This window comes from Homalodisca vitripennis, chromosome 2, assembly GCF_021130785.1.
Source record: "Homalodisca vitripennis isolate AUS2020 chromosome 2, UT_GWSS_2.1, whole genome shotgun sequence".
NCBI classification, from domain to species: domain Eukaryota; kingdom Metazoa; phylum Arthropoda; class Insecta; order Hemiptera; family Cicadellidae; genus Homalodisca; species Homalodisca vitripennis.
In genome coordinates this window covers 62,463,504-62,567,056 of record NC_060208.1, presented here as the reverse complement: position 1 = coordinate 62,567,056, position 103,553 = coordinate 62,463,504, and the positions used below count along the sequence as shown (strand labels likewise).

Genomic DNA, 103,553 nt, shown 5'->3' with positions numbered 1-103,553 from the left:
TATAAAAAAGTCTAACTCCAAAAATTAGGTCTGAAATGAATTATTTTCAGTTTTTCTAAAAAACCAATTTTTAGATTCTCCGTTAAATTTTTGATTTGAAAAAGTTATTGGTTCAAACGGTAAGAAAAGGAAATTAAGCTTCAGGTCGATTTAAATGGTAAAGTTGCTAAGTTTCAGAAAAACTGAAATATAATTGAACCCCATCTTTTTACCACACACTGTACACAAGAATGTTTCAAGTGATATTAAAAACTTTGCCCCTTAATAGGCTTTAAAATGGTATGCCATATGATCATAGTTAAGTATTCGGTTACCTACTTTTATTGGTTTGAATATTAAAAAACATGTAAGCTACAAAAAGATTAAAACAATTTAATAACAACTATACTTAATTTTTATGTTTTATCAAACTGCCTCATAAAACAGGGAATTGAAGATTTAAAAAAAGTAAAGCAGTTTTTGCACGAAAATAATTCATTTCAGACCTAATTTTTGGAGTTAGACTTTTTTATAACTGCCATTGTATCACATTTACATTGCATTATAACCCAAAAAATTTTGTCACACCAAGAGCCACACACCCTGTATATGACTTTTGTCCGATGTATTCCTTGCCATGAATACCAAACTGTGACAACTTAGTACGACTAACACTGTCAAATGTTTTTGGAGGTCTGTAAATACTCCTATTACCTTATCCCCTCTATCCATAGAATTAATCACCAACTCAATGAAATCAGCACTGGTAGCTGTAACTACAGATTTACTTTTTCTAAACCCATGTTGTATGCTTTTAAATAAATTGTTTCTTTCTAAATAGTCAACCTCCCTCAGGGGGCGGTCTTACTTTCGAGGCCGTACGGGTAGTGGCGACCCCGAGGTACCCTAGCTAATGCTCCAGATCCCTTCTCTTCTTGTTCTGGAGGCCTATGGCTGGCACACTTTTCTATGTGTCAGCCTATCTCTCTTCTTCACTCTCTTCTATCTGAGGTAAAGTTCCTCAAACTCTTCGATCTAGTTTCCCTTTCATTTCTCCCACTAGGGGCCAAGCCACGGTGGAACAGCGTAGGCCAGGGCTGAATGGCTGGTGGCAAACCAGTCTTTACTATGCGGACTCTGGACACCGGCGACCCTCCAATTTGCTTTTAAACTTTTGCTTACCCAGGCATGCGGGACTCTGTCTGGGTTGAACCTTCCATTCCCTAGCTTCTCGTGGGAACAACATGAAAAGAAACAAAAACAAAAATCAAAACCAACCAACCCTTGAAACAGTTCCTGAAGCTGTTTTTCTAACCTACCTCTTCCTGCTGAGGTAGCTCCTGAAGCTACCTCGCACATACCACCACCTGGCAACACAAACTCAAGAGGTTGTTATGGCCAACATCCCTACCTTCTCCCCTCAACAAAGTGCCTTAGGAACACACAGGAGGTTCCATTGCACACTGAAGCTCCCATACATGGCAAGGCTTTATCTGAGAAGGCAGTACAAGCGCTGAGGAAGCAAAATCCCTTCAAGATATAGAAGATCAGCTCCTCAACAGCCCAAGCACTCCCATGTCTACAGGTACGCTGGATGATGCCACAGAGCAACTCGGCAACCTCAGAATGAAGAGGCCCAATCTCACCACTGCTCAAAGAAGAGAAGCACTAAAGGCTAAACTTCTTGAAAAGGGTGAAGCTTTTGACCCTTCCAAGTGGAGGAGGGGAAAAAGAAGAAGAAAAAGAATCCAGAACGGCAGGAGGTCTCAACTCCGGGCCCAACTGCGGGTACCAAGGCGGGGGTGGGGTCGGCCAAACGCCCCAGAGGCACCTTGGTCACCCCGCCCTCCGCTGAGGGACCCGCAAAGAAGGCTAGGAGGGAAACCCAAAAGCCCCGAAGCCCACGATCCCGAGGCCTCTGGTAGCACACCCAAGGCTACCTACAGAGAGGTCGCAGCGATCAAAATGGCCATAGCCCTCGAAGGCTACCCGGAAGCGAAGCTTAGTGCAGAGCAAGGAGAAGCCATCGAGGACGCAATTATGGAAGAAAGAAATCCAACCCCTGGAGGATGGTTTCCGTTCCCATCGTTTTTGCGGGCACCCTACCTAGAGAAAGGTGTTTTAATTGCTTCCTGCATCAACGAGCACACCAAAACGTTGGCTGGAAGAAGTTATTCAAAGAATAAAACCTCTGGGAGATGACATCTCTCTGAGAGTGGGTCTGCGTAAGGACATCTTGTGAGGTCCACTAGGGTGTTTTTCAGAGCTCACCCGAAGCTTCTGAAGAAGACACCTGAAAAGGTACTTGAGATGTTCAATAAGCAGAACCCCAACCTGAATGTAAACGAGTGGAAAATCCTTCCATCCAAGCCAGACCCGAAAAGGTTACGGATTCGTCTGCTTCCTGGACGAGGTCTGCTACAAGGCTGTGAAGGCTTCCAACTGTAGAGCCAACTTAGGACTCTGGGCAGGTCTCAATTGTCTCCTCGACAGTCAAGGACAATGCCACGAGTTCTACAAATCAACCTCCAGCACAGTAGGGGCTTGCCTCGGCAGCCTTCTGCCAGTTCTTCCTCCAGGAGGGATTTGATCTGGCATTGATTCAAGAACCATGGCTTCACCAAGGGAGAGTGGCGGGCCTAAATGAAACCAAAGGTAAGTTAATTTACTGTACCTCTCTAAGGAATATCAGAACCTGCATCCTGTTGAAGAGAGGCTTGGATTTTCTAACCCTCAACGAATTCTGCTCCAGAGATCTCACTGTGGGCACACTTGACCCTGGAAGAATGGAGGCATAGTGCAGAGCACAATTGTAGGCTCCGTATACTTGCCATATGATGCCAGGGAACTCCCTCCATCAAGAGACCTAGAGCTCCTGGTGGAAGAAGCACAAGCCAGACGTCAACAACTTCTTCTAGGTTATGACGCCAACGCCCATCACTCTGACTGGATGGGCAGCACCAACACTAACCCCAGAGGTGAGGCACTTTTAACAATTTCTTCTAAGTAGGGAGACCTATTTATATGTAATAAAGGTAAACCGCCCTACGTTCGCAACACGAATTAGACAAGAAGTTATTGACATAACAATCTGCACACAAGGTATACTTGGAATGGTTTGATAAGTGGCACGTAAGCGAAGAGGCCTCATTATCGGATCACAGGTATATCCGCTTTAACTTGCAAGATGAGGCGGCAGAGGTCCTCTATCGCAATCCAGGAGGACCTGACTGGTTGGGATATAAGTCTGACCTTCAGTCACAGTTGGGATCGGTAGGCGGAAGGGTGCGATGCTTCACAGACATAGATCAGATAGCTTCTGACCTGCAGAAATGCTATAATAATCAATAGCTTTCACGACAATTGCCCATTGCGACGGGGAAGAGTCGAACCAATACTAAGTGGTGGACTGCGGACCTCGCTCGCAAAAGGGCTAATGTCAGGAAGCTGTACAATCAATGCAAAAGGAGCCGTTATCTGGGAGTCCTATCATAGAGCTCTAACAGAATACAGCCTAGCAATTAAAAAAGCAAAACAAAGTTCCTGGAGGCAGTTTACACAGAAGGTAAATGAGTTAAGCGCGGCAGCTAGACTGCAACGCTTACTAGCCTCAAGTCCAACCGGTCACTTGGGATCTTTAGGTCCTAGGGAGGTCAACACACTTCCGGGTCTAGTGATAGCCTCAAACTTCTCCTTGAGACTCACTTCCCTGATTGTATCTTTGAGAATGACGACACTGGAACGTCTGGGTAACCACGAGGGCAGGCTCACGGCTAAGAGCTTGTCGTGGTAGCTGGGCCATTGCCAGAAGGATTGTCACTCTCTCTAAAGCCAAATGGGCAATTTCTAAATTTGCCCCTTTCAAATCTGCAGGAGGGGATGGAATCTTCCTTCAACAAGGGCCTGAGAATCTCCTTACCCTTCTATGTGAACTATTCAGGGCGAGCCTAGCCTATGGGTACATACCACAAGTCTGGCGTCTCAACAGGGTGGTCTTCATCCCTAAAAAAAGGGAGAGCGGACTACTCTGTCCCTAAATCTTTTCGTCCCATCAGTTTCTTCGTTTCTACTGAAAACATTAGAAAGACTGGTGGAGAGGCACCTGAGAAAGGGAGTTCTCTCAGGACACTCCCCCTTCATCGCAACCAACATGCATACCAGCAAGGCAAATCCTGTGAATCAGCACTGCACCAACTAGTCAGTAGGATTGAGGATAGCCTGTCCGCCAAGGAATTGGCATTGTGCACCTTCATAGACATTGAAGGAGCTTTTCGACAATGCCAAAATTCACTGCAATGGTAAGTGGAGCACAGCGACGTGGCCTCGAGCCAGCTCTGTGCGGTGGATTAGGGCCATGCTGTGCTCCAGACGGATCAGGGCCGATCTCAATGAAGTATCGCTTGTGATCGCACCCACAAGGGGATGTCCTCAAGGAGGCATCCTGTCACCTCTACTGTGGAATCTAGTAGTAGATGGTCTACTTGAGGACCTTACTAACAACGGAATCTATGTCCAAGGATATGCAGACGACACATAGTCCTTATGGTACAGGGAAAATATACAAATGTTGTTGTTGATATCATGAATACCAACCTTCAACATGTACACAACTGGTGTCCAGGGAGAGGGACTGAAAGTAAATCCCTCTAAGACAGTAGTTGTACCATTCACTAGAAAAAAGAACCTAGAGTCTCTTTTCTAGGCTGAAACTCGCATCCACTCAGCTGGAGTGGTCAAAGACAGTCAAATATTTAGGACTGACTCTAGACCATAAGCTTACGTGGAATGATCATCTTAATAATATCCTGCACAAAGCAAAGTGGCGCTCATGACGTCCAGGAGACTTGCAGGAATCTCATGGGGCGTAAAACCCCATATAGCACTATGGCTTTACAAAGCAGTTGTAAGGCCTCAAATCACTTATGGTTCATTAGTCTGGTGGACAAAGGTGAAATCAGGTAACTGCCAAAGCCAAGCTTGAAAGCTTACAAAGGCTTGGCACAATCTTTGTAACCGGAGCATTCAGGAGCAGTCCCTCAGCGACCCTCGAGGTGGCTTTAGGACCTTCTACCTCTTGATGTCCATATAAAAGCTGAAGCGCGTAAGTCAGCTTATCGGCTGATGGTTGCTGGCTTGTGGAGGAATGGCGCGTCTAACGCGAGCCATTGGCGCCATCACTGAAGCTGTAAACCCAAGCGCTATTCTCGAAATGGTCTCCGACACAATGAGAACGGAGTTCGTATTCAATAAGCCATTCTCTGTTGACTTCTACTCCAGAGATGAGTGGAAATCGCAAGATAACATCCAACAATAAGAAAGAGCTTTGTCTGGTACAACGGATGGCTCGCTTATTAAGGGTAGAAACTTGGATATGGAGTGTTTAGTCAATCCCCTAGAACTGCCCTTAGCGGCAGTTTGGGTCGGAACTGCTCCATATTTCAAGCGAAATCTATGGTATCCTAGCCTGTGCCAACCTAAGCCTCACCAGGAGATACCAGGGAATGAACATCTGTATAATGTCAGACAGTCAGGCAGCTCTTAAAGCTCTTGACTCCAACAGCATTTCATCCAGGCTTGTGTGGGAGTGCTTTAACACTCTCTGCAAGCTTTGGATCACGCAACTGTGTGTGTCTTGGTTGGGTACCGGGCCACACAGGCATAGGTGGCAACGAATGCGCCGACAGGCTTGCCAAAAGCGGAGCAAGCAATGCCATACACCGGTCCAGAACCGAGTTGTGGTATAAGCAAGTCAGCCGCTTACCAAAGTATAAACAAATGGTCCAGGAAGACACACCCGCTTGCGGTGGCAGAGTCACCAAGGACAAGCACTCGGCAAAAGACTGCTTGCCGATTCTAGCTCCGGATTCACCAGATGGCTGATGGGGGCTGGGCAGGGATCGGGTTAAGCAAGTGATTGCCTTGATCACTGGACACAGCCACTTCAGGAAACACCTAAACACTCTAGGTTTACGAAATGAGGACTCGGAGTGTAGACTCTGCAATAAGTCTGAAGAGACTGCAAAACACATAATACTGGACTGTGAGAGACTGGGAGCAAGGAGAAGGGCTCTTTTCGGTGATAAACAACCAGGCGACGAACCAGATGCTAGTATCGGGGGAAAAGCTTCTTAGCCTAATTAAGGGCACGAAGATAGGCTTACCCCTCTAAACATCAAAGGGGCACACAATATAAGCTCAGGTTGACGTGTGAGGATCTATGAATCCACCCCAAATATCCCAAAGGAAAAAAAAAAAAAAAAAATAGTCAACCAGCTGGTTAGACATTACACACTCAAATACTTTGGATATAACTGGGAGCAATGCAAGTGGCCGATAATTTGCTCCATCGAACTGATCACCTTTTCTAAATAAGAGGTTTTATTTTTGTAATTTTTAATTTTTCAGAGAATAGTACAGAGAGGAAATATGAATTAACTATATGAAGCAGTGGGTCAGCTAGAAATTCTATTGCATATTTTAATACTGGCACTGATATGCCATCATATCCAGTGCTATAACTACTTTTCAGACTGCTGATGATTTTAATAATATCATCTCTATCAATTAGTTTGCATTGAAAATTAATATCCGAAAAATCTTGAAAAGCGTTCAAACTAAAATTTGTTGAGATATGTTAAATTTTGCTTTGTCCTTAATTGCAGTAACATAATATTATTAAAAATTTCACTAACTTTACTACGATCTGGTACTATGTTATTATTGTCCCTGATGTATATCCTTTTTGTATTTGGTTTAGAAAGAACTGTTACATAGTTATGATTTTCCAAGTGTCTGACAATTTTTAGATCTTTAAATTTTACTACTATAGTAATATAGTTTTTCTTGAATAATTTTATTTTAAAAAGTATTTTATTTAAGTGTTACATTGTAAATGTCTCTTTGGGATTTTGTTCTTCAGGCAGCATTGCTTTCAGTAATTAGTTTCTTTTTTCTAGTTTTAGATCTTCGTTATCCAAGGTATTTTATCAAAGTAATTTTTGACTTTTACAATTAATTGGAAAATGAGTATTGAAGTAATATCAAAAGATATGGATGAAGGTGTCATATTTTAAATGATCTGGAGCTTTACAAAACTTGTGTCCATGTTTTTTTAACTTAATGCTAGATTGAAATCTCTCATATATTCGACAGAAAATACCCTGGAATACTTCAATGAATAATATGTTTGTTGCACTGAGTTAGATACATAACCAAGTATTGTAACTAACTGGCCATCATGATATGACAGCATTGCATTCACACACTCAACTTGAATCTGTGATTGTTTGAGATTGGAAATAATATTGTCTATTGCTGACTGAGTAGTGGTGGTTGACTTGGTGGGGAAGTCTATTAAGTATTTTATATTATATTGTTTTAATAGGTGCTAAGATTTTCACTTAAAAATTATTTATCAAGGTTTTGATGTTAATGTCTCCACATAAGTAATATGTGAATATACCTGTATCTATCAGCTAGATTGCTAAAAACAAAATTAACATTTTACAGGAATATACACATTTACATTAATTTGAGACCTGTAGATACCACCTAATATTTTTAAATCACCCCTATAAACCTAAACCAAACATAGCTCAAAAATTTTTCACATTGACACTGTTATAAACTGCCCATCTCTAATGTCCACAACCACAATGACGATGTACATGTCCTAAGGTATCAGATATGTTCTTCCTACAAAATAGTAAAAAAAAACCTAAAGGTTAACACTGTTTTGTTTGTCACATTTTATAAAACTACCTTTCTTATTCATAATAAAATTATTTCGTTTTAAGAAATAAAAACAGCCAACCTATACCATAATTTTAAATACCTATAACATAACTTGATTTCAGTACTTATATCCTAACTCATGAATATTGATGATTCGATAATCATGAGTATATTGATCATTTGATTATCATGGTAGGCGCATATTATACTACAGCCTATATTTATTTTAAAACATTTTACATACAACTAATAAGCTTATTCTAAATAGCCGCTTGAGGTAAACCATAGGGGTAGACTGTAATAAGCAACCTACACTCGTTATTCGATTCTTATTATCTAATGTTTCGATTGTTTTTATCTGAAGGAATAATTCAATATTCAATTTATTATTTAAACTCAGCTTATGATTTCAACTTATTAGTGAAGTAATTTAAATGTAAACAATAAACAACAAGTAGTCACTAATATTTTCTGACTTTGAAAATGGTGATGAATATGAGGAAAATATGTGAGGTATTTCTCACAAGTGATGAGATTTAAGTGGCATCAACATGTGGGTTTGGCTTCTGGTAACACATACGAACAATTCTTTCCTCTATTTCACAAAAGCAGTTACGCATTGATATCAAGCTGGGCAAGTTATAAATATTGTAAGGTTTCTTTGGTATCAATTTACAATAACGTGACCATGGAAAGGTATGTTCATTTTTTTTCCCCTGAAAACTACAATTTTTCCTGAAAACAATAGTGAAGAAAAAATTCGTCGGCAACGAAAATCAAAGGAGTTACGATTTTTTGAAAACTCTGTTTTTGACAGTATCTCTGGCAATTTTACTGAAATGATGCTGACAAGTACGTTAATTCTGTCAACGATGCCTGCCCGCTGCGCAGTGCTTGCTCTTTTAGAAAAAAAAATTTAACTCGAGCTTGCAAAAGTCGAATCCCAGATCACGTGATGCCCCTGATCCTTAACCCTCCAAGTGTTGTTCGACAAAATTTTGTCGGTTATTTTCCATTTTTAACGCAATAATGCCCGAAAGGCATCAATATAATACAATAATATACTTTCCCCCCAGTTTATATGCACCTGTGATAATAATACTTGGCTATAAATGCCCAACCCATGAAAAAAAGTCAATTTTTCATGGTCACGGTATTGTAAATAAATACCGTTTCTTTGATATCTAAGTCTAGGCCGTAGTTGGTTTAGTTGTTTTGTAATAGTATTGTTAAATTTGTTTTTAAAATAGTAATGTACGAGATTCTTCCTTCTTCTTTTACAGTAATTTATCATAACTCTTATTTTGTACATATCGAATTGTTCAATAATAATATAAGGAGTATAGGAACCACCTTATTAGTCTTCCCAACTATAGCATGCCTATTTATAGCCTACATATTAATAACAATTATTTCAACACTCTTTTAGGTGTAGTAGGCACTATACATTAGTATCTGCAAATACAGTTAAAAAGTAGCTTTTTTAAAAATTGCATAGAATTATTCTCACATAGCCTAGGCTTAAGTTACCACACCACAATGTTACCAGGCACAATGGCCGGCTAAACTGGAATCGAGAATCGTAGAGGTTAGCTACTGGTGTTACGCAAATTTGAAGGTGCTGAATTTGTCTACTTAAATTTGATTTACATATTTAATTTAAATATTAATATTACCTCTGGTATTAAGACCTCTAAGGACTCGAATTCACTACTAGAGTTCCGGTTCGGATTTGAATGAAAAACAAACGTTTTCACTTGTTCTGGTACACCATCGGTCATTGGAATTTGGATGAAAATCAGGCGTTCAAGTGTCCAACTTATAAAAAACTTAGCAAGTTGACCACAACTCTTTTTTTATTTAGCGTTAGTCATATAATATTGTAACACAAATAATATGGGCCTAATAATTTGATCTATAAATTGAATTACTAGCTTCAAAATCAGATAGATCAATTTTATAAATTTTCACTAAATACAGAAAACAACCATAGTTCATTACATTCTTGAAGCTCTTTTGTTATTGGAAATTATATATTACTTCAAACAAAAATAAAAACTTATGTTATTGGAGAGTTTGTTTAAATTAATATATAAACCATAGTTCATTATTTTTTTGTAACATCAAAGTAAATATATATAAAATATCACCTCATATTATATATATATATACAAGATTTAGACTATTTAAACTGCAACATTTAAAGAAAATACGTATTTTTATTTTGGATGTATCTGGTTTAGCAACAAAGCTTTGTGTTCCGGTTTTGTAACAGAACCTTTTAATCTTTTTAGTTTAGCAGCAGTACCTTATAATATTTTTGGTTTTGTGACATAGTCTTGTAATCTATCGAGGCTTTCATTAAAGCCAAAAGTATCTAACTTCCAAATTTATTTGGATTTTTATGTGTACCGGTACGTAAAACGTTCGCTGACTAAGGATCGGACTGTCTCTTAAATAATCCATTAGCCAGTCTAACCATGCCGCTGTGGCATCATAACAGAATAACTTTCACAATCCCCACTATTTCTGTCTTTGCACCAATGCTATTTTTGATTTGAGGCCAATCTTACATTTACAAAATAGCTTCTACCTCAGTCGTTAAATATACCCTTTTTAGCTAGTATTAAAAAAATGCGTTACCGAGGAAGTAAATTTCTCACTATTTGCGTGGATTGATGGTGTAGTTAGCTTCTTAGTTAGTGAGATGACATCCATGCCCAAATAACTCAGCTGGTCGTGGGCCCTAGAGTGGGGCACCCGGAAATTACTCAGCTTATCAGTGTACTGGATGGATCCATTCAGAAGTTTGAACAGGAACAGAACACCCTGGAACAATTTTTGTGGATGCCACCTGAACAAGAGTTATTTGAAGGACCAAACAGCTGAGGATAATTCGAGGTGGGGAGGGCAAAGGCACAGTAGAGACGCTCAATTGTCTCATGAGCAACAACGTGTTCGGAAGCTCGTAGAATCACCCCAATACTATGGCTGGCCTTAGATATGACAGAATTTATGTTGGCCTCCCAGTTCAGGGAATGTAGCAGTACACAAGATCCTTACAAATCCTTTGAAAAGAGTTGTTGCCAAACTAGTATTAATATACGAGTGATGTTTTTATCCTGTAGAATGTAGTACATACACACTATTTTTGCATAGTTCTCTGAAATATAATTTATAAATAATTAAAACAGCTTTATTATTATTTTAAAATACTGTTTCAACTTTGTTTCAGGGGCAATTGCCTTAAATTTCTATCTATATGTACCGTAGGAATATAGGAGGCCAACTTGAATACGTTATTAATATACCCATGAAAATATTCAAATAAAATAAGTACAACAAATGATATTGTTGGAGTAAATAAAGTCAAGACAGTAAAACAGAGGAATCAACTTACTGACGTTGGTGTCTTGGTAAAAATTCTTACCTTGTTCATAAAGTGCTGGTAGAGGCATTGGTTCCAGAATGAGTAGAGGTTCGGTCACGAGATTACATTTTACTATACGTAAACTCAAATCTGAATATTTAATTTCCTACGATTCCATTTTTTGTTTAAATCACCAGTGATAATATTGTACTTAATGATTATCGGCCTACTGGTTTTTATAAAAAATATGAAAATTTGATACGTCTCTCCTTAGACAAGAATTGGAGCAGATTTTAATGTTTGAAATTATTGCGGTTTTTATAACTGGTCCAAGCGAGCTTACATAGTGTATTATTAGTGGTTTCCACTTCCTAGGAACCGGCTTTCCACAGATTACCGTGAAAAGGAAGATCCAGTTGCTCTTTAGTACATGAGGGGTATGTTTAAATTTGTCCATACTAAGCTGTTAAAATGTTGCATTATTAAAGTCAGCAGTTTTGAAGAAGTTGTATACAATACATTTGTTTATTCAAACGCGTTTAACTGAAAGAAAACATTTTTCATAATGTTTGGTGTTAAACTCCATATAGCCTACACTCATATTCCAGAAAACAGCACTTTTTAACATTTGACTAAAAACTCAACCACCGTTTGTCATTTTAACTGTTGTTTGTAGCCATACCTCTATGCTCAGTAACAACCTATGTGCTATGTTGGTCCACTGATTAGAAAAGTCTGAACCATCAAACTAACCGAGCAGAAACTGTCAGACCACTTACACTGACCAAGCAAGCAGTACTTTTAAGTTAGTTACAGATTACTACAGGTGTAACCGGCTGTTCTGGAACTGGCATGATTCCGACCGGAATGATCCGAGCTCGGAACTAGTTCCACGCGACAGTTCCAGTGTTCCAAACGTTGCGTTCTGTTCCAGGTTCTTGCCTATACCAGCTTCCTGGCTGATTTCGTTCATATACGATATACTACATAATAAGTTCCGGAACGCTTTGGTAATAATTACATTTCAAATGTAAGATATTCCGCTAGATGAATGGATGCCTAATGATATTGACATATCATAAACACAATATCTCTCAATTGGTTTTCACCCATTACAAAATTATTAATCTTGATATACTGTCCACAACTGCAATTAGAATTTTAAATCCCCTAATAAAGTTACTGACAGTATCGGTGTTCAAGGTAAACTAATCAATATTTAATTAAACACATTTTTTACACCACAAGTACGATAGTAACATTTCTGAAATACTGTTTTAAAACAATTATCATATACAACACAATATTGGAGGCTAAAACATTAAATATTAAGAAAATGGTAACATAAACTCTTATGTTTATGTCCATTACATTAAAACCAACTCTTTGGACGATTAATAACCACTTTCAATCACAAATTCAGTACCTCTAAAATCCCTCTAAATAATAATAAGTAGAATGATAGATTGCAACTTGTAATGTTAAATCAGAACTGGAACAGAACATTTTATCAAGCTTTAACGCTCGGAACGAGTATGCAATGAACGTGGGTTTCCAAAAGAGTGAACTGATCCAGGTCCGGTTACGTTTCTAGAACGTTCCAATGGATTAAATAAAACTCAGTTCCTTTTATCAGTCTAGTCATATTTCCACAGATAAGCTATCTTAAAACTACTCAAGATCGTCTTTATTGTGTAGCTGTCAAGTGGTGTTTGCCAAACCAAGGGTATTCATGTGATGTTTGCCAAAACAAGGGAAAGAATTTATGTAAGTAATGAGTAAATCTTTGTAATTCCTTAGCAATCTTAATCAGTTAACGTTGGGTAAACTTTAGATAACTTTGTTGACACTGTTATTTCATCTTAAAAAACGATTAAGATGAACTCATTTAATTTGAAATGTTCATACTTTTGTGTTAAACAAAAGCGGTGTTAGTAATTAGATGTACGGTACTGTTATATTTTTATATAACAACATAAAAGATTTTTATTGGGACTGAAGGTAGGCTACGTGATGCTTTAAAAATTTAATACTTTGGGATTATACCGACCACACCCAGACATGAATCGTTATTTGACATTTTGCTTCTACTGATTACTATTAGAGTAGCGTAGAACAATATTTCGTCAATATAAAACAGGCGTACCAGTAAGATTAAACGCCGGGGCGGCAAATCACGAATTTGACGTTACCAACGTATTCTGCTCACCCTCCTGAACAAAATATATATATATAGTACCAGTGGCGTAACTAGTTTGATTGCGCCCCAATGCAAGTCTTCCTGGATACTGCTTCGCTACATACGGGCATTGTACAATCTCTATCCAATTAGAGAAAGATATATGATATACTAGGTTATTTAGGTTATCATCCTGTCAAAAATGACGGTATTTCTAATTTTTTAATGTTTTATAATCAATGGATTATTAAAACTTATGATGTTATGACTTTTTACTGTTTGTATTTCTTGGTCATATTAGTTTCAAACTTAGTAAAATTTAAATCAATCATTCAATCACCTGGTAATTGGTAAACGTAAAACACTAATGTTAAATTTGGCAAAACACCTGTTAAATGTTAACACCAATGGTGAATCTTTTGTTTACATTTACATGTTTTGATTGTCAAAGATTATGTACAAACATTTCAATTAGGGCTAACTACAAGACTAGGATCACATTACATACTTTCAATTAATTATTGTACTTTTTAGGACGATAAAATAAGACTACTTCTTTTTACTTTTTACATTTATTTTACATTTATTCAGTGACATATAAATGATGTAAGAAGCTCCAACATTATCTTAATGTTAATTTTATGCTAAACATGAAACATAGACATTTTAATTGAGGGTTTTTAATTCCTACTCCCACTCCCTGAGAAAGCCCCTACGGCTCTTTGTTTCTAGGAAACCGTCTAGCTAACCTTTTTAACATCTAAAGACCGAGCTCTCTCATGTTCAATACTAATTACACTAAGGTCACACAGTCTAGTATTGGACATAGAATTTCTTAAGTAGTTCTTAATTATTTTTAGTTTGGAAAAAGACCTTTCACTACTTGCCACAGTCACGGGTAATGTAAGAAAACATTATGAATGCAGTACATACGTTTGGCACACTTGATGAAAATAAACTTATTTTCAATCAATAGTAATCAGCCAGCTGGCTGATTTTGCTTATTTTATTACTTCTGATGTCGTCTTTGACTATATTTCTAAAGCAAATGACTTCGTTAACTAAAGCATGAGTCACATCAGATTCATATTTTTTTACAAAAGTCAGAGGCTGACTGTACGAGTTGTTCGTCAGAAAACGTAACAAATTATCTGGGTTTAAAAAAAACTGAACGTGTCAGTTATACATAACATAGATTTAAACCTTTCGTTTAACTGTGAAATTAAAATATCAACAGCTCTCACAAATACCCTAACTTTAAAGCAATGCACAGGATCACTAAACTCATAGTCACTAGAAAGTTCGTCAAAAAAAGTTTTTACTTTTCTTTTACGTTTGGAGGTCATTGACGAATCAATATTCCCACTTAGCAGCTAACCTCCTGGCTTGATCTAGGACATCGTCGAATTCTCCTCGCAGTTGGCTCACAGTATTTAAACACTTCTGAAGGAGATTCTTTGCATCGTCTAGATTAACGTCGGACCTCTGTAGGGTTTTCGACGTGATCTGGATTCTTTCTAAAATTCGACTTTGAAACACTAACATCAAAACAAACTCAAAAGAAGACATTTCCTTTATAAGACCAGTTGCTTCTGCGACTTCATTGTTCTTGCTTGAAGTCAAAATTATTTTCGATAGACACTTCAGCACAGCGACAAAATTTACATTGATTGATAGTAAAAGCGTCGTACCTTGACGACCACCTAGTAGGACAGAGTTTTTTCAAGGTTAACTTGATAACACAGGAGTCGGTCAACTCTTTTAAAACATTGCCATCTTGGTAGGCTTTGGCCGAAAAATACATAAATAACTGTTTATTGTATCATAGAATGATGAAATCTCTTAAATCGATTTCACACTGTCGTTTAAAACTAAATTTAAATTGTGACTAGCACAATGGACATACTCAGCGTTAGGAGACTTTGATTTTATTCTGGTCTGCAGTCCTGTGTAAATTCCATTCATGACAGAAGCGCCATCATATCCTTGACCTCGGCACTTATCAAAAAGATATTTTCTTTTCTTCTATAAATTTAACTACAAGATCCTCTAGTCCTTCGGCTGACTGGTCTAGTACTTGCACAAAGCCCTAAAAAGGATTCCATTATCTCAAGCTGATTTAGGTCTGGTTTGTATAAAAACATATCTTAAGATTATTGATAACTGATCAATTTTCGAAATGTCTTGTGTAGTATCTAAAATGAGAGAAAAAAAATGGAGACTGTTGAACATCAGTCAATATTTTCACTCAAAATCTGATGAGATGTCAAATGAATAAGCTCGTTTTGAATTGAAAAGGCTTAAGTATTTTACCCTACTATCTTCGTTTTCCAGGTGATTCTTTAAAATAGGGTCGTATCTAGAAAGGAGATCAATAATATTCAGAAAATTTCCTGACTCACTCTTAACATTTTTTATGCCTCTCAGATCGATGACCTCTAAGAGCTAGATTACAGGTTGACATTGTTTATGATAACATCCAAAATTCTCTTTATTACTTCAACCAGTTTATCTTCTTTGTCATAGAAAAGAGTTTTGATATCTCTATTATTTTTTCTTATTCCATATGCGATACATGCATTAATATGGCACTTACTCAATTCGTGGTCTTTAATTTTTGTTGACAGATTTCTCCAATCATTAATTTTCCCAGTAGACCATGCATTGTTAAAGTTTTTATCAAGTCTGTTAGCAAACAGCCAACATGGTTCACAATACACGCCATTTAAAGACGGAGAGTAACAAAGCCAAAAGCGCTCAATTTTTTGACCAGTTTTTCGTTTCGGAAAAATAATTAATCTTTCGAAAAGGATCTATTTGTTTTAATGTCTTTAGGGAATGGCCCTTGAGGTCTACACGGTTCGGAGTTTCAAAATCCGAGATTTCAATTCATCATTGTTTAATATCTTCTGAGAAAAGAGCTATGTACTCCCTACTCCACCATCATTGCAAATTATACCAAAGACATCAGTATTTTCTTGTACTGAAATACTTCCGCCAGTTGTTGATGTAGAAGGAGCAGTATATGTAATATTTAAATCAGCAGACTTACTCACATTTTGGTGGACTTCTGAAGTTTGGTTATCGGCAAGAACATTCAATTCGACGATATCTTCTGACGTGGGATATTTTACCCCCAAGCCCACATTCATTCTCACCAACACCATCGTCACCTGATTGACTTTGAGAGGTATCAGCAAAATCCCGTTTTTTAAAAAACGTGTCAATCTTTGGTAGTTTCTTCACTTTTTCTTCTTCTTCTTGTTTTTTCCTTTTTCGGAACTCGGCACCACTAGGTCTTTTGTTTCCGTCCATTTCGTTCAATCACAAACAATCATAACGAAATCCATTAAAAACGCACAAATTTTATACGGTAAAAAACGGTCCACTGATTTAATAATATTTTTAAATAGTGTATTAATAGTTCATACTATTGTACTGTTAGAATAACGAATACAACTCGGTGGTCAAATGTTTTGTTACCCACAAATTTAGCTTCAATTAAAAAAAAAACACTTTTTGCGCCCTTCTAAGGCCTGCGCCCCAATGCACCGCATTGGTTGCATTGGCGTTAGTTACGCCACCGTATAGTACTATGGGGTGCAAATGACAAATAACGTGATTTTAGGGGGTATATTGATAAGTGGTTAAGTTCCTAATGTTTTAATGTTCAGTTTGTGTGCTGTCTGGATAATCTGTTTACCTGAATATTATCTGCGGCCGGGACTGATAGCAGCCTGATAACGTACCTGTCATCTGAGTTCTCCGGGGCATGGGTCAGTTCTACACAAGATATCGTGTTCAGTAGGTCGGATTGAGTGAGTGCGTTTACAATGATGAATCAACCATCCACTAGTTCAACCAACCCTAGTGAATTGTGTGTGTCGGAGTGTTTCGTAGGGCACGTAAAGAGTTTACGTTTTAACCGAAACGAAATTATCTCTTTTTTAATTAAACATGGAATTTTTAAAAATGAGTGTATGTGTTCGTCGTGCGGTCGAGTGGTGTTTTTAAACCGGGAGACTTTGTCGTTTCGTTGTGATAGACGACTTTTTTGTTGCTGCTGCTCAGCTGTATCCGCCAACACACTAATGGTATGTGTTCTCTGATCCATCTATATATTTGAGTTTTTCATGATTTATTTAGTTTTTTAACTTTACATAATTGCCTTTGCATTACATTTCAATTTATATTTCTGATCAGCCCCTCTAGTATTTTATATTTTACTGATAGGTACTATCTCGAGGGATGTTTTTCTTTTATTGACACAGCGCGGGCTTCGGCAGTACCTTCGGTGCTGCCGAAGCCCGCGCTGATGGCCGGAGGCACTCGTAATTCATTTTTTTCTCGAAATTAAGAAAAACATTATTTATTTTGATCAAAATTCTGCTCATTTCTGTATTATTTTTCATTTACGTTTGCAAAGATGGCGGCGCAACCGATGACGTCATCACGAGGTTCAATCATTGGCCACAAAAGATCACGTGACGCTAGACGTGGATGTAGAACATGGAGATATTACTGAAAAGTTATTTAATTTTTCATTTTCTAGAACTTCGTTATTTCTCATTTCCACCCCATCAAACCTTATACTTTTTTGTTCTATATGACGATTCCAATAGGTTTTTTAACGCAAAACTCGTATTTTTCCGCCCCGGCCGTTAATATGATAATTACCAAAACAGGAATTGTCTTATTGCAAACCACTCCCCATCCTCAGACAGAGGTCAAAGTCGAGCGGTTTTTTTGTTGCTGCTGCTCAGCTGTATCCGCCAACACACTAATGGTATGTGTTCTCTGATCCATCTATATATTTGAGTTTTTCATGATTTATTTAGTTTTTTAACTTTACATAATTGCCTTTGCATTACATTTCAATTTATATTTCTGATCAGCCCCTCTAGTATTTTATATTTTACTGATAGGTACTATCTCGAGGGATGTTTTTCTTTTATTGACACAGCGCGGGCTTCGGCAGTACCTTCGGTGCTGCCGAAGCCCGCGCTGATGGCCGGAGGCACTCGTAATTCATTTTTTTCTCGAAATTAAGAAAAACATTATTTATTTTGATCAAAATTCTGCTCATTTCTGTATTATTTTTCATTTACGTTTGCAAAGATGGCGGCGCAACCGATGACGTCATCACGAGGTTCAATCATTGGCCACAAAAGATCACGTGACGCTAGACGTGGATGTAGAACATGGAGATATTACTGAAAAGTTATTTAATTTTTCATTTTCTAGAACTTCGTTATTTCTCATTTCCACCCCATCAAACCTTATACTTTTTTGTTCTATATGACGATTCCAATAGGTTTTTAACGCAAAACTCGTATTTTTCCGCCCCGGCCGTTAATATGATAATTACCAAAACAGGAATTGTCTTATTGCAAACCACTCCCCATCCTCAGACAGAGGTCAAAGTCGAGCGGTTTTTTTGTTGCTGCTGCTCAGCTGTATCCGCCAACACACTAATGGTATGTGTTCTCTGATCCATCTATATATTTGAGTTTTTCATGATTTATTTAGTTTTTTAACTTTACATAATTGCCTTTGCATTACATTTCAATTTATATTTCTGATCAGCCCCTCTAGTATTTTATATTTTACTGATAGGTACTATCTCGAGGGATGTTTTTCTTTTATTGACACAGCGCGGGCTTCGGCAGTACCTTCGGTGCTGCCGAAGCCCGCGCTGATGGCCGGAGGCACTCGTAATTCATTTTTTTCTCGAAATTAAGAAAAACATTATTTATTTTGATCAAAATTCTGCTCATTTCTGTATTATTTTTCATTTACGTTTGCAAAGATGGCGGCGCAACCGATGACGTCATCACGAGGTTCAATCATTGGCCACAAAAGATCACGTGACGCTAGACGTGGATGTAGAACATGGAGATATTACTGAAAAGTTATTTAATTTTTCATTTTCTAGAACTTCGTTATTTCTCATTTCCACCCCATCAAACCTTATACTTTTTTGTTCTATATGACGATTCCAATAGGTTTTTAACGCAAAACTCGTATTTTTTCCGCCCCGGCCGTTAATATGATAATTACCAAAACAGGAATTGTCTTATTGCAAACCACTCCCCATCCTCAGACAGAGGTCAAAGTCGAGCGGTTTTTTTTTGTTGCTGCTGCTCAGCTGTATCCGCCAACACACTAATGGCATGTGTTCTCTGATCCATCTATATATTTGAGTTTTTCATGATTTATTTAGTTTTTTAACTTTACATAATTGCCTTTGCATTACATTTCAATTTATATTTCTGATCAGCCCCTCTAGTATTTTATATTTTACTGATAGGTACTATCTCGAGGGATGTTTTTCTTTTATTGACACATGGCCGGAGGCACTCGTAATTAATTTTTTTTCTCGAAATTAAGAAAAACATTATTTATTTTGATCAAAATTCTGCTCATTTCTGTATTATTTTTCATTTACGTTTGCAAAGATGGCGGCGCAACCGATGACGTCATCACGAGGTTCAATCATTGGCCACAAAAGATCACGTGACGCTAGACGTGGATGTAGAACATGGAGATATTACTGAAAAGTTATTTAATTTTTCATTTTCTAGAACTTCGTTATTTCTCATTTCCACCCCATCAAACCTTATACTTTTTTGTTCTATATGACGATTCCAATAGGTTTTTAACGCAAAACTCGTATTTTTCCGCCCCGGCCGTTAATATGATAATTACCAAAACAGGAATTGTCTTATTGCAAACCACTCCCCATCCTCAGACAGAGGTCAAAGTCGAGCGGTCTAGTAGATAACGTGATTGCAAAGTCTCGCCGCCCGTTCAGCTGGTGCGTCGCTTTGTTGTAGACTACTTCCGTGTTTTACCCCTACATTTCTCCAAACACAAAAACTCAACAAAAATAAACATTACCAAACAAAAACTAAACTCTTTATTGAAAAAAAAAAACACTCAAAACTTGTTTTTATTCTTGATCACGCTCCGTCACCCAAAATGCGAGTGCCTCCGACCATCAGCGCGGGCTTCGGCAGCAACGAAAGAAAAACATCCCTCGAGATAGTACCTATCAGTAAAATATCAAATTCTAGAGGAGCTGATCAGAAATATAAATTGAATTGTAATGGAAAGGCAATTATGTACTGTGCAAAAAACTTAAATAATCATGTGATGCGCCGCGCCCTGCCATAATCGGGATTCTCGAGAAAGATAAGATAAATAAGATAACAGCGACAAAAATACCGATCACAATACCTGGAAATGCTTGTAAGTTTGTAATTTTGTAATTAAAGAGTTGTTTTTTTCGTTCTATCATGTTTGTGTATATAAATTTATATTTTTGTGTTCTTCATACTGGTGTGGTCGGTATAATCCCAAAGTACCAAAATTTTTAGCCATCACTGCTTTTGTCCCTCATTTCTGTTTGAGTCTAGTAGCTTTGCATGCTTTGTTTCTTTGGATTAATATCAGCTGAAATTAATACAATGGATTGAAACTAAATGAAATTAATTGCCATGTATGAGGAAAGAACCAATAATGCAAGTAGTTTGTGTGACTTAAAGGTTCATACACCAAAAATTACAGGGAAACATTACAGCATTTATCCTATGGATTGCAGCACACCTTAATGGCCAAATTTATTTTTCTGTTTGTTCCTTAATTTTGAAAACTGATTTGTAGACTAGATAATCATAGAATTTGATGAATAAAGCAAAACATTATTGGTATCGGTGCAGGTTAAGGCTGGAACAACCAATCAAAATGAATGTTTTATTAATGTATTCTGCTCATCCTCCTGAACAAAATTATTCATGGTTTAGAGGGTGGAAATCACAAATAACTTTGTTTTTTTAATAATTGATATGTAAATGTAAATTTGTTCCTACATTTGTGTACTGGGGTAGGGTACGATAAGTGGACCCGGTTTTTTATATCGAAGAATATAATCATCAATACCTAATATTCGCATCTAGAATCCTAGACTATCAATTGAAATAAAAGTATCTATAGTCCTAAATAACAATATATGTTATAAATTAAAATAAGAATATGTAGGAAAACTCATAAATAATTAAGAAGACATAAATAATAAATGAACCAGCAAAAAACGATCAAACTGGAAATATAAATAATGATGAGTCACAATTCATATTGTTTGTCATAATTTTTGTATTGTTTATAATTATACACGCGTAATTATATATTATTGCGTGTATGTAAAGTAATAATTATTATTGTTATATACATGTAATCGTGTATATATATATATATATATATATATATATATATATATATATATATATATATATATATATATATATATATATAATAATAATAATACGATTACGTGTATTATTTGAAAGTGTTTACAGCTGTTGATATAAATTAAGTTAATTGTTCAAAATAATTAATCAGTAACGATTGGCTATATCGATGGTTATGATTAAGTAATATCGTTTGCCAATTTCGATATAGAAAACCTGGTCCGCTTATCATACGTAATATACTACTACTATATACTTGAAATAAATGGTTAAACTTAATTTGTATTCTGATGATTATAGCTAGAAATAATAAATAACTCAGTATGATACAAATGTGAACTTTAATGATGATAAATTAATGTACATACAGGTTAGAATTTTGAAACAAGATGGAGGATACAATAATGGTAAATTTTTAAATACAGTTCTTTAATTTTAGGGCAGGGTGATCGTGCTGGTTTAATGAAATAGAAATATTAGGTATTGTTTTTAATAAAAGATATTGTAATTTGAAAAATAATTTTGTTAAATTTTAATTATATTAATTTTGAATTGTTAGCCAAATCGAATGTTCCTGGGTTTATGTTCTTCCAATGGATCACTGTTAAATTTAAAAGGAATTTTCTCACCCAATGTCTGTCTTCTGCTTCTCTGTACTTCAGTGATAATATGAATTTAATAAATTAACCTTTCTTTTGAACCAAATACTGCTGAATAAAATGTAACCAGTTTCTTTATTTAAAATAATAATCTTGCTTCACTTCTTCTATATCCCTCTCTCCTCTAAACTTTGAAACCTCTGCTCTCTTCACTCAACAATCATCCCTGCACACTGTATCACTGACTTTAGTTTACTTTATAACTTTTGAGTTTTATATGTAATGAGGTGAATTTTGATATATTTAATTTTGTATTTATTATTGTTTGTATTAAAATTTGAGACAATTTAGAATTAATTATTCCTTAATTATTTAATTATTATTACTAATACATTTCTAAATTAAATTAAATATTGAAATGAATGTGAGATGGGTGGTTGAAATGAGTCATTACACATACCCTACCTGTGTACTGTACTTCTTCTTATCGGGCAGGGTCCGATAAGTGGACCCGGTTTTTTATATTGAAATTGGTAAACGATATTACTTAATCATAACCATCGATATAATCAATCGATACTAATTAATTATTTTGAACAATTAACTTAAATAATCTATATCAACGGCTGTAAACACTTTCAAATAATGCATGTAAGGTACCTAATATTTCTATTTTACATAAGTAAGTAACATATGATTATTAAGAATGGCAGTCAATTTTAGAAAACTACATTGCTTTGAAAGATGATAAGACATGTTTTTCGTGGCCTCAACATGTTGGACTCGTACTGAAAAACCCATTATGTAACATTTGTGGGAACAACTGTAACTGTGAGAGGACCAAATGGTCGTCTTCAGTTTTCCTAATTTTGGTTATAATAAATTGTTTGATCACTGTAAATATTAAATTCATATTTTAATTTAAAACATATCATTGTTATTTAGGACTATAGACACTTTTATATCGATGGACAGTCTAGGATTTGAGATGTGAATATTAGGTATCGATGATTACATTCTTCAATTTAAAAAACCGGGTCAGCTTATTGTACCCTACCCCCTGTTATCTATGATTTTCAGCACGCTATCTGTGCCAGATGTCCTATCTGAGTGTTCTGTTGTCATAATAACTTGGTTAAGCAACATTAACCGGCCATGCAGTACTGTTCACTGCTCTTCGATAATAATAGCTTCTATTATTCAATCGTGGCACGTTAACTCTAGTTCAGTTAAAAAAAAGTAAAGAATGTCTTATTTTACCAGGCGAAGTTAGGGCTAAGAAGCCTTCTCTAACACTTAACCTGGGGACCAACGGCTTAAAGGTGACTTCGGAACCACCACCAATGGCCGGGCAGGCGGGCCGCCTGCAAGGACAGGATCGCTCAGCGGTCACCTATCTAAGCAGTGGCCACGCTCGACGTTGCTTGATCTGGTTATCTTGCGATAACCGCCGTACCCGCTACACTGTGCCAGTGGCCAGTTAATTACAGTTAAAACAGTTAACTAGTTTTGAAAGTTATTTGTGTGCCCGATAGCAGATTGCGTGAGCTGTAAAAGCTATTAGAAAGTTAATTTATTCCTTTTTAATTGTTTAAGTTTTTTCAGAGTGAGACTAGAAGTTCGTTGTGTAATTGTGTGATACTTTTAAATCAAGTAAATCTATTTTTATGTGATTGGAAGTTACTAAGCTTGTGTTTATATAAATATATAAATATATATATATATATATATATATATATATATATATATATATATATATATAATGAATGGGCTTATGCAGTATAACACAAGCTCATGAACATGATAACTGTCCTACGATTATATTCAGACTAAGTTTTGTACAGGGACGTATAACATTTTTATAAACATAACATTTGATTATGTAATTATTAACTAGTAGTGTTAAGGACAACTTTCTCTAGCTTAAATTTTAAGTAAGTAGTGTTATCAATAATAGTCTTTTTAACTTACTCAATTGTAATTGTGTGTAATATTAAAATTGTTGGTTGTACATTAGCGAAGCCTATAATACGTGAAATAGCAAAATATTCCTTATGTCTGTCTGTCTGGCTGCTTATCAGAATAGCAGAATATCTTGAGAACAAAATTTATGATAAAAATAATTAATTTTTGTGGCACCTATAATTTCGGCGCTTAGTCTGGATATGACCTGCCTTGCCTTTGACTGGTGGTTTTTTCTTCAGTAAGAGTGCTCGTTGTATTTATACAGAAATTAATCTAATTATGCACAAAAGTAATTATATCTACAAAATATGAGAATAAAATAAAATATTCAGTGTTTTCTCATAAACATACTAAGGTACAAGTTAGTAACAGTACATGTCTCCTTACAAATCACTGATGGTATAAAAGGCGCGAACAGTCGGACACACAAAGCAGAACAGCACAATCCTGGCATATCGTGTCCTGGTGCTGCTGCTCGCTGATGCTAGTCTATCTGCATATGTGGAATACTCTCTTTGGCTTGCCCTTCTTATCTGTAGCAGGGTGTTGGCGGCAAAATGACGAGTAGTAAGTCTCAGGGGAGCATCTTAGCCAAAAATTTGTTTGCAAGTCTTTCTCATGCCATTTTATGTAATCAGTAATTACACAAACAGCCACGTTTATTTACTCACAGTAAACACAACAAAACGTTTACAATCAAGGCAACTGGTAACGTAAAAGTAAGGTTACAACCTGTATTCCCTACACATATAGAATCAATTTGTTACTTGGAAAAACTGGTTGAATACCGTCAATTAGGTCTGAAAGAAAGAAATAAAAGAACAACTGCGATCTAGTGGGAATGTCGAAAACTACTTGAAAATGTTTCTTATATATTCCACTAGATTGCATTCATATTGAAGCGAAAGATTATTATAAAGACTGTTTAGCGTCACAGTACTTCCCGCACAGCTATCAGGATTACTGCAGGTGGCACATAGGGCGTTTCCGAATGCAGGATTACTAGTCAAAGGGTTAATATGTCCAGTAGAAAGCCAGTCAACCCTTTAATTGCTGACGTGTTATGTCAGAACCACCGACGTCCTCGTATGAGGACATTTCGTAGTATCGCTATATTTTTGGTGTTTATACGTTGGTAACACTGTTTCACAATAGTCACGTGACTCAAATACTCAAGTACTGTCGTAAGGGTGCTTTGCTTATGCTAGGTAGGCGGCAAAAAGTGTCACAACAAAAACAAGTATTACTTCTTTCAACAGACAGTACTACCACAGATGAATTAAAATCAGAAAAAAAAGAAATTAAGTCTTTATAACCAGTAGGCCTAAAATGATCCACCACTACAACACTTTCATGGATGGTGTAGATTCGGCAGACCAAATAAATGCTCTATTGTTATTTGGATGAAAAGCGTACTCTGCACTATTGGAAAAATGTAGCGTTCCCACATTTGCTAATCAAATAGAATAGTTAGATTTTAAAATGTCAAAGTGGATACAACTTTTTAATTGCCTTAGCTAAAAATAAATAATTGTAACACAAGTAATGTAATCATAATAGTGAAATAGTTTTCCGGTTTTTGGATAGGTGTGCAATGGTAGTTATTAGCAGTCGACTGCATTTGAGCAATGTTTTAGAGCAAGAATCGAGGACTCCTAATTCCAGGAGGTATGGCAGGATCGTGGTGTAGGGAGCTGCGGTGATAACATATACCTGAGAGATAAATACTGGGAATAATGATAAAAAAGACATTGATCAAACTATTCAACCAATTTTAAAAATCAACATTTCTAAATTCATAAAAAGTATTGCCCATAAGTACTTACTTCCAAATTTTAGTCAGTGGCGTAACTAAGGGGAGGGAATGAGGGGGATAGAACTTCCCTCCAAAACCCCTAAAATTGTAATAATTGTATGTAGCTTATAACAGCGTGAAGTACAACAGTTAAATATTTGACTGAAATAGACCTACCTAATTTATATAACCCTTTTAATGTCCACATCTTATTTCTAGGGCCTTAAAAGTTTAAGCATAGATTGCTTGAATCCTAGTTTTAGGACCTCAGCAGTTTATACATAGATTGCCAGCGTCCTACTTTCAGGGCATTTTATAAAAATTCATCAAAACATCTTTTTAATGAAGCTTTTTAAGAGATCATCAAGTACCCAAAAATGACCTCATTTCAGATGGCATCAAAACATATAATTTTATCAAACTTATTAACAGTTGACAGTTTATGAATATTATGTATGAACATTAACAGTCTAATACGTAATATGGAATTAGATTGATGCTCATAATCAATAGGAAACAGACAAACACACAGCTTGAAAAACTGAGTGTGGCTCAGTGGCAAACACAGTGGCACATTTGGCTAGGATGTTAAAATATCTGTGTGGAACCTGCACAATAGAAGTGAAACACAAACGGATCTTATACACTGGGAACTGCAAACAGTGGTTCCATGCTGATCATGTTAACCTATCCAATAAATACTTCAAAATTTTGGCCAAATGGAATCAACTTAACTGGAAATGTAGCATCTGTTTTGAGTCATCTAAAAATAACTAGCCTAACAGTTTACAAGGAAATGCTTTTAAAAAGGAATGTACTTTAAATTTATAAGGAATGGTGTGCCTTTACAGTTACATGTAATGGGTCAATGAGTCTGCCCAACTAAATTCTTTTAGAACAAATATTTTTCCTCACAAGCAATGTGTAGGCCATTTGACAGATGAGACCATATCTGTTAAGGCCGAGAAGGAAACTATTGAAAATGGCTATGATAAAATTAATGTATTCAACCTCGAATCTACCATTAAAATATTTAGATCCTTACTATTTGGAAAAAAATTGTAGGGTTTTTCTGACCATTTCGAACTTTTGGAAGTTCAGAAAATTAATGGTATGGACATTGGTGTAGGTTTACACAGTAGATTTAATGCTACTGAAATCATTGATACATTTCTGATGAGATGAAAAAACAAATTGGTCAACAGATTAAAAGCGTTTCCAGTAACATTTCAATTTTGATTGATAAATCTACAAGCTTAAGCTAATAATCTTTAAATGTTTATTTAAAATGTGAAGCCAGCAAAAGTCCCTAATCACATTTCTTATTTTTTGACCTGAATGTATATTGCATAATCAAACTTCTGATTATATTTTCGATGCTCTTTTAGGTTGTTTGAAAATAATTGGGTTTGATTACGAGTACTTAAAATACAAAGAAATCTGGTGTTGTAGAAAAGCTACTACAGCAATTTCCAAACATTACTCCCTGGTACTGCATGTATTATAGAATAGAGTTAGTTGTAAATGGTTCAATAAATGATGTGTGTTAACCACTTCCATATTTTTATGCATAAGCTATACACTCTGTATAGTAAATAATTTAAAAACCAAAGAGAACTAGTAGGGTGTTCTAGTGAACTAGTAGGGTTTTCTAGTGAACTTGATTTGTAGACAAACAAAAGTGGTCTTATTTTTGACACAAGGTGGTTTATCCGGTGGTATATTCAGTGGCTGTCAAGCATTGTACTCCCATTTTAAGAAGGCCTACAAAGACAAGAACAGATCCACTTTTGAACGAGTGATGTATAGAGGATTAAATCAATCGCCTGATATAAATTCAATTCCTGTTACATGTGGCAATTATGTACGACATATTAGCAGAGTTGTCGATGGTGTCAGAGAATGTCTTCAAAACAGGAAAGTAACTATAGTTTATGCGGACAAAATCATATGAAAGGCAATTGAGGCTCAAAGAGCTGGAATAGAAGGTAACTTTGATGGCGTCCCTTTAACAAATAATAGCAAAATATCTGCTATTAATAACCAGCATTTATCAAGTGTAATTAAAAACTTTGATAGAAGGCTTTTCACCACTAGCAGCAGCAACGAATTATCTACAGGAGCCGGCAATAACAAAAAAGAATATAATTCACTTCTTTCGGAATTGTAAGTTCTTGAAAGCAAGAACTGATTCCTAAAAAATCCATTAGATTCTGTGAAAAAGAAATAGAAAAGCTCTGTGCAAGATTCCATCTGAATTCAAACAAGATTAAAAACCTCTTCAGAGATGATTTATAAAACAGTACGGCCATTCCAAAAGATTTAAACCTTCTAATCAATTGCTGCAAACTAATTTCTTGCAGTTGATCAGAGTGTAAACGGTCTTTTAGTCACATGAACAAAATCACATCACTGTCTAGATCGAGACATGTATCATGTTTATATCTAGCTGATGTTTATAACGCTGAATGGACCAAACATCCGGACATGGAAACTGGACTACATCAGGACATGGCTACGCCATCACTGCTAAGCCGGTGACACTAGAACTCGGAAGAGCTCAACCTGACAGAAAAGAAGTGGAAGGGGACGCATTTGCTGACTATTGATAAACAGTTAATTAGAATTTTGTTTTATTTCTTTCCTTGTGATTTTTTATATTTATGTTTAATTTAAAGAAAAAGGTAATGTTAGTCAAGTTAGTTGAACCTTCATAAAAATTCCTAATAAGATTACTATTTCTTCATTTAATTTTTCCTATAAATTTCAATATAAGTTAACATAAACATCCTGAAGGCTCAGTGTTATTCTGTGATATATATTATTCAATTTTATGCTCGTAGCTATTGTAGGTATTCTAAGAGATCATATAAATTCAAATTTATTTGTGATTTGTCAAATGTACATTCCAACACTGGAACATTTGCCACTACACCTCTGATGCTGACTCTCTAATAAAATCTCAGAAAACCTGGAGTTTGGATAAATTACAACAATGAATATGGCAGTACAATGTTGCCACCAAAATGACCTGGTGGTTAATGAAGCTAAAACTCAGCAACTTGTTTCAAAACAAGGAAGGAAAAATCTGCACTTGCCTAATGTCTAAGCAGCAGCAGAAACAAAGTACTTAGAACTGACAGTTAGTAGATGAAAACCTCAAATGGACATCTTACATTGACACCCTGTGTAGGAAATTAAGTACTAGTTTGTATACCATTAAAAGAATACAAACAGTTAGTGACATAACATCAGTCAAAACAGCTTACTACGCTTTATTTGAATCTAACCTCTGCTTTGGTCCCATCGTCTGGCGTAGTTCTACCACAAAAAATCTTTAGCGCATACTGATGGCCCAGAAAAAAGCATTAAGAGCACTTGCTTTCTGCCGAAAGAAAGTTGTACAACTTTTATCAACCTCTCAATCTAGTATCCTAGATGTTCATAAGAGTAGCTTTCACAGAGGTTGTAACACACCAATACAGTACCAGACAAGCAATAGGTTTTTATCTTCCTGCAAATCGTTTTACTCTGTTTTAGAAGAAGCCCTCATACTACTTGCCTGAAGACTGTGCAAAAACTCAATGCAAGGACATTCAAGACAAGTGAAGTTGTGGTTACTGAAGAATCCTTTTTAAGTACTTTGGAGTAGGGGAAACTGACAATTAACTGGACTCTGATCTTTTGTGAATTACAATTATAACAGTTGTGATTTTTTCTGAAAATTATTGTAATTTAGTTCTTATGAATTGGCAGAGATGTTTACATTTATTGTAGCTCAATGTACGTTTGGGAATAAAGAAAATTCTCTCTCTCACCCAATTGACTGCATTAGGCTATATGACGGTATTCAATAAGTTTTTCCAAGTAATCAACTGATTCTATTTCTGTTTGTGTAGGGAATACAGGTTGTAATCTCACTTTTACAGTCAATTACATTATCGGTTGCCTTGGTTGTTAATTTTTCGTTGTGTTTATCGTAAGTAAATAAACGTGGCTGTTTGTGTAATTACTCATTGATTACGTAAAATGGCGCAAGAAAGACTTACAGATGAATTTTTGGCTAAGTTGCTCTCCCGAGACTTACTGCTCGGCATTTTCCCAACACCATCCCTGCTACAGATATGGACAAGCAGAAGAGAGCATGTCACGTGTGCATAGATGTAAATCATGCTTCTGCTTAGCTAGGGTCTGATAAAGGGCTTCTAACCTGACCCCAATTTATTTGAAGAGTTAAATACTGTCCAACCTATTGTTATATAATGGACTTCTCTGTTATTACCTGAGTACATTGCTGTGAACCATTCTTCTGCTTAACTAGGTCTGATAAAGCTAACCAATCTGCTTTCTCATTTTATCCGGAGATCGTAGGGGGTTTTGGAGGTTGTAACCCTCTATCCCATTGATACAAACATTTAAGGTATATTTTAACTTGTGTTAAACTGAAAGTACACTCGTAGTCATAACATAAATAAACTATATTTAATAAACAGTTAGAATGAAAAAACCCAAGTCTGGTCCTTAACAGGCCTGGATTACAGAGGGTTAGCTTTTAAATTGTGGAGATCATCATAATAGCAAAACCTTATAATGTTCATCAACGTCAACACATTAACTTGTACAATGCCAGGCATAAAACTAGGAACTTCATAGATTGTCTATTGTAATCTTATCACTAAGAGATTGTTGTGCCACTTATATAATAAGGTAATACAATTTAAAAGTTATTGAGGTACTGTACATTGAACTGCACAGTATAATATGAAATTTATTATTATATTACTATACAAAAATATTATTTGCAACAATGACAATGGATTTAAATGTTCTTTCTTGCTTTGTTCAGGACCATGGCAGAATCCATAAAATATTTGCTGGAAACAAAGAAAGCCCATGACCGTCATTTTATTGTTGGACCAAACAAGGTAAAAATATTGGTTGCATAAATATATAACTATATATATAGTCTATGCACTGTGAGTTAAAAGTATGGATACACTCTGTTTAGTTTTTGATGGTTAAAGATGGAGGGATGGAACTCTAGATACCTGTCTAGAAAATAGAAGTGAACTTTTTAGTCACTGTTACAACTTTGCACATTTCCCTAAAATGGAATTTGGGAGAGGGGGGAGGAGGCGGCTCAAAATATTTGAATGTAAAGACCCATTAAGTGACACCTCATTAACACGTTCGCTGCGGGCGGTAACTCTGGTTACTGCTGCTACGTTGTGCTAGGGGCGGGCGGTAACTGTGGTTACCCCAGAGCCTTTGTTCTGAAATGAGGTCAGTGTGCGGCCAGCACTCGAGCTATCACAACGATGTATTTCTCGCTCCTCGGGAGGTACTTTTTCCGCATTTTTATTCACTTTGTTTTCACATTAGACTTTTTCATTATTTTTAATGATTTAAGTTTTTATAGTAGTAAGTGATTGTGCAACACAATGTACATCTTCTCCCGGGACCAAGTAGTGTACAATAACCAAGTTCAAAGCGTACAACAAAGCCAATATTGGGTTCAAATGATGAGGATGACAACATGGACGATGTGGAGTACCAGACGGACTCGGAAGTTGAGGATCCTGATTACGAGACCAGCCCACGCCAATGGAGCGCTCACAACTGTATTGGAATACATTTGTATAAACCTGTGTACTACAATATTTGTTGTATCATTTCAAGTAAACATATAAATATATTTTGTTATAATTACTCACCACATATTTGTAAATAATAACTGAATTTGAGTGAGTCAGCGGAGATTTATATAAACTTTTTCACATTTTTATAAACTTTTACTTTCATTTTGGTTTTCACATTTACATATAAATATTGTTTATGTTTGTTTGCAACGAATAAAATACAGTTTACTTAGCTACAATGTATTCATCTGGAATATTCCCACTGCCATAAAAGGGCGTTTCCTAGTGCGAGCAGTAACTAGAGTTACCAGCTGGCAAGGAAGACTGTCCTCAGGAGCTAGCGGTAACCACAGTTACAGCATTTCCAAAATGGTAGAAAGTGATGATAACTTTTGTGATTTATGAGTAATTTTCATATATTTCTATCATATTTCATCCAAAAGTAAGTAAAAATATATTTAAAAAACTTCAGCATATAGGGAACTCTATATAGGGATTTTTAGCAGCGAACGTGTTAAAGAAGAAAAACAGTGGAAAATAGAGCTTTCTATCTCAACCCAGTACACAAGAGCAGTCCATTGAAATTAATTTAAAATTAACTGAGGATAACATGAACATCCACATTTAGAAGGATGTTCATGTTGTCCTCGACTTATTTATACTTCTTGTGTTATTTTACGTTGAAATGGAGTGTTTAAGTGAACAAAAGTGTATTATGATCCTAATGATGCTAGGTTACAAAGACCAGGTTTATGATGAAGGTCTACGATCCTATGATGAAATAAGGAATTCATTTAATGACACTTGTCCCAATCAAAATTCTGTACCCAAATTAGTAGTTAAAAAACAATCAAACATTTCCAGGAAACAGGCAACATTAAAGATTGCCCCAAACCTGGACGACCAAAATCAGCTACAACAAAGCATTGTTACTTTACGTTTGACAGTCTGTTGTAGATCAAATATTAGATATATTTCAAACATCAGTTTGTAAAGTATTTTTTGCTTGAAAGATTTCTTCCCTGAACTACTATTACTACTAAGATATTTCTTGCTAAAATTATTATTTTTTTGTTATTAAGTCAAAAAGCTTAGAAATTGGACATAGTCCTATAAAGACCTTTGTGCTGCTTCCATAGTGACAGGATATACTGGATTGGTAGCATGTCGGTAATAGGTTCAACTGAAAGGTATAAACCAGCCAGAAGTGATCCCTGTTGGGTATTATAAAGTTTTACAGGCAATAGTTATGAAGCATACAAAATCCGTTTAGTTCATGAGTTAAGTGAGGATGGTGTTGATCGTCGAGTAGAATTTTGTGAAATAATGATGTGCAGAACATTAATAATAGTACAATTAGATTAAACAATATTGCTTTCTCAGATAAACAACCTTCATGTTAAATGATAATTGATAATTAACAGACACAATGCTTGTTATTGGGCTGATGTTAACCCACATTAGATGAGAGAGCAACATACCCAGCTTCCTGAAAAATACTTTTTTATATATGGAAACCTTAATGCGAGGTATACCAGGAAATGTTACAAAATCAGGTTTATCAAGCTATCCAAGTAGCAATTAACAACTGTAAGTTTGTTAATGAAGGCTCCACACTATAGCCTGCATGTCCGTGAGTATTTAAACAATAATTTTCCAAATCGCTGGATAAGCAGAATAGGAAGTATCGAGTGGCCACCAAAATCTCTAGATCTTTCTCCTCTTAACTACTTTGTGTGGGGTTACATTCAAAACAATGTCTATTTAACAAAACCCCATGCAGTAATGATCTTAAGGATAGAATAGTTGTGGAAGTTCCATAAATTCCATATGAATCCATACAGCATGCCGTTTCAAGTTTCTGCAATAAGTTTGGACATTGTCAAACTGTCCCAGGACATGAGTTTGAACATCTGATATAAAAAACACAGGTTATTGTCAAACTGTCATGGGACATTAGTTTGAACATCTGATATAAAAAACACAGGTTAGTAAGTTTTAGCGGTTTTATTGCTTAATGTAATTGTAATTACTAGTGCTACTGTAACTCTAGTTTCCACTGTTTGTTTTTTATCAACACCTTTCAAATGAGGTGTCACTTAATGGCTCATTACATTCAACCTTATGTACTGAAATTTTACATAGACATTCCTAAGGTCCCTAGGATGAACATAGAATAGAATACAAAATGTAGAAAGCTTTATTCATAAACATCAATTTTAGAACAGGTGTCAAATACATAATAATATAAATGAAAATCAATACAGAGTAATGGAAATAAATTGTCTTTTTTTCCTTCCTGAGTGATAAGGACAGTTTGTCCCCGCGCTTAGTCCTAAAAGGACCTTTGCGCCTCCCTTACTTTAATTTTGTGTCCTCAAAGTCCGAGGCTTTTGCAATAACCCATCAGACTTGAGGGCTCCTGTTCTCTGATATCCTTGGGGCTGAGGAGATATGCTCTCAGGTATCTTTTCTGAGTTTCTACAATGGCAGGACAATCTAACCAAATGTGCTCTGCTGACTCCTCCTCCTCTCCACAGAGTCTACACTAGTCTGGCTAAGGCCTACCTTCATAAGATGCTTCCTTAGAGGGCCATGTCCTGTCAACATTCCTAATATTAGTCTTATATCCTCCTTATTCTGATCTAAGAGAGTTGTCCACCCTTTAACGTAAGGAGAGATAAACATAGTCTTAATCCTGAGGCTCTACTCCAATTATAGTGTCTTATCCTCTTTTCCCAATCTTTGACCAGAGCTTTAATGTTGGAGAAGGCTATCCCGCAACCTGGCTCAGGCCCCACCATTGTGGATTCCGCTCCCTTCATGACCCGGTACCCAACCGAGTGTTACTCTGTTATTCATTGCCAGCTCTGCTAGAGCATTCTTACATTCCCAGATGCTTTTGAATCAAACGAACAGGTATCAAGTGCCTTCATGCAGCCTGACTATCAGAAAGTATTAGGTATTTGAATCCTTTTGTCCTCATTTGTATGAGTCTTCTGGAACATGAGTCTATTGCCATGACCTCCACCTGAAAAACTGTGGCATGTCTTCTTAGGGGCACAGCCATGTCGACTCCTGATCCATGTATTCCGTATCCTGTCCTAGAGTTAAGGCGTGAACCATCTGTGTAAAACATCAGGACTCCTTTTGTAGGGTAGGCCTCCTTTTTAATCAATTTCTCCCTACTTCCGATAGAGACCATATATGGGTTGTCAAAGGAGTATTTCTTAACCATTGTGTCTGAGACTTTGGTTAGCATTTCAGCCTCAGGAAATACTTGCAATATCTTCATGTGGCCTTCTAAGGAGGTAGCATTTATTGCCTTTGTTCCTAGAAGCTTCATTGCACTTAGAGCAGCTGTTCTCACCACCTTCTGCCCCAGAGGATTGTATCCCAGGACTGCTTCAATTGCTAGTGTTGGGCAGGAGCTCATCGCTCCCGTGATGCTTAAGCAAGCTAGCCTTTGAAGATTCTGTAGCCTTTTAGCAGTTGTTGTTTGTTCTACTTTCGGCCACCACACTAAGGCAGCATATGTGATCATTGGTTTTATTATGGTTTTGTAAATCTAATATATCATTTTGGGTTTAGGTTCCCATTTAAATCCAAAAAGTCTCTTACAGGCCCCAAGGGCCATTGTCGCTTTGGATATCCTGTTTTCAATATGGGAGTTCTAAGTGAGCTTTGCATCCAGGATTAAACCAAAGTATTTCACTTCTTTTGTTTGGTTTATGGTGATTCCCTCCAGAACAGGTTGTGTAAACTGGAACTTTCTCTTCCTGTTAAAGGTAATCATATTTGTTTTAGATGGGTTGATCCGTAGATCATCCCTATGACACCAGTTGCTTATGAGTTGTTCTTTTTGAATTAGGCGTTCCAGCGTGCCTTTGTTTTTTCCTTTGATCATAAGCACTAGGTCGTCCACATAACATAGTAGCCTTGTTCCCCTCTTCTCTGCTTTGCTAAGAAGATCATCCACCACCATCGCTCACAGGAGAGGAGACAAAACTCCCCCGTGGGGGCACCCTTTCTGGGCCATGATTATGGCAGATTCGTCTCCATACTTTGCTTTTACTTGTCTGCTTTTTAGGAGGGCTACTATCCATTTGACTATATCTGGAGGAACTCCAAAACATTCCATTGCAGACTCCATAGATTGATATGCTACTCGGTCGAAAGCTCCTTCAATGTCCATAAAGGCGCTGACTAGGGCTTCCTCTTTTTCGAAGGTGTTCTCCACCTCTCCCACTAAGCTGTGGAGAGCAGTGGTAGTTTATTTACCTTCTATGTAAGCGTGTTGTGTGGGACTAAGTGGGTGATCTGATAATATTACGTCCCTTATGTGTCTGTTTATTATTTTTTTCATAGTTTTCACCATGAAGGAGGTTAGGCTTATGGGTCTGTACGAGTTGGGATTAGTCGGATCCCTGTCTTTTTTCTGTACAAACACCACCAGTGCTGTCCTCCAGTTTTTTAGTATGTATCCTAAGGTGAAACTGCTTCTAAACAGAATGCAAAGGACTATGTCGTCTAACTGTAGCATCTGTGGTGTATTGTTTGCTAGTGACGATAGTGAGCAGAAGATTAAATGTGCCGGTAATTGTAATAATATTTATCATGCACGATGTATCCAGAAAGACGTTGACGGAACGAAAACCCCGATCTTTCAAGGATTGGAAGTGTAAGATCTGTCGAACGACTGCAGCCAACACAGAAGATAATACTGTCAATAGTAAGGAACTGATCAAAGTGCTTGAAGAATTTAAAGTACAAGTATTTGGCGAGTTGAAGTCGACGAGGACGGAAATAAATGGATTAGCTGAATCAATGCAATTTGTCTCTGATAAGATGGACGAATCAAACAATTTAATGAAGGAAATATGGAACGAATTGGCTACAGTGAAAAAAGAAAATGAGAACCTAAGAAACGTAAATAAAACTCTTATGACTGAAGTGAGCTCCCTAAAAGACAGAGTTCGCTCGCTTGATATTCAAGAAAGAGTAACCTGGAAATAAGCGGCATTCCTGAAACACCGAAAGAGAACGTTATCAGTCTGGTGAAGGATGTCGGCGTCACCCTAGGAGTCGATATCCTGGAAACTGACATATCGACAGCACACCGAGTCCCGTCGTTCAAGAAGGACCGTCCGCAGCCTCTCATAGTGCAATTCTCACGAAGAACAACTCGAGACATCTTGCTGAACAAGTTCAAGGAGAGGAAGGTGTTGACAGCCCAGGAGATCAATGCCACCCTCCCGGCTCAGAAGGTATATTATCAACGAGCACTTGACCCCGGAAAACAAGATATTTCTCTCCAAGTTGAAACAAAAGTGTAAGGAAATTGGTTACGATTATGCATGGTGTAGGGATGGGAAGTTTTTTGTGCGGAAGTGCCAAGGAGAACGTTATAGTAAAGTTGACAATTATAAGGAGCTCAACAAGCTTAAGTAACAAGTAAGTCAATGCTGTATACTCTTATATCAAAATACCGCTTAATTTGTTCAAAAATTTTTTCTCTTTGGTACATATTTATATTAGGCCTAAATCATACCAATTTTGAGCCAATCATGTATTATTTATATATGGTAGTCTATAATAACTAATAACGCAATAACTAACAACTATAACAGTCTATTGAATAATAATGGTTTTATGTCTTTAATAAATACTCCTACTAGATTAACGATTAACTCAAAAACACTTATTGATCATATTTTTATCAGGAATAGATCTATAGATCTCTTTTCCAGTGGTGTATTTGATGTCGGTATCACTGACCATTGTATTATAGGACTTGAGTTTAAAGGTCTCCCAAATAAGCAAATTAATTTTCAAAACAATAAAACGGGCTCTACGCCTGATAAATCTATAGTTGATATGAATTTGGTTAAAACTGAGCTAAAAAACATTGACTGGTATGAGGTTTATGCTGAGGAAGATGTAAATATATGTTATAATAAGTTTCAAGGAATTTTAAGCGATATAGTTAACACTAGCAATAAGATATTTTCGGTCGATTGTAAATTAAGGAAAGCTAAGTTTTTGAGTCCCTGGATTAATATAAATATTCTGAAAAAAATAGTCAAACGAAACAAGCTTTATAAACTTTACGAGAGAAGACCGTATGATACCGCTTTTATTAATTATTTTACACGATTTTCGAACAACTTAAAACTAGAAATTGATATTAACAAAAAATTCCTTTTATTCTAATCATTTGGAAAATTGCAAAGGTGATATTTCTCAGCAATGGAAAATTATTAATAAATTAACTGGCAGCAGTAAAGATAATTGTATTGACGGGATTGAGCTTGATTGAGCTTGATAATGGGACTTGAGCTTGATAATGGGACGGTGATAACAGAGCCTTGTGACATTGCTCAAGAAATCAACAACCATCTTATCTCGGTACAGTCTGGTCAGCCGAGTACAGTCCCAGCCATAACGCTGCTGCCTGCCTCTTATCCCCGTGCACACCAAAACTCTTTCTTTATAGCTCCAGCCTCAGTAGAAGAAGTCAAAACTACTGTTGTTTTTAATTTAAAAAATAAAACATTTACTGGTTTCGATAATTTTAGTGTTAATTTAATAAAACATGTAATTGAGAAAATTGCCCCTGTGTTAGTCAACATCATCAATAACAGTTTCAACAAAAGTGTTTTCCCCGAAAATCTTAAATTAAGTTCACTTGTTCCTATTTTGAAAAAATCCAATTTATATAAATTAGATAATCTAAGACCCATTAGCCTACTTTCAGTTTTTTCCAAATTATTTGAAAAGATAATGATAGTAATATTAAATGAATTTCTGAAAAAAATCAACTTTTTTAGCAGTAAACAATTCGGTTTTACTAAAGGAAGATCTACTGAAGATGCATTGATTACAGTTACAGATTACATTTTTACCAGATTTAACTCAAAACAACAGGACTTTTTATAGATTTTAAAAAAGCGTTTGACGTGGTAAATCATGAGATTCTTCTCAGCAAATTAGAGTCAGCTGGGATCAGAGGAGTGGCTCTAAACTGGTTTAAAAGCCTTTATCATAGGAAGGAAACAACAAGTAAAAATAAATACCACCTTTAGCAACCAACTAATTGTCCAAAATGGAGTACCTCAAGGATCAGTGATATCAGCCACCCTATTTCTAATTTTTATTAATGATTTATTAAACCTTAACTTCCATGGACACATTAACGCTTTTGCAAATGATATAGCTCTTTTTTATGCAGAAAAAAACCTTACTGTATTAAGTGATTTAATAAATTTGGATCTTTTACTACTCAGGAAATGGTGTCTCACTAATAGAATGCAAGTTAATGTGAATAAGACTAAATTTGTTACTTTTGATTTTTTCGGTTTTGAAATACCCTACCCATTGATATTTCATTCCTCAAGCTGCAATTTCCAACTATGTACATGTCAATCATTAGAGCAAGTAAAAACTATTAAATACTTGTAAACTGTCAAATTCTATTTGATGAAAAACTTACGTTTGAACCGCACATTCTAGATTTACACTCCAAATTACGATCACAGATAAGAAAATTTTACTTTTTGAAAAATTTTTGTAACAAACAATTATTAAGAACACTATATTTTGCCCTTATTAATTCAAGATTACAATACGCCTTGCCATGTTGGGGTGGAACATACAAAACTTTAATTGGCAAGTTAAGAATGACTCAAAATTATTTCTTACGTATAATCTTAAAAAAATCTAAAATAACACATTCCTTTTCATTATACCAACATTTAAAAATTCTACCCATTCAGCACCTATTCATTTTTAAAGTCTTGAGATTGTTTTTTATTAGAAGTGGAAATAGAGAAAATATTATGCCTAACCACCCACATAGTACAAGAAGTTGTGTAAATAATTGTTTCAAACTGCCTAAAGTTAATAAAGCTATTTTCCGACATTCCTTTCAATATTTGGGACCCAAATATTTTAATAAACTACCATTACAAGTCAAGAGTACGAAAAACCTCAATCTTTTTTGTAAGCAAACAATCACTTGGCTTTCTTCTCAGCAGGATGTAGAATACTTTAACAATGTATTAGTTTAAATATAGTGTTCATTCATTTTCACAATATAAAGTATAATATGTATGTGCGAGTATATGTATGTATGTATGCATAAGTATATATGTGGATATATATATATATATGCATGTGTGTGTGCCTATTTATGCATAATTTTGTCGTTTTAGTTACTTTATCTCTTTCTATTATTTAAAAAATCATTTATACTATTTATTTTCACTAATATATATATATATATATATATATATATATATATATATATATATATTTTAAACCCTCAGATGTTGCGGTTGGCGAAATACTAAGTAAATTTATTATAATGCTAGACTCTGATTCACATGTTAAAACTATATTCTTTATTTTTACAACTGGCCACACTACTGGTTAAAGTGGCCAGTATATTTCTCGCCTTTTTCATGCATGTATTTATGTAATTATTTATGGGAAATAAAATTCATTTATTCAGGTATGATAATTAACTTTGCTTGTCCTCTAAAAACAGCTAGAAGAAAAAAGAAGAAAATAAACAGAAAATCAGATCTCCAAGCTGAAATTTTATGAGGAGAATTTCTACGAGCACATTCTAGATACAAAACCTCAGGCCTTTTATTACATAAGCAAGATATGGCTTCTAAAAAGAAAGAATATGACTTGAAGCTTAAGGGATTGCGACGTCAAGAGATCTCCAGTCAAATTTCTTCATCAGAAAATAAATTAATAGCTCTTTGGGCAGTAATAAATAGTGAAAGGAACCATAAAACACATACATTTCCTAAAGAGTTAATGGCACCAGGTAATGAAATGATTACTGATCCTAAACTAATTGCTGGCTTTCTTAATTCAGTGTTTGTTACGGCAGCTGACAATGCTCTAGCAGCTAACCCAAGACCACCTTCTGTACCTGTAATAACTCATTTTAATATTCCACCTTTCACATTCCAACCTACTACAACTGAAGAGGTAAGCCATGTAATAGCTCAACTTCGTACAAAAACATCATCTGGAATTGATGAAGTTTCTTCAGAATTACTTAAATTTTGCAGTGAAGAGTTAGTTCAACCATTAACACTCCTAATAAACAAGTCGTTTGTAGAAGGAAAATTCCCATCACGACTGAAATTTTCCAAAGTAATACCCTTTTTCAAGCAGGGTAGCACCTCTAATGCAAACAACTATCGCCCGATAGCATTGATACCCACAGTTTCAAAGGTTGTTGAAAAAGTGGCCTTAAATAGACTTGTTATAACCATCTTGTACAGTACAATCTGCTTACTGATCGACAACATGGTTTTATAAAGGGTAAATCTAAATAATAGCTATTATAAGTCTAGTAGAGTATATCATAGACCATCTTGGTGATATCACTACATCCGTTTTACTCGACTTCAGTAAGGCATTTGAATGTCTTAAGCACGGGTCACACTAGGCTGATTGTAAGCCGCTGGCTATCAGCGGCTGGCAGTAGCGCCAGCAAGCAGCGGCTGGCAACCCGGTCACATTTCGCTTTTAACTCGCCTGGTTCTAGTTCTAGCATGTCGTCTGTGGGTCCACGTAAACGAATAATTAAGCAATTATTAAGGATGTGTGTGAAGGAGCTTTGTCAGAAAATGCTCAACCGCAAGAAGAGACGTTAGTGGAGTAGACCTTGGATTATGAGAAGAGAAGAATTAGGAGCATCTGCAAGAGTTACAAGAAGAGGACCCAGAAACATACAGAAATGTTTTACGAATGTCAGCTCCTAAATTCCAAGAATTGCTGGAATTAGTTGAACCGTTGATTAAAAAGCAAAATACCAAGTTCAGACAGGCGCTTCCGTGTCAAAGTCAAAGTCAAAAAGTATTTATTTCTACATCAAAAAAAAACATTTACATCTAGTTACATACATTTTCTCAGGTGAAATAAAATATACTACCTACAATAACTAATTACGTTGCTGTAAAACTCTATAAAATAAAAACTTAGAAATTAATTCTCAAACTAAGTAAAAACTTGTGATTTGAGAATGAGTCTTGTAATGTACCGCATTGTTGCCTAATATTTTATTGTAGCTTAATTACAACAAACTAAAAAGAATTTCTATAAAAATAATTAAAATTTCTGTAAAAATAAATATATAAATATTCAGAAACTAAAATTATTAATTGATTATGTTTTTAAAAATTTAAAAGAATATACTAAAGATTTGTTTTGTTACATGGGAGAAGAGACTATGGCAGTTGCTACCCTCCCATCCCCCACCCCCCACCTAATGACCCGTACGTCCCCAATCACTCGCACTCACATACACCCAATAGGCTACACACTACTCGAACAGCGCTGTTGGAATACCACACAAGCTTTGGCTTGTATACCTCGTTTGCACCAGCACCACTTTTTATAGATTTTTTTATCTTACTCAGTTCTTTTCTGTAGGTGTCGCGTAAACTCTTAATCTTCTTTTTCAAGAGTTCAACTGTCGCAGGCATCCCAGTATTCATTACGTTTTCCAACAGTTTATTGTAGGCTGTCTCTTTGACATTCCTATTAATGTAATCCTGTGATGAAACGTCCCACAAGCACGGATAATTTTGAAATAAATTCAAAAATTCAATGACCTGTTACCCCGACCACTTCAACTCAGCCATTTTTACACTATAAATTAACAGTTACCTACGAAACAGCAGTAGGTAGCTAAACCCAATGAACAAAACAAAGGATGTAAACACAAAACCACGTGTAGTTTACTCGCCGCTGACACGCTACTGGGGTGGTCAGATTGCGCTGTAAGCTGGCGCGAGCTTGTGCGAATGAATCACGTGACCTGTTAGTTGTCGCTACCTGCGACCAAAAGTTGAACATGTCCAACTTCGCCAGCCGCTGACAAATACTCGCCGGCTGGTAGCACCAGCTGCGGGTTCTGTGGTCACATCAAGCTGGTAGTAGCGGCTTCCTTTAATTCGCGGCTGCAATCAGCCTAGTGTGACCCGTGCTTTAACCATGAACAACTTCTAAATAAATAATTGGAGGCTTTTGGTGTATCAGGTACTTCTTTAGAATGGTTAAGTAGTTACTTGACAAATAGACAACAGGTGGTCGATTTAAAATATACAGACAAGGGTGTAACTCGCTTAGTACGATCTAGTCCGCTAATGACCTCCAAAGGAGTCCCTCAAGGGTCCGTCCTTGGTCCTGTCTTATTTATACTGTTTACAAGTGATCTTCCCACATACCTGGAAGAATATGCATCCACTATTATGTATGCGGATGATACTGTTCTACTGCTTAGTGATAAACATCCAGAATCACTTGAAGTTTCTTCATATGTTGCAATGAACATGGCTACTCAGTACTGCCACATTAATAACCTGGTGCTTAACGAAACTAAAACAAAACAACTAGTCATGGGGAGTAGAAAACATGAAGTAGGACTTTTACCAAATATCGACGCAGCTGAAGAAGCTAAGTATTTGGGAGTTACAATTGACAAAGGCCTCACATGGAACTTGCACATTGACAACCTCTGTAAGAAATTGAGTTCAGGACGAAGAGTGAAATCAATAAGTGACGTCAGCACTGCAACTATTGCGTATTTTGCCCTTTTTGAGACTCATCTTCGCTATGGAATCTTGGTCTGGGGTAATTCCAGTGCAGCAAACATTCAAAGATTGTTAGTCTTACAGAAAAAATGTGTCAGAGTTCTAGCAGAGTTGCAGCCAAGGGAGAGTTGCAGAGCAGCTTTTGCAAGACTTTCAATCCTGACTGTGGTGTCATTATACATCTTTGAGACAATAATGTTTGCACATAAGAAGAACTTATTAAGATGTCATGATTTATACCAATACAACACACGACATGCTGCTGACTTCGCACTACCAGAACATTGTACAGCCCGTTACGAAGAGAAACCATCCTACATGGGGGCGAAGCTGTTTAACTGTCTACCTGCTGATATTAAAACACAAGAGAACCTCAAGACCAAGCTGAAAAAATGGCTTTTTAAACATTCTTTTTATTCTATTGACGAATTTTTGAACTGGAGAACTTTGAACCATCATTATAACTAATTTGAACTTACCTGATGAGACCATGTTTTAAAACTGTAATTACGCTATTACAACATTTTTTATTGACGCTTTTGTAATTCTCTATGAATTGTAGAAATAAAGTATATTGTCTATTGTCTTAACGTCTCCAAAAGTAGTCAGTGGCGAAGATCAAAGAAGTTAAAAGGAACCGTCCGCATCGATACAATGTCAGAGACACCTAGACTACAAAAAGTAGTGCAATTTAGGTGAAGAGGTATTCTCATTCTATTGTTTAGTTGAGAATACTCTAGCCAATGCCTCCTACATTTTTCACCATTCGATAGTAAAGCAGGTTAGAAAATGATCTCTTTGGCCCATTCTTGGGATATGTTTTTAAATACGGCGATTGTGGCCCCTCAGCTATAATACAGTCATGGTAATTTTGATTAAGATGTGTAGACCATGTTGCAGGGTCTTTTAATAGGAATATAATTGTGGCATTCAAGGAGCTGATGCCTCCATTTCCTTGCCCGTCCAATGAATGATTTAAATTTACAGTTATAAAATCTTGACCTTGGACATTTGCATCTGATAGTAATGTTCTACTATCTTCAGAATCTGGTGGATGTAGTTCTTGTCCGTTTCTGTTCTCATCTTTTTCATGTTTATCAGTTATGGGTATATCTGTCGTAGATGCAATTTCTGTACTAGATCAATTGCAAATTTAAACAGGACTGGCTGGTCTTCTACAGATCCAGTGGGGTCATTAACCTAGTAGCGGTTGATACAATGGTAGCTTATACCGTCAATAAGAGTGTACAACTGACAACATTTGTGTTCCTCTATTATTAAAAGAAGTCATTGGTGAACACATGCCTCTGTGAAGTAGTGGATGATATCAAATAGTTAGCTAAGTGTGGGGTGAATATAACTAAAATTGAATGGTAAGTACAGGCCAGACAGGTTTGTTGACAATACTCATGAGTTTGCTTGCCACAAAGATTTTCTGGGGAGCAAGAAGTCGAAAATAGGAGACTTAGAGGCCAGCATTTCAATGTCACAACGAAGACCTTTGTGCTTCAATGACTAAAAGAACGACTATAAAAGAGTGGCAATGGAATATAAAAGATCCCAATCTGATGAGAAAAATGTATATCTAGGGTGAAAAACTGTATTTAATTTAAAAACAAAGTATATATTGTTTAAATTTAATTACACAAAGTTAGAACATTCCTAGAAAAGTCAGAAGTTCTTGTGTCAAATTTATACTTGACACACCGCCCATAAAAGGAAAAACGTGTAAGCATTGATTTGTTTAATTTTGTAATTTAGTTTTAATGTCCTCTATGGGTTATTGCAACACAATTTTCAATAATTTGTATAGCGATTTCCACTGGATAAATAACCAGTAAGAAAATATTTCTAGTTTTTAAGCTATAAAGCTTAAAATAGGTTAAGTATAGGTTAAAAAGCTTAAATATAGGTTGCATAAGCAACCCTATATGATGTTTTGATGGTAGTATTGAGCAAATAAGGATTGGAAAATAGTTATTTGATGCCTTATTGAAGTTTGCAACACTAAAAAATAAAAAAAGTATATCCTTCCTTGTATTTATAGCTATTTAGAAATTTTTGCACCAATGTTGTATTTCTTAGTTCTAAAATGCTTTTTTATAGTTTTATGTTAAATTAAGAAAACATTTTAGAAAAAACTTTGTATTGCGTTGATATATTTAAGAGGCATTGGCTAGAGTATTCTCAACAAAACAATAGAATGAAAATACCTCTTCACCTAAATTGCACTACTTTTCTTGTCTAGCTGACTCTGACATATCATATCAATGCAGGCGGTTTGTTTGAACTTCTTTGATCTTTGTCACTGACTATTTTTGGAGACGTTAAGGATACTTCTTTGGTGCAAGTATATCAGATTGTACAAATCCGACAAGCACTCTGGGACCTTCACGGAGATAACTCGTTTGAAGACAAGGTCATAAATGAAACGATCCCTTGTCCGAAGCAATTGAAGATTTCGGTTTTTTAGTGTCGTTGACTGCGTGGTATGATATCTTACTGCAAATAAACATTACTAGTAGTAAAATATTGCAATCAAAGACTGTAAACTTCTCTAAAGCCACAGTAATTTTGAAGTTAGTTATAAAGAATTTGTTTCTGAATTTTTGAAGTTGGATGGGATAAACTAAGTATTAGGTTCAAATTCTAATTTGTTAATTTGATTAACTTCAATGTCGGATGCAATGATTATTACTAAGGAATGTGACATCACTCACAGATATTAAAAAATGTAGTACAACTCCTCATTTTTAAATTTGATATATAATTGTTTATAGTTGTGTGATGACAGATTACATCGAGGTCATGAAACATGGTTTGGTTACTTCTTATTCGTTTGTTTAATTGGATAATGGGTTTAGTAACAGTAGATTAAGCATTATGTCAATGTAAAAATAATGAAGTGGTGTGTGTTTGTAGGTGAAGATAGGTGTGGTCACTGACTTAGTGGTCAAATGCAGTGATGTCTTAAAAGCAATGTTGTGTGATAGCGAAATCCGAGAACGTGGAGATGTACTTATGCCGGATCATCACCCAGATACTATCATCATCTTCCTTAAGTAAGTTGATACTGTGATGGTTATGTTATAAATAACTTTTACTCGCTTTAGTTTTCTTTCTTATTTTTCATTATTTAAACTGAAAATCTGGTATTTTGAGAGCAAGAAACAGGGTTGGACCTCGCAATCAAGCTACTGCAGAAAATCATGGCATGGTAGCCATATTAACTTGGAGACAGAGCAACAGGAGTTCAAAGTAAGAGACAAAGTTAATATCGTGACCATCAGTATGCTTTCTTTGTTCTGTACTCTATTATGTATACCGTTGTTCTTATTGATTTCAGTTAATATTTTGGGTCTGTAAATACTAATACACAGCATGTGACATGCATTTCTGAAAACATAACTTCTCTTACACTTATAAGTTTGATAGTAATATTGGTGAATTCTTCTCAACATTTATGTGTACAGGGTAACTGTATCATTAATCCAATGGTGGTGTTATTTGTAGCAGATCAGTAACATTGGAGGACAATATTTGAATGGAAGGATATTCACAGAATATCATATATGCGGATATAGCGCGTCACATGATCTAGTATCGTCCCTACAGACTGAAATAACCACCTCATGAACATATGAATATAAATTTAAAACAAATTAAAATAAAAAACAATTAATTAAATAAATTGAAAATACTAAATTAAAATCAGTAAAACCTAAATTTGTATTATATATTTTATCCCTATTATATTGGTGATTTGGGTACAAGGGTGAAATGACTATAGAAGACCTCTTTGGTTTATGACACAATGAGCAACACGTGCAAGACTTCTATCGTGTGTTTTGATACAATGTATTTTTTTAATCACTAGTTAATCGTTTTAGTATAAATATACTTATGTTATATTATTTATTATATATATTTTTTTTTCTTGTTCGGGGAAACAATGCAAAATCAACTATGGCACAAAAAATACTATGGGGGAGTAAATTTTAACGGCCATAAATATACATTTTTTGACATATTTTATTGATTTTGGCTGCAAGACAAACTTAACATTGGTATCGGAAAATCATTTATTCGAATCAAAAGTGCTTGTACACATGCAAAGAATACAAAATTATGTATCAAGGGTAACTGCTAGAAATCTAGGAAATGAGCTAGATTGTTACTGAGTAATATCTTCTCATTTATTATTATGTAGTGGGTGCAAACGCAGAAATTAGTAGAGCAAAGTTTGCAGATCCAGTAGCTTCTCATTACGTTGCCAAATGTATAATATTTACAATAGTACATTTTATTTTTAATAAATAAGTTTACTTAGTATTACAGCTCATATTCAGGGTGTTTCAGACCACCTGGCTGCAATCTCTTGTGTTTCAACCGTTTGGCATAGAGCGGTGCAATGAACTGTACCCCTAATAAATCTTGTATGGCTCGTACATCACAAAATTGTTTTTGTAACATTTAAAATTTAGGGTTTACCAAAAAATGAGGGTCACATGTTTGAATTTTGAAAATTTCAAATAGCAAGGTGGGTTATATGGCACATGATTTTAAAGGTCTTTTTTGGTTTCTGAACAATTTGGTACAAACATTTTTTTAAATGTCTTTAGTCTTGTCCAAATAGGAGAGGTTTTTTTTGGATATTTTTTATTTTTTTACTATGATACTTTTGTATTTAATTTGCAAGTGTAAATTTTTTGTATCCGAAAAAGTACAAGATAAGCTTTTGAACGGTATGTTGTATGACAGTTTTTGCAAGTTTTTCTTAGAGTGGCAAAAATTTCAAATTCTTAAAATAATGCAGCCCTATGCCCAAAACATTTTAAATGAGAACATAGAACAAAATACAAAATGAAAATCTTTTGCGAGAACTCTATTACCGCTTTTTGTTTCAATTGTGATAGAAAACTTGTTTCACTCATCTTGTAAGTAAACATGAGACTAAAGTGACCAATGAAAATTATAAGTGGGTCACGCTTATGACTTACTTTTTTATCTTTTGAACGAATCTTAAGTCTGAAGTTATCTTTTTTTATAGGTTTCTACACGTAGTTCTAAAAGGACTTTTGTACCTCTCTTACTTCAGGTTTAGGCCATCAGAGTCTGAGACCTGTACATAAGCCTATAAGATTTGAGGACTCCTGATCTCTGATATCCTCAGGGCTGAGAAGATATTCCCTTAGGAATCGTTTACTGATTTTGCATATGGCAGGACAGTTTTGCCATATATGTTCCACTGATTCTTCTGCTTCTTCCGCAGAGTCTGCATTCATCAGTTTAGCTTAGACCCACTTTCATAAGATGATCCTAAGAAGGCCAAGTCCTGTCAACATCCCGCCAGTCCTTTTTTTTTGTTAAAGGAGTGTTGACCATCCTGTTGCATAAGAAGAGATAAACATTGAAGATTACCTAAGTCCAGAAACCTTTCTCAAGGTTAAGGATCTAATACTATTTTCCGAATAATTTATTATAGCTCTAATGTAGGAGAAAATTACCTCACATTCTGGCTCTATCTGGCCGTAATGCTACCTACCATAGGTAACTAAAGTGTTCTAGCAGCTCAGCAGAGAAGGGCGGAGTCGATAAGATCCAGAGAACGATAACAATTTATAAGTACACTGTGAGAGCCATGATAATGGTTTAAAATATGACAGATAAGGGATCATGCATCAGTGTACAGTGTATAGTACAGTATACAGAATTAATAAATAGGAAATTGAATAAAAAGTCAAGACATAGTTACACGATATCAATAATGGTTCGATATATGTGTATTTTATATATAGAGAGCAATATTGACTTTAGACTTACTGGTGGCCACTATAATAAAACAAAACATTAATTGAACAGCATTAACAGGCGATCATAAATTAATTAATCTAATTTAAGTTAAAGCTTAAATTACAAGGTGCCACTCTGAAGCTGAGGATTGACAGTAAAATAAGTCACTGATGACCCGAGCTCATAAATATCCCACGTTATGTGCACAAAATATGTTATCAGTCTCAAAACCGCACAATAGCTATATAATTAAATTTAATCTAGATTGACTTATCAGTTGAAGTTATCACAGGTCCCTGATGTAGGTTCAGGTTCAGGTAGTCAGCTGCTCAAGGTGTAAGTAGATAAGCGGGCGTCGTGACTTTCATACCGGCAGATGGGCACCGCAGATCCTATGCTGACCTTTCATTGTCAACCAGAACCCTCAAAAGTCTATAACATCCCCAAAACTGTCCAGTGACGGTTGAGAAGACTAGAGGGCGATGAACGGCTTCGCTATTCTTCACAATCGACATATCTCAACAGGAGGAACTTCAAACAGCAACAGCAACTTAGTGACTAAGATCATCGCGCTCCCTAGATCAAGGTTGAGCTTCACCTATCAGTATGCTTATCGGTTCGCCAACAATGCAAACAGTAGTATTGTGACGTTAATCATACTCCCATCTCAATAAATCGGACAACTTTGGGTGCGCTCCATAATTAATGAATAATAAAATGAGGTGATCAGTTTCATTTTTCGTGTAGTAAATAAAATGAGAGCTTATAATGTCACACTAAGGTTGTGGCATGTAACCGCCACGGTGATCGGGTCGGTCAGTGTGCAGGAGCTAAACGGGCGACCTTTGACCGAATATCGGAACGGGCACAATCAGGCCGATTATCGGGGAACGGGTTTGGTCGAGAAACGCACTTGTAGGAGAGGAGCGAGAGGACGTGTACGCTGACCGACGCTGCAGGCTGGACGGGTATCCGTGAGTTGGTCGTAGTGTTAAGTTAAATCTCAAGTGTAATATATATTTTTATTACCATTTAGGTGCGAATAAATTATGTCGGGCTAGGCAGGTTAGGCGGGGGATCGTGGGGGTTGTGGGGATCGGGAATACGGGCAGCATGGTTCGGGTATAGAGGATCACTCCGTGGTTTAATTTTTAGGGGGATTTAATTATGGGGGAATTTTAATATCAAATTCTAAATCAAAGCTGGCTAGAGGAGTGTCCCAGCATAATGACCGATCCGGGCCTTTGGGGGGAATGTAATTTTGGTTTGGTGTTAGGATCACCACGTGGTTGACCACTTCCGGAAAATAGTTTTAAGTATTAGGGTAATTATCTGCATTCGTCTCAGTAATGGTAGCAGATCATTTTAAGAATTAAATATTGGCAAAGTTTCTATTCTTAATTACTTCTCCTCTAGCCAGCGTTATTCCGAATAATTTAATGAGTCATATAACCAGATTTAAAATTTTCACTTGTTTTCATCTATATTCAAAATTTATCGTACAGTCATTATATAACCGTCGTAATGTCTCGCAGAGATTATTGAGTAGTTTTTTCTTTTATTTTAAAAGATAGCCATTAAATTTGTCGGAGCCCGGAAAGCTTAATTCACAATAAAGAAGAATAAAATATGTTATTGCCTTTATTGTGGGGATTTAACTATAAAAAAAAAAAACAACTTTCACACTTGTTATATAGGGAATGATTCAATAAATATTATTGGGGTGCCACTGTTATGTATTCTTTTCAGAGATCACTGCTTGAGTTTTTAATTAATTATTTTAAGTTATTTAATATAAGAATTTGTTTATGGCAAACAGTTAATCGTCTAACTAGGGTCTTTGACAATTCTATTTTAAAGCCAAATTTGCACTTATTCTTGGTTGCTAGGTGACAGATAATGGTTTGTGTTCACAAATAGTACACTATTTAAATAAGTGCATTAAGACAGCGCTTATCTCAGGATGACCGGCTAACCTAACGGGGGTCAGTAAGGTGTGTACGATTGGTATTTTTAGTCTTAGTTACATCATTCATTTGAAAGGGCCACAGACAGTAGGTAATTTTAATGGTATGCAATGCCATTTAGTGTATAATTTCGCCCAATTCGATTAGAATACAATACGGAATTAAATAAATTCAAAATTAATTGTTCACCTTATTATTTACAGTTATTTAAAAGAGACATTAGTTTAAAAGACTCATATTAAGCTGTGGTACGCAATTCCTTGGTTAAATTAATATCTCACCACTGAACGATAACCTAATTGGATTGTAAATAAAAGATCTTATCTCTAGGAGGGTTAGCTTGACCTGGCACGGAATTATTTTATTACCTTCTTCCCAACTCATTGAAACGAATAATATTACGGATTTGACTTAGTTCAATAATTTTATTTCTGGTTAAGGAACGCAAATTTTTGCAGCGCTTCATTTTCGAAAAAGTCAAACCTTAAATACTTATTGCCACGCCATTTCAAACCTTGCTACTTTTAACACTAACGCTTTTCAGTGAACTTTTCTTTAGATTGTAGAAAACACGATTTAGAATTAAGATTTTTTTTATTTCTTACCTACTTAATAGTTGTAAGGATTAATTGTAACATTGGATAAAGGGTACTGAGCCAAATAATGACTAAATTTACCGCGTTTGTTTACCACGAAAGTAATAGGTACTTGATGAGATAACTGGCGGGAAAGAACTAAATGTTTAACAATGTATTTTTCTATATCGTAGATTTATTTGCAAGGTGCGTAGAGTTAGAAATTAGTACATTATTGTGTGGATATTTCGGCACGGACGTTATAAGACTATTCCGGAAACTCCCAAATTAGCCTGCCTGCTCACAATTTTTAATTGGTTTTAGGATGAAAAAAAAAAAAAATCAAAATCCGCGTTTAAACTTTATTTATCATTTATTATTTATCAATTATATATATAAAAACTATAATTATCAAACCCGTTCAAACGGCTCACGATAATTTGTCAATAACATGATGCCCTTTTTTGCACAGTTGCCAGTACTAAAGTAGCTTTAGTGAATTAATTTCTTACGACATTCTTGTAAGAAAACTAGGAGAATATTTGGCGTTATCTTATTTTTGCGCTAGTCTCCTTAGTGTAAGGTCAAACCCCCTCCATAATACCAGTGTTAGGATCACCACGTGGTTGACCACTTCCGGAAAATAGTTTTAAGTATTAGGGTAATTATCTGCATTCGTCTCAAGGTAAGAGTTTCTATACTTATCTTGGTGAGGGTACCTGCCTTTTCATTTCCCAAAATGCCTTTGTGGCCGGTACCCAACCAAGTGACTGTGTTTCTCTTTGCGAGTTTCATTGGTATATTCTTACATTCTCATTCTGCTTTTGAATCAAAGGAGTAGGCGTTGAGTGCCTTAAATGCTGCCTGAGTGTCTGAAAGTATTAAGTATTCTGCTCCTTTTGGCGTCATTCAAGAATCAAGACTTTTATTGTCATGAAACACATGACAGTAGACAAAATTAAAAACCGTTTTAAAAGAGTACATGAGTGTAAGTTAAAAATTAAAAAAAGTAAAAATGACTGACCTAAAATTTAAAAATCTCTCAAAATCTGTGTAATTTCACTAAATATAAATCTATATACACATAAATATAAATAAATAATCGCATACATACATAGATTAAAAATACATGTAAAACAATATAATTAAAATCTAATGTACTAATATTATAGGACAAAAATCACTTAAGAATAAAATGTATTTACTTTCAACCAATTTGAAAAATTGAGTTTAAATCTACTGAAGTTTACACACCAGGCCTCTATTAAAATGTTTTATTTTTGTAAACAGGTGACTTTTTTGGATTTTTCTAGATTTATGGAAATACAATCAATCATATAGCTTCTTATGGTATTATATTTGTGAATTTCAGATCTAATTTGAAAGTTATTTAAGTTTTCCTTAACACTAATATTAAGGTAAATATATGTATATACACAAGAGAGTCATTATTTTAAGTCATTTACAATGTGGAACACATGTCTCTATCTGGGATATTTGCCATTATTCTAATAGCTATTGTCTGCCATATGAATACTTTTTGTGAATGGGAGCTATTACCTCTCCCCCCCCCCCATAGAACTGAAGAATCAAGAATCAAGATCTTTATTAGTCTTTAAACACAGTACACATATGCAATTGGCTTCGTCAAAATACTTATCATAATAATTACAGTTATTTTGTACAACCACTCTAAAGTTAAAAATATTAACAAAATAAAAGATTTAACAAGGATAATAAATTAATAAATAATTAACAACAACAACATAACAAATAACAATAACAAGAGAATAAAAACAACGAAAGAATGAAACGTGTCTAAAAACTTATATCACTAGTATCACAGGCAAAGTATTCATTGACACAATAAAATGCTTTTTCTTTTAGCCAGCTATTAATTACAGACTTAAACCTATCAGTACTAACTAACCAAGCTCCTTCTGGCAATTTATTAAAAAGTTTTATTTCCATATAAATGTGACTTTTCTTAGTTTTTTCTAGTCTAATTGGTGGTAAGTTAAGCTTATATAAGTTTCTTGTATTATAATCGTGAGTATTTCCTCTGATTTGATATTCATTTAAATTTTCTTTAACTTTCATGAGACAATAAAATATATATATATATACAAGGCAATGTCATAATGTAAAATTCTTTAAAAATTGGCAAACATGTCTCTCTGTCTGGTACTCCTTTAATTATTCTAAGAGCTTTCTTCTGCCATATAAAAGCTCTATTAGATACTCTACTGTTACCCCATAAATTGACACCGTATATCAAATGTGTGTTAAAAAACGCATAGTAAGATATAATGAGCATTTCATTACTAACACAGAACTTAAGCTTACGAAGTAAAAATACAACTCTAGCTAACTTTTTACAAACATTTTGTACATGGCAATCCCAATTTAATTTACTATCTAAATAAATACCAAGCAGTTTAACAGTTTTAAAATTTTCAAACATATTATTCATTGTAAAACAAATCTTTTCAGTTTTATTTTCATTTACTACTAAAAAGTTAGCTTGAAACCACTTCACAGCCATTTTTAACATTGCATCTTGTTCTAATAAAAGATTTTCAATAACATTATTACTATGTAAAAGTGTGGTGTCGTCAGCATAAAGGACAGATTTACATGGAACATTACAGGAAAAGTCATTGACAGCTATAGTAAAAAGAAATGGGCCAAGTACTGAGCCTTGAGGCACTCTATTTTTAATTTCATTAAAGTTAGACTTATCATCACCTTGAACAACCATCTGTTTCCTACAGCTAAGATATGATGATAAAAGATTCAGTTCAATTCCTGTAATACCATAACGAGTCAGTTTATCCAAGATCAAAGTATGTGAAATACAATCGAAAGCCTTGGACAAATCAATTAAAGTTGCAGACTGTACAGCTTTATTTTCAAAACTTAAGATTATGTCATTAACGACAGATTCAACTGCCATTACAGTGTTACAACCAGGCATGAAACCAAACTGTTCATTACACAAAAGATAATTAAGTGAGAAATAATCATACAGTTGCTCCTTAATACAATACTCGAAGATTTTACCAATAATGGGTACCAAAGATATGGGGCGGTAGCTAGATGGATCTAACTTGTCTCCCTTCTTATATATAGGAATTATTTTTACCAGCTTGAGAGTATTTGGAAAAACACCTTGTTCTAACATCTTATTATATAAATATACTAGAGGATCTATAATAACAAAAATGATTTTTTTAACCAAAAAATTAGAAAACCCATAAAAATCTTCACTCTTGGATGAACTAAGTTTAGATATACACAGTTTAATGTCCTGTTTTACAATTTTTCTCCATGTAAATTTTTCTCTTAAAAAACACTTATCAAGAAAATTATTTAATAGTTGTAAAGCCTCACCATTATTTTTAGTAATATTCTTATTAAGCTCATCTGACACACCCACAAAATAGTCATTAAACTTTTGAGAATTTATATTAGATTGCTGACTCAGGGTCAAACTCTCTAAATTAGTTTTTATAATACTCCATGTAGCTTTACACTTATTTTTGGAATTTTTAATGAAATTATCATTTGCAGTTTTTTTAGCTTGGTCTATTTTGTATCTATATATTTTCTTAGCACGGATATAATCTTTTTTGTACGTAGCTTTATTTTCTACATTTACACAGTTCTTAAACTTATCATATATAACCATTAAAATATCTCTCATTTGCTTTAGTTCTGGAGTAAACCAGTTTATTTTTTTTCCAGATTTGGTTGATTTTCTTTTTACAAGTTTAGTAGGACAATGCAAATTAAATGTATCTGTTAAATATTCTATAAATAAAGTAAATGCATCATCTATATTTGAGAATTCTGTTAAATAATTCCAATCAGTTAAAAATAATTCATCCTTACAATTATTAACATTATCTAACCTTAGGTTTCTAACAGTACTAAAGTAAACATTTTCATTCTTGACACCACTATTGTCAATAAATTTTGCCAAATTTCAGCATGGTCTGATAAGTTTGGCTGATATATAATACAATCCCTGTTCTCCACTCCATGGTTAGTGATTACATTATCCAGACACGCACTCTTTCGAGTCGGATGTGAACTGAGACAAAATAAATCATGAGACTTCAATAAATTTTGAAAACTTTCGGCTTGCTGAGTATTTTTATTGATATCAATAATATTAAAATCTCCACAGATAATTAGTTTACCCTTATGTTTATTTTTTGCAAATTTAATAAAATGTTCAAGTTGATACAGAAAAAAACATACATCAGAGTCAGGAGTACGATAGATGCTAGCAATAACAGTACTATTATTAATCACAGCTGCAGTAATTTCAAATACTTTTTCAATACAAAAACTATTTACATTGAAACTTTTAAATTCTATACTATCCTTCACAAATATACAAGAACCCCCTCTAGTTAGGGCAGGACATCTACAATAAATGTCGGCTATTTTGTAACCAGTCGGAACATATAATAAACTTTCATCTTGGTGCAACCAATGTTCATTTAAGGTTATGACATCACAATTTAACTTATCTAATGTTAGTTCTAAAGGTAAAATTTTACTTCTCAAGGACTGAATGTTGAGATGAAACACTTTCAGAAGCCTGAAGTCGTCTGTGATGACTGATGGTGGTTTGCCACAGTCGTTGTCAGCTGATCGTTTCCCGCAGGTGTAGCTACACTTGCAGGTTGACTGTCACAAACATCCAGTGCTTCACAGATCCTCTCCGCCAGCCACCGTTTACCATTCAGACTGAAATGCATTCCATGAGCAGTATGCAAATATCGTTCCACACTACTGGATTCCACAAAGATCACGTTTGAGTAGTCCTTGCTCATGATTTTTAGAGCAGTATTTGTTTTTCTTATCTCAACATTAATACAAAACCATTCTAATAAATCATACCTGTTTGAGATGTCCACCAGTACTACTCTTTTGTCCCTAACTTGGTCTAAAGTTGTTTTAATACCTGAAAGAGCCTTGTCTGCCTCATTCTTCGACACGTCATTTGTGCCACAAATTATGACCAGAACATCCTGATTTTGTGTTAGTTCTTCTTTAATGTTTCTTTCATTTAATACACGATCCGTTCTGCCACCCGCATCGTTTCCCGCAGGTGTATCTACACTTGCAGGTTGACTGTCACCAACATCCAGTGCTTCACAGATCCTCTCCGCCAGCCACCGTTTACCATTCAGACTGAAATGCATTCCATGAGCAGTATGCAAATATCGTTCCGCACTACTGGACTCCACAAAGATCACGTTTGAGTAGTCCTTGCTCATGATTTTTAGAGCAGTATTTGTTTTTCTTATCTCAACATTAATACAAGACCATTCTAATAAATCATACCTGTTTGAGATGTCCACCAGTACTACTCTTTTGTCCCTAACTTGGTCTAAAGTTGTTTTAATACCTGAAAGAGCCTTGTCTGCCTCATTCTTCGACACGTCATTTGTGCCACAAATTATGACCAGAACATCCTGATTTTGTGTTAGTTCTTCTTTAATGTTTCTTTCATTTAATACACGATCCGTTCTGCCACCCGGATTAACAAAACCGACTGGTGTAAATTTCTTAGAGTTTTTGTTTGAGTTGCGCAATTTCTGCCTTAGATACCAGGCCAAGTCTCTACCATGGCTATCTGCGCATATTAACAATTTGTTTTCCTCTTGCTCTTCATTTTGGCATTCATTGCTTTTATCTTCCTCCTCGTTGTCAACAGGTCTTAAGACTTGATAAGGATTGTTACAAACAAAACTATTTTTATTGTAGGCCTATGTTGAGCACAAGGAGTTGGTATAGGTGTAGGCAGTTGTTTGGATTTTCCAAGAACTACAGATGAAAATAGTTTTTCTTGGGTTGTTTTTAATGTTGAATGCTTAGCCCTTGATATGCTGCTATTGATTGGTGTAGAGAAAAGAGGTAAGCTAATCTGGTGGCCCGATCTCTTATGCGGGACAGTGATAAAAGAAGAGTCAGTTTCCTTTTTATTGTTTTTGTATTTCTCAAGTTCTTCTCTAAGCTTAATGATTTCTTCTTCCTTTTTCAATACTATTGTTTCTAGGTTTATTTTTTGATTCCGTAAATTTTTAATCTCTTCACGAGCTTCAGACAGATCTTTATCTAATGTACTTAAGATGTAGTTGACATTTTCAAGTTGTTCTCTTAAAATCTCTTGATTACTTGTATTAATATTAGATTCATCATCACTGCAATCTAAGTCATTTATTGAGCTACATATGTCCTTTTCATCAATTTTTGTCATACATGTATTGCAAGACCATTGTACGTTTGATTTGTCAAGTTTATTAAATTCTTTAGCAGTGAGGGTTGTACATCGAAGATGAAACCAAAATGAACAGTTTTTACACTGTACTGCTTTAGAATTACCAGTACTCTTTTTACATTTCCCACAAGGATATTTACCCTTCACCATAATAAGAAAGGATCAGAAAAATACTTAAATATTATTCAAAAATTAACAGTTCACTTTTATAAATATTTAGTAAATATCCTTTTTTTGATAATTTCCAATTAAAATTTGTTCATACAGTAGAGTCCTTAATAATATGAGAAGAGAGAAAAAAAAACAAATAAATAAAAAGTTTTTATGCAGCAAAAATATTAAGTCTCTATCAGGAATTGAACCACTGATCCTTGACTTATGAGGAAGTCACCTTAACCATTCAGCTATCAGAACTGTTGACTAAGGAGTTCAAAGAGCAGTTCATCTGGTCACTGCCTGGTATGAAAATAGCAAACTTGCAGTTCTCAGCAGGAAACAGTAAAACATGTACCATAAAAATATAAAACTTTGTGTTACTGACAAAAGCTTCCTCGAGATTTATTGCTAATAAATTAATTAAATTTAGTTCTCTAATAAACAAACTTATATCATTATTTGCTAATTAAAGTGCATTAGTGTTTATTAAAAATATAGGTTATGGTAACTGCAAAAATGTTTTTTAAAGTTACAATTTAATTTTACTTTAGAAAAGATAAACTTCAAAGTTTTTTGAGCTAATTATGTATTTATAATTACCACTGGATGTAACTTTCACCTCACACTACTATAAAATCAAACTTATTAAAATCTTTTATACACCTAATTAAAATCACATCTAGTCATTGAAGCAGGTCCAAACAATCCACAAGGCATAATAAGCTGCAATTAACTTGATGGATTAACAAATCTTTTTAACTTTCTTAATAAATAAGTTACTGTAGATAGTTTGACACACAACTGATTTCTTTGAAACTTCCAGAATCTACTATCTAGGTATAATCATAGCAGCTTTACAGGCTTAGAGTCTTCATTTATATATTTTAATGAAAAGAAAATATTTTCAGTTCTACTGTTATTAACAAGTAATCCATTTACCGTAAACCACTCCTAAGTTACTTACATTGAGTTATCTTCTAATAATAAACTATTTAAATCTTTACTTTGACTCGAAAGAGTAGTGTCATCACCATATAACACCAATTTACATGGCATATTGAATGCAAAATCATTTACTGGAACTACAAACAAGAAAGGAGCCAATACAGAGCCTTGAGGGACCCCAATTTGGGTTATTTTAAAATCAGATTGATCTTGATCCTTTACAACCATTTGTGTTCTCTTAGTTAAAAGGAAATTACTAATTTCCTAGTTAACTAATTTCCTGGTTAACTAATTATTAACTAATGCAATTCTTTATATATAGCTCCATAACTATTAAATTTGCTTGCAATTAATTCATGAGAGATGGAGTCAAAGGCTTTTGTGAAATCTATTAAGGTTGCAGATAATAAAAGTTTATTTTCAGTTTTCTAAAACATTTTATACTGCAATTTAAAATAATTAATTTATCCTTTAATTTAAAATATAATTATTATCAACAAACTTCAAGGCAGAAATATTATTTGTTGGTGTATGAGACACAGAACTTATAAAATAATTGTTAAAATCATTAGTGTTAACAATTATTTTTTGACAAACTTTAGAACAGTTAGACTGAAGCTTAATTACATTCCAAGTAACTTAACATTTATTCCTAGAATTTGTTATATAATTGTCATTCGCAGATATCTTTGCTTCCTTAATTTTGGCTCCATATATTTTGTTGCTTTATTATAAATATGTTTATGCATTTGCTCATTTCCTCCACCTACTGAAATCTTACACCTATCATACATAGTAAGAACGAAATCTCAAATTTTTCTTAACTCTGGTATAAATTATGTGATTTTTGGCCTTTTAAATTCATTTTTCTTAATTTTCCTAGTATTGTAGCATTTTTCAAGAGAAGTTGTCAAAATTAATAAAAAGTAGTCAGAAGCTCAGTCAACATTGGTGTGCATTTCAAGTTGTGACCAGTTAAAATGTAACAATAGTTCCCTAAAGTTTAACATGAAATTAGCAGAAAGAGTTCTTTTCAATAAAAATGATTTTTTTTTCATTAATTTGATAAATTACGCCACATTCAATAAATATTGCAGACACACCAGCATGATCAGACAAATTAGGTTCCACTACTTGACATACTATGTTGATTCATTAAGACTTGTTATAATATTATCTAAGCATGCTTCTTGTCTTGCTACTTGCTCATTCAAACAATACAAGTTCAAAGAACAAAGTAAGTTAAGGAAAAAGTTACATTCCTCATTTATATTTTTAATATTTATATTAAAACCACCAGTTAAAATAAGTTTTAAATTTGTAAATTTTTTATTTAAATATTCAATAAAAAACCTAAACTAAGAAAAAAAATTGACATCTGAATTTGGAGTACAATAAGCAGTGGCAATGATAATATTTATTTTTGTTAAAATTATAGCTACTACCTCAAAGGAAAAAAATGTTAACATCTAAAACTTGTAAATCAACACAATTCTTATTAAAAATTGAGCTTTCACCTCTTTTTAACAGTGGATTTCTACAAAAAATGTTGGCTTGGTATATACAGTGTTGATTCATCTTTATCCAGCCAGTGTTTGTTTATTGTTGAAATATGAAAGATGTATAGGTCTAGCCTTAATTATAATGCTTACACTAACTTACTTCTAGTAGATTGTACATTTAAATGGCATACACTTAAATCTCTGGAACAAGACATTAGTGCTGTCCTCGGAAGCTGTAATGTTGTTCTCCGCTGTCATCGCAATGTCAGTTATTGATCCCTCTCTCCTGGTCCTCTAGGTTGGAATGGGCTCCTGCTCCTGTTTGCTATTTAGGACTTTCGCTATTTGTGGACTTTCCACATCTTCCCTCTTCTGTTTCACTATCTCACATTTTCAAAGTTACTAGACATTTCTTTAAGGGCACAGTTAGTTTTTTTTTCACCTAAACATTCACACAGGACCATTCTACCAAGTCATACTTATTTGTATATCCACTACAACGACTTTGGAACCAGTAACAGTTATTTTGCCTAAAACTGACTCAATGTTCTGAATAGCTTCTTGTGCATTATGTACTGCCACATCATTAGAACCACAGAGAATCACCAAAACATTTTCCTTTCTCAGTTTTTCGTCCTCAATGTTGTGGTTATCCAGAACATGACCAGTATACCCATCTGGTCTTACAAATCCCACAACTTCATATGTATGTTGAGTTTGGTTTAGACTCCAGGTTTAATACACATATGAAGCTAACCTACAAGGCTTGTACATTTGTATGAGTCTTCTGACACATGATTCTATTATCATGACTTGGCAGACCGTGACATGTTTTCCCAGGAGCATTGCTAATTTTGCTCCTGGCTCATATATACCAAATGCTGCTCTTGAATCTAGGCGTGATCCATCTGTATCATAATACAGAACACCATCTGTAACGTACTTCAGAACACCTTTAGTATGGTAGGCCTCCTGTTTACTCCATTTATCATTATGGTCAACCTTTTTCTGGTGAAGGTTGTCTTGACTATGATTTAAGGCTTGAGACCAGTTGCTTATAAAGTTTAGGGCATCTTGAATGAGGCATTCTAACGTGCTTTTATTTCTTTCCCTGATCATAAACACCAGGTCGGTGGCATAACATTGTGGATTTATTCCCCTTTCATCTGCTTTTATCAAGAGATTGTCAACCACCATCAAGATCCATTACGAGATTTTTAATGTCTTTGTAGAGACCTTGAAAAAATTATGTATACAATCATTGTATTGCATCAGGAATTGTTGGAGGAAGTTATCTGTTATCTCTAGTAGGATATATATGTTTGACTATGGACAAGGAACATACTTGATCAAAATTCTCATTTCTTTCATTGGATTTATTAGAAAAAACACATGTTATCGTAATATAAGTATAGTTGTTGATCAGCTATTTTAAGGTCTGTACATAAATATTAAAAACCATGTAATGGATCTTGCGTAAATACCTACATCTCTATCCCGATTACAGGACTTCTGAGCTTATTATAGTGTAGCGATTTGTTATCAATTGCATTTTTATAGGACATTACAAGGTTATCGTACATATTTCAGTAAATTTGATCAATTGTTATTTTAGTAATTACTATGCAAAATGCTTGAATCGTATTAAAATCTGGGGTTTCCAATAACTTGCCAACTAAAAGAAATAGAAGCTAAGTTTAAATTTTTAAAACTTTATTTTTTAATAACTTTTAATTTGATGTGCCACACAGTCTATGTTTTCATTTTAAATCTTTTGGAAACTAGTCTTCAAAATTTTTTCGATTTTTGAAAATGTTGGAGCTGTAAGACAAATTTCAAAAGCGGTCATATGACATACCGTTCAAAAGCTTTTCTTGTACTGTTTCCAAAACCAAGTATTGACACTCGCAAATTTAATTACAAAAGTGGCATAGTAAAAAAGAAAAAAACTAACAAATTTACAAAAACTCTGCTATTTGAGCAAGATTTAAGATATTTTCAAACTTTTTGTACCAAATTGTTCAGCGTCTAAAGATTTTTAAGCATGACATATCTTGCTATTTAAAATTTTTGACGTACGAGATTTATTAGGGTTACACTTTACTGTATCGCTCTATATCAAACAGGTTAAATACAGAAGATTGTAGGGGGGTGGTCTGAAGCACCCTGTATAATAGTTTGTATTTAATAAAATGGCTATGTAAAGTCAGCTGTAATCATGAAATTAGACCATTATTTTGTTCGCTTCCTATTGCCTAACAGTCAAGCCACTCTCATAGCATGGTCATGTAATGATTTCCTGGTCCAGCATTATTGGGCTTAACTCTATATGGTTAAGACGTGCTCCTCAGGTTCATCTTGTGTTGGTGGGGGGGGGGGGGGATTCATGTTTATTGTGACGTAAAGTTCTTTATTTGAGTTGATTGTTGTGGCAGTCATTATCTCTTTTCAAAGGTTAAACTATAGTTACTCCCCACATTTATCTCCTCCATCTCCTGACATCCCTTCATACCGTTATAAGTTAACTGTTCCACGTAAGAGGACTGTTATTGGGTGACAATTCGTGTTTTGCTCTATTTCTCTTCTCTATAGTGTTTATATTTTCAGTTTCAAGTGCATTTACAGACTACACAGATTGCACAGCTGAACTGTGCAAACAATGGCAAATGTCCAAAACCCTGTTATCCTTTCAAAACAAAAGAGTTATCACATAGACAAATGGACCAATCATCATATTTTGGCCCATATCAGTAGGATTCTTCCTTGAATCAAGATGAAGCTAAATACCAAGTTTGAAGTTTCTAGGCCCTCAAGGATCTATCAAGAGTTATTGCACAGATGGACAGAATAGATGATTTTAAGAAGGCCCTGTCGGGTCCTTAGTAGATCCTCTGACAAGGGTATAGTTATTTCACTTTAGCATTACACATTTTATGAATTTGTAGTTTTATGAAATAAAATCTCTTTACACAGATTTAGAAGTAATAAGTTTGTGTTAGTGACTTTCTTCCAACGACACTACAACCAAACCAAAGCCTAGACATAGGACGTGCCACCCCCTCCTCTGCTTTGACTGGTTCAGAGCTGGCTTGTCCTTCTTCCGAGGGGACATGACAGGAGGCGGCCACTACCCCCAACATTACCTATCCAGAATATCCTGTCACATCGGTGAGCAGCACAAAGGTCCTTTTAGGACTAGGTGTGATTTCTAAGCTTTTTGTCTCAAAAAAAAAAAAACTAGCAAGAAATACCTTAGTAATAATAGTAGAGTAGTTGAAAGGAGAAATCTTTCAAGCAGAAATTGTTTACGATATTAGAAATTTGATTTTTAAAATATTTTCTTGTTGATAACAAGGGAGAGAGTTTTACAATCTTTAGAGCCCAGGTTAAAAGCCCACCAGTAGTAATACATTTTTGCCTTCAGTAAAACATTAAGATACATTTACAATTAATAGGACATTAAAACTAAAGTTTATATATATATATATATATATATATATATATATATATATATATATATATATATATAAAATAACTAAATACAATTAATTAATTTTAAAGTACAAAAATATGGTTGAAATAAGGTACCTAATGGCATTTTTACTTAAGGGTTGGCAAAGATAAGAGTTTGTCAGAAAATCTAGAGCAGGAATTGTAGATGGTTACTTGCAATCTACAAATGACACCTTATTTTGAATGGAAAAAACAGTAGCTGAATGTTTTAAAAGTAGGATATTTCCCTTTTCAGTTAACACATTCACTACCACAATGTTAAAAATCTTCTATAAATATAGACAAGGTGCCGCAAATGTGAGGCGGCTGGATTACACCGATAGATTGCCGCCGCAAATTTGCAGCGTTGTTCTCCTATAATGAAATAGTTGAAAAAAAGTAACAGTCTATTTTAAAGCCTTGATCATTTCATAACAGTCTACAGGGTTGTCTGCCACATATGTGAGGCACTTGGTCTGTGGGTCTAACAATTAGTGACGTCATACAAACAGCTGGCTAAGCTACCATATGTTTTCCGTTAAAAACTCCAAATAACCTCAATGTTTGCAGTCACCAAACTGTGTTTTTGAGTTGTTCATTAGTTTATCTTGACAATGAAGCGTAACAGAGATAGATCATTTATTAGCACAAACAGTGAAATCGATCGTTTTCTGAATTACAGTGAATCTAGTTTGTTTTCTTCAGGAGGTGAGAGTGATTATAGTTCCTCTGATTGTTCTGATACTGAATCAAGTTCGGTTGGGATAAACGAACATGGTGATGATGTTGAAGGTGAAGTTGGTATCAATTTACAAAATCGTGACCATGGAAAGGTATGTTCATTTTTTTTTTCCTGAAAACTACAATTTTTCCTGAAAACAATAGTGAAGAAAAAATTCGTCGGCAACGAAAATCAAAGGAGTTACGATTTTTTGAAATCCTCTGAAAACTCTGTTTTTGACAGTACCTCTGGCAATTTTACTGAAATGATGACGTTAATCCTGTCAACGATGCCTGCCCGCTGCGCAGTGCTGCGCACTGCTTGCTCTTTTAGAAAAAAAATTAACTCGAGCTTGCAAAAGTCGAATCCCAGATCACGTGATGCCCCTGATCCTTAACTCTCCAAGTGTTGTTCGACAAAATTTTGTCGGTTATTTTCCATCCTTAATGCAATAATGCCCGAAAGGCATCAATATAATACAATGATATACTTTCCCCCCAGTTTATATGCACCTGTGATAATAATACTGGGCTATAAATGCCCAACCCATGAAAAAAAAGTCCATTTTTCATGGTCACGGTATTGTAAATAAATACCGTGAAGTTGAATTGCCTTATGTACAAGAAGATGTTCACATGGAACTAGTTGATGGTTATAATAATAATGAAGGTAACATAATAAATCTCGATCCTAATGTACAGTTTGTTGTCAACGCTGTTCGTGAGCATTACGATAATCTGCAAGGTTTCTGAAAAGATACAATCAGCCACACGTGTTTGAATTTACAGGTAGGGAGCAAATCAACCTACAAACTAATGATCCAGTAGAAGTTTTTAGCAGTATTTTTGACGATTGTTTTCCAGATTAAATTGTCCATTGGACAAACAAAAGAGCTGTAGTATCCCGAGGAAACCCTTTTCCTAAATATTCACTTCTTAACAAATGGGACAACGTTACCAAAGATGAACTACAAAAGTTCTTAGGCCTAACCATGCTTATGGGCAATTTAGGCTTTCCCACACTGAAACACTATTGGTCACATTATCCTTATACGGACATACCATTATTTGGCAATACATGTCTCGCAATAGATATGAAACCATTTTACAATGTTTGTATTTGTATGATTCTGAAACAGATCCTACTGATGGCAGAATGCACAAAATTAGCCAAGTGTTACCTCACCTCTTACAAAATATTAACGATACTTACAAACCCGGAAAATCACTGTCCCTCGATAAAGCGATGGTTTTGTTTCGGGCAAGGTTATCATTCCGGCAGTATAAAAACAAGGCTCACAAATACGGAGTTAAGTTGTATGAACTATGTACATCAGACGGATTCAGTCTGAACTTAATCATTTATGAAGGCAAAGGAACCTTACAACACCAAGGAAAGGGTCACACATATGAGGTGGTGATGAAACTAATGGAAAACTTTCTTCACAAAGGCCATATTGTCTACTTAGATTTTTTAAATAGCGTTGAGCTAGCTGAAGACCTGTTCAAAAATCAAATCAACATGTGTGGGACTCTGCAAGCTGGCAGGTCAGGTAACCCACAAAAAGGTATTCAGGCTAACTTGAAGAGGAGTGAATTTATCAACCGGCAAAAAGGCGAAGTAACCGTCATGAAACGGCGGGACAAATGTAATGTGCTAAATATTTCTACAGCACATGGGCCTGACATTACAGACACCACAAACAAGAGAGGAACAGTTATGAAGAAGCCTTCTATGATATTAGCTTAAATAACAAAGGAATGAACGGCATTTACAAAAGTGATCAAATGCTATCTTACTATTCCAGTCCAAGGAAATCCCTATGCTGGTATATGAAGATATTCTTTCATCTCATGGATATCGCACTCTGGAACAGTGCCTACATCTTTTTGAAGCTAAGTGGCAAGATGACATACCTCAGCTTTAGGGACGTGATAGTTAAACATTTTATTCAAGTGGAACAAGTGCAACGTCCTTTCTGTGCTAACTCCTCAGGAGGTCACTTACCTGTAAAAGTTCATAAAAGACTGAGATGCAAAATTTGCAGAGTTGAACAAGAACAGAGAAATGACACTTTCTACGCTTATTCTGTTTGCAAGGACAAAGAAAACAAACTAATTGGCCTATGTACAGTGGCGTAGCGAAGGAGGGTCCGGACCCCCGCCCCCCGAAATATTAAGACATTAAAAAATAAATAAAGCATGGAGCAGGGGGAAAAAGGAGAGTTATCATTACTGTTGTCTACAAATATTAAATTAATTTATTTAATTCATTAAAGTAACTGTTGTTAAAAATATAATTGTCCTTTTGTTTAAATCATAAAGTATCAAATGATACTTTTGGGCTCGGCCTTTCGGATAGTGTAGTGTAATCACAGTATTTGTATAGGGCGAGGTCGCTTAACGTCACAAAGTAACCTGAACCGTAGCACGGCGAACAGTTTAAATTAGCGACCACTTCGTTCAAATTAGTCTTGAGGACTTTTGATGGGAAAATACACCTAAAAAACTCTATTAATTCAGATTTTGACGATTTTGGATTTCACTGGTTGAGTCGTTGAGATAAAATTGGTACTTAGAATTATGTTAGGACATTGATTTTAGGTATCAATTGAACGCCGACTAATACCTATATAATTATCGAAGAAAATTTGAAAAAAATCACTTCCGATCGGATAACACACCGGAAAAACTCTACTGATAAGAAGTTCTGACTACTTTGGATTTCCCTGACTGAGGTATTATTTCATTTTCCTTAGTATATTCCGATCGGAAGTGATTTTTTCTCGATAATTATATAGGTATTAGTCTTGAATTTGTAGACCTTTTACTCGGTATTTACCTACCGGAAGTGATTTTTTTTCCTCGATAAATATAAAGTCATGTACAGCAAAAATTGTCGTCCTAACTCAATCGAAAATACCACGTTTACCTCAATCACTGAAATCCAAAGTAGTTGAAGTTCTAATCAGCAGAGTTTTTCAGCTCTATTCCGACCGAAAGTGATTGTTTTGATTTTTTTCCGATAATTATATACTCGTCTACAGTTTAATGATACAAAAAACTGTCATTATAACTCATTCATAAATACCTCAATCAGTGAAATCCAAAGTAGCCAAACTTCTAATCAATAGTTTTTTTCCGGTGCATTTTCCAACCGTTAGTTTGATCTGTACCCGAGCAACGCTCAAAAATGCCCTCCTCTTCTAAAGAGTTTTCGGCCATTAGTGGCCCAATGTCCCCGAAGGGGTATTTCATTTTCTCCACAAAATATAATTGTGTCAATTATACGCTTGAGTAAAAGCTCTGTTTTGTTCTTTTTCTTTCTTCTCCTGTGAATCCAACATCACATTGGTGCCTACTACTCGGCCAGACTCAAACTTCAAAAAGTTTCTGTACCTATACAAGAAGATTTGTGACACTAGAGTTGCTGTGAGAGTTGAATTTGCCTATTACATCTTTCCACTTTCTATATGGCGTAAACTCCATATTTTTGGTATTTACCTTTTACCAGTGAACTTATTGGCAAATAACAAGCAGTATGAAACTGCCCATAGGTTCCATCCATAAAAAGAACTAATCCTCTGACATGAATCCTAACCTGGTTCATGAATTATTCCTGACCTAGTTACCGAACTACAACTAACCTAGTTCCTGAATAAGTTCAATTAATAAAACTAAATAAATTTTATAATTTAAAAACAAAAAGAACAAATACAAAAAAATCTATAGAATCTACTTAATACATTACTTTGAATACACGGACTACTGTATTATATTACTACCCTCATTCTTAGGTCTCACCTGTTTTTGGAGATTTAACGATTTTACGTATCAAACACTGAAAAACAAACTCTATGGATAGCCGTACCTCAAAAACGTATTAGTTAATGTTGATAAAACTTTCTAAATAAATTCAGTACTTGGTCTACTGTACTACAATACATGCCTCATTCTTAGGCCGCGCCTATTTTTGGAGCCACGCCGATTTTACAGGCCAAGTGCTGACAAAAACCAATACTATATATTTTATATTATTATTATATGTATATTATATACTATATCCTATATATATACTATATATTTTAGTATAGTAGACCATGTAGTGAATGTGTATATAAAGTTTTATCAAAATTGGCTCGTACGTTTTTTGAGGTACGGACATCCATAGATTGGTTTTTGTCAGCACATAGCAGCCTGTAAAATCAGTAGTCTTGAAATTGGCCGCTATAAATGGAGGTTATTATCATAAAATTTTTGTTTGTTTATTTAAAATCTTTATTTGTAGTATTTATCTTCAAGTTATTAATTAAATATATATTTTGTATGGTTTGAGTTGATGAACTAGGTTAGGATTTCGTTATGAACTAGGTCCTGGTACTCGTTCTTTTTATGGATGGAATCTATGGCCAGTTTCACGTCGGTAAATAACACACAAAACGTCCCCCGGTTTCGGACCCCCCTCCCACAAGAAATTTCTGGCTACGCTACTGCCTATGTATGCCAATTTGTTTCAACAAATTTGTCAAAAAGTAGGCCCAAACAATTTATGAGATGCATAAACTAATTGTTAGTCAGTTTAGTATTACTTTGGGTGTAATAGGCTAATAACATTAGTTTTGTAAATGTACACATTTGTAACAGTGTCGCCTACTTTATACAATATTGATTGTCCAATTATAACTTATGCTTTATATTGTAAAAGTTTGATATTTTTAGCTTTGTTATTTTCACTAGAATGTTCTACACTTTTGTAATGGCAAGTGCATATAGATATCTGTCTGAGGAAAGATACCACTTACCATCAAACTTAGCTTTACTTTATAAATATTGCCTTGAACTTACAATAAATGTGAATATATGCATTGTCATCGCGCTTGTTTCTCAAAAAAACCTAGAGTTTTTAATGCCATGGACCGAGTGCCGCAGATCTGCGGCAGCGTAAAAAAGCTCACAACATTTTAAAAACCTGTAGAATCACAAAGGTATGTTAAATTAAGGTTATTTTAAAGTGTATTGTATGGATTTAAATTAAAATTTCTTGTAGTCTGTGGTGAAAGTTACACACATTATTCTCAGTCTTCTAGTAAAGATCCGTATTTTACCGACACAAATGCGGCCCTCGGTAGCAAAAGTGTTAATGGTTTCTTCCTCTCTTCGAAAGAGGTGCTGATTGCCTATAGTGAAAATGACTCCTATTCTTTAATAAGTTCATGTGATAAACAAAGCCTTAGTTCTAAAGAAGATTATAGTATCACTAGCAGTTACCCACGGCTTCGCATGCAATTTCGTAAATTTGCACCTGTATGAGCATTTCTGGCTCTAGCGAATTATATTTCCAATACCAATCTTGAATTTCCCTTGTTGCCACAATCAAGAAAATATGTTACAAGAAACCGCAATCGGTTTAATAGGTATGCCTATATGGAGCAGCTGACAGTGTCACCCTCAATAGTGATCTCCACAACTGGCCTGCTCTAATTGTTCTGATATTGGTCAATTTAACATTAACAGGTATGTCTATGGAGTAGCTGACAGTGTCACCCTCAGTAATGATCTCCACAACTGGCCTGCTCTAATTGTTTTGATATTGGTCAATTTAACATTAACAGGTATGCCTATGGAGTAGCTGATAGTGTCACCCTCAGTAGTGATCTCCACAACTGGCCTGCTCTAATTGTTTTGATATTGGTCAATTTAACATTAACAGGTTTGCCTATGGAGTAGCTGACAGTGTCACCCTCAATAGTGATCTCCACAACTGGCCTGCTGTAATTGTTCTGATATTGGTCAATTTAACATTAACAGGTTTGCCTATGGAGCAGCTGACAGTGTTACCCTTAGTAATGATCTCCACAACTGGCCTGCTCTAATTGTTTTGATATTGGTCAATTTAACATTAACAGGTATGCCTATGGAGTAGCTGACAGTGTCACCCTCAATAGTGATCTCCACAACTGGCCTGCTGTAATTGTTCTGATATTGGTCAATTTAAAATTAACAGGTTTGCCTATGGAGCAGCTGACAGTGTTACCCTTAGTAGTGATCTCCGCAACTGGCCTGCTCAAACTGTTCTGCAAGTGGTGGACTTTGCTGAAAAATATAATGTTGCTCCACTCAAACAGATTGCCTTCAACCATTTTGATCATACTCTAGATAATATGAATGATTTTTTTCTTGCTCTCCATTGTGTGGCCTTGTACGATGCTACTTCTCTGGAATCTGCTGTTCTCAAGGTAAGCTATTACTATTATTTCACTATCATATAATGTCTTGTAGTTCAGAAACACACAATTAAGGCACCTAGAACCAGAGGGTAATTAATATCTGTTCTGATTGATTGAGATCCAATGTTAAGCTTTATCTAAAATTCTAGTTGAAAGTAATTTTAACATGATTGATAAAAAATATTCTACATGTATTGTATAATATTATTACAAATATCATTGATTTTTTTTTTAGGCTAGAGTATATTTTTTTTAGAACATGCATGAACTTACACCTACATCCATCCGTTTGCTTCCAATGATTTTTTACATCTTGTTGGTAGTAAGTATAGAAATAATAAACACTTACTACAAATTAAACATATTTTATTTTTATAGAAAAGCTAACATAGTTTTGTCAAATAATTGAAGTATAGCTACGAAGTGTAAAAAGATATTTTATTCGGGTTCCCACATTTTGGTGGGAACAGTCATGTTCCAAGTCCAAATTTTGAACACTGTTCCCATCCTTAATAATTGTAGAGAAGTTGATGGTCTGGATGTTTCTTTCTTTTTTCCATGTGTGACATTCTGATAGAAAATGTGATTGCACAAATTCTAAAAGTGATAGGAGGTCTTTATATTTCTTAGACTCAATTTTAGCTGGTGAATCATGGAGAGCCTTCAAGCTAACCAAGATGAAAGAATGTCCAACCTTAATCTTCCTCATATCATAAGATTGGAATTTTTCAGTCTTGTCCACAGAACACTTGTACTGCACAGCCACTAGGATCACTTTTTGTAAACCAGAGTCTTGGAATTGGCCTATGCCTGCTACCGAGCTTTTGAGATTGTCATTCATTTCTTGCACAGAGAGAAAGTCCTCTTTACTCATTCGTACAACTTGGAATTTCTGGTGAGAAGACTACAGCTGTTACCCAATGATCAGGCACAAAGACATAATGGACTGTTTTCTTACAGTTCTCAATGAGGCTAAAGTCTTCATCATGTTCCATAAAGGAGGGTCCTGTGACTAAAAACTTCTACAGTCTCAATATGGATATTATTTACAATGTACATCCAAAATCTTGTTATACAGTTGCCTAAAGTCTCTGTTTCTAGTCCTTTTTTTTGGTAGACATGGCTGTTGAGGTGAACTCTGTCGTCTTTTGGGTGACATGAACGTTGATTTAAGATCCAATACCTGTAGTGGTGCTGGATACCTTCATCGTCTGATCAAGTCCCACAACGTTGTTCAGAACATTAGTGAGCTGACTAGAGTGACAAACATTTGATACATCATCTGATTGCTGATAAAACTACCAAAGTTGAAAGGTGTGGAGTTATAAATACAACAAATATTATTGATCATCTAGGATTGAGGATAATAGACTACAAACTAAAATAATGAGGCTTAAGATCCGAACAAGAGAAGACTCAGGCCAAGTTGATAAGGTACAGAGATTTCTCCAAGCTTAATTTGATTGACATGTTTGCAATGGTTGCTGAAGTGGACTGGGGTAGAGCATTGATCTCAGCAGTATTTTTGATATACAACATTTCATAACTTCCAACATTAAAAGCATTTTTGACAAACATGCCCCAATGGTTACTAGTAACAAAAAAGAAGAAGGCCCCCTGGAGAACCCGAGAAGTTATAGAACTCACAAGAGAAAAAACTAGGTTGAAGATACAGTTTCTTATGAGTCAGAGTGATACTAGCTCAACAGCATATAAAGGAGTCAGAAATACACTGAAGATATTTTGAAGATAGAAGTGGCTAACTGTAGAGAGACTGGCAATTTTTGGAAATTTTTATGCCAGAATGGTGTAGTTTAAACATAAAGATCAAAAACTGCCTTCAAATTTGAATGCTAGTGACATAAACAAGTACTTCACAGGGAGGAATGTCTTGAGAATTTGAGCAGTTTTATGATATGAACAGAAGGGTAGGACTAACGACTGATTTTAAGTTAAGGATAGTTTTATATACAAAGAGGTGGTGTTAGCGATGAATGAAATTATCTCTAGGGCAGTAGGAACAGATGACATTTTTTTTTGTTCTCTTAGGACAAGAAGCTTATAAATTGCACTTAGTCCTGTAAGAACCTTTGCGCTGCTTCCGGTGTGATAGGATATTCAGGATGGGTAAGGTTATGGAGTAGGGGCCGCCTCCTATCGAGATCCATGAGGAAGAATTAGGGCACTACATCTTAAAGTCATCCTGGAAGAAGGGGAGGACAGCTCTGAATGAGCCTCTACAGTCAAAGTAGGCAGGGGGTGGCACACCCTTGTTGAGGTTAACAAGAACCTCTGAGGTAAGGGAACAAACCCCACCAACTCCAACAGTCATCTCCCACAGTAGACTAGACCTATCGAATTGCCCATGAGCCCCAGAATCTCAACATTTGCGGTTAGTGATGTGCCGCTACTGGACATCCATAAGGTGGCCCAGATTGAAGTGGCACATCGGTTTTTGCTGTGCCCAGTGGTGGGTTCAACTGGTAGGTATAAACCAGCCAGAAGTGATCCCTACATGGGTAAACAGATGACATTGGTATTGATATGATAAGAGCAGTAAGTCTATATGTTGTTAATGTCATTACCCACCTTGTAAATATGTGCTTGGCAAGAGATGTTTCCATGGACATGGAAGATGAGTATAGTCAAACCATTGCCAACAACACAAACACCAACAAGTATTTCTCATCTTAGACCCATATCATCTCACCAGCCATGTTGAAAATTAGTTTTGCGGATTTTATTGATGAGCAAAATATCCTCCTGAAACTACAGCCTGGATTCAAGAAACATCATGGGACATATACTACACTGGTCAACTTGTTTAGAACAGGTGACATTAACAAAATCTTATAAAATAACAAAATCTTAAAATGTTTAGATAAACATGAAAAGTTAGATCATTTGTCTGATATGCACAATACTGGGCATGAACAATACATGACATTAGGAATAATAAAAAGACCAAATGGAGTTGTTCTTCAAAAGGAATAAGTTCTATGTCAGTGTAAGAACATTTTTGAGAACTAGTGAGTTTTCATAAGTAGAAAATGTACTTCATGCTTGGTTCATTCAAGAAAGAAACAGGAATACTAAGGTGCAAATTCAGGTGACATTTTCATGGAAAAGGGTAAAAGTCTTTTTTTACTATATCACGAAAAAGGATGACTTTAGTGCAAGTGTCCATTGGCTTGTCTAATGTAAAAAGTGTTTTTGAATCAGATTGTTAACTTTTAAATGGTGAAAAACTTTCTTGTGATGTAAAGTTTGTTGAACTCTTTATTGCTTAATTTTAAATAACTCAATTATAATGCTAACAAAAGCAACTTGTCTTGGAACCTTCCTTCCAAAATGAGTTATACATATAGCCTAAGCTAGTGATCTTGGCCATAAATGGGCTAAAGACAGGTTAACCTTTATGTCTTGCTCTAATACTAGTGGCACTGACAAGGTATAAATAGTTGTTGGTAAATAAAAAAATCACAGTTATTTTAAAGAACATCAGTTTGTTTATTTTATTCATGAACCAAATAAATAGGTGGATGATGAAAACACATTGTAGTGAATAGTTTTACATAAACTGTATCCTGTCAGTCAGAATGTTTCTTATAAAATACAACTTGTCCCAAAAAGCTCCATTGATTCTTTACGAGAACTGTCCTAGACATCCTGATAAAGAGAAATTATTTCCGGGGATAGTTGTATCTGCATATTATGTTCCAAACGTCACTTTGCTTCAACCAATGGATCAAAATGTTATTCCAACTGGTAAAACAATTTACATAAAGAGCCTGTTGTTCAGTGTTTGTCAAACAATGTTGTGTTTAACCTACCTTGTCTTGGGACAACCTTTAAATAAAGACAGTTGTCTGTGGAAAAAGCTTATGGACCTTTCTAACCTTATTCAGGCTTATGAAAAAAATAAGTTTTGAATTAAGTGACCTAAAGAGAAGCAGTTATTGAACATTTTGTGGATGATTCTGCTGATCTGACAAACCGCTGATGTTAACCTTAGAGGAAGAGCAATGCTGGATCGTGACAGACAACAAGATCATAGCAGATGTACTCGTCAGAGGTGAGGAGAACGAGTTGGACTCTGCAGCTACTCCATGCATACACATGGTCAACAATGGTAAAGCAACAATGCTTTCACAACTATAATCAGGAATGAGGAAAATGGTTCTTCGGCAACTTACATCCTTATACCTAAGAAACTCTAGGAGTATTGAAACATTTTTTAGTGCCAAATAGTAATAATATATTAAAAACTTTTCCTGCCTCTAATAACTAAGTATATTGTGAATTTTATTCTCACTATTTATATTTTCTCAATACTATATGGTGAATGTACAATACTGCAATATACTTAATATGTTTTTGTTAGAATACAATACATTATTATTACAGTTCTTTGTAAAGTGTGTTATATTTTTTATTTAACGTTCACTAATACGGTGATTTCAGTAATCCAGTTCTTCTGATCCTGATGCACAACTTTCACCACAATTTACTATTCTCATTATTAAAAATATAATCACACGTATGCAACACAGAGTCATACTGAGTGATATAGACAAGATAGGACAGAGACTAGATGAGTGTGCAGACTGCAACAGGCTACAGAAGAGCTCTGATATCTGGCGATCTCTGCATCTTCTGCCCTTACCTACTTGGCTGGCTCGGGTTGTAACCTTCAGCGTGTGGCCAGTATATATACTGTCTTGACAAGTATACATTATTATGTCTATGTACAGTAACAAACAATATTTGTTACAAACAGCATTTTACTGTTTTTACAAATTAAATTTATTTATGTGTAGGTTGTCCAAGAGAAAACACAGATAGTATTGGCGCATGCACATTTTCTCTTGATTGATGTCGAGTCACTGATCTTAATTTTGAAGCAAAATGTTTTGAACGTTACTGAAGTGGAGTTGTTAAAAGCATGTTTGACTTGGGCAGTACACAAAGGTAAGGTTGTAGATACTCTAGATTTACTTATAACTAATTGTTTGGTAGAGACTTTATCAGTATGTATTCTAGTCAGATTAATTTTTTATAGTTGTCAACAAATTGTGAATAATCTTCATCTTTGATTTCAAACAACGCAGTAAAAATTCTTTAGTTAAACTAGAAATTATGACCTATGCAGTTATTAAGAAAATGTTAAAATTGCTGTTTATAAAGAGGCAAACTCTCTTTAATATTTAAGAGGTATATTGCATTATGTCCTGAATTAAAGTAGTATTATAGTTAAATATTACTTTCATAGCTAAAACGTTGTTAAACCATGGCCAACCACTAAATAATCCTATCTTTACAAGTACGAATCAGAATCAGAAGATCATTCATGAACATAGAGTAAAGAATTGGCAAAAATAGGATTCTTGTTTGAGGACAGTTTTGAGATGTATGATGTGCCTATGGTTAAAATGTCTATGGTAAGATACTAGAATCTGAGGAGCTGGGGCAGAATGTTGTGCTGTACAAAGTTGTGCTGTGTGGTCAGATAGTCCAGTGTATAGGATTTCTACTTGTATTTCAACTGGTTCAAGATTGGCCCTAACACAGTTAATTGAGCTGGTTGTTGTTGGATTTATTCTTATTGGGGTTAAAACGATCCAAGTCATATTGCGGCTCAACAGAGTTTCATTTAGTTTGATTTAATCATGGTTTGGAGACAGTAAGTTTGTATTTATATCTCCTACCAGAATAACAGCACTATTCTATGCCTGTATGTTACCAATTGTTTGGGAAATTATATCTAGTGACAAATTCAGGTGTCCTTGAGTTCTATAGATACTGATGATATGAAGGTTTTGACGATCTTGCTTGACTTGCACAGGTGTGATTTCACAGTGGAACTCCATACTAAAGTTACGGATATCTTATAGTCAACAGTGAAGTCACGTTTTTATACATAGCTACAGTCCTCTTTTGTTAATTTGTTTTACTTTATTCTGAAATGAATACATATTCTAAAATATTAGTGTTTAGAATTTAATCTTTTGTTTAAGCCATGTTCAGTAAAGATTATGATGTAAGGTTTTGTAGTTGTTAAGAAGTGGTTTAACTTTTTTTATTATGTTTGATAGTCTCTCCACTGTATAGTGCAGTATTTTTATATGTCTCTCAGTTCATGATTTATACTCTCTTGTTACAACTTTGTGTCTTCTTTACGATGGGTCCTAAAAATAGTTTAGTTGGATGGAATTTAGAAGTCATTCTTCTGGATTGTGTTCAGGTTTTTAGTAGAGTTAGGCTATTTCTCCCTGTTTTTTGTTGAATGTCTTCAGTAAGGATAAGTTTTTCAGCTGGAAGTTGTCTGTTTCTCTCAGTGCGTCTTTGTGTGTCTTGTTCGGGTGATTCCAAGAGAGATGATAACTGATTGTGTTGCCCTAGCTTATCTATTAGTTGTACTTCATAGTATTTTTTTGTTTATTATCGTATAGTTATCAATTTACTGCTTGAAAAACTCTTCAATGCTTTCACTGTGATCTCAAAGTTTTACAGAGATTGGTGGAGGTGTGAAAACTCTGGATTTAGATGAGTCTTGAGTATTAATTTGGATTTTATTGATTGTTCCAATAGAGTGTTCATGTGGCCCTTTTGCTTCTCTCTTGTTCATATGATGAATGACTGATTGAGCTTTTGCCATTTGGAGAGATATACTGAAGTGGTTTTTTTTCTTGTTTACTTCTTTTTTTGTAAAATTAGGGGATTTGTAGTAGCTATGGCATCCTCTAGTAGCAGACATCTTTTTTTAGTTTATATAAATGACGTTAGGTCATCCATATCATCTGGTCAAATGGTTCAGTACACAGACGATACTACCCTCTGTTTCCAGGGCAAATGCAAAGAGTCTTTGGAAATTGATTGCTTTGTAAATTCAAATTATGTCTTCAATTTTTATCAAATGTGAATCTACAAACAAATGATTCAAAATCAAACTTCATCTATTTTTCAGGGCGCAGAGCACCCCATGAACCTGCTCCATCAGTTGTACTGAATGATATGGTCATTGATGAAGTTTTAAGCACCAAGTTTCTAGGAATCCACATTGATAAAGGTTTGTCCTGGGAAAAACATTTGGACGTTGCCTGTGCTAGAATGTCCTCAGGCATCTATACTTTGAGGAAATTGGCAGAATTTTGTGGAATACACCTACTGAAAATTGCCTATTATGGCCTAGTGTACCCACATATGTCATACGGCATAACATTGTGGGGAGGGTGTGCAAATGTCCATTTCCAGAGGTGTTTCGTTCTTCAGAGGAAAGCAGTACGAATCGTGGCAAAAATGGGAATCAGAAAATCCTGTAGAGATTATTTTAGAGAACTTGATTTATTTATTATTTATTGATTAACCTTCCCATCCCTATACATGTACGAGACCGTCTTGTACTGTTGTTACAAATGTGAGGTAATGCGGGGCAGGAACGTTCATGAGTACAACACCAGAGGGCGGGATGCGTTTAGATCTGTGCAGCACAGGGCTCCAGGCTTACGAAGCTCTACCATCTGAGGTTGGAGCTAAACTGTTCAACAAGCTGCCCTTAGACTTGCGTGTAGAAAATAGGAAACCACTGTTTAAGAGGAAGCTAAGGCGCCTACTGGTGCAAGGAGCCTACTACTCTGTTGGTGAGTTTGCGGATCATGAGAATTAATCAATTCTGTTGGGTTGGTGGTGCCGTTATGTATAGCACTTTAGCTTTTTACCTTGCAAACTTTTTGCATTCTTTGTTCACAATTATAATCAATAAATAATTGAATTTTATATTTTTAAGGGTACTTGTTTGTTATTTGTATTGTTTTGTAACTTTTATTTATATTCTGATATGTTTTAATTGATATGACGCTCACCATACAATACTGTAATTGTCTATGGCAATAAAGCTATTATTATTATCACTGTAAATTTGTCACTTTTTATGGTATTCAGTTCTTGAAGTGTGTTGAAGAGATGTTCTATGTTCTCTTGGCGGACTTTCATTTTTGTCAGTTTATGTCGGAAGGGTGTCATGGGCATCGGGGTGCTGGACTCTGAGATATCAGTTTGTGTTTCTGAGTGTTTTACTGATGTTAAGGGTTGTTTTGAGTAAACTTGATTACTGTAATTATTTTTAATTATTTTTATTTAATTTTAAAGTTTTTGAATTTCCTTATCATAATTGGAGACAATTTGTTCCTTTTTCTGTCCTGCTCCTCAACGTTTTTTATCTACTCTATTTGAAATTGTTTTTCTTTGGTGAGCTGATGTTCAATATGATTTTGAGTTTCAGTTATGGCCTTATTTTTATTGATCAAGGCTTCTTTTTCACTTTCCAGATCTTCAACTTGCATTACATCATTTTGTATTTAATCTCACTGTATTTTTCAAGTATGTGATTTGTTAGGGTAGGTGAGGATTTTTGAGTTACTTAGATTTTATTTTAGCTTTCCATTTTCAGCCATCAAGGCAATTCCTACCTCAGCAAGGTATGGGGTGTTTTAAGTTCTGCTTGCTCAGCAGCTGCCGGTTAACACTCACTCTGTTCATCTGTCTGTGTCATACTTGCACTGTTTGCTACTTGGTGTTGAGTTGAAGTGAAATGGTGACGTTAGTTATTCATGTGACGTCACTCCCTCATTGAAGGATAAACCCTCTACCTCTGGTGTTTTATCAGTTGAGATAGTTTTAGCTTCTTAGTATTTTAAAAGCTCTTTATTTTTCAATCTTCTCAAAAATTAAGAGTTAATTATGGATAAAAATTGCTTTGCTCTGCTACTTCAAAAGTGGATTAGCTCTTGTGTGTTGACTTTTGATGAATTTCCTCTGCAGTGGTAAATAGTACAGAGTGTTTTTAGTATTTCTACCACTGACTGTACTTAGTAGTTCTGTTGGTTTGTCCTGATTGACACTTAGAAATAACACTTTTCCTGGAGCTGATTTACAACATTAGTGGCACTAGTTGGCCATGTTTGTATGTTGGGTCAAGTCGGCACAAGTACGTATGTTAGGTCACCTACACATGTTTATAGTGGTTAGCCATCAATTTTTGAGCTATTGGTTCCCACTTTAGTGCTTGTTACTTATGTTTAAAGATGTAATAGTAAGTGAGTTGTGCTCAAAACATGCTAACAAGCTTTGAGTCATCAAATTAATGGTGATGCAAATCAATTACATTCACTTGATGAATGGTAAAATGCAGAGATTCTCTTAATCTATAGGCTAAATCAAAATGTGTACAGAGCGACAATCTAGACTCTCTTAAACTCTCTTAGCGTCAAGTCAAAATGTCTTTATTTACTCAGCACAAATCATGTACATAAATAACGTCAAATATTAAATACAAATGATTACCTGTACATGTAAATGATCATAATTATTATACCCTATTTAGAATTACTCAAAAATTCATGAAGGTAGTAATAAGAGTTGTCTTACAGAAAAGATTTCAATTTAAATTATTCGAATATTTTTAAATTTATTGTGATCTGGTTCATTTTTAGTTGTAATAGGCACTATTTTCCAAAACTTCATTCACATATGTGTTGATTTTTTTTGGGGAAAAAGAAACCCTTTGTTTTTTAAGTTAAAATAATTTTTTTTTTAAATATATTTCAGAGCACACGATAAATTTGTTTGGATTATTAAAAAAAAAATACAATCAAATATATATTGATTATATACCGTCAACATTTCTAAACTTTAAAAATATTCTTTGAAATGAACATCATGCTTTACTTTCAACATTCAGCGTCTCCCACCCAACCGTGAATTTAATTCACAGTCAATAAACCTTAAATAAGCTGTGAATTTATTGTACAAACCATGAAAATCTCTACAACTTGCAATTAAATGAATCAACATTGTCATCGCAGTTACTCTTTCATAAGGCCTGGTTCACACGTTAGGGAGAATCGCAACGACTCAAGGTGATCTGCATCGGCACTACTTACTAGTGTACCAGATTAAATGGAGTAGTTTACTTGAGCTAGTGCGAGCTGGCTGACCTCTATGTGCAGGAGCGACGATGTAAAAAACCGCCACTACTACTAGATTACAGCCGACAGAGGTGGTGTGTTGCAGTCCTGGCGACGTTGTAAACAACCGCCACTACTACTAGATCGCAGCCAAAAGAGGTGGTATGTTGCAGTCCCGGCGACATAATAGTGTTTGGGAGAACATTCACAGTTCACACTGGCCACTAGTTGTTGCAGTTGATCGGTAAATCTTGTGGACGTGCTAATTTTTCTCGAAATATGGATCTTTGTGGATTCGTTTAGTGAGGAGTCCTTAGATGCTCAAATAAGTATAAACATTAGCCTACTTTTTGAACAATATGATGTAAATATTTTATCGTTTTTTATTTGCAATATTTCTTACGGTATCTGTGGACTAACTGCTAAATCAAATCATTGATTTATTTTTATTTGTTTGTTTTTATCACTTATAATCAGATCAATCACCCTAGAAAAATATATCCATACTTATGAATAATTGTGTACCTGACAATTTATTATTGTTATTTATTTTACATTATAGTAATTTATAAGCAGATTTTCTCACCAGTGCTACTAGTCTTGCATGACAAGAAAAAATGCATTTAATAATGATTTGGTGATTTTACTAATGGGAGCATGTCAAAATTACATCTAAATTGTGGTAGTAATTTGCGTGATAAAATGTTGTGTTTTTTTTAAACAATATTACTTAAAATTTAAACTTCTTGCTTTATTCTATCTTAACATATAAATAAATACAAGTATAAAATCAACAACTTTTTTATTGGCTACATTAATTTGTCCTACATTCAGCCCGATGCATAATCTGGTTTAAATAGTAGATCCTGAAAGTTTGTAGTAGTAAATGTTATTGCTATTAAAATATTTGCTTGGGATGTATGAAAGAAAACAATATATAGCCTACATGAATAATCAGGCATCGTCAACTATGAGCCCTACCTTTTTGTTTTTGTATATATTTGTTTTAACATTCACCCCTATACATTTTAGTACAATTTTAATGGAATTACAATTTTACTTGACTGCAGGAGTAATTAATTTACTATTTTCAGTTTTAAAAACATGTACAGTTTTTATTTTGTAGTTGTTTTTACATTTTAGTGTTGCATTATTAATTATGATTTAATCTAACATTTTATGCTTATATAAAAATAATCTAAAAACGAATATTTATTTTATCATACATTTAATAAACATAATAATATTTATTGCTACAAAACATTATTAATTGTGAAGTCCAAGATGGTTGGATTGTTCCTAATTTCTTCTACAAACAGTTCTACGTCGAACACCACAGCATTCATATTACAAGAAAAGTGGAGCGTCCATCAATATAAGCAATCAACTGACAGCCCCTCTGGACCCTTCCAATGCTCCTACATATCTACTATATCGCCACTGTCAGTGGTGATTCTGTAGTGGTGGTTGTTGTCTACAATCGTCGTGCCTGCAGGGTGCAGTTGGCTGCAATCGACCATCTCGCGCTCGCTCGTGTCAATTGCTCCATAATGTCATTCAATACACTACTTTGGCAGGTTTCACACGGGTCACAAAACGCTGAACTCAGCTTTTTGCTCTCTATCGCTGACTGCTTGCCTATTGGACTTATGGAGTTGCAAACAATGGGTAAGCATTGGTGCTTTCACACGGAGTGGTCGAGTTCAGTAATTAGCACCAAAACACGCCACGAGCTTGTGCAATGGCTCAGCACTCGGTGCTGCCTGTTCTCGCGTCTCACTTCAGCATGAATACAGGTGTGTTTCATTTCAGTTCTGATGATATTGATTGATATTAACATTGCTTTACTGTTAAAAATGTGTGACTTAAACTTCAAATGCCTTATAATAGAAGTAGAGTGTAATTATTTTTTAGACGTATCCGCCCATTTCTGCTCAAACCATCAAAATTGTTGGTGAGATAAGGAAAAGTTTTAAATAGTTTCACCATTTTGCCGTGTCTGAGAAACAAAACACACCTATATTCAAGCCGAGTTTAGACGTGAGAATCAGCAATAGTCACCAAAGTGCCGAGACCTAGGCTCGTTTTAGCGATAGATACTGAAATCAGGCACTCCGTGTAAAAACACCATCTTTTTCTATTTCATTCATAATGTTTATAAAAACTATCGACCGTGAAATTACTATTTTTGTACTGTACAAACTATGAAAGAGCCGTGAATTTGATGATTAAGATTAAGTGGGAACCCTGACATTGTTCTAATTTTTCGTTTAATCCGTGAAGGATTAAAATCTTAACCAAATTACTGTCACAAGTTCCACTATATATACATATAAACCAAGAACTGTATATGGGCATGATAGATCATTTTTAATACAGGCATGTTACCTAAGTATGGCATTAATATATATATATATATATATATATATATATATATATATATATATATTCCGGAATAAATTTTCTTTGATAATTTTTGTATATGTATGTCCCAACTTAAATTATTATCAACTTGTAATCTGAAAAATGTTGTCTTGGAAAAGATGATGCTGTTTAATAAATATTTTTGGTTCGATTATATTTCTATTCTATTTTGTTTCAAAACTAATAAAATTAGTTTTGCTTACATTTAAAAATAAATTATTACTTGAGAAATATTCTTGAACATTTGAGAATTTAATTTGAGCAATTCATTCAATTTCAACATGATGTTTTGTTGAAACGATCAAGTTGGAGTCATAGGTAAAAGTATGAGTTGACTTTTAGGCCCTGTAATATCATCCAAGATACTAGGAAATCCCTGAAGATAACAGAGAAATACCACAGGTCCAAGAATTCAACCTCGCGGAACTCCTAGCACCTTCTTAAGTTTTCTTGATTTGACTTTACTAATTTTGTAGTTTTCAAGAAATGTTATTTCAACATATTGAGATCTATTTGAAAGGTAGGATTCAAACCAATTTAAATTAATCCCTGTGATGGTAATTGATTCAAATTTTTGTTTAGTAAAATACTGTAAGATATGGTATTGAAAACCTTACGAGAGATCCATAAAGACACCGATAGGTTTTTCACCTCGATCTATTAAATTGACTGTTAGTTCCATAAAATCAACCAGAGCTGTAACCACTGATTTACCTTTCCTAAAACCATGTTGCTCCCTAGCGAACATTTTATTGTGCTAAAAAGCTTTCTAAAAAGTTCACCAGCCTATTTAACATTGCTTTCTCAAATACCTTTGATAGATAGCATGGAAAGCAAAGATACTGAGCAGTAATTATTGTGCTTTGACTTGCTTTCTTGTTTATGAATTGGGAGTATTTTTGGAATCTTCAGATCAGAAGGAAAAATACTAGGCTAGTTGTAAAAGACGAATCTATCAAATGTACGATTGGTTTTAGAAGAGGTTTTATAGCTGTTTTCACTAATTTAATTGGAATCTCATTATAACCACTTGATGCTTTATTTTTAAGAGTTTTTACAATCTGAAATATTTCTTTTTCAGTTAAGGTACATCTAAAAATGGGTACATCTAAAAAACCTCTTAAAACCTGCCCTTCATTAGTTTTTGGATCCTATTGGTTTTAACTCCAAAACTTGGTTGGGTACTATTTTTAAGATTATAAACTGTATTGGCAAATTGTAAATTTAAAAAAATACTAACACTGTTTGGATCAGATATTGTTTCCCCATTTTCTGTTACAATAATATTATCTCTAAAACTGTGATTTGAATTTCCTGTTTAATAATTTTCCAAGTGGTTTTCCCAACATTAGCTGAGTTCCTGATTTTATGATCATAAAATTCTCTTTTGCAGTCACTAATTTGAATATAAACGGCTTATTTCTCACTTTAACAATTTTATGCAGTTTTTTAAGATTCCATATTGTGTTTTAAAAGTTTTTATATGTAAAAAAGTGTTTTTAGCATTATTGGTTATATTTTTTGAGAAATTTAACCAGTGAACCAAATACTTTAATTTCTGATCTTTCAATGTTTGTAATAAAATTGTTGATATAGGTTGATTTTGAAGCAATTACTCTAGTTGGAAAAATCTACCTGATAATACAATTCTTTACGTTTTAAAATGTTTTTGAATTCTTTCTTCAGATGAACATTAATTAAATACATTAACAGTAAAGTATCCTCCAACAATAACATAGTTTCCCTTTCTTTTGAGTAACCAAGTCTAAAATAACACTTAGCTATTTAAAAATTCTAGATTGTGCAGTTGTGGTTTCCTATAGCCACCTGCCAAAATAATTTGTTAATTGTTATGATAATTATACAATATTCAAGAAGTTTATCCTGACACAAACAAATCTTACAAGTTAATTTTCTTGAATACAAACCTCCCTCCACCCTCAGGAAGTATTATGACTCCCCTCCTTGTGTTGTAGTTCTAGAATAGTGACTTGTGATTGTGTAATTAAATTAAAATTTATTAGCTCAGGTTCTGTCATATTGTGCTCTGTTAAAATTATAATGTTTAGTTTTATTTCATTTATTTCAGGTGGTTCTTTATGGCTGTCCAAATGTATGTTTTGGTGGAAAATTTTAATATTTTTTATTACTATAAGAACTGCACGCCTTGTTCTGCTATTGAAGTGTGTAATGTTAATTGCAAAATCATCCAATGGTATATAATCCCAAAAATTAAATAATCAAGCAGAAAATACAACATTTTCAGCTTGAAGATCTAGAAATTACTAATTAAAGTCATAGTAAGCAGCAAAGCCGCCTTAAAAAAATTGTGACTCTACAGATAACCTCTTTTTTTCTTCTCTGAGGACAAGAAGCTGAGAAACCTTTAATTGCATTTAATCGTAAAAGGGCCTTTCTGTTGCTTCCGGAGTGACAGGATATTCAGTATAGGTAAGGTAGAGGCAGAGGCTGTCTTTTGTCGAGATCCATGAGGAATGATTCCAGGCACCATATCTGTCATGTCACCTTGAAATAAGGGGATGCCAGCTGTGTACCAGCCTCTCTAGTCAAAGTGTGCAGTAGTAACACACCCATATGTCTAGCCTAGCAACTAAATGTCTTTAGGCTTAGAGAACCCCTCAAACTCCCAACGGCCATCTTCCGCATTAAACTCCTTGACAACATTAACATTTGTGGTTAGTGGTGTGCTGCTCCTGGACATCCATAGGTATGCCCAGAATTAAGTAACACACCAGTTTTGCTATATACAGTGTTGGTTAAGGTATTAATGGATCAGGAGTGAACCTACCAAAGATATAACCTTGTTACAATATACATGCAGCAAAATTAATCACTAAGATTCTAGTTACATACTAGAATCACAAATATAGGTTACATTTTAAGGCCTAATGTTTGGCTTCCTGAACAAATGGTGCAACAAATTTGCTCATGATTTTTTATTTTGAAATAAGGTATTCTCATAAGACAGGAAGTGCACTAGGGCGTCTGCCGCAGTCAATACCTTCAGTCTGAAAAATTGTATATATTACGGCAATTTGATAAATTGCGTTCACATTGACAAATGTCATAAGTGTGAAATCTTTGGTGGCTGTCATAAGTGTAAAATCTATCAAGAGTGGCTGGTATAAAATAATATAAATCAATACTTAAAAATGTTTTTAAGATACCCAGCATTGCAAGAAACACAATACATAAGTACTGACAACATAATTTTACATAACCTTTTCTTTATTTTTATGAATACAGGTGGCCAGGTGGAGAAGACTCTTTTGATGGGATTTCTTTTATCTGCTGGCCAGTCATAGTTGCTTTTAAAAATCAAATAATGCTTATTTTATTTTTATTTTATTGATTTATGTTTATTGTGTGCATGTGTGATCAAGTTAGTAAAATGTTGATTTTATTTGATGTTACTTCAGTGATAATTTTTAAGCACTTATAGAATTTGACCATGTAAACACAATTTTCAAAATTTTAAGTATGTAGGATTTATTAATGACTAAAAATTGAGTAATATATGTAATTTTTTGTTATAATTTAAAGCAGACGTGAAACTAAATATGAAACTATAAGTTGTCTAATTATCTTATATAGAGATAAAAGCTATTTTTTGAAACTCTTGAAAACCTGTAAAGAAAGTGAGACTTGCACTCAGTGTTTAAATAAAGAGCATAAATCTAATACAATCTGTCAGAGATGTCACCTTTCAAACACTGTTGCCTAAGATTACTTTATTGCCTAAAATTCTCGTGTCACAATGTTAGTTTACCTTACTCCTCCGAAACTACTTTACAGATGTTTACCAAATTTATTATGCATATTCAGTAGCTCTAAAAATCGGCTACTATCTGTTTTTCATACCCCGAAGTGTTCAGAGTGGTCCACCAATCAAATTTAGAAGATCACAGTTTTCAAAGCGCCTGCATATTGGAAACTGCAATTACAAGACAGTTACGTTTGTTATATAGCCAAACACTATTTGAAGGCACTAAGTTAAGATGTATATTTGTGTTTAAAATAAATTATCTATGGATAAACTTAAAGCTTGAATTTTAGAGCACTTTATAATAAAGTACATGTACGTGTATTTTTAAATTTTGTTGTTTTTCACAGGACACCTCAGCCTAAAAAAAATTATAATCTTCTATCATTAAATTTTTATATAGGAGCAGTAATTACCATCATTAAGTAATTTTAATTACTTATTAAACGTTACTTGAATTATTGTGTGTCTGTAAAATTAACTTGATTTTTTTATTCAACCATAAACTATTCAAACAACTGCACTGAAATTTGAAATGGAGATTCTTAAGGTCTCTGGGATGAATATATGCATATTATTATTTCTAAAATCCCTCTAGACTACGCCCCACTGGTCTTTAAAGTAGCAACATAATCCCTCTAAAGTTCTGAAATATTAAGTAAAAGAGCATTTCTAATGTTATCAACTGTTCTGTGTAAACATTTTTTATTATTTTAAATTTGTTTACATTTATAGTGAGTGAAAATATTATTAATGTCATTTTAGATTTCAGCAATTAGGTAAATACTTATCTATTTTACGAAATATCCTAAAACATAAGATGGCCAGAATTTGACACTGAAGACTCCCTTTGAAGCAGTCTGCAAGAACTATGCTAGATGAAAATTCACCGAAGTGTGCTTTTGAACTAATGTACTAATTCCAGCTCTAAATGTTCTAAAATATTAACAATGTTTTTCAGTTAAAAAGGAAACAAATGCATAGTGTCATTGTTAACGTACTTTCAGCTATGCATTTTAATCAAATTTTAAATATTAGATCTAAAATATAATGTTTCTAACAAAGTAAATTAGAATAGCCATAAATATAAACTTTTAAAATATTTTCTTGATCGTGACAACAAGACAAACAACATTGGTGTCGGAAATAAAATATACTCAAACCCGTAGTGGTCATACATGTGCAACGCCTAAAAACTAAATTGTGTGCAAAGGAGTGGGTAACTGCTAGAAGTGCAGATATGAGAGACAATGTAGTCTGACATTTAATTTACGTTTAAACTGTGTTGTTATACCTAAATTATTTGTCTTTTTACAAAGTAGGTTTATCAGAGCTGTGTATATGTATATATTTTTTTGATAAGAAAAGAAGCAATGGAAAAAAGACTAATATCAAAGTAAATTACAATGACCATAAATAAACCAGCTTTAATTTTTTTTTATCTTGGGAAGAAGGGAGACTAAACATTAGCATCGGAAATATAATTCACACAAACCAGAAGTCTTCATACAGGTTTGCACCATAGGTTGTAGAAGAGCTACACGGATGCTTTTCACACGGGAAATTATATGTGGTATGCTCTCGAATGGCCAAACCATTCAGTTTGTTTGTGTGGGCTAAAGATTGACTAGCAAAAAATATTATAGAATCCATTGCGTTAAGGGATTGATGTTGTAATTAGTAATATTATCATATATGATAATTATCTATACAGAATAAATTATATTAAATGAGAAAATAATGTTTAATGTTTTGTAATTTTTATATTCTGTCATCATTTACAGCGCTGTATGCTTCTTCCACTCATACACCACTTTTGCACATATTAATCAGAATTTATGTGGCAAAACAACATTTCTTATAAAATTAATGTTTATTATATTTTACAGTTTAATATTTTTTATCAATTATACACCCAGCATATTATTTTCTTTTCATAATCTGCTGTTGTTTATCTTGTAATAGAAGGAAAGGTTTTTTTATTTATTATTATTAGCATTGTAACCATTGAATATACAAAAATCACAGTGGTAGTGTATATTAATTACAATTTGTTTTATTCATTTCTCAGGTAAATCTAAAAAGGATTTCAACTTGAGATTAACACTGGAAAAACCTTTGCGTTATATACGCCTGTACAATCTGACCTCTGAGGAGTTCTTGACAGAAGTTGTACCTACAGGTATATTAACAATGCAAGAAATAATGAATTACAGTGCAGCAGTGAAGAATAAATCTTTTAAAGGAGAAGTTCCTTTCAGCAACAACATACAGAAGCGGTTTGATTCTCTTGTCACTGAAACACTAACCATAGATAATAATTTTTACTCTGTTAAATCACAAAATAAAATATACCAGTACAAATTATGTATCAATAATAAAAATATAAAACTGAAGTCACTGATATTTGATGAAAGCGTTTGGGATGGTTATGCATACAACACATATGGTAATACCAGATATGTGAAAATCTGTGTATACAAGTATGATTTAAGTGGTACAATTCGTGATATGTATTGGAATAATACATTTTATGACAACAAGGAAGATAGAGTACAGTTTGATCAGCAGGGTTCAATTGAGTTGTTTGCTGAACATAATTATAAATTTACTATTGAGTTCAATGCTACTGTCCAGTATACACTATATAAGTCAAATAGACACTGTCAAGGTCATAAGTTGGAATTTGGTTCTTTCTTCTGCCTTAATACGAATTGTTGTTACATTCTTTTCACAAAAGTACAATATACATACAACTAGATTATACATAATGAAATTACTATAGACCAAAATAGGAGCAATACATATATTACTTTCCATTGTCAAAAAGTTAACACTATCATCATTAATGTTGTTAGTTAATAATGAAAAAATCACATTCTCTTAGTATATGGTGCATTTTAAATTTTCTGTTATACATAGTCTGTGAACTATATACAGTACTGTAACATTGAACTATATACTGTTATATTGAGTATTGATAGTATGAATTTATATTAAACCACAATAAATTGTCAACTGATGTATGTTTGGTATAAAAGGTATTGAGCTTTTTTCATGGAGCTAAAGGCTTAAACTGCTTATAACTAGAAACTTGTCTTAAATCTATAAATATTTTTCTTCAGTAACTTATATTTTAGTGTCTCAATGATAATTAATCGTTAAAAATATGATTATGTGTTAATGTCAATAATTATTTATAATTCACACTCAGTATAGATTTGTCCTTAATAAACTCAGTATTGAATAATAATAATTATAAACCATTACTATTAACAGTTAATCATAATTTAACCACTAGTATTTAGGCATTGAAATGTTAAGTTTTTGGAGTAAAACATATACGGATTTGAGACAAATTTTCACTTAAACAATACAATACAATACAATTTTCTTTATTGCAAATACGTTAAGAATTACAATGGTGTCATAAATACATAAAAGTACATGTTATTTATGTTATAACAAAGCCTTAAACTTTAACGCCTTTGTTAAAAGTGAAGACATATGTGCAGCCACCAACTGACTTGTGTCCATCATTTGCTTATTTTCTTGTACAGATTTTATCCGAATGTGTGTCTAATATACGAACAAATTGTATTGTGCAAATAAAATAGTAACAAGAATTTAAAAGAAATCTTGACATTAGATTGACCGTGAATTGTAGTTTCAATATCCTAATTGTTCTGACCAATTTTTTTTTATAAGAGTAGTGTATATTTAAAACAAATAGCATATGACCCTTAATTTTTATCTTGCAGGTTCTATTTGAAACTCTACTCTTATTAGACTGTCAGCTAATGTTTTGTTTACCTTCATTTTGTTGACTTGGCATAATAGGTGATTATTAAGCAGTGCTGTTTACCAAATCAAAGCGTGGTGAACCATGTATATCAAACAGTAGAGTTAAAAAGTACTAAAGCACACTGGAAGTGTTAGCCTATTGATAGATTTGACAATCAAAACATCTGTGTGGTGTCAAGAAATATCTCGCCTGGGTACCTGTAACCCTAGGGGTAACTGCTGATAGCAAACAATATTTTACAATCTTATTTCACTGTTATTGTTATATCTATAAATGATTAATAATAATGTAGTTTCAAAATATATTATTAGATAATATATGTTCTTCATGTTTTATTTTACTTACTTTAAAAATCAAACCATTTGTTGATTTTATATTTGACTGCTGTATTATATTCAAATAAATAATATTTAAAGAATATTTTGTGATGTTTTATTTTTACCTTGAATTAATATAGATTACAAAAGAAGGATGGGAATGGTTTTTTTTCTGATCAAGGTAGGTAAGAGTTTTATACACCTAGTAATGTTTTTTTAATAATTTTTCAACTACAAGAGGGTTTGTACATATGTTTAAAAGTGTTTATTTTAGGTTGAAATCCTATTTTTGAGTTACTGAACATTTTTGCTAACTGACATGAGTGGTTATTACAGTCTGTACTTCAATATTTCAAAGTACGGTATATATTTATTAAACTGTTGTATAAATTAATCATGGACCAGTAATATAATTTCTGCAGGATAATTTGCGTTGGTATTAATGGGGATTTTGGGCAAGCTGCACTTTAAGGTATTCTAAGAGCTAATTGTCATCAAAAGTGGCAAGTCAGCTGTTCTAGTCCTTTTCACACTACAGAAATAAATAAAGGTGTATTAAAAGATGATCATGGGGGATTGCTTCAATAGCAGTAGGCAGCATGTATGGGACTAAATTACTGCTAAAAACATTCATGCTAAATTTTGTTTTCTTCTAGTCAGCATTATTAATGGAAATTCCTACAGCTACAGATTTATTGGTTGACACGTTTTGTTCAAAATTATTTCAAGATTCCAAAATATTTCAAATAATCGAAACTGTTGTAGAAGAAGGCACATGTATTTAATAGGATACTTATTCTTCTTCTAAGGGGCTGCCTATTGCCATGCACTTGGCCTCAAGGGCCTTTTGCTCACCCTAGAAGTATACCATGAGGCTAACCAGTCTACAGTTTCAACAGTTCTACAAACCGCTGAAAATAACCAATTAGGTCCTCTTGGGGATATTCACCACCCTTGTCCAGACTACCAAAGATAGTGTGGTGATCCCTTGCTATTGCAGGACAGTCAAAGAGCAGGTGTTCAGCAATTTCCTCCTGTTCACATATTCTACAGAGTGGATTCTCCCAAAGAATGCCGACTCTGTGAAGGTGGTTCCTCAGGTGAACATGTCCTGTAATTAGACCCATAACATGAGACGACACTGATCTACTCAAGGTGAGAACATTAGATGCCACCCTGGAGGAGGCGACTGTAAGACCATTGTGCTCATTCTCCGACCTGGATGCAGCCTCCACCTTCTCTTATGTTCAGCGTCAACCCATCTCGAGTCAGCCCCAAAGGATTCAAACTTAGAAATACAAAAGAATGCTTGGTCGTGTTATGTTGGACGCAGAGATTGTTGGCTAGGAATCCAACAGTCACATTGTTGATTCTGCCAAGGGAAGAAACGACTTGATAGCAGTCATAGACAAGTTTGGAGTTGAACACACTAGAGTCCAACACCTTCAATGCTGCCTGGTTAACTGTGAAAATTCTACTTGTCTTAATCCTATACCATAGACAATGATTCTCATGAGCACATTCCATAATAGCTGTGACTTCTTCCAGAAAGACTGTGGGATTGACCCCTAGGGACTGCCAGTTCCCTACATAGTCTTACTCTCACAATTCTGGTACTTCTACCACTTTTTGTTTTAGAGCCGTCTGTACACCATTCAAGCTTTGCTGGAGGTAGAGGTTTCTTTCCCTTTGGCCAAGCCTCCCTAGAAAGTATAACAATCCTGAAGGGTTTGTCGAAGGAAAAGCTTTGTGGTATCTGATCAGAGATCGTGTACAGAGCATTCTTCTGAGTCATGATGTTGATTCTGCAGTGCTCCCTGTTGCAGTCCCAGACAGACCCAAGTCCCACATGCGGAAGATAGGCACTGCTCTAGCCATAACCCGAATGACAATGTCCAGGGGGGCGAGGTTAATTCAACATTCTAAAGCTGCTACGCTCAGCGCACTTGGATAAGTCCCCGTGATAGCATTCTCTAAATGCTAGTCAGACTAGCTACCGCCATCTTGGCTACCAGACAACAGCCCCAAACATTAGTTCTGGCCTAACCACGGAGACATAAAGCCTCGGCTTAAGTCACCAAGACCCACCTATCACATGTCTGCATTGCATCAAAGACCAATTCATTCTGGCTATAACCCTTTCCAGGTGAGATCTTCAGTTCAGGACCCTCCTGTCAAGGATTGCGCCCAGGTACTTTACCTCGGTCTGTAAGTCAATGGACCAATACTCTCCAACTGACACCTCCTTATTAAGGTAATCATGGCAGCCTTGGTGGGGTTGAAACTAAAAAACGCCTAAGTGCCTGTAACACTCTATGACCCCACCTAAGCTCACAACACCTGTGGACCTGAAAGTCATGACCCCATGCAAGCTCCAACTGTAGACGTGAAAGTTAATACTGTAAGGTTTGGTAGAATGGTCTACAGTAGAACCCCTCATATCCGGCCACCACGGGACCGAGCCCCTGGCCGGATAACGATTCGGCCGGATAAACCAACCTACAGTACACAGCACTTGACGAAACAAAACAATTGTACTGTACTGTACTAACCGCACTGGAAATAATCAACGAACTGTTTACAGGTTAAACCTATTAGCTCAACTGAGGACAACACAGGAAAATGTAAACAAATAGATACACCAAAATAACGCAAAAGTCGTGGGAGACTAGTGCGTGCAACTGCGCGTCTGCAAGCCGTGGTAAATAAATTTCGATATTGGCTTCCGAGAAGTGGCCGGATAAACCGAGGTGCGGTAAAACCGAGGCCGGATATGAGGGGTTCTACTGTACTTGTTTACAGTAATTAGATCCACTCGTGTTAAGAGGCATACACATGGAGAAAGGAACACCGTAAGTACTAGAACCTAACTACCCCTATCTCGCAGTACGCAATGTAGTTAAAATGATGTGCAGTACTGTTGTAACTACCATATATACGAGTACATATGGTTTTGAATAACATAAAATACGATATTTACCTGAAATGTTTAGACAGTGAAAAGTTTTTACTATGACAGACTTCCGCATGTTTGCGAATATCATGTATCATGTTCTTGACCAGATATATCATTTAGATAGTGTCAGCATGGTCCACTCCAAGAAACATGAATTCACTCAACTATTGCGCATACTAAAATTAACATTTTAACTCCTTGGCGTGTAAATGTAAATTTCTAATAAGTGAGAATTGGTATGATTAATTTTTGTATGTAATTGAAGAATCTGTATACCATTTGGACCTTTCGTTAACATGGTAAAAGTTAACTATGGAGAGCAGTTTTATATACAGACAAACACCTTAGATCTGAGAATTCATTGATTGAAGGGCTCCCCTTGAATGAATTAAGGGGTTTATTAAAAACAATTATTGTCTGGAGTGATGTGTAAACAATATCATGAAGGTACTAAAATTTAAAAAATAAATATTTGTAAAATATTAATGAAGAAACAAACTCTAAAGTGGCACACAGGAATATCAAGAAAACAATATTAGCCTCACAATAAAAAACTTTGTAAGAAGAGAACTTTTCCCTGTGTTACTTATTTACTCTTTTACTTTCAACAATTAAACCTGGGTTACATACTTTTGGCTTTTTATAAACGTATAGTAAATATTCCGGAAAGAAAAATTGAGCATAAAAAACTCAATGTTAAAATCTGTGGAAAAATTTAGTTTCTGTATTTCTGCTTAACTTGTGTAGTTAAAATTTAGATATCACTTACACTGCAAGGACTACCAACATAACAAGAGCCGATAGCAAGAATAATCATAATAAACCGATACAATGGGGAATCAAAGGACCTGACGAACGTAAGAGAACTGGACTTATTACCGGCATCTGCTATACTACATGTTCCCTTAACGCGTACATTACATACAAACTAGGCGTCTGTCTGGATATCTGACCTGACTGAACGTACAGGAGCTATTACTAGCGCCTTCTACCTGGTGCCCGCAATACCACCTTCCCATTTAACGTGTATTTTAGGTTTACTTGTCTCATTTAATACCTAGACCAGCTAAAACCATTTGTACCTTAGACAATATTAGTACATTCAATAAAAACTGAACACTTTAAAATGGACAATATAACTAAGGTGTTTTGTGGGGAATGGTTGTCTAAGCGAAATATATCCGCGATCGTTAAGGCAATAGTTTGGGCTATTGCACAGCCTGTAGTAATCACAGATATAGATCGTTTGGTGATCTGTACGATGATTGCAGTGTGTATGAGACGTACAGTCGCGAATGTTCAATCGATTCATCTTTAATCAGTGGCATGACATATTATAACGTATTATATATGTACAGTAGCCAGCAGAAGGATAATGGTCGAACCCCAGCATTAGCTTTTTTGACCCTGTCCTCCTTAGTTTTGCAAGCTTCGTTGTAATACATGTTTTTACTTTCTTGGTACTTAATCATTTAGTTTGAATATATTTCTGAATTTCTTCCCCAAAATTTGCTGCCACCAGAAATCTGCCTCCTTATACTTTGGCCCTTTAAGCCCATATGTTAACCCAACCATGGTCTTATGCGTAACCATGATGGTAACGAAAAAATCATAGGATTAACAAATTTGTAATCAGATTCGATTACAATCATATTGTCGTAAAAATACAGAAAAAGACCAAGAAAGGACCTTCTAAGCAACATTCTCAGGTCTTGACTACGATTCCACAAAAGAACATTTTTGAAGCCAAAAAAGAGAAAAGGAAATCTAATGGTGATCTTGTCGATAAGGAGAAGAAACCTGCATCAAAAAGATAGAAGAACATTCTGAAACATTAAAAAAAAAAAACAACACTGCAGAAAGTTTTTAAAATTTAATGATTCAGACTCTAATGAATGTTTGGACATACAGGAAGTTCAAATTTGTGATGATGATGTAATAGATGATATTTTGCCCGGATGCGAAAACGAAGAAATTTGTTTCATTTGTGACGAATTCGGATAAAACAATTAAGAGTGGTATCGATGCACTAACTGTGATCTTTAGATCCATGCCCTGTGCAGCGGTTTTGACTCTCCAGAAGACTACATATGTGACCGCTGTCGTAAATTTTCTTAAGATTTTTACAGTCTAACATCATTCATACTGTCTTTGAGTTGATTTTTCATTATATATTAAAATATATCCATTAAAATGTTTTTTTGATGTTGTGAAAAAGCTTACTACTTCTTTCCCCATATGAATGACATTTGGAAAATTCATGATCTGCATTAACCCATGGTGGGATCAAATCACTTTTTCACTGCTTTGTTATTTGTGATTGAATGGAGTTTAGAAAATTATATGTAGTATAGCCAGATGGTTTCCTTATTACATACCGCTAATTGCAAGAGTCTAAGGTTAATACCTGATTTTTGGTTGAATTTCTAGCTTAGATGATTGGTATTACCCCAATTTCCCCTGTATATGTATATATATATATATATATATATATGTATGTATATATATATATGTGTATGTGTATATATATATACATACAGTGTGTACATATATATATACATATATATATATATATACATACAGTGTGTACATATATATATACATCCAGTGTGCAGTGGCGCACCCAGAAATCTTCTCTGGGAGGTATCCGGTACATCGTTGAGTCGGGGTATAGAAACGCCCCCAGATCAGTAGGGAGGTCCCAGGAAATATTTGATACATTAGATCCTAAAATGGTTATTTTACAGTACTTTTGATCTAATAAAAGGAGGACAAAGTGGAGGGTCAGAGTGTATAAAGTTTATAGTAAAATAACTTTACCACCAATCACCAGTAAGTCTATACTGGAATAATTAAAATCTTCTGTAACAAACTCAGTTTGTATGAAATTGTACAGTAAAGGGGAGTCTGTTGTCTTATTTAACCTAATGTTAAATTTGTCATATATCGGTGCCAGTTATTTAACATCTACTATAGGCAGGAAAACCAAACTTTTAACAGCTCTTTAACTAACTTTTATAACTCAATTTAAGTTTTTGTACTTTCAGAATTTTGTAATGTATATACATATTCTTATAATAAAAAACAATATTAAAAATTTAAATATTTTTGAAATTACACTTTTTTAATGGCTAATATTGAGTAAATTGAGGTACGTCATATAAAGGAGATAAAAAGAAATGTGTGGTGAAAATTAAGCACTTTAAAAAAACATACAATTGAAATTTTTAAAGTTTTCTGGAAACAAAGCCAAAATTCAAAATATTTTCTTTGTTTATCAATTCCAGGCCTATAAAGCCCTTATTATTCTTCCAGTGTTCCAGCTCCCTCTTCATAATTCTTGCTGTTATTCTGGCATTTTCGATTATCTCATCAGCTTCTTTATCAGCGTTTATTAGCCGCATTTGATCAAGCCCCCAGTTTGCAGCAGCCTCACCAAAGAGTTCTTGCAACACCTTTACCTTACCTAAGTAACCAGAGTTTTAAATGACTAATAGAATCCTGTAGATAGGCTTGATTTTAGTCATAAATGCCGAAGGGGGTAAGGAACAGTATATTCATAAAATATGGAGCAAAAACACAATAGGTATTTCAAAAGTTATATTAATATAATAATAAAAAATGGACAAATCAACCTTGTGCCATAAACGTTGTAAAATTTATTTAAGTGGCTTAGCACATTTATATAAATATGTTTTTGTATATCAAACTATTGATAAAATAGAAAAAATCAAGACAAGAATGTAAAATGAAAAACCTATTTTTAGCAACGTCAGAATCTTCTTAACTAAAACGAAATTTAATTATAACATTAACAAAATACATCACAAATTAAGACCAAAGCTAAATCTTGATATTAGCTCAATCTCGGATCACAAGCTAATAGAGCTCCTATACTAGGATTTATATTAAAATTTAGATTGCTCATTTCTCCATTACTACATATAAACTGTTTACTTACAATAACTTCCATGATAAGTATATCAATGAAAATGAGAAAAATACCAGTTTTTTGCCACTATTCAACCGAAACAACTTTGTACATTTATAACTCGGAAACTAATGATTCGATAATGGTTAAATGTATATGCAAGAGTATTGTAATTGAGTATGTATATTTTAGAATCATAGAATAGTATGGGAATAAAGTTGTTATCAAAATACCATCTTCCCTTTTATTCTTGACTGGGTGATCCTTGTAATGCGCTATTGCTCACGTCATGGAGCTCTTGTAATTGCGCTCATGCAAGAGTACTGTAATTGAGTATGTATATTTTAGAATCATAGAATAGTATGGGAATACAGTTGTTATCAAAAAACCATCTTCCCTTTTATTATTGACTGGGTGATCCTTGAAATGCGCTATTGCTCACGTCATGGAGCTCTTGTAATTGCGCTCATGCAAGAGTATTGTAATTGAGTATGTATATTTTAGAATCATAGAATAGTATATGGGAATAAAGTTGTTATCAAAATACCATCTTCCCTTTTATTCTTGACTGGGTGATCCTTGAAATGCGCTATTGCTCACGTCATGGAGCTCTTGTAATTGCGCTCATGCAAAAGTATTGTAATTGAGTATGTATATTTTAGAATCATAGAATACTAGTCTATGGGAATAAAGTTGTTATCAAAATACCATTTTCCCTTTTATTCTTGACTGGGTGATCCTTGAAATGCGCTATTGCTCACGTCATGGAGCTCTTGTAATTGCGCTCATGCAAAAGTACTGTAATTGAGTATGTATATTTTAGAATCATAGAATATTAGTCTATGGGAATACAGTTGTTATCAAAATACCATCTTCCCTTTTATTCTTGACTGGGTGATCCTTGAAATGCGCTATTGCTCACGTCTTGGAGCTCTTGTAATTGCGCTCATGCAAAAGTATTGTAATTGAGTATGTATATTTTAGAATCATAGAATAGTAGTCTATGGGAATAAAGTTGTTATCAAAATACCATCATCCTTTTCATTCTTGACTGGGTGATCCTTGAAATGCGCTATTGCTCACGTCATGGAGCTCTTGTAATTGCGCTCATGCAAAAGTATTGTAATTGAGTATGTATATTTTAGAATCATAGAATAGTAGTCTATGGGAATACAGTTGTTATCAAAATACCATCTTCCCTTTTATTCTTGACTGGGTGAATCTTGAAATGCGCTATTGCTCACGTCTTGGAGCTCTTGTAATTGCGCTCATGAAATAGTATTGTAATTGAGTATGTATATTTTCGAATCATAGAATAGTAGTCTATGGGAATACAGTTGTTATCAAAATACCATCTTCCCTTTTTTTCTTGACAGGGTGATCCTTGAAATGCGCTATTGCTCACGTCATGGAGGTCTTAGTCATTGAGCATTGTAGGTTAGTAAACCAATATTAAATATGTTACAACTTTTAACACCGATTAAATTGAGCACATTTTATTAATACCGCCACCGGCAACTACTCGTGTTAACGCGCAAATTTTACTTTTCCCATCATAGTGTTGGTTTGCAGTGACAACGAATGACAACAAATTTGTCAAAACCGTTCAATGTAACTCATTAAGTGACCCCATTTGAAAGGCCTTGATAAAAGAAAAAGAACAATAGAATCTAGAACTTTCTATATAAACCCTGTACAAAATGGCAGCTCATGGAAATTAAGTTAAGTTGTAAAAGCATGGATTCTGCTCAATCTTCAATGGACAAAAATAGAAAAATTAAACTCAGGACATCCTGTAAACGTTCACTTCTATTTCCAAGAAAAGTGTCCCGTATTCCATTATTCCATCTTTATCCATCGAAAACTAAACAGAGTGTACCATCCATACTTTTAACTCACACTGTGTGTATATTATGTTAACAATATATTACACATAATATTAGTAAATAAAGATACAGCATAAACAAAGCAATAAATATTTTTATTTTTAACTAGCTGTTACCCGCGGCTTCGCACGCAATCTTTAGAACCGAAGTCCTTATATTACTTAGTAAAAGCAATTATGATGTAATATGATGGGAGTCATATAAAAAATTTAAAACGTAAGTAGGCATACATCAGGTAGATATTATTTAAGTTCATGGTAAATAGTATCAGAGTTTAATTTAATTATTATATCATGTTTGGCACGTGTAGGATAATTTCTTGTTCTAATTAATTACATACATAACGTCACAGCTGAATCCGCCTTGTCATCCCGATCAAGAAAACACAAATCTCGGATCACACAGGTCTCGGAAACTTAGCCTACTTCGGTCAAAAAGCGTATATTTCCAGTCCTTGTCATATAATACAGGTCTAAGACATTTCCAGTACCATAGTACCATAGTAGAGTTTGCCTTGTTGTTCTGACGAAGAAAAACCTTCGGTTAAAAAGTGCCTACTTAAGACCGTTTAAATTCACTTACCTACTATGTCACAGTTTAGCTTGCCATATTGCCTCGATCAAAATACTATATACGTTCGATTATCTAGTTCTCGGAAATCTATTTTGGTCAAAATCGTGTTGACATAGTTGAGTTTACCTTGTCCTGATGAAGAAAATACACACCTGAGTAGGACTGAAAAGCCTATTACGACCTAGGGGGAAGGCCTAGGGGGTGAAAATTATAATTATTAATAATTTTAAATTTTATCCAAATTATATTTATTTTTATTCTAATAGTTGAAGGAATTAATATAATGTTATGAATTTTATGGGTGTTGCATTTATCTACTTATGGAATCGTTTTAAACATAAACTATAAATAAAGTTTTGAACCTAGCCTACAACATAATAGGGGCTTTAATGTGTTTAGACTTTTAGTTAATAAATTTAAACAGGTGGAATTAAAATAAGTCTAAACTAGTTTATAGTGTTATATAAGTTTTAGAACAGTTACATTATTGTCACAATCATAAGAAAATACAGAACTTTACAAATTATGTTACAGTAGAACTCCGATTATCCGAATTAATTGGGGATCAGGCCGATTCGGATATGCAAAAATTCGGATAGTTGGATTTAGCATGGAAATTATGCAAAAAAGGAGTATTTTACATTAAATAAACAAAAGTGCATTTAAAACATTGTTATTTTAATACTATAGAGTACAGTAATAAACATGAGCAATAAAAATGCAGTACAGCAATACAGATTAACGAAAAGTACTAGTACATAAACTAAATGACAAATGAAAAATTAAGTGATGAAATTTGCGATAGGCTACATACAGTACATATTTGTCCTGTGTAGTCGGGCGGGCGCCGTCACTGTTATTTGACGACTTTCAAATTTTACATAATTTCACCGAATCGTGATTCGGATAATTGGGGATTCGGATAATAGGGGTTCGTATAATCGGAGTTCTACTGTATTTGGAAATTCCTTCTCTTATTGAGATTAGTAAAATAGTTGTTTCATTGTAATTTTACTACAATTAAAATATAATTTAATATTTCTAGAAAAATCTACTGACTTTCTTTTCTATTATTCTTTTGTAAACTCCTCCTATACTTTAGAATTGGACGGATGACGTAATTTTTAGGAGCAAAGTCGACAGCAAATTGTGGAAACATTGGTCTTGCACCTGAAAGACCAGGTGATCGAGTAGGCTATGTCTTTCTCAATGTCATATTGCTGTAAAAAACTTGAATCGTTAGGATAAATTTAAAAAAGTACAAAATTATTGTTTTTTATAGTATGGCAATTACAATAAAGATAATTAATACAAACGCAGATGATTTGTTTTAAATCTGTTTGGTAACATTGGGAACAAGAGAATGATACGTTTCTTCAGAGCTATATAAAAAGAATTCGTTTTTTCATGGCAGCGAAATTTGTTTGTTTTAGGTAGTGGTAGCTGTGCATCCGTTTCAATAATAGATGTAAACTTAATTTTTATTATGTAAAAAACATGTGATAAAAGAGCAATGCAGATTAGCCGTAAGAGGACGAGAAGTAGTGTTATTAAATTAATTTGCAATCCAATACTATGGACTTTATTAAATGATAAATATATTCTTACTAAAAACAAAAATTATTCTAGAAATAATATTTTGTTATAGGCCTACCCAAGTTACAAAAAAAAAATTATGGTTGCCTGTAAAGTCGGTTTTACGGGCGAAGATTTTACGTGACAACGTCTTTTTCTCGGTAGAATATTTATTGATATGAATATTATTAAATTGCACAATAGGAACAAGGAATTGAATGAAAATAAGAATTGCACAAATTTTAACTATAGAAATATATTTTGTTTACTAAAACATTGTACATAATTTGAAATTAATTAAAATTTGTTATTGTAAATGGTAAAGTTGAATAAAACATTTACTAAAATTGGAATTTGAAATTCTTGCTAAACACAGTTAAATTCTAACTCCGCGCGTGGTGATTGGTCGGTTTAGTTCGTTTGTTTGGTCGCACTGTTATGACAGGTTAGAGGTTATAATTTGTTATTTTAAATGTTTGACTAGCAATACGCGCTGTTTCTTCTCAATCGACTGAATTACGATTGATTGCAGAGTGATTTAAACTAATAATTTACTTAACACTATCAACATTTGTCAATAGTATGACATAACCTATAAACTCAGTTTCTCAACTTTTGTGTCAATCTAACAATTAATCAATCAATCATAGTTTACGATAATGAAATATCAGTGTACAATTATTTACCTTTATTGTTGTAGTTGTTGTAAATGACGAATCTAAGCACTCCACATTTTCACGAATAAACATAGTTATCTGCTTTATCCCGTGCGGCGGTCCCACAGTTATCTGCTTTATCCCGTGCGGATCCCGTGCGGCGGACCCACTGGACGGGCATCGTAACGTTACCGGGCGTTACACTTTTTCATGAGTGACTCCGAGCCGCAACCTAATTTAAGACGTTGTCACGTCAAAAAGATTTCATTTCATACCAACACTTAAAAGCATTGATTCAACTGATCGTTTATATTTACAAAATGTTTATAGCTGTATGAACTGTATCTTGGTTTGTTTGCAGTGCTGATGTACAGTGTAGAATCGTATATTTGTTCCTCAGTTTGCCGATAGTTGAGCTGAATGGTCTTCTGACACAGGGAAATGAGAGTTCCTGGTATACAATACTCTCATCATAAAAAAGACGCTTTATTCGGCTCGTTTCACAAACATTTTCACTATTACATTTTAGGGTATAGTGGTTAGGACTATCTTTCGAAATATAGGCTATCTCACATCACTTGATCTTATTGAATGAAACCTCTTCTTCTGTTGTTTTCTTCTTCTTAAGTAAAGATTTTTTGTATTCTCGAAAGGTTAATCATAAAATATTATCATTCTCTTGTTCAGAACTGACTAATTACTGGAATAGGATCACGGAGAGAGTTTAGTTCTTGATAGGTTATGAACAGTTTCTACTAAGCGCTACAAGGTTAGCAGTAAGTTCACCGTTATTAAAGATCTGGCTGGTATCATTCCATAAAACGTAAATAAGTTTTCTGTGCGTTTTGTTCGTTCTGATGTACTGATTTAATAACT

At 34.5% G+C, this 103,553-nt stretch overlaps 2 protein-coding genes across 4 annotated transcripts in view; one reads left to right on the top strand and one right to left on the bottom strand.

Annotated features, from left to right (window-relative positions):
- LOC124354055 (probable methyltransferase-like protein 23) overlaps positions 1–9,548 on the bottom strand; it is a 17,170-nt gene extending 7,622 nt beyond the window's left edge. Inside the window, exon 1 of the mRNA XM_046804229.1 lies at positions 9,390–9,548. Coding sequence (XP_046660185.1) covers positions 9,390–9,494 — 105 coding nt within the window. The 5' untranslated portion in view covers positions 9,495–9,548. The remainder of the gene's footprint in view (positions 1–9,389) is intronic.
- A 2,864-nt stretch (positions 9,549–12,412) lies between these two features.
- On the top strand, positions 12,413–90,607 carry LOC124354053 (BTB/POZ domain-containing protein 6-B-like). Of its 3 annotated transcripts, none has more exons than XM_046804227.1 (6): positions 12,413–12,850; positions 30,717–30,795; positions 46,053–46,192; positions 70,583–70,814; positions 75,626–75,776; positions 77,773–78,658. In XM_046804227.1, coding segments are annotated over exons 1-6 (999 nt in total). In that variant the 5' UTR covers positions 12,413–12,848; the 3' UTR covers positions 78,168–78,658. The 3 variants fall into 3 exon arrangements, with proteins under 3 accessions (XP_046660183.1, XP_046660181.1, XP_046660182.1); XM_046804225.1 differs by lacking the exon at positions 77,773–78,658 and adding an exon at positions 89,050–90,607 and having other exon boundaries at positions 12,592–12,850; XM_046804226.1 differs by lacking the exon at positions 77,773–78,658 and adding an exon at positions 89,050–90,607 and having other exon boundaries at positions 12,594–12,838.
- The last annotated feature ends 12,946 nt before the right edge of the window (positions 90,608–103,553 follow it).

What these genes read in the sequence shown, in the direction of transcription:
- LOC124354053 (XM_046804225.1), top strand. An exon ending in ACTATCATCATCTTCCTTAA is followed by an intron (nt 46,193 to 70,582) that starts GTAAGTTGATAC and finishes TAAAATTAACAG; the next exon opens with GTTTGCCTATGGAGCAGCTG. An exon ending in TGGAATCTGCTGTTCTCAAG is followed by an intron (nt 70,815 to 75,625) that starts GTAAGCTATTAC and finishes ATTTATGTGTAG; the next exon opens with GTTGTCCAAGAGAAAACACA.